Here is a 125,601-nt window from a genome sequence, read left to right on the forward strand (position 1 = left end):
TTGGAGCCCCTGGGCTTATAGCATCTTGCTTTTCCAACTAGGGTTGTAGCTTGGATAGTAATAATAATAATAATTATCTTGTTAGTGATGAACTTCACAGCTCTTAATTTTATTTTCTTCTTTCATAAAAGCTCAGAAGTCCAGCAAGTCTAAAATTAAAGGCACTCATTCTGAACTAATCTGTTCTGTTTCAGATCCTAACCTGACTTTTAAAGTAAGATGTGGATGTTCTAGTGTTCTTTTGTAGTAAGGGTTCTGATGGTGTATAGCACATTGCAGATTTGAGATCCTCTCACAGTTTCCTCGATTCTTTATTTAGTTAGGACCTTTCTGATGCAAGATTCTTGTCTTCTGCAATCCTAGCTGCTCTTTTAGACAATTAGATTGTGAGGCAGAGGACAGAGATCCTAATATCCCTCCACTTGCTTAAGTATATTCTTTTAAGCAACCTTGTATTTCATGTCTAGCTGTGTTGGCTTATCGTACGATTCCTTTAGCACCAAATGTATCTTGTTTTTGTACACATCAGTTGCTTGCAAGCTCAGCCACTAGTTCATCAGTGTTAATTACAACTGGGTAATTGTATGTCTAGTAGCTTAACAGATGAAATGAGTCTTTTAAAATAAATTCACAGCAGCTCCCATGCAATGCTGTAAACACACAAGAAGACCAGTTTAAAGTACTGTCTCTGGTCATCCTTCTGAACAGGTAAATGAAAAAAAGAAGAAAATAGGCCGGAACAGAATATGAGGTGGTATGTTTCTTACATAACCTTTTAGGAAGAAATATTCAAATAAGTAACATCAATTCTGATGCGGCTTCTCCTTCCAAGACTTCGGAGACTATTTCTAAGATTTATACATTTGATTCTGCTTTTTTGTTTTGGATAGAATCGATAAATTAACTATCTTCTATCTTACCGTTATCCCAACGTGAAGGCATTGGGGTCTGATGCACTTTTATAATTTGGCAGAGGTTTTTACGATAGCGTGCCGTTGCAGTCATCAATCATAGTTCTTGGCCGTGTGTCTAACCTATAACTAAGTGGTCCAACTGAAAGGCAGCAGTTTCCACATTCATTGGCAGTGGGCTAAACCTTTTGCTACAAAACAAAGGGTAGCAACTGTTCTTTGTCACTTTCTACGACACACAGGATGTACGGTGGTAGTATTCTTACACTCATAGCCTAGAATATTGAAATATCTTGCTATCTCAAGTGCAAAGGTATATTGATACTTCTAATTCTCATTAGCGTTAAGAATTTCTATACCATAAAGATCTTCCGACTTATTTAAGACAATCATATACCAAAGCTTGTTCTAGATTGATTTAATCTCCGTCCTTGAGCCAATTGTTTATGCCAATTGAAGTCTAAATTTTCGGTTTGGAAGTTGGCTTACTAAACGAATGCTGTTTTTGGTTGATGAAGTAGAAAGTTTTCTTGAAATACTCTTTGCAGATGCTTAAGTATGGGTTACTTCTAAGTTTTCTTGAAATACTCTACTTTGCAGATGCTTAAGTAGTAGTTACTTCTAAATTTTCTTGAAATACTCTACTTTGCAGATGCTTAAGTAGTAGTTACTTCTAAGTTTTCTGGAAATACTCTACTTTGCAGATGCTTAAGTAGTAGTTACTTCTAAATTTTCTTGAAATACTCTACTTTGCAGATGCTTAAGTAGTAGTTACTTCTAAGTTTTCTTGAAATACTCTACTTTGCAGATGCTCAAGGAGGAGTTACTTCTAAGTGTTCTTGAAATACTCTACTTTGCAGATGCTTAAGTAGTAGTTACTTCTAAGTTTTCTTGAAATGAAATACTCTTCTACTCTGATTATGAAGTAGGAATTCTATTTAGTATTGTAGAGGAGAAAATTTTAATTTGGTTTTGGATTGTGTGACCTGTTTATATAGAATTGTTTCAAGATAGGATTTCCGAGACTGTACCAACACCCTTTGTATGATTGGTTATTAAGAGATTAAATTAATTGTAGAGGTCCCCTTTTTGTTTTTGTTTCATTTGTTGATGTCGGCTACTCCCCAAAATTGTGGGAAGTGCCTTGGTATATATATGTATGTATGTATGCTTGGGACAGTGAGGCGCAGAAATATTTATTTCTATTTTTCCCTTATTTTAAGTCTTATTTTGTATGCAAGTAAGATATAGTAGTTGCTCGAGTGGGTGCCAATACTTGGTGAAACTACGAGTCACTTTCTTATGATGTCCAAGTCTCCGACTTTTAAAGTCAGCTTTGACGGTCTTGGAATTGTACCCGGAGGAAATCCTCCTGTATCCGAGGTATATCATCAGGGTGGGCATTCCAGAAGAGTTTTCAACCAGAATCCAGATCTTATTAGAGAACAGTATTGTTGTCCTTCCTTGCAAATCCCTGCAGGAGGAATAGTTTTAATGTTTGGGATGGCCTTCATCCCAATCCTGGATTGCTAGCTGTAATCAAAAGAGTGCCTGATCCGTCCAGGCTCCAATTCTCCTTTGTCCAAGGAACCAGCCCTATTTCAGAATTATCTAGCTATACAGCATTGGCTCAGATTTTGAAACAAAATTCTGTAATTTATCTGGGATTTTGCAACAGGTTATACCAAGACCTCCAAAGATTGAGGGGGTTAAAAACGAATTGTAGATGTCTCAGCCCTCAAAATGTTTACAGTTCTCACAAGGTGTGCTTTTGAAATTTCCTCTTCTGGGGGTGATAAAGAGAAAAGATTGGGTGTTTTCAGTACTCATAGATGCAGGTTTTCACATTTCAATTCCTCGCAATTCATGGAAATATCTTAGTTTTATCAATGAGCCAAAGATTTGCCAATGTTTCTTCATTCTCGGGTAGACCTTTGTGTTCACCAGGATGATGGTCGCTCTTTCAAAATGGTTGAGGAATCGTTGGCTAAGAGTTCTTTCATACCTAGGTGACTGGCTAATTTTTGACCGAGGAGATAGATGATTGGCCCTTTTTTTCAAATTTTTTGGCGTATTGGCCATTTTATTTTTTACATTTTTGGTATGATTGGCAATTTTTTTTTAAAGATTTCTTGGATGATTGGCTGTCCCTTGATCAATTTTTTTGGACAATTTTCCAATTGTTTTACATTCTTGGATAATTTGCTATTTTTTGACAGATTTCTTGGACAAATTTACCATTTTTTTTACATTTCGATGATTGGATTTTTTGACATATGTTGAAAAGTATTTAGGTTCAGCTTTGTGATTGCTAAGTTTACTGTAACGTTTATGGATCCTGGTCTATTTGAATGAGTATCTTCTGGTTCCAACTCTGAAGATTCTATATTTGGGATTAAAAGTTTGTTTCTTTTCCGGTTTTTCTGTTGGATAAGAGGATTCAATCTTTTAGTTTCTCTGAAAAATTTCTGAAGGTTGAAGTTTGTCAACTCAAGTGTGGGTGACACTTCCAGGAACCATGATTTCCTTAGACAAACTTTTGATGAGAATTTTCTAATTTCATCTTGATCTACTTAGGAACGGATTAATCAATCTAGACGATGTTGCGTGTCCTGTGATTAAGAACCAACTGCAACTTAGATGATGGGACGATCGCAGGCAGACAGTCAACCCAGTAGTTTCCTCGGAAGTAGAAATCCTAGACCTTTCCCTGTTTGCAGATCCTTCACTTGAAGGATAGAGAGCAACTCTAGATCTTTTCGATCCTTCAGGGAACTAGTTGTCACAGGACTCTACTTCATAACAATTACCGAGAGCTATCAGCAGTGTTCGAGGCTCTTCGGGAGCAGGAGCCACTGGTGGAAGGGAACCCTGGGACTATATTTTCAGACAATATGTGTGCATTTTGCTACATTCGGAACCAAAGGGGGACGAGGGAAAATTGGTAGCAGTTAGTTGAGGTGGAAAAGTCAGATTCCTACCAACAAATGGTTCTATTACTTGTCCAACCTGTATGTCTATAAATTTGGAAATTTTTGGGGTCGATTGACTGTAGACGCATTTGTAAAATCACTAAAAGGAATGGAGTTTTTTGTTCTCTACTTCCAGATCCCTTTGTATGAAAGTTAGGTACCCTGTTGAAAGACTGGTCAAATATGGAACGATACGTATTTGCACCATTCGCCATAATTTGACGAACGTTAAAGTTCGGAATTTCTACAATCGGCAAGATGACTGGTTGCCCAGTTTTGGCCACGAAGGAAATGTTTTCGTAGATTTGGGACCTCTTATTGTTGTTATAGTGTCCGAGAAAGTTGTGACACAAAACTGCTCTTTTCAGACAACCAATTTCAAAGGCTACTTATCTGAATCCAACTGTGTTGCCTCTAACCTCGAGGAGATTAAACACCGAATTCTCAGAGACAAAGGGTTTTTGTGCCCCTCAGAAATGTCTATCAATAGACAAGTCTTTAAATTTGCATTTTGCAAGTTGGTTTACTAAAGAAATGCATTTTTTTGTTGATAAAGTAGGAAGTATTCTTTAAATAATCTACTCTGCAGATTATTGAGAAGTTATTTCTAGTATTATAGACGAGAAAATGTTTAATTTGGTTTTGGATTAATGACCTGTTTATATAAAATTGTTTCAAGATAGGACTACTGAGGCCGTACCAACAACCTTTGTATGTTTGGTGATTAAGAGAAAAATAATTGTCTTTATGCTTGGGACAGTGAGGCGCAGAAATAGTTATTTCTATTTTTCCCTTATTTTGAGTCTTATTTTGTATGTAAATAAGATAAAGTAGTGGCTGGAGTGGGTACCAATACTTGGTGATACTACGAGTCACTTTCTTATGATATCCAAGTCTCCAACTTTTAAAGTCAGCTTTGACGGTCTTGGAATTGTACCCGGAGGAAATCCTCTTGTATCCGAGGTATATCATAGGCATTCCAAAACGAGTTTCCAACCAGACTCCAGATTTTATTAGCGAACAGTATTGTTGTCCATCCTTGCAAATCCCCGCAGGAGGAATAGTTTCTCTTATGTTTGGGATGGCCTTCATCCTAATCCTGGATTGCTTACTGTAGTCAAAATTTCTACCTGATCCCTCCAGGCTCCAATTCTCCTTTGTCCAAGGAACCAGCACTATTTCAGAATTATCTAGCAATACAACTTTTGCACAGATTTTGAAACAAAGTTATGTAATTTATCTGGGATTTTGCAACAGGTTATAGCAAGACCTCCAAAGATTGAGGGGGTTAAAACGAATTGTAGATGTCTCAGCCCTCAAAATGTTTACAGTTCTCACAAGGTTTGCTTTTGAAATTCCCTCTTCTGTGGGTGATAGAGAAAAAATTGGGTGTTTTCAGTACTCATTGATGCAGATTTTCACATTTCAATTCCTCGCGATTCATGGAAATATCTTAGTTTTATCAATGAGCCAAAGATTTGCCAATGTTTCATTCTCGAGTAGACCTTTGTGTTCAGCAGGATGATGGCCTCTCCTTTCAAAATAGTTGAGGAATCGTTGGCTAAGAGTTCTTTCATACTTAGGTGACTGGCTAATTTTTGACTGAGGAGATAGATGATTGGCCCTTTTTTACATATCTTTTGGCGTATTGGCCATTTTTTTGCTTTTTTTGGTATGATTGGCAATTTTTTTTAAAGATTTTTTGGATGATTGGCTGTCCTTTGATCAATTTTTTGGACAATTTTCCAATTGTTTTACATTCTTGGATAATTGGCTATTTTTTGACAGTTTTCTTGCACAAATTTACCATTTTTTTTACATTTCTTGGATGATTGGATTTTTTGACATATGTTGAAAAGTATTTAGGTTCAGCTTTGTGATTGCTAAGTTTACTGTAACGTTTTTGGATCCTGGTCTATTTGAAGGAGTATCTTCTGGTTCCAACTCTGAAGATTCTATATTTGGGAGTAAAAGTTTGGTTCCAACTCTGAAGATTCTATATTTGGGATTAAAAGTTTGGCTCCAACTCTGAAGATTCTATATTTGGGAGTAAAAGTTTGGTTCCAACTCTGAAGATTCTATATTTGGGATTAAAAGTTTGGTTCCAACTCTGAAGATTCCATATTTGGGATTAAAAGTTTGTTTCTTTTCCTGTTTTTCTGTTGGATAAGAGGATTCAATCTTTTAGTTTCTCTGTGAAAAATTTCTGGAGGTTGAAGTTTGTCAACTCAAGTGTGGGTGACACTTCCAGGAACCGTGATTTCCTTAGAAAAACTTAGGATGAGAATTTTCTAATTTCATCTTGATCTACTTAGGAACGGATTAGTTGATCTAGACGCTGTTGCATGTCCTGTGATTGAGAACCGACTGCAACTTAGATGATGGGACGATCGCAGGCAGGCAGTCAACTCGGTAGTTTCCTCGGAAGTAGAAATCCTAGACCTTCCCCTATTTGCAGAGGCTTCACTTGAAGGATAGAGAGCAACTCTAGATTTTTTACATCCTTAAGCGAACTAGTTGTCACAGGACTCTACTTCATAACAATTACCGAGAGCTATCAACAGTGTTCGAGGCTCTAAAGGAGCAGGAGCCACTGGTGGAAGGGAACCCCGTGGCTATATTTTCAGACCATATGTGTGCATTTTGCTACATTCGGAACCAAAGGGGGACGAGGGAAAATTTGTAGCAGGTTAGTTAAGGTGGAAAAGTCAGATTCCTACCAAAAAATGGTTCTATGACTTGTCCAAGCTGTATGTCTAAATTTGGAAATTTTTCGGTCGACCGACTGTATACGCATTTGCAAAATCACTAAAAGGAATGGAGTTTTTTGTTCTCTACTTCCAGATCCCTTTGTATGAAAGTTAGGTACCCTTTTACAAGACTGGTCAAATATGGAACGATACGTATTTGCACCATTCGCCATAATTTGACGAACGATAAAGTTCAAAATTTCTACAATCAGCAAAATGGTTTGTAGCCTTTTCTGGCCATGAAGGAAATATTTTCATAGTTTTTTTACCTCTGTTATTGTTTTCGTAGTGTCCGAGAAAATTGCGACAATACCGCTCTTCTCAGAAAACCAATTTCAAAGGCTATTCATCTGAACCCAACTGTGTTGCCTCTAACCTCGAGGAGATTAAACACTGTATTCTCAGAGACAAAGGGTTTTTGTGCCCCTCAGAAATGTCTATCAATAGACAAGTCTTTAAATTTGCATTTTGCAAGTTGGTTTACTAAAGAAATGCATTTTTTTGTTGATAAAGTAGGAAGTATTCTTTAAATAATCTACTCTGCAGATTATTGAGAAGTTATTTCTAGTATTATAGACGAGAAAATGTTTAATTTGGTTTTGGATTAATGACCTGTTTATATAAAATTGTTTCAAGATAGGACTACTGAGGCCGTACCAACAACCTTTGTATGTTTGGTGATTAAGAGAAAAATAATTGTCTTTATGCTTGGGACAGTGAGGCGCAGAAATAGTTATTTCTATTTTTCCCTTATTTTGAGTCTTATTTTGTATGTAAATAAGATAAAGTAGTGGCTGGAGTGGGTACCAATACTTGGTGATACTACGAGTCACTTTCTTATGATATCCAAGTCTCCAACTTTTAAAGTCAGCTTTGACGGTCTTGGAATTGTACCCGGAGGAAATCCTCTTGTATCCGAGGTATATCATAGGCATTCCAAAACGAGTTTCCAACCAGACTCCAGATTTTATTAGCGAACAGTATTGTTGTCCATCCTTGCAAATCCCCGCAGGAGGAATAGTTTCTCTTATGTTTGGGATGGCCTTCATCCCAATCCTGGATTGCTTACTGTAGTCAAAATTTCTACCTGATCCCTCCAGGCTCCAATTCTCCTTTGTCCAAGGAACCAGCACTATTTCAGAATTATCTAGCAATACAACTTTTGCACAGATTTTGAAACAAAGTTATGTAATTTATCTGGGATTTTGCAACAGGTTATAGCAAGACCTCCAAAGATTGAGGGGGTTAAAACGAATTGTAGATGTCTCAGCCCTCAAAATGTTTACAGTTCTCACAAGGTTTGCTTTTGAAATTCCCTCTTCTGTGGGTGATAGAGAAAAAATTGGGTGTTTTCAGTACTCATTGATGCAGATTTTCACATTTCAATTCCTCGCGATTCATGGAAATATCTTAGTTTTATCAATGAGCCAAAGATTTGCCAATGTTTCATTCTCGAGTAGACCTTTGTGTTCAGCAGGATGATGGCCTCTCCTTTCAAAATAGTTGAGGAATCGTTGGCTAAGAGTTCTTTCATACTTAGGTGACTGGCTAATTTTTGACTGAGGAGATAGATGATTGGCCCTTTTTTACATATCTTTTGGCGTATTGGCCATTTTTTTGCTTTTTTTGGTATGATTGGCAATTTTTTTTAAAGATTTTTTGGATGATTGGCTGTCCTTTGATCAATTTTTTGGACAATTTTCCAATTGTTTTACATTCTTGGATAATTGGCTATTTTTTGACAGTTTTCTTGCACAAATTTACCATTTTTTTTACATTTCTTGGATGATTGGATTTTTTGACATATGTTGAAAAGTATTTAGGTTCAGCTTTGTGATTGCTAAGTTTACTGTAACGTTTTTGGATCCTGGTCTATTTGAAGGAGTATCTTCTGGTTCCAACTCTGAAGATTCTATATTTGGGAGTAAAAGTTTGGTTCCAACTCTGAAGATTCTATATTTGGGATTAAAAGTTTGGCTCCAACTCTGAAGATTCTATATTTGGGAGTAAAAGTTTGGTTCCAACTCTGAAGATTCTATATTTGGGATTAAAAGTTTGGTTCCAACTCTGAAGATTCCATATTTGGGATTAAAAGTTTGTTTCTTTTCCTGTTTTTCTGTTGGATAAGAGGATTCAATCTTTTAGTTTCTCTGTGAAAAATTTCTGGAGGTTGAAGTTTGTCAACTCAAGTGTGGGTGACACTTCCAGGAACCGTGATTTCCTTAGAAAAACTTAGGATGAGAATTTTCTAATTTCATCTTGATCTACTTAGGAACGGATTAGTTGATCTAGACGCTGTTGCATGTCCTGTGATTGAGAACCGACTGCAACTTAGATGATGGGACGATCGCAGGCAGGCAGTCAACTCGGTAGTTTCCTCGGAAGTAGAAATCCTAGACCTTCCCCTATTTGCAGAGGCTTCACTTGAAGGATAGAGAGCAACTCTAGATTTTTTACATCCTTAAGCGAACTAGTTGTCACAGGACTCTACTTCATAACAATTACCGAGAGCTATCAACAGTGTTCGAGGCTCTAAAGGAGCAGGAGCCACTGGTGGAAGGGAACCCCGTGGCTATATTTTCAGACCATATGTGTGCATTTTGCTACATTCGGAACCAAAGGGGGACGAGGGAAAATTTGTAGCAGGTTAGTTAAGGTGGAAAAGTCAGATTCCTACCAAAAAATGGTTCTATGACTTGTCCAAGCTGTATGTCTAAATTTGGAAATTTTTCGGTCGACCGACTGTATACGCATTTGCAAAATCACTAAAAGGAATGGAGTTTTTTGTTCTCTACTTCCAGATCCCTTTGTATGAAAGTTAGGTACCCTTTTACAAGACTGGTCAAATATGGAACGATACGTATTTGCACCATTCGCCATAATTTGACGAACGATAAAGTTCAAAATTTCTACAATCAGCAAAATGGTTTGTAGCCTTTTCTGGCCATGAAGGAAATATTTTCATAGTTTTTTTACCTCTGTTATTGTTTTCGTAGTGTCCGAGAAAATTGCGACAATACCGCTCTTCTCAGAAAACCAATTTCAAAGGCTATTCATCTGAACCCAACTGTGTTGCCTCTAACCTCGAGGAGATTAAACACTGTATTCTCAGAGACAAAGGGTTTTTGTGCCCCTCAGAAATGTCTATCAATAGACAAGTCTTTAAATTTGCATTTTGCAAGTTGGTTTACTAAAGAAATGCATTTTTTTGTTGATAAAGTAGGAAGTATTCTTTAAATAATCTACTCTGCAGATTATTGAGAAGTTATTTCTAGTATTATAGACGAGAAAATGTTTAATTTGGTTTTGGATTAATGACCTGATTATATAAAATTGTCTTAAGATGGCACTATTGAGGTTGTACCAACAACCTTTCTGTGCTTGGTGATTAAGAGATAAAAATAATTGTCTTTATGCTTGGGACAGTGAGGCACAGAAATATTTGTTGATATTTCTATTTTTCCCTTATTTTGAGTCTTATTTTGTATGTAAGTAAGATATAGTAGTTGCTCGAGTGGGTACCAATACTTGGTGATACTACGAGTCACTTTCTTATGATATCCAAGTCTCCGACTTTTAGGAGTCAGCTTTGACGGTCTTGGAATTGTACCCGGAGGAAATCCTCTTGTATCCGAGGTATATCATCAGGGTAGGCATTCCAGAAGAGTTTCCAACCAGACTCCAGATCTTATTAGAGAACAGTTGTTGTCCATCCTTGCAAATCCCCACAAGAGGAATAGTTTCTCTCAATGTTTGGGATGGCCTTCATCCTAATCCTGGATTGCTGGCTTTAGTCAGAAAAGTCTACCTGATCCCTCCAGGCTCCAATTCTCCTTTGTCCAAGGAACCAGCCCTATTTCAGAATTATCTAGCAATGCAGCATTGGCACAGATTCTGATACAAAATTATGTAATTTATCTGAGACTTTGCAACAGGTTATACAAAGACCTCCAAAGATTGAGGGGGTTAAAAACGAATTGTAGATATCTCAGCCCTCAATATGTTTACAGTTCTCACAAAGTTTGCTATTGAAATTCCCTCTTCTGGGGGTGATAAAGAGAAAAGATTGGGTGTTTTCAGTACTCATAGATGCAGATTTTCACATTTCAATTCCTCGCAATTCATGGAAATATCTTCGTTTTATCAATGAGCCAAAGATTTGCCAATTTAAGTGCAATGTTTCATTCTCGGGTAGACCTTTGTGTTCACCAGGATGATGGCCTCTCTCTTTTAAAATGGTTGAGGAATCATTGGCTAAGAGTTCTTTCATACCTAGGTGACTGGCTAATTTTTGACTGAGGAGATAGATGATTGGCCCTTTTTTACATATTTTTTGGTGTATTGGCCATTTTTTTTTTTTTTACATTTTTGGTATGATTGGCAATTTTTTTTGAAAGATTTCTTGGATGATTGGCTGTCGTTTGATCAATTTTTTTGGACAATTTTCCAATTGTTTTACATTCTTGGATAATCGGCTATTATTTGACAGATTTCTTAGACAAATTTGCCATTTTTTTTTACATTTCGATGATTGGATTTTTTGACATGTTGAAAAGTATCTAGGTTCAGCTATGTGGTTGCCGAGTTTACTGTAACGTTTATGGATCCTGGTCAATTTGAAGGAGTATCTTCTGGTTCCAACTCTGAAGATTCTATATTTGGGATTAAAAGTTTGTTTCTTTTCCTGTGTTTTTTGTTGGATAAGAGGATTCAATCTTTTAGTTTCTCTGTGAAAAATTTTTGGAGGTTGAAGTTTGTCAATTCAGATGGGACTGACACGTCTAGAAACCATAATATTCTTAGGAAAATTTGTTTTGATGTGAATTTTCTAATTTCATCTCGATCTACCTAGAAACGGTGTAGTTGATTTAGACGCAATTCCTCTGAATAAGAACCAACTGCAAGTTAGTTAATGGGACGATCGCAGGCACTCAACCCAGTAGTTTCCTCGGAAGTAGAAATCCTAGATCTTCCCCTATTTGCAGATGCTTCACTTGAAGGATAGAGAGCAACTCAAGATCTTTTCAATCCTTCAGGGAACTAGTTGTCACAGGACTCTACTTCATAACAATTACCGAGAGCTATCAACAGTGTTTGAGGCTCTTCGGGAGCAGGAGCCACTGGTGGAAGGGAACCCCGTGGCTATGTTTTCAGACAATACGTGTGCATTGTGCTACATTCGGAACCAAAGGGGGACGAGGGAAAATTGGTAGCAGGTTAAAGTTGAAAAGTCAGATTCCTACCAACAAATGGTTCAATTACTTGTCCAACTGTATGTCTATAAATTTGGAAATTTTTGGGACGACCGACTGAAGACGCATTTGCAAAATCACTAAGAGGAATGGAGTTTTTTGTTCTCTACTTCCAGATCCCTTTGTATGAAAGTTAGGTACCCTTTTACAAGACTGGTCAAATATGGAACGATACGTATTTGCACCATTCGCCATAATTTGACGAACGATAAAGTTCGGAATTTCTACAATCGGCAAGATGACTGGTTGCCCAGTTTTGGCCACGAAGGAAATGTTTTCATAGATTTGGGACCTCTTATTGTTGTTATAGTGTCCGAGAAAGTTGCGACACGAAACCGCTCTTCTCAGACAACCAATTTCAAAGGCTACTCATCTGAACCCAACTGTGTTGCCTCTAACCTCAAGGAGATTAAACACCATGTTCTCAGATACAAAGGGTTTTTGTGCCCCTCAGAAATGTCTATCAATAGACAAGTCTTTAAATTTGCATTTTGCAAGTTTGTTTACTAAAGAAATGCATTTTTTTGTTGATAAAGTAGGAAGTATTCTTTAAATAATCTACTCTGCAGATTATTGAGAAGTTATTTCTAGTATTATAGACGAGAAAATGTTTAATTTGGTTTTGGATTAATGACCTGATTATATAAAATTGTTTTAAGATGGCACTATTGAGGCTGTACCAACAACCTTTCTGTGCTTGGTGATTAAGAGATAAAAATAATTGTCTTTATGCTTGGGACAGTAAGGCGCAGAAATATTTGTTGATATTTCTATTTTTCCCTTATTTTGAGTCTTATTTTGTATGTAAGTAAGATATAGTAGTTGCTCGAGTGGGTACCAATACTTGGTGATACTACGAGTCACTTTCTTATGATATCCAAGTCTCCGACTTTTAGGAGTCAGCTTTGACGGTCTTGGAATTGTACCCGGAGGAAATCCTCTTGTATCCGAGGTATATCATCAGGGTAGGCATTCCAGAAGAGTTTCCAACCAGACTCCAGATCTTATTAGAGAACAGTTGTTGTCCATCCTTGCAAATCCCTGCAGGAGGAATAGTTTCAATGTTTGGGATGGCCTTCATCCCAATCCTGGATTGCTGGCTATAGTCAGAAAAGTCTACCTGATCCCTCCAGGCTCCAATTCTCCTTTGTCCAAGGAACCAGCTCAATTTCAGAATTATCTAGCAATACAGCATTGGTACAGATTTTGAAACAAAGTTATGTAATTTATCGGGATTTTGCAACAGGTTATACCAAGACCTCCAAAGATTGAGAGGGTTAAAGCAAATTGTAGATGTCTCAGCAGTCAAAATGTTTATAGTTCTCAAAAAATTTGCTATTGGAATTCCCTCTTCTGGGGGTGATAAAGAGAACAGATTAGGTGTTTTCAGTACTCATAGATGCAGATTTTCACATTTCAATTCCTCGCAATTCATGGAAATATCTTAGTTTTATCAATGAGCCAAAGATTTGCCAATGTTTCATTCTCGGGTAGACCTTTGTGTTCACCAGGATGATGGCCTCTTTCAAAATGGTTGAGGAATTGTTGGCTAAGAGTTCTTTCATACCTAGGTGACTGGCTAACTTTCATACCTAGGGGACTGGCTAATTTTTGACCGAGGAGATAGATGATTGGCCCTCATTTACATATTGTTTGGCGTATTGGCCATTTTTTTTTTTGAAAGATTTCTTGGATGATTGGCCGTCCTTTGATCAATTTTTTGGACAATTTTCCAATTGTTTTACATTCTTGGATAATTGGCTATTTTTTGACAGATTTCTTGGACAAATTTACCATTTTTTTTTTTACATTGGGTGATTGGATTTTTTGACATATGTTGAAAAGTATTTAGGTTCAGCTTTGTGATTCCTAAGTTTACTGTAACATTTATGGATATTGGTCGATTTGACGTATCTTCTTCCTACTCTGAAGATTCTATATTTGGGATTAAAAGTTTGTTTCTTTTCCTGTTTTTTTGTTGGATAAGAGGATTCAATCTTTTAGTTTCTCTGTGAAAAATTTCTGGAGGTTGAAGTTTGTCAATTCAAGTGTGGGTGACACTTCCAGGAACCATGATTTCCTTAGAAAAACTTAGGATGAGAATTTTCTAATTTCATCTCGATCTACCTAGAAACGGTGTAGTTGATTTAGACGCTCTTGCAATTCCTCTGAATAAGAACCAACTGTAACGTAGTTGATGGGACGATCGCAGGCACTCAACCCAGTAGTTTCCTCGGAAGTAGAAATCCTAGACCTTTCCCTATTTGCAGATGCTTCACTTGAAGGATAGAGAGCAACTCTGGATCTTTTCGATCCTTCAGGGAACTAGTTGTCACAGGACTCTACTTCAAAACAATTACCGAGAGCTATCAGCAGTGTTCGAGGCTCTTCGGGAGCAGGAGCCACTGGTGGAAGGGAACCCCGGGACTATATTTTCAGACAATATGCTTGCATTTTGCTACATTCGGAACTAAAGGGGGACGAGGGAAAATTGACAGCAGGTTAGTTAAGGTGGAAAAGTCAGATTCCTACCAACAAATGGTTCTATTACTTGTCCAAGCTGTATGTCTAGAAATTTGGAAAGTTTTGGGTCGACCGACTGTAGACGCATTTGCAAAATCACTTAAAGGAATGGAGTTTTTTGTTCTCTACTTCCAGATCCCTTTGTATGAAAGTTAGGTACCCTGTTGAAAGACTGGTCAAATATGGAACGATACGTATTTGCACCATTCGCCATAATTTGACGAACGATAAAGTTCAGAATTTCTACAATCAGAACTGGTTGCCCAGATGTGGCCACGAAGGAATTGTTTTCATAGATTTGGGACCTCTTGTTATCGTAGTGTCCGAGAAAGTTGCGACACAAAACCGCTCTTCTCGGACAACCAATTTCAAAGGCAATTCATCTGAACCCAACTGTGTTGCCTTTAACCTCAAGGAGATTAAACACCGTATTCTCAGAGACAAAGGGTTTTTGTGCCCCTCAGGAATGTCTATCAAACATTCCAAAAAACTGTCTACCAATAATTTATCAAAAAATTAATGTTCAATTTGAATGGAGCAAATCTAGAAAAGTATTAGTGACTAGAACTAGTTTGAATGATAGCTGAATTTTTACGTTCTCTTTTTTCTGAAAACCTTAAAATTTCAGCTATTAAGGGATATAGATCAATGCCTGATTCTATACTTGAGTATCTGATATTAGATCTCATCTTTTCAGATATTTTTGTGTGTATATTTACAGCTTTTCAGTATTGCAGGACCTCCAGTAGTCATGTCTATTTTATGGAATTTGGATGTGTCTGGAGTTTCACAGTATTTAAAGGTTCAACTTTTAACCTTTGAAAAAACTTTTGATTAAAGTTTTCATTGGTAAAACACTTCCTGTTATTGTTGCCTTACGCTTATTGCTTAAATGAATTCCAAGCGATGCCTTCTACATAGGGTTTGAGGGACATAAGATGGTGATAACTCATTTGCTCTATTTCAGAGCTAAATATTATTTTTGGACTTCGAGTTTGCCACAATTCTTTCAAGTTCTCTCTTGGAAAAGTATGAGAGATTATTAGAAAACAGGTTTATTAGTCCCAGATTATTTGGATAAATTTTTGAACATTAGAAGTAGTGTCCCTAATTTATTTTTCTGGTAGAGTTCCAAATTGTCCCCTCCAAAAATGCAATGTCCTTTCTTGTTAAGAGTTTCTGCATCAAAGCTCACAGAGAATTGGATCAAAGTTTAATGTAAGTCCTGAATGTTAGTCTCCTGATATTGCAAGGCAGCTACAACTTAATTTTTGCAGAAATTATGCTTTGGAAAGGTTTTTGGTAACAGCTCAATTTCATACAAAGTTTTTTTTTTTTTTTCGTATGCCTTACCTTGAAGAATCCTGGTGTTATTATAATTGTGGGGCTTTAGGTCCGATATTTCAACGCTCGCCATAAGGATTTTGTTTCTCCTGTTGATCAGGGCTTAAGACGTTTGGACTTTGCTTCTGAATCAGTCTGTGAGTAGATCATAAGTGAAGGTAATCACTGATCTGATAACTCCTTGGACTTGGTGTACACAAACTTCCCTGGTGTTGTGGCAAGTAAGGTTGGTTCTCCAGTTGGAACGTCTGATCGTGCCTTGATTTTGTTAATGATTAAGACTGAGCAGCCAGTTCCTGGTGTGTCATGTAAGATGTATATAAAATCTCAAGCTGGCTGAAATGGTATTTTGAGTGATTGCATTTGAATTGATCACACTTGTATAGAAGTGTTGAGCCTGTTATTCTTTTGAATGAGAATATAATCAATGTAATTTATATGCATATCACTTCTTGTGTGCTAAATTACCAAGTAAAAGACAAAACCTGGTTAAATGATGATTGTAGACGTGCATATTTGAAAGGGTAAAAGATCATATTTGTCTTTGAATAACTATATTTAATTAAAGAAACCCTTTTGGGTACAACCCAGGAATATAAGTGGTGGACTACCCTTAAATCTCCACTCTTTGGGGTAGATGCTACAGTTCCTCCTACACTTAAACCAGATGGCTCTGTCACAAACTACCCAAAGGATGAGGCAAATCTTTTGGCTGATGTGTTTATCAGTAAGCAAACTGATGCTAAGCTAACTAATTGAGGTTTTTGGTCTCTTGAAATTAAAACCCTCATCATGGACTTTGATGCTTATGGAGGTGTAAACCCAAATCTTCTTTTTCTTATGTTTTTCCTAAAGTCCGCTAATTTCGTACCTCCAAAGTTGTTATTTTCCACAAAAGGTGGTTCCTTTTTGCATGTTTTTTGGAAATACTTCTAAATAAGTTTGCTGTTCCCTAATTTGCAGTTTGGTTTTCATAAAGGCTTTGGAGCATGTAATGCCCTTCTTACAATATGTAATATTATACAGAAATCCTGTGAATGTGTTTAGGAAATCTGTATGATTTGCCTTAATTTCAGTGCTGTTTTTGGCCAAATTGATCATGAGGCCCTTGTTCTCAAACTCAAACACCTGGGAGAAGGTATCTCTTCCTTCCATCTTTGTTGAATTTTTAGATAACTTATTGCCCCATGTTGAGTACAGTATAGGATATGATATTTGGTTCCTGAGGGTAGTGTTCTGGGACCACAGTATAGGATATGATATTTGGTTCCTGAGGGTAGTGTTCTGGGCCCATTACTTTTCTTACTACATGCTCACGATATGTGGCTTTGCCTAGGAAACAAGCTTATTGCATACGATGCTAAAATTATTGCATTGTGCAAATTATGGGGCATGAAGTTAAACCTTAAAAAACTCTAAAGTATGATTTTAATTAGGTTGAAGACAGCGATCCAGATTTCGGCATTAATAATGTTTCTTTAACTCTATAAAACTTTTTAAAGTTTTTTCCTCGATTACAATTTTACTTTTGAGAAACACTTTTGGTCTGTTTCTTCATCAATTGCACATAAACTATACTTTATTGAGAAATTCTTTCATATTTTTGGGGATCAATCTATTCTGAAGAAGTGTTTTAATTCTTTCATTCTGCCTTGTTTCGAGCATTGTTCTCCTGTCTGGTCTTCAGCTGCGGAAGTTCATCTTGATTTGTTGGACATAGACTTGCTGTCTATTAAATTTCTTATTCCTGTTCTAGATATTAATCTCTGACATTTTCATTTAGTTACCATAGTTCTTTATGCATGTCGCATAAGACTTTTCTTAATTTTGAGCATCCTTTGCATTCATGTCTTCCTAGACTACAATCCTGTATGCTATACTATGTATGCAGTTAGTTCTAACACTCATACTGACATCATAAGGCTATGTTGAACATGCTGACACAAGTGTCTCCATAGTTTATATATGATGGATTTATTTCAACATTGTTACTGATCTTTAAGATATTTTATCTTTATCCATTACTTTTCATATAGTTAATTTCATTATTTCCATTCCTCGCTGGGCTATTTTCCCTTGTTGGAGCCCTTGGGCTTATAGCATCCTGCTTTTTCAACAAGAGGTGTAGCTTAGCTAGTAGTCATGATGATAATATTTTTGGGTCTAGTTGATTTGTATTTTTCTTCAGAATTCTGGATTCGGTAATATGGTGTTGAGGTATATACTGTAGATACTTCATTAGGTAATTGTTTCTATTATTTAGAGCTGTAAATTACCTCCTGTTTTCTTTTGTGGAAGTCGGCAATACATAGTTTTTTTTGGCCAGATGTTCATATACAGGTTGACCATCGTATATTTCCACTACCCTCCCTACTGACTTAGTTCAAGATGTGGCATAGTTGTGACGTCTTGACTGAGACAGACACAGCGGGTTGCTCAAGCTATTGGTTATTATTAACCACTAGATGTCTCATTATTTTACTAATGGCATATGTATTGAAAGGAAATTATCATCATCATCATCCCCTCCTACTCCTATTGACGCTAAGGGCCTCGGTTAGATTTTGCCAGTCGTCTCGATTTTGAGCTTTTAAATCAATACTTCTACATACATCATCATCATCTTCATGCTTCTTAGTCCTTAGCCTTGTAGGCCTCGGTCTTCCAACTCTTCTAGTGCCTTTTGGAGCCCAATTGAAAGGAAAGAAATCAGGATTTGTTTTAGTTTTAGAGAATTGTCGATGAAATTGAGCTAAAATGGAGAAGCAATTTGAACATCAGGTGAATTTAGAAATAATTTTTATTTTAATTCTTTTTTAAGAGAAATTTACCATCAATCTAAACCAAACATGAATTTAAAAGGTGAAATGTATGTGGTGGTGTGAATTTTACCTTACAATTAGGTACCATTTTGAATGAGCAGTTTAAAATATTGTCATTGTAGGTCATGTATCATTAAGGATATAATGATAGACTGCAGTCTCTTTACTTTAAGCAAAGATTGAAAATTTTTTATAGATAAAAATTGATGAAATAATTTTTCCTTTTCTTAAAAAGTTATTTGATTAAAAATGTTTAAGATTTAATTAAATTACCATGTTTTCCTGTTCAAGGTTATTTGTAAAAATTTTAAACTATTTTGTTGATCGGTTTAAAATATTGTCATTGAAAGTCATGAATCATTAAGTATATAAAAAAATGATAGACTGCAGTCTTTACTTTGAGCAAAGATAGAATATTTTCATTGATAAAAATTGAGGAAATAATTTTTTCTTTTCAAAATGATTTGATTAAAAATGTTTGAAATTTAATTAAATTACCATGTTTTCCTGTTCAAAATTATTCGTAAAAATTTTTAAACTATTTTGTTACTTAGTATTTTGTAAAGTCTTTTACTTAAATGTTTTTTGAGAGCAGTGTGTTTGAAGTATAGAAAATCTTAGTTTTGAAAACTAGTGCCTTATTGTGGAGTAGTGATTAACTTGTGGTGTTTTCTTTTTCTTCAAAATTATTTGAGTAAAAATTTTTAAACTATTTTGTTACTTAGTATATTGTAAAGTCTTTCACTTTAATGTTTTTTGAGAGCAGAGTGTTTGAAGTGTAGAAAATCTTAGTTTTGAAAACTAGTGCCTTATTGTGGAGTAGTGATTAACTTTTGGTGTTCTAGATTTAAGTTTGAAGAATACAGTACTGTTGAATCAATCAAACTTGGTGAATGAGTAGTTTAGACACTGGAGTTAATCTCTCCAGTGTCTAAACTACTTATTCACCAAGTTTGATTGATTAAACAGTAGTGTATTCTTCAAACTTGAATCTAGAACATCAAAAGTTAATCGCTAACAGTACTCCACAAGGAGGCACTAGTTTTCAAAACTAAAAATTTCTATACTTCAAACACTCGGCTCTCAAAAAACATTTAAGTGAAAGACTTGACAATATACTGAGTAACAAAATAGTTACTTATTTTTGTATTTCCATTACAACTTTATAAATAAATTGTATATTTTTAAAAAAATATTTAACTATTGATATTTCATATTGTTCTAATATTGTGCTTAATGAACTATGCACATTAAATTATTTTACGGCAATATACCATTTAAAAAACTTGTAAAAATTATGTATAAAAAGATATTTTAGAAAAGAAGAAAATAAAAAACAGAACTTAACAACAAACTTTTATTTTCCATAAAATTACAAAGGTAAAAAAATAAGGTAAAAAAATAAATTTAAAAAAAACAAAAAATTTTTTTTTCATTTTTTTTTCGGACACATAAGTGTACCCCCCCAAATAAGGGGCTGACCTCACGGAATGCATTTTTCTAGCTCTAGGGAGCTCTGCCTGCTACCCCGATCACCAGTAAGCCTATGTAGAAGTTGAACGGTCCCTGAGTATCCTGTGAGGTGACATTGTCTCTCTCTGAATGTTGAGTTGAAATGTTAAGTGACAACTTTTGCTTACTGAAAGCAGCCTGTCACTAGGACACCTCCCAGTTGGTTAACATTGACTGAAATATGTATTTAGAAAAAGCCTGAAAATAAGTCTAGAAATATAACTTTGAACTCTGCTACTGACATTTTGAAACTTATTGATAGAGTAAAATATTTAGCTATAATTCTAAAAGGTGTTGAGATATATCACAGAACCAGAGATGTCTTTGGACATCAGACTTGAGAAAATTCCTGAGTTGTAACTGAACCAAGAGTTGGGTTTTTAAAATTCCATTTCACAAAGCAAATTTCCTTTGTAAAATCATGACTTTAATTGAAGCAACAAATGGAAATGAGATTTTTAAATTCTTTCAATGACCTAAGAGTAAACTTGAATATAGTTTCATAAACCATTTTAAAGAATGTTACCAATCAGATTGAATCCTGCTCATCATTATAACTGATATAAATAGCAATACCTGGAAGGTACTTGGGTAATGTTACCATGGAGTTGAAATAGACATCCTTTTCATTAGACATTTTAAAATGGAAATACAGTTTAGTTGTGTAGCCAAACCCAATGATACCGTGCATAGCCAAGATTCTAAGTCCAGTTTAGGAAAATAGAGTGTACAGAGTATGTAAGAATTGGCCGCAACTCTTCAACACTTCTTTGAAGGCAAAAACACTTCAATAAACAAAATACATTCAAGTACATTAATGCATAACTGTCAAAGTATTAATGTATCTTAATAAAACTTTTAATTTCAAGCAAATGTTTCCCTAGATTCATGATTATTTTGATTACGAGGAAAATATTTCTCTATTTTCAAATAGATATATCTTTAATTTGACCTGAATAGGAACAGTTTAAGCTCAATTAAACTTATGAAGTTGGTTAAACAGTATTGATTAAAATGATTATTTCAGTAGATAACCTGAAGAATATATCATTGCATATGTTGAGAACATCATAAAGCCACTTTATTTAAGCTAAAAAAACTAACTTAACTGAAATATTTAAACTAACATCTTACGTTAACTTAGTTACAACTGGCATTAAAGTCAAGACTTGTCAATGCCATCCCTTACTAAGTGCAAATATCAGAAATGAGCAATAAAAGTATGAAAATTACCCTTATAAAACTCTAAATGTGAATGAATTATCATTAATATAAGGACATTAATAGTTTACTTAAGTGTAACAAGTCACCACTGAGAACTGAAGTCCTCATTTCAAGTACAGTCAGTTATACCTGGATGATAGAAGCTCCCTAGAAAGCAGTAAGACCAAATACATGACCAAGGTAAATTCGAGTTATGGTTCTCAAATGCGCAAAAGATTTCGGAAAAGGGGATGACATCAAATGCAGGGTACTGCCCTGACACCCCTGCTTCACCCCAGCCGGTTATGTGCCAGATTGGACTGACGTCGCATTCCCCTGCACAGACGAGTTAGCACAGGCAGCGCACCCTTAAAGAGGGGAACTGAAAGACGTGGTATTGGTACCAAGGTAATCTTGAATACCAAAACGCAGCTGTCAGTAACTCCCTTGGAGGGTACACTACCTGACCTTTACATTAGATTAAAATTTATGTACAAGGTAAATTTATTTCCTGCTTATTCTGTATACCAAAAGATAAAAAGACGGTTGAAATGTGCCCTTTCATATTGCGGTCTTTTGAGCAAGTGGCCGTTTCAATTGCCAGTTTGTCCTTAATTCTCAATATGGTACTGTACATCGTATAAAATGATTGCCATTTTCATTCTTAGGTACTGTATCTTGCCAAACTAAATTCTGTCTCGACCGACTCCTGATCCACCAACAGATTCCAAAAATGACTATGCTTAAGCCAAGCATTTCTTATGACCCATTATACTGCAATAAACTTATGGACAAAATATTCCCAACAAAGGGAAAACACCAAGAAACTGGTTCAGCCAAAATAACCAAAGATGGATTCCTACTTAACCTGTACAACCAAAGGAAGTGTTCACAGCAACTTCCTTTTTCCAGTAAACTTAGAGAAAACATAGCTACTCTCAATTCCCTCAAGAGGCTGCCATTATACTCATACAAAGCTGAGAGTATAATACAAAAACCTTTCTTAAAATGAGGTTAAATATACCGAGATAATCCAATCTCATTCAATGCCAACAAACCTTAGGCAACAACAATAAGACTCATATTCCTAAAGGAATATTGTACTTGTGTGATTTCTCACTTAACACATGAAAGTTCTACAACCTTGGAGTTATTGTGACACCATAAAGGAACACATCAAACAGATAAAAAGCTATGAAGAGAACCTAATGCAAATCACTGATAAAACACACATTGAGTTTACCATTTTCTAATAAGCTTGAGACCCATGGCAATCAACTCCAACATGAGTTTACCCCTCCATAATAAGCTTGAGACAAGTGACAATCAACTTGAAGACCAACACACTTCCAAAACTTGTGCAAAAAGTTGTCTAACATAGAAAGATTGCGCTTAAATATGCTAAAGTTTCCCAACTGAAAACTCACGCACTATAAGAAAATCTGTGTCCACAAGAATAGCTTTAAATGACAATAAACTATACTTTACTCCCAAGAAACAAGAAGAGTTTTCCCTTTAAAGCAGTGAAGGCAATGCAAGACTTTTATCAATAGGAAATTAGTAACCAACACTTCCTACAGATTTCTGCACTATCCTCTGCTTTCGGTTTGCTTTTCATTCTTCTTTACAGGCAACAGACGTTAAGTTTCTCAATTGAAAAGAGATAAAAGCCATTACAAGGATAATGGTGAAACCATTTGTCTACCAATGGGATAAAAAAACAGTTCAAATTGAGCCAAATGGAGCAATTACAAGTCTCAGAAACTCAGCTGAAGACAGAAAATAATAACACATATTCTGGATCTAGACAGTCGACACCAAAGAGGAAAAATTAAAGTACTGTACGGTGGACTTTCAACACTAAATGAATTCCGAGAGCGACTGGCATCAAAGTCAACCCACACTGGAGATTACACCATCCAAGCTCTAATCTAACACTTGTAATAAGACAGCAAATTGTAGTCATATACAGAAGGCAAAACCCTTCAACATCATCCAATTACCAGGGACATTCCAAGTAAGTTGTTAGCAATAACAAACTTGCTTGCAACAAAGTTTTTGGAACTTGGAAACAATGAACAGCTTATAGTGTGCAACTCATTGCTTCTTACAGAGGCCTATTGACATGGCTGTGATCCAAAACACAAAACACTGCAACAGGGAAAGTGTCCTACACTATCTTACACTCCTCAACACCTAAACAGGATTGGAGATAAATATTTGCTTCATGTCTTCGATGATTAGCAAGAAGACAAATTAATTTTCACTTGATCTTTGTAAAATACAAAACTTGAATTGGAACTTGCTGTTATAATCTGGTCATTAGATTATAAGACAGAGATGATGGTTTCAATGAATTTTGCCTGATAATGACAAAAGTTAACAGGTATAAACTGCTCAAGGAGAAACTGCCTCAGCAGATAACATACCTGCTGTTAAAAGATATTAAAATCCTCTTAAAGTTCTAGCAGAATACACTTACAAAGTAAATGTAGACTTCAAAATCCAAAACAATAGCAAACGACATTTGTACAGAGTGCAGTACAAATGTTGATGTAAATTCCTTGGTCAAATACTGAACAAGTCAAAATACAGGTAATCTTGCAGCTAACAGCACCAACAAAAACAAGAAAAGTTGATGACGTTACAGCAATTTATTTACACAAAAAGTAAGGAAAATCTAATGATATCCTCAGAAAGCAACATGAAGTACAGCAGATATGAGATAGTGAGGCAAAAAAACCTAAGCCTGCTTGAGCACAGAATTAAGCAAAGACCATAGCTACAGAACTCACGATAAATATGCATTGGGTTTTACAACGGAGTTGGGGACTTCAATGAATTTCCCTCCACAAGGACAAAAATTAGCAAGTACAAACAGCTCAAAGGGAAATTATCTTCCATGAAAAAAATGCCAGCTATTGAAAGAAAATACTAGCAAAACTACACTTACTTTCAAAGCAAATTCATAATTGAAAATCCAAAACAGAGGCAAAAGACATTCGTAAAATAAGTACAGTAGAAATGAGATGACAATTCCTTGAACAAATACTGTACTGGTCAAAGCACAAGTATTTTTGATTCTGAAAATGGCTAACGTTATCAACAAACACAAGAAAAGCTGACGGCGTTACAGCAATTCCATTAGACAAGAGGGTAAACTTAATGATATCCACATTAAGAAACATGAATAAGTACAGAAAACACGAGAGTGCGACAAAATATCAGCAACTGTCTTGTGTATAAAAACCAGCTATGACCAAAGCTATAGAACTCCAAAAAAATTTGGATCAACAGCTGTTCATAAATATATGTATTAATTTTGCAAATGCACAATGGAATTAAGTTCTCCTTGTATGTGTAAGGGGAATTCCATACAACGATCACATTAGGATAAATTTTACAAGGCAGATAATGAAAATGACTTAAGCCTCTTACTCAATAGCCAAAGATGAAAGTCAACATGACTCGGGGTCAAGCTGATAGGGATTTAATTTATGAAACCACAAATCAGATGAAAGGGAGGTTACTGGAAATATATTCTCTAGTAAAAAATACTGAAAATACAGTAATCAAATGCATTTGAGGTATAGTTACATTTGAATTGCACAGAAACTAATGCTCTTATGTCAGAAAATCAAACAAAACAGATATTGATTTTTCTTCCTTTAATTTCAAAAACTGTCCCCTAAACTCAGAAAGATGAAAACACTTTGATAAGGGTAAAAGAGACTATATCAAAAGACAGATCAAAGCAGTAGTCTCTTCAACTGTTTTTCAAAAAGCTTCTAAAAGCATCCTATAATGCCTATAACTGATGTGGCATGGCACTCAGGTATGCAACTAATGAAGGTTGCACTCAAAATAATCATTTAGAAAAAGAAGCTGTTCCTATAAAGATCAGCTGTTTACAGCATTTGACGCTAGAAAAATCAGCTGTTGAGAGGAACACCTAAACAAATATTCCTATAAAAATCAGCTCTTTACAGCAAGGTTAAAAGAAAAACCTGCGGCAAGCATTTGACGCTAGAAAAATCAGCTGTTGAGAGGAACACCCAAACAAATATTCCTATAAAAATCAGCTCTTTACAGCAACGTCAAGAGAAAAATCTGCGGAGAGCATTTGACGCAGGCCTTTTGAAATTAAGGTTTAAAGAGCAGCTTTCAAATATGAGGATGCACACGTTTCCGGCATCTTCAAAGGATGTGCATAGAAAGGGCAAACAGGATGCATATACCGGTAGCTCCGTCTTCTTCCAGCTAGGTTTTAGTCACTTACACTAAAGCAAAAGTTTATTACTCCCTTAGATCCTCAGGAGAAACACTAGAGTCAGGTTTAACAATCCAAGGAATATACATATTCCTTAGATAACATGGAATTAAATCTACCTAAGATTTACCAAAAGCCACAAAAAAATCCTTGGAAGAGACAAAATAAAATCAAATGCACAAAAAAATTTCCTTCAAACAGACAAAAGGAAATAAAATGCACAAAAGATATCCCTGGAACAAACAAAAGGAAATCAAATGCACAAAAAAATATCCTTCTAACAGACAAAAGGAAATAAAATGCACAAAATAATATCCTTTAAATGGACAAAAGGAAATCAAATGCGCAAAAAATATCCTTGGAACAGACAAAAGGAAATTAAATGTACAAAAAAATATTCTTGGAACAGACAAAAGGAAATAAAATGCACAAAGATATCCTTCATGAAGACAAAAGGAAATAAAATGCACAAAAAATATCCTTGGAACAGACAAAAGGAAATTAAATGTACAAAAAAATATTCTTGGAACAGACAAAAGGAAATAAAATGCACAAAATAATATCCTTTAAATGGACAAAAGGAAATAAAATGCACAAAAAATTCCTTGGAACAGACAAAAGGAAATCAAATGCACAAAAAAAAATCCTTCAAACAGACAAAAGGAAATAAAATGCACAAAAGATATCCTTAAAATAGACAAAAGGAAATAAAATGCACAAAAAATATCCTTGGAACAGACAAAAGGAAATCAAATGCACAAAAAATTCCTTAGAACAGACAGGAGAAATTAAGACTATTTCGGGTCATGATCACAATATCCACATATCACATGAGAGACATCAAGACTTCCGTTAAATAGATCCTGGACAAATACAGTATAGTGATGAAGTTAACAAATTAAATCCTTCAAGAGGAGAAGAGTAATCCTGACTGGCTCAGAAAATACAAGCTTGAAACATCATCAAACTGAAAATAAATCCAGAATGAATCTAACTGCTCAAGTGTAACACTGGAAAAGGATTAAAGATGACCGGTTACCTTCAAGTAAACAGAAAATATTTCTGAATAAAAGGACACTTCTGAAGTGAAAACCAAAATTGCTAACAAATTTTCATCACAGAACTCGGATGCAATGTGAAAATCTACACCATATTTATCACTGCTAGGAAGCGATCCGTTGGACGGAGGTTCGAGTACAGCTTACAAGACCAATAGTTCCTTCCAGTGTTTGTAACCTCACTATCCTTGTGAGATAGGGATGGTGGGGTTTTGGGAACCCTATAGGACTCATTGGCTGGCTCTCCCTGGTCTAACTTTGATGAAGAGGGGGCTTTGGCACTAACCATATGCATATATGGTCAGTCTCTTGAGAACTGCCACTGTTCCTTGCCTTTGCCATTCAAGAGCAACCTTTAAACCATAGTTCTTTATGAAACAGAACTCAAAATAACTTCTCAGCAGAGGAATAACCCAAGCCTTATATAATCTGAGACTTCCAACCAATAAGATGACAGCAAAAATTGTCCAAAAACTTCATCAATGTCATTTAGTCCTCTTGAGTTTTCAATGCCTCTGATTTCAACTGAAACAACGGATGTATTTCAGAACACTGCCAATATGAAAAGCGAGAATTGAATTTAAAATATGTACAATAACCCACCAAGTTATCAGAACCGGGCGCCCAAAATACTTAAGAGAATTACTACATATTGCGCAGCCAACAAATCATGTCGACACGAGAATAGTTACAGATGACTTCAAACTGTTGGAACCTAGATTTACATCTACTTTAGGCTCCAGAGACTTTAAATATGCGGCCCCAAGACTATATAATAAGCTCCCACGAAACATTCGAATGATTGAAGACATTAAGGCTTTCAAGAGGAAACTGAAAACTTTCTTATTTCAACAGTCATACAACAGTGACGATTTAACAGTAAATGAACAATACTCAATATGAAACATTGAATACTCGGAACGAACAAGGTAAAAGGACAGTGTAGGTCCTGTAGAGAGTGGGGTTCCCCTGCTGTATGGGACTGGAAAAGCAGCCATCAAAGTAAGTAAAAAGTCTATAAAATAAAACTGAACCAAATTCCTTAAACTTCTAAAAGAAAATTGTCTCAAGATACGATAATTATTGAAAGATACACTTCAATATTCATCCATTCTGCGAAATATCTCCTAATAAATATTGCAGTTCATGTACTATATAAAAAGCAGTAAATGCAACCTCTCCAATACATATAGTATAAATCTTAAATTTCTGAATCAAAGTCTTTCGAACAGTCTAGGAGTGACTGCGCCAAGTCAGGTCAATGCTATTGAAGTAGTTTTTGTATCAGAGATGACAGAAGACGTGAATATTTGTGGTACAGTACCAGATTATTGTACATTAGATGATTATAAATCCTTATAATCTTGATAATACTTCCACAGAACAAATATATTCCAGTGACTTCAATCTGCGATGTTTGGCACATTTGGCAGTTCTGAAATCTGTTTAACCATCTACCTTCTAGGCTTCAAAACAACTGAAATGAGTCAAGAGATTTAGAAGACTGACACTAAAACAGTGTAAGGAACAGTAAGATTATCGAACACATTTTCATTCTAAAATCTTACTATTTCAGGATTCCAAAAACCTGCAACTTCTTTTACATAACCAAGCAACAGTAGAATCTGCCAAAGCACAAGTGTTATACACATGTAAATCCAAATAGACTGGGTGTAACCAAATCTACATAAAAATTATAGATACACAAATCTATACTCCAAATATAAAAGTGTGGTTCAAAACTTAGCCAAACTGAAACAGAACCTGACAAAATCAGACCAACTAAAACCAAGAAATATAAAAGAATAAAGTAAAAAAGAAGCTATATCTTCTTCCTTGACCAAACTTGGTTGAAACCAGAGCATTCATGAAATGTTATCATGAATACCTTTACGAATTACACCTTAACTTTAGCTTTTGAAAAGTCCCTCCATGCAAATCAGAGACATTTGAATCATGTCCTGTTTACAAAAATACTCAATAAATATTAACGACCACATTGTAATAAATACCTGTGACACATTTGGCAATCTATTGGGACAATACAGGTTCAGTTTCATATTCAATAGTACCTTTTTTTCACTAGAATTTTACCTGGTATGGCCAAACATATTTGCCCTTTTGGTACAGTTCAGCCGGGAATCAATTTACCCATACAAATAAAATTAATGAAATGAAAGATTGCTGCATCAAATCGGGGCGAAATGACGCAGCCGTGTGCATGTTGCACTTTCCTTCCATCGATCAACGTTTCCGAGAAACATAAGTCAAAACTGGACTTGGACATGTATGGGGTGATACTGGACTCCTTTCTAAACAGTTTCTATCATCCAAAATATAAAAATTGTTCCGAAACTCTTCCGTGTCCTTCGTGGGACAAGTTACTTTACAGACATAAACTAAAAAGACCCTACAATTAAAGACTTTTGGTCATTCACATTCTCGGGCTTTCAATGTCTCTTAAGCAACAAAATACAGACAAGTTACTACTACTAATATCATTAAAATCAATAAGATTACACCAACTTCATAAGCCTAATTAAGCTTACATTAAATTGTTCCTCTTCACACCAAACTAATAGATATATACATTTTTATATAGAGATATTTTTCCTTGGTAATCAATAAATCATAAATACAGGGATAGACAGTTACCAGAAAAAAGTTATTATCAAATTACATTCATATCTTCAGAAATTATGCATCATACAACAGAATGTATTTTGTCTATTAAAGCATTCAAGTTTCAAAGTCAGTGTTAGATCTGCAGCCAATTATTTCGCCTTCTGGACATTCTATTCAAAATAACTGAACTTATCCTCAAGTTTATGCAATCACTTTAAGAGTCAGACTACACAAATAAAAGTGAATATCCTAAAAAACATATGATGAAAAGGAAACTTTTTCACTTCCATGGTAAAATTACCCAACTAAGGTACTATTTTACATCAGTTACAATGAAATCAGGAAGGAACCATTCTAATTGGTAACTTTTCTTCAAATGGTATATTAAACTTAGGTCATTTCAGGAATTTAAAAACTATAAATACATTTGCTACCTTGTCAGCCATAATTCTAAAAGGGACATGAGCTCTAGTGTTAGCTGAGTGGAACTTCAAAAATACAACTCTTAGTTAAGTTACAACCTCAACAAGATTTCTCTCAATACCTTTGATTCCAAAGAATATCTTTGGTTTGTGATACTTTTAAACACCTTTGAGAATTTAAGAAAAGCTAATATTTCAAATCTATCAATAAGAAAAAAATGACAACAGCAGAGTTTCAAGCTATAAATATTTCTCGTCTTAAGTATCAAGCTTTTAAAAATACATATTTGGGTCTAACCAACTGGAAGATGACCTAGTGAGAAACGGCTTCCAGTAAACATACATTTCAATAAAACATTCTAAAGACAATGTCATCACAGGAGGTACCCAGGGACCGTCCAGGTCTTCTACACGTGTGGCTTCTGGTGGCGAGGCTGCAGGGGAGACTCCCGGAGCTAGGACATTCCGTGAGCTCAGCCCCATTGGGTGATGGCACAAGGGCCTTTATTTCTTTCCAACTGACAAACTACAATCTGGAAGAGAACTTCAACTTTAGATTCAAGAATACAATAATGTCACAAGGTTACAGAATACATTTATGTTGCATGAATACAAAATTAAATTCTTTTAGACATAAGTCTGGAACTGAGGATCCTTTAATAGTACAAGAAATATGCTCTTAACCCAGCACAAAAACAGGAAAAACAAGCTTAATTTATACCTACAGTTCACCTTCTTAATATTCTACAGATGTCAATGATTATTTCTTAACCCTTTTGACTAAATACTGTCACTTTATCTAAACTTCTACTCACTCAGTCTTAGCAAACAGTTAACTGAGTTTTTTTTAACTTCATTGCCTGTACTGTACTGTAATTTACAAAATTAAATCAACTTTTAATTACCTATAAAACTAACTCATTTCTAATCACCTATCAGAAATTTATAAGTAATTTGTATTTTTCCTAACTATACATACATGTGGTTCTTTACAATAGGAGAAGAAATCAGCGTTAGCTGACGTACGGTTATAAAACTTTTAACGAGGTGGAAACAACCGCCAGGTTGTTAACCAGTGGTAGCGGGGAGAAGCACCAGCCCCCGCTCACTCATACCTTTTACGCTTTGATTGCAGTCGAGACTTTCCTCTGGGGTTAGGTGATGGACAGGTTTGTACAGTTAGGAAAAATACAAATTACTTCTAAATTTGTGATTTGTTCCTACACTGCATATAAACCCTTACATTCTTTACAAAAGGAGACTCACACTATAGTGGGTGAAAGTCTAAAAACATTCTCAGTATTGCAACATCCATGCATGATAATGTGAGGGATGTACAGTACATCCACATCTCGTTAACCAGTGGCCTGAAACCAATGGGTTTGCGTCTCAAGCGAAATGAATATGAGTATTAAAACACAATTGTAACTGCCAAGGCTATGTATAACAACAGATTTGTGTTTGCACATACTGACAGCTAACTTTTCAACTTCCCCTTCTCTAAGAGATCAGGGACATGACTTGAATATACGCAATATATTCTAGCTACAAGTCAGAAAGGGGCTTAATTGCAGTCGTAGGCATTCTAGCCGACAGAGTCTCAGGATGCTATGCCCCAAGAGAGAGGAAGATGAAGAAAGGAAAGGCCAGTCATTCCTTTTGCATTTATCCTAGATTAACTATGTACTTAAATGAATGCTGATGGTCCTATAAAGGAGCTACGGCAGCTACCACAGAGCCTATCGAGAATGTGTCTAGGGACCTGTGGGTCACATCTTGCAGATAATGGGCAGTGAAAGTAGTTTGTCTATTCCACATTCATGCTTGTAGAACCTGCATCACAGAAGGGTTCTTTTCAAACACCAGGGACATGCTGATGCCCCTGACATCATGAGCTCTAGATAGAAGTCCTTGCGGCAAAGGGGAAGGATTAATGGCTTGGTCAATGACTTGCCTAATCGAAGAGGAAACAGCGCTCATTGTTACCATTCTCTTGAACTTGGCCTAGATATCAAACAGGTGTCTGACCTGCGGACAAGCTCCTCCAGTTCGTTTGAGGTAATGCTAAGCTTAGAGCCTTTACAGGACACAACAGCAATTGTGACCGGTCCATTAGTTACTTCTTGAAGACTTGAAATCTGGAAAGAATTTAACCTAGGTTTGAAATCAACAGATTTTGAGTCCTCGCCATGAACTCACGGACGAAACTGAACGTCTCCTGTCCCCATTCCCTTAAACGGGCGACGTCTTATGAGAAACCATGCAACTCGTTTATCCTCTGGGCTTAGGCTAAGGCGAGAAGGAAGACCATTTTCGAGGTGAAGTCACGGTCTGAAGCCTGACGTAAAGACTCATTTGGTACGCCTTTCAGGGGATGAAGGAATTTCACCCCGTTCCAAGGAGGTCTTACTTCCAACTGAGGACAAGCTTGTTCGAAACTCCAGCTAAAACGAAATCTAGCCCATTCAGTCTAAAGACCTGGCTCAAGGATGAGTGGTAGCTTTTCACTGCTGAGACAAAACAGAGTTTTTTCTCCTGAAGGTACAGTAAATACTCAACTATTAGGGGTAGAGTGGCACTGAGTGGAGACATACCCCATCTACAGCACCAACCATAGAAGATCGCCCACTTAGCCTGGTAGACCGAGATCGAGAACTTACCGAGATATCCATAAATCCGTTTCGCCACTGGTGTCGAAAAGCCTCTCTCCGAGAGGATATGCTGGATAACCTTCAGGAATGACGACATAGGGATCTCAGAATCTGATTTTAAATCTGGGCATGAGGTTGGTGTAGGAGGTCGGGTATAAGAGGGAGCTCCCCCAGCACTTCTGTCAGAAGCAGAAGAAGGTCCTGAAACCATTCGGCATGGAGCCACATCGGCGCTATTAATGTCATAGAAAGGTTACTCGAAAATCTCACCCTGTTGAGGATTCTCCTAAATATGAAGCATGAGGGAACGCATAATCGTCTAGGTGATCCCGCAGATGTTGAAAGGCATCTTGAAAGACCGCCTGCGGATCCGGTACTAGAGAGCAGTAAACCGGGAGCTTCCGGTTCAGGGACGCTGCTAACAGGTTGTTGCTCGTCAAGCAGTTTAGCATCCTTTACTACCTAACTATTTATGTATGTAAATAGCTGTTATGATAATTATCTTACATAAAGTTAAACCTTACTGTTAAACCTATGGGCAGTATTCCTTTGGAGTTGGTAGCATTAGCTTACATTCATGGCTCTACTGTATATTTGACTTATACTAATAAAGTCTTGGATTATTGTGAAGAAGGTTTACTCTCCAACCTATCACATGGTGGCAGCGGTATTTTAACCCTTTTACCCCCAGGGTATTTGGAAATTTCCAACCCTTAACACCCATGGGGTTATTTTTTTCCCAGCACATTTTGCAGTATATTTTTTTTAAATAGCTCTAACAGCCTTAATTTTTGTCATAGAGAGGTCAGGTTGGTCTCATTCTCTTGGAAAAGGCCCGAATTTTCTCAAAAAATTAAAAAAAATATGAAAAAAATATTTTTTATAGCATTTTTTTGCAAGGACGTACCGGTACGTCCATGGGGGTAAAGGGATGAGTTTTGTGAAACGTACCAGTACGTCCTTTGGGGGTAAAAGGGTTAATGGACCCATACGTGCAGAAATACCAGGATGTCTTCGTTTCACAGTCTTCCTCCACCCGCCAGTTTCAATGTGGATGATAGGAATGCAGCAGAAAGGTGGAGGGAATGGCGAGAAAGGTGGAAGTGCTATTCTGTCGCAACAGAGTTAAGTAAAAAGACTCCCGAAGTGCAAGTCTCTGTGTTAATAGTTATTGGGCCTGAGGCTCATAAAGTTTTCAGCACGTTTCAAATTTCTGATGAAGATCGGAAAGATCAGAATGCAGTGCTGGCAGCATTTGAAAGATATTTTCACCCAAGCAAAAACACTGCATTTGAATGGAAGGAGAATCTTTTGATCAGTATGTAACGGCTCTGCGTCATATAGCGCTGGACTGTGATTTTGCGAATATAACACAAGAAGAAATATTGAGAGACAGGATTATGTTTGGCATTTCGGATGATAAGGTCAGAGATCGTCTTCTTCGGGAAAGGAATCTAACTTTGGAGAGAACCTTAAAGATTTGTCAAGTTAGCGAGGTATCTATAGCACAACAAGAGGAGATCAACAGAGTATTAGAAAGCAAGGTTATTACTGTGTCTGCAAAGCTGAAGGATCCAGTTGGAAGAATGAAGCCAGTGACGGATGTTCATCGCAAATTGGAAGAAACGGACTGGATTAATGATTGTAGGTTCTGTGGTAAAAGTCACAGGAAAGTAAAGGAAGTTTGTCCAGTTTGGGGTAAGCGGTGCATAAATTGCAAAGAAATTAACCACTTCAAGTTTAAATGTCCAGCATGAGTGGTGCAACAAAAGAATTTGAAATCGCTTAATAGCATGAGGGAGGCTGATTTGGAAGAAAACGACTCGTCATGTATATTCACAGTGAAAACGGTAGCTAGTATCAAGATGACTAAGGAACAAACTGTTACACTTAAAGTTAGTCCACTGAGCTACATAAGATTCCAGATAGATTGCCGAGCAGATAGTAATGTGCTGCCACTCCATGTGTACCAAGCTGCAACTGGTGACTCAGAGTTGAAGGGGGTAGGGCCGTCATCAACCACATTGTATGTTTAGGGGTAAAAAGGCATTCGTTCCTTTGGCAGTGTGTATTCGTGTTTGGCGGGGAGTTCGTACCATTAATTTGAGGTGTGATTATCGCAGGGTCAGCGATTTCATTCAATTTTGGGTTATCAAGCATGTGTGGCACTTAATATTCTGGAAATAAAGGATAATGACCAGATTAATCCCATATGTGACAACGCCTTGCACGTCAGTTCAGCCAGCTCTTTTGCCATTACAAAGGAACCTCTGATTGAACGGCATCCACAAGTTTTCAGAGGTGTTGCCGGTAAGCTTGATTACAGTTATAAACTCAAGAGTTAATCAGTCTGTTAACCCAGAGCAGCATGCTCCTAGAAGGGTACCTGCGGCAGTACTTTCCGTCCTGCAAAAGGAACTAGATAAGCTTGAAAGTGAAAACATAATTGCTGAGGTACAGCAACCAACAGAGTGGGTCTCTTCCTTATTAATAATAGCTAAAAAAAATAAAGAAATACGAATTTGCATTGATCCAAGGGATCTAAATACGGCAGTGCTTCGTGAGCACTATCAATTACCAACACTGGAAGACATTGTCTCTCCTCTTGCAGGAGCTCGTGTGTTCACAGTCTTGGATGTGAAACACGGGTTTTGGCATGTGCCTTTGGAGGAGGAGAGCTCGTAATTAACAGCTTTTAATACTCCACTTGGACGTTACCGCTGGCTGAGAATGCCATTTGGAATATGCTCGGAACCGGAAGTTTTTCAGCGTTGTATGCATCAGCTGATTGAGGGACTTGAGGAAATTGAGGTAATTGCAGACGACTTTTTGGTGTATGGAAAAGGAGCTACTGACATAGAGGCTACAAAGGATCATGATAGAAATCTTCAGTCCTTTATCAGGCGCTGTGAAGAGCGAAACGTGGTACTGGGAACTGATAAACTCCAATTGAGACAAACGGGAGTTTCATTTATGTGTCATGTAGCAACAGACAAAGGATTAAAACCAGGACCTGAGAAAGTAAAAGCTTGAGTGGAGATGCCAGCACCTAAAGATGTTGCAGGGGTATGAAGGTTTCTTGGAATGGTGCAGTACCTAGCTAAATTTCTGCCAAAATTAGCTGAACTGACTGCTCCTCTGAGGGATCTTTTACATAAGAACTCTGAATTTGTATGGTAGGATGTTCAAGAAAAAGCTTTCAAAGCTGCTAAAGAGGCAGCCAGTAAAACACCTGTTTTACGTTATTATAGTTTAATTTCAGAGGTTACTATTCAGTGTGATGCATCCCAGTATGGAATTGAAAAAGCCCTTTTGCAGAAAGGCCAGCCCATGGCTTTCGCATCCAGAAGTTTGTCGGAGGCAGAGCAGCGTTATGCACAAATTGAAAAGGAATGTCTAGCTATTGTTTTTTGCATGTGAGAGGTTTCCCCATTATGTATATGGACGGGACAAGGTCACAGTGCATTCTGACAACCAACCACTGGAGTTAATTTTCAAGAAACTGTTAGCAGCAGCCCCAGCTAGATTTCAGAGGATGTTGCTACATCTGCAGTATTATGCTTTGGAGGTTAAGTATGTCAAAGGAAAACACATGTACATTACTGACGCATTAAGCCGTGCGTTCTTGCCTAATTGCTCTGAAAATTATATATTTGTAAATTACCTTGAAACTGTGAAAAATGAGGCTACAACACTGATCGGAGATACCTTGATGATCACAGATGATAGATTGCAAGAGATAAAAGCTCACAGTGGAAGTGACAGTAATCTTCAAGCAGTTACAAAAATGATCAGAGAAGGATGGCCAGATGCTAGAAATAAAGCTCCTGAGTGTGCTAGAGCTTTTTATAATTATAGAGATGAACTGCAGACTGAAGATGGTTTAGTGTTCAAAGGAAATCATTTAATTGTTCCTAAGAGTCTCAGGAAATAGATGTTGGACATTGCACATCAAGGACACATTGGAGTGAAGGGTTGTCTAAGAAGGATGAGAGAAGCGCTGTTCTGGCCAGGAATGTCCTCGGATCTGAAAGCATTGGTTCAACAGTGTGATGCTTGTTTGTCAATTAGAGACCTTCCTCCTAAAGAACCGATGAAAAGTCATGAGTTTGCCCTTCGTCAATGGTCAAAAGTAGGAGCTGATCTATGTCATATTGATAACCGGATACTCCTTATAGTAGCTGATTATTCTAGCAGTTTTCTTGAAGTATCAAGAGTAAATTATACGACATCGACTGCCATCGTTAGAGAACTACAAATTATATTTTCTCGTCATGGAATCCCAGACCAGTTAGTAACAGATAATGGGCCACAGTTTATCACACCAGAATTCTGTTCTTTTGCAAAGACATGGTCTTTTGAACACATTACTTCTAGTCCAAGGTTTGCACAATCAAATGGAAAGGCTGAGAATGCCGTGAAAATAGTAAAGAAAATGTTCACAAAGTGTAAACTAACTGGAGAATTAGAGTTTTTGGCTTTACTTAATTGGAATAACACAGCAACAGATGGCATGTTGACTAGTCCAGCCCAAAGACTTATGGGTAGACGTTATAAAACTACCATGCCCAGCATGTCATCATTACTAAAGCCTAGATATCCTACACAGCAAGATTCTTTAGTTAGCTTGGAAAAAAAGGACAAGCAGGCCCATTACTATAACAGAGGGACACGTGCATTGAAGCCTATACCCGCAGGAGAGGCGGTACGCCTCAGACTGCCAGGTATTAAGATATGGACTCCTGCGCTTTGCATGGGAGACGTCGCTCCTAGATCTTACAAAGTCAAGGTGGGAAATAGATAGTATAGAAGAAATCGACGGCAGTTATTGGCTACAGGAGAGAGATGTTCGGATGACTTGGAGAACACTGAGGTTGATCCTGACGTGCAATTGGACGATAATGATCTGGAACAGATCTTACAGGAGCAGAGTTTGATATGGAGCTGCAGTCCACAACGGAAAGGAAAGAGTAAACCTGAGCTGAGAAGCGAGGATGCCTGTGAGCCGCTCGTCGTTAAAGAAGCCTATTTGGAGGACGATGTCCTTAAGACATCCGAGCCTGAAATCCAAAATAGACGTTCAACACGCTTCAAGAGTAAACCTTAACGCTATGGCATAGATAATTGTTGATAGTACATGTATATTAACCCTCTTACCCCTGGGCTCTTTGGAAATTTCCAACCCTTAACCCCCAGGGGGTTATTTTTTCCCAGCACATTTTGCAGTATATTTTTTTTAAATTGCTCTAACAGCCTTAATTTTTGTCACAGAGAGGTCAGGTTGGTGTCATTCTCTTGGAAAATGCCTGAATTTTTTAAAAAAATTATCAAAAATATGAAAAAAAAATTCTTATAGCATTTTTTTGCAAGGACGTACCGGTATGTCCATGAGAGTAAAGGGGTGGGTTTTGTGAAACGTACCAGTACGTCCTTTGGGGGTAAAAGGGTTAGTTTATTTGTATATTAATGGTTTTCAGCATTGGTATTTATATATATAGTTATTTTATTGATTATTAAACTAATTTACCACATACAAACTTCTTTTGGAAGAAGGGGAGATGTAACGAGTTGATGCTCGTTAAGCAGTTTAGTATCGTTTACTACCTAACTATTTATTTATGTAAATAGCTGATATGATAATTATCTTACATAAAGTTAAACCTTACTGTTAAACCTAAGGGCAGTATTCCTTTGGAGATTGTAGCATTAGCTTACGTTCAAGGCTCTACTGTCTATTTGACTTATACTAACAAAGTCTTGGATTATTATGAAGAAGGTTTAATCTCCAACCTATCACAGTCGGGTATAAGAGGGAGCTCCCCCGGCACTTCTGTCAGAAGCAGAAGGAGGTCCCGAAACCATTCTGCATGGAGCCACATCAGCGCTATTAATGACATATATAAGTTACTTGAAAATCTCATCCTGTTGAGGATTCTCCTAAATATGAAGCGTGGGGGAACGCATAATCATCTAGGTGATCCCGCAGATGTTGAAAGGTATCTTGAAAGACCGCCTGCGGATCCGGTACTGGAGAGCAGTAAACCGGGTGATTCCGGTTCAAGGACGCTGCTAACAGGTCTATTGTTAGCAAACCCCACAAAGTCAAGACTTTTTTCACTATCTGATGGAAGCTACAATCTGAGCCTGTCTGCTCAGTTTGTCCGCCACGACGTTAAACTTGGCTGACAGGGATATCGAGTTGTCCTTGTCCATCACAGTATTTCGAAAGTCAGCTGTCAAAGTTGCCATGAAATACAGTAGTACCTCCTTGTTTGTTTAGATATGCCACTATGGCAGTGTTATCACTCATCAACACTACCGAGTGGCTTGAAAGGAACTGTTAGACATTTTGAAGGAAAAGGAAGGTTGTCCTCAACTCCATGAGGTTTATGTAGCATTTATGTGGGCTAACTCGGACTACAGGTCAGAGACCACATGGTGCAATAAGAGTGTATCACACCCCTCTCTTGATTCTCCCATGAGGAGCTTCAATTCGGGCAGAGGAGGAAGAAGATCTACATCACTGAAAAGCTTCGAGTCTGAGACCCATCAACTCGGTTCTTCCTTTGCTCTGGGATCCCTGTATTCAAACCATAAAGTCTTCAGTTGCCACTAAAGTGACCACTTATAAAGACAACTGTTGCGGACCGAGCGTTCTAACGAAGCCAGGTGTCCCAGCCACTGTTGCCACAGGCGAGTTTATGGTGAAGGACGAGCCAAAAACTTGCGTGCCCCTTCCTTGAGTCTTTCCCTACATTTTGAGCAATGGGAAGCCTGCGTGTAGGAGTGTCCTCCTGGGACATCAATGTGCCTGGTCAAATGTGAAAGCTGCACCATCAATAAAAGCTACACCTGAAAAGACAAACCGGAAAGATTTTAACGTTTAGCTAAAGTCAGTTTACGTGGAAGAAGGAATCTATCTTCGACCACGGCTGGGATCAAAGTAAGAAATGTATGAATGAGCAAGGAGACGGTGCTTCTCCCCGCTACCATTGGTTAACAAACGGGCGGTCGCTTACCCCTTGTTAAGAGTTTTTATAGCTGTATGTCAGCTAGTTTTGTAGGAACAAATCAGCTGCAAATATTCGCTCAGGAATGTCAAATATCAAAACAAAATACTTGTAAAGATATCAAATAATTGGCCTAACGATGCATTAAAAAATCTTTAAATTCAAGATAAAAAACTTATCCCATAAGCAATGACACCCTTAAGGGGTCTCCCTTTGAAACAATAAAATACCAGACTTATGTCAAAAGAACTTTTACAGAGTTATTTAAATATTAAGAAGTTCTCTTTAACAATAATTACATCATATTCAGTATGAAATTATACAACCTTTTCAACCTACACAAAATATATACTAAATAAACTAAATTGTACTATACTGCAGGAGTGGCCGAGGTCATAAATTTATCAAAATGTCTGATAATCATCTCTACATTAAATCAAAATCTACAATTTTGAATTAAAGTGCAAGTGAACATTAATAATAAACCTTCAATTCGATAAATTGATTGAACCTGTTCTTATCATAGGCACATACAAAGGAACATTATATAATCAATCATAAAACCAAGATCAAAGTAACTATCTTAAATGAAAAATTCTGTTATGTTTCATGAACACAAACCTTATCTAACATGTGATGGAAATTGTGCCATCTCAAATAATAAAGGCCTATGCTTCAACATTTTGCATTTTGAATAAAGGCCATTTCACACTATAGAAAAACAGAGAACTCAAACTATAGAAAAACAGAGAACTCTGAGCAATAGGCAACATGCGACATTCAATTAAGATTACTGTACAGTTTTTTAAACAAACCTGATTCTTTTTTCTAATAGGCTTAATGACCCCTATACTTCTTTGCACTACTCTGAGTATCATTCTTTATAAGGGTTCTCTTGCTTGAGAATACATTCGGGCACACTATTCTATCTTATTTCTCTTCCTCTTGTTTTGTTAAAGCTTTTATAGTTTATATAGGAGATATTTATTTTAATGTTACTTTTTTTAAAATTTTATCTTTCCTTGTTCGTCTCCTCACTGGGCTATTTTCCCTGTTGGAGCCCCTGGGCTTATAGCATACTGCTTTTCCAACTAGGTTTGTAGTTTAGCAATAAACAATGCAAGAAATGAAGGTTGTAGTTTAGCAAGAAATGAAAGAGGAACTTTCACATTGTACGGTAGGATTTAAACCGACATGTGGAACTGGCTCGTAAGAAACAAATTTGCCAGGCTCATCCAAAAGAGGAACCACTACAATGCAGTTATGTGGTACTTCTAAGATGGTTTAGACCTTTGGTCGTCTTGGATCATCTATTAAGTTAGTCCATAAGTAAACAACTTATGGAATGGGCTTACATGAGGTCAAGCTATAGATTAGACCTCGACATGACAGAAAGAGGCCCTAAATATCATGCTCACATTTGTTGACCCGTTAACCTTCCCACTATTTTAGAACTAATCAAAAGTTATCATAATACATTGCATAAGTATCATACAGCCAAGACAGTATGTGAAGTGTTGACCGACATCTCCCTATATCTCTTTGACATTTAACAATAAACACGCTTGAAGCCAAAACACAAATCAAATCTTCTAAAAAGGTGAAAAGAGCGCCCGCAAAAATCAACCGCACTGTAGCCACCAGCCGCGTAAAAAGGAATAGCGAGGCGGGATCGTATAGGGGCACCTGAAGGTGATAGGATGTGTAACGGCTCCTTACTTATCCTACCCCTTAGACTGTACTTCGGCAAGAAAGGTACTGTACTGGACAAGTTTACAGTACTCTGAATGTAAGGAATTGTGTGGCATTGGCAATTTGTGAGGTCAGATTAAAAACCAGAGAAAAAAACATTGCAACATCAATTAAAAAAACTCTGGAAAACTGTACTCACAAATTGCCAATGCCACACAATTCCCTAAATGAATCCCAAGTCTTATGGGCTGCCAGCAAAAGAGCCCCCACACACAGTGGGACAAACCTAACCGAAAACATCCCAAGTTATTACCAAGTGCTTGATTGGTGAGATTTGTTGAAAAGGCTCTTGATTTTAATAATAAACCTGGGTTTATATGTTACACTGATTCAACTACACTGGCATCACTGTAGATGATCAAAGAGTCCGGCTGACCTAAAAGCTAGAGGGTTACTAGCGGAAAAATAAAACTTGTTGGAAATAACTTTTGGTTTGGTGGTACTAGTAATCTGTCGGATCCCACAACTGTTCAATGAATCCCCTTTGAAGATAATTTATCCTCTGGGTATAAAATACTATAAAAGGATAAACATTTCAAGCATGACATCCCTCTACGATGCAGTTTTTAAAAGTTTAGTAAGTCCCCTTCAAAACCTCTAAAGATGAGGCTACGTTCTCATGGAAAGTATCTCATTCAACAATTTCATCAGGCTGACTGAAATAAACATTTACTTCACAAACATGTTTGTTGTTCATCAGAGTACTTTAGATATGGGAAATATATATTGAGCTTAAAAATCTAATAATGAAGGTCTTCTTAGATTCTATGCCTCCCTACAATCATACAGATAAAGAAACTACAGTAGTACCTCGGTTTACGAGTCATTTAGCATACAGTAAAAGCAAATTGGTATACAAGCACAAAGATTTCAATTAGTTTATGAGCATTGTATTGGTCTAAAAAGCAAAGATTTTACTTAATATTCACCTTTATAATGTTAGGGGTTATAATTTGTTCACTCAATTCCATTACAAACCTTTAAAAATGAGTTTTTATTTGTATTTATGGAATACATGAGTGAATTTCCTTTATTTCTTATGGGAAAAAATTTCTAAAACATGATTACTTAATATTACGAGCTTGCTCTTGGAATAAAAATTAAAACTCGTACACTGGGGTACTACTGCAATCTGTAATAAAGAATCCTCTCCTTTCTACTTAGGGAAATAAGCACGAATGTGTTCTCAAACTTACGAGAAACTTAGAAATTCATCCAACAGCGTTCAAACCTCTCTCCCTATGAACTAATCCTGAAAGACCTTCAAAGAAATCTTGATTACAAGCCTTTTCTTCTATACACACTTCTCAACTGATTGAACTCTTTGGAGGAATCTGACTAGGTCTCTATTCCAGTGGGGATTTTAAAGTCTCTGACTTGTCCTGATAGAGAAGGCCCCCCAACTCACAGTCGACTTGAAAACACTCGATTTAAAAACATTTAGAGATACAAACAAATCAAATTGAAACTAATACAAATAAGATACAGAAATTACTGTAATATAACATTATATCATTTGATATAGTAAGTAAAAAGACATTTGTGGTAACCTGACATCTATTTCCTAGGAACACGACTATTTGCTGACTTATGTACCTGGAAATCATAGGCATGGGTTTCAGGTTAAGCCTACCCTAGGATAGAATTTAACATAATTTGACTTATAAACAGCCTTTTTGGAACCAATTAAGTTTGTAAGTTAAGGACCTGTAATGGCAATCTGTGAAGCCAGATTTAAAACCATAGGAAGAAACACTTATCACCGCTATGTAATAACCGTACATACAAACTGTCACAACATATAAATCAGAACGACTTCCAAGCTATTATCAAATGAAATTTCAGTTGTGTATATATAAACTTGCATAACAAGATTTATACAAAAAGAAAGTCTGGTATATGATAACCCTGTATCAGCATATACTCCGAGAAAAACTATACCGACATATTTTGTGCCGATTAGTTAGTTTAAACGTGTTTAGAACCGAATTTACAATCGCAAGCTGCTTAGAGACTGAGTGGTACCTTTATCCTCTCTGACAAATCATTAATACAGGGAAAAATTAAAACCTTAGCAGATATTAATGATGGGCTAAAAGACACCCAAAAATAGATGTATAAATATCATTTGAGGAATACTTTGACTTTTTTATATAAACCTATGATGGATAGTCAATGTTCTTATGGAAGGGATTTTGACGAAGGAAAAATCTATTTCTGGGCTCAACCTGTGTCGCTCCGTGAAATGCTCCTTATAAAGCACCATTTCTAAGGTATAAATACTGCTAAATATACCAGAGAAAAAAGTTGCATGGAATGGCAGGAATATACCCAGCTCGCTCACCCTTATAGGGTGTCGGTATAGTAACTGGGGCGTGTTAAATCCACTATCAGAGGTCCCTTACCAATTGGTCTATACACCTCACAGGTGACATCATCCTCTTACAAGCAAATACAGTACGGAAAACAGTGAGAAAATTAATAAATCAATATTGCCAATAACTGTGATACAGAGGCCATGACTATAAAATAAGTTTAGAGACCTTTTCAATTGAGCGAGGTGTTACCACTTCTGCAGTATATGTACAATATCACACCCTATTAAAATCATTAACAGGCAAAATACATTTAAAAGTATTTTAGCAATAGAGAAAAAACATTATCTATTTACACAGGTGAAAATATGTTTACAAAAGTCATTTATCACAGCTGAAGAGACTAAAAACCATTATCTATTTTCTACAAAATCACTTTACACAATTCAGATGAAATGGATTTTTTCTAAGACTGGGTTAATTCTTAAAATTTAAAAAGGAATATTTTTAAATGGAAATTTTCATAAAAACCTAAATGTATTTCTGCCTATTAATAACGTTATAAACATACCTAGTAAGCCCTAAAAATCAGATACAATTCGAATACACTTGAGGAACAGAATGCCAGGATGTCTGCTTAACATGGAGTACATAAATGCATGGAACTATAGGTGCTTGATGAGAATAATTCTTTATCGGTGACTAAGCCTACATTCGTAAGTAATGTGACCTTTGCAGATAAATTCTAAGTTCAACATACTGTTCTAAAGGTACTTCTTGCTCCTAGCAGATGAATTCTATTAAGTTCAAAATACTATTTTAAGGTTACTTCTTGCTCCTAAGTTCCTTTCAACAATACTGAACACATTAAACTATTGAAAAATTCAACCGCGACGGCAACGAAACCTGAGCAGGAACTACGGAAACTCAATTAGAATTCTCCCTTCTGAAAATAATGACTTTTGCTATCCCTTCCCTTCAGCGTGTTTCTTGTTACTGAATGCGTTAAATCGTGGAGAAATTCAACTACGACCCTAATGAAACCTGAACAAGTACAGTACTACAGAAACTTTATCGAAAGTTTTCCTTCTAAAAATGACAATTATGGAAATAATTTGTATTTTTTCCTAACGATACAACCCTTTAGCTATTTATAGCAAAAGGTTTGTCTCCCACATACGGAACTAACAATGATTTCACCAATCCCTGTATTTTATGACGCCTATAAAGTTAACTGTGATATATCATAATATAAAGCTCTTTTAGGTTTAAGTGTTTCTTACAGAGCTCAGACTACAAGCATCGAAGGCTTTTATACAATTACGTAAACGGTCAGATTTGACTTTACCCTTCTGATGAAAAAACTGATAACCTCAAAAAGCTAAAAATTTTTATGAAAGAGTAATAACCTTTTGTTAATCCCTGCAATTATGGACATCTAAGTCTAAATTCATCAAACAGAATTAGAACGAGATCGAATACATTCAAGTTCACACACTGTATCTAAATAATATACCTTATCCCTTTCCCCCCAAAGGACGTACCGGTACGTTCTTGCAAAACACTGTTAATTACATGTTTTTACATATTTTCGATCATTTTATGAGAAACTTCAGGCATTTTCCAAGAGAATGAGACCAACCTGACCTCTCTAGGACAAAAATTAAGCCTGTTAGAGCAATTTAAAAAGAATATATAGCAAAATGTGCTCGAAATTTAACCTTGTGGTGGGGGTAAAAGGGTTAATTCATACAGTACATATCTTTCTGTATCTCCTATCTTCAGCGGATAAAACAAATGCTTTTCCACACATTCCCTTACAGGTCCTCAACTTGCAAAATTAATTGATCCCAAGAAGCTGTTTGTAAGACAAATTGTTTGTAAGTCCAATTCTTTTACATTTTGGACTAGTTTAGACCTAACCTGAATGCCATACCTATGATTTCCAGCTAAAAAAGTTAACAAATAGTCAGGTTTCATATGAAATCAATAACAGGATATTACAAATGTTATCTTTCTTACTGTATTAAATGATAAAATATTGTTTTATTGTAAGTTGAGGACCTATATATGAATAGTTTGATTTAACTATACTGTACAAAATAACATAAAAAATAGTTTACTTTTCACCACAAATGTACAGACTAAAGCTACAGACACCTGTTCCTCCTTCTAATACACTTCTAAACAATACCTAATATTTCTCATACAGAGAATGATACATTCAATACACCTTTACGACATTCCAAGTATTACGCTATTCTTTTCAATATGGCTTCTCTTTCCAAGGAGATGGATCAGATGCGAGTTCTTGATGAAATTCTCGTCCTTGGGGATGCTTGAATTGGTGGGAATCTCTTCGGTCGATTCTCTTCATGCAGCCGTAACGCACCAACATCTGTAAGAGAAAATTGCGATTTTAACATGTTTTTCATTAACTGATTTAAAGTGATTATTATTATTATTATTATTATTATTATTATTATTACTAACTAAGCTACAACCTCTGTTGGAAAAGCAAGATACTATAAGCTCCAGGCCTCCAACAGGGAAGAATAGCCCAATGAGGAAAGGAAATAAGGAGATAAATAAACAATATAAGAAGCAATGAACAACCAAAATACAACACTTTAAAAACATAATAATTCATTCCATGACTTTTCATACTACAAAAGGTCCTTGACTTTCAAAAATTCGGATACAGAGAAAAATATAACTGAAAATACCAAAGCTAAAGAAATACAGTAATAAAATAATATTATATCATTTAATACAGCAGGCAAAACGACATTTGTGGTAACCTAATATCTATTTTATAAGAAACTTGATTATTTGTTGAATTTTGTAGCTGGAACTCATAGGGATGGGGTTCAGGTTAGGTCTAAATTTATCAAAAATTCAACTTACAGCAATTTGACTTTTACAAACAGTTTCTTGGCATCATTTAAGTTTGTGTACTTTAATAGGTTAACCCTTTACCCCCAGGCTCTTTGGAAATTTCCAACCCTTAACCCCCAGGGGGTTATTTTTTTCCCAGTACATTTTGCAGTATATTTTTTTTAAATTGCTCTAACAGCCTTAATTTTTGTCATAGAGAGGTCAAGTTGGTCTCAATCTCTTGAGAAATGCCTGAATTTTCTCAAAAAATTATCAAAAATATGAAAAAAAAAATTAAATAGCATTTTTATGCAAGGACGTACCGGTACATCCATGGGGGTAAAAGGGTGGGTTTTGTGAAACGTACCAGTACGTCCTTTGGGGGTAAAAGGGTTAAGTTTGTGTACTTGAATAGGTTAAAGTATGAAGACTAATGAGGTGAAAAATATCACGCTAAAATAGCTCGTCATTTCAAAACATTGTAATAAAAACTGTGTTGATAAATTACTCAATAATATGAAAAACAGAATGAAGGACTCTTGGCAACATTAACAGTTACATTTAGGTGCTATTATAGTATACTATCTACCGTCAAATTTCTAATATAGTATGGTATCTACCACAAAGTATGTTATCTGCCGTCAATGTTAATCCTCCTGTTTGATGAGGATTATCAAACAGATTACTTACCACCAGTATGTTATCCTCATTGGACTTTAATGATAGTTTAATAATATTTATTGGCAGGACAACATGGATGCTTAATTATAAACAGTTTGTAGGTTGGGTTAGGTTAGGTTAGATTAGGACATGGGTGCATAATTATAAGCAGTTTGTAAGTTAGGTTAGGTTGGGTTAGACTATGTTAGGACATGGGTGCATAATTATAAACAGTTTGTAAGTTAGGTTAGGTTGGGTTAGACTATGTTAGGACATGGGTGCAAAATTATAAACAGTTTGTAGGTTAGGTTAGGTTGGGTTAGACTATGTTAGGACATGGGTGCATAATTATAAACAGTTTGTAGGTTAGGTTAGGTTGGGTTAGACTATGTTAGGACATGGGTGCAAAATTATAAGCAGTTTGTAGGTTAGGTTAGGTTGGGTTAGACTATGCTAGGACATGGGTGCATAATTATAAGCAGTTTGTAGGTTAGGTTAGGTTGGGTTAGACTATGTTAGGACATGGGTGCATAATTATAAGCAGTTTGTAGGTTAGGTTAGGTTGGGTTAGACTATGTTAGGACATGGGTGCATAATTATAAGCAGTTTGTAAGTTAGGTTAGGTTGGGTTAGACTATGTTAGGACATGGGTGCAAAATTAAAGCAGTTTGTAGGTTAGGTTAGGTTGGGTTAGACTATGTTAGGACATGGGTGCATAATTATAAGCAGTTTGTAGGTTAGGTTAGGTTGGGTTAGACTATGTTAGGACATGGGTGCATAATTATAAGCAGTTTGTAGGTTAGGTTAGGTTGGGTTAGACTATGTTAGGACATGGGTGCATAATTATAAGCAGTTTGTAGGTTAGGTTAGGTTGGGTTAGACTATGTTAGGACATGGGTGCAAAATTATAAGCAGTTTGTAGGTTAGGTTAGGTTGGGTTAGACTATGTTAGGACATGGGTGCATAATTATAAGCAGTTTGTAGGTTAGGTTAGGTTGGTTTAGACTATTTTAGGACATGGGTGCATAATTATAAGCAGTTTGTAGGTTAGGTTAGGTTGGTTTAGACTATTTTAGGACATGGGTGCATAATTATAAGCAGTTTGTAAGTTAGGTTAGGTTGGGTTAGACTATGTTAGGACATGGGTGCAAAATTATAAGCAGTTTGTAAGTTAGGTTAGGTTGGGTTAGACTATGTTAGGACATGGGTGCAAAATTATAAGCAGTTTGTAAGTTAGGTTGGGTTGGGTTGAGTTGAGTTAGGTTAGGTTAGGTTAGGTTGGGTTAGACTATGTTAGGACATGGGTGCATAATTATAAACAGTTTGTAAGTTAGGTTAGGTTGGGTTGAGTTAGGTTAGGTTAGGTTGGGTTAGATTAGGTTAGTACATGGGTGCATAATTATAAGCAGTTTGTAAGTTAGGTTAGGTTGGGTTGAGTTAGGTTAGGTTAGGTTGGGTTATCAAGTCGGTAGTGATCCTCCTTATTAGAGGCGGATTAGCAAGTAGACCGTACCCTTAGGGACTGATGGTGGGTATCATACTATAGTCAGAGAGGGGTGGTAGATAGCAAAATCGACGGTAGATAGCATACTATAATAGCACCTACATATTTACTCTGCTCAACTGTTACTGTTCACTTGCTTTTTATACAACAAATGTAGCCATTTCTAGTTCACTTCAGAACAAAGGCCTCAGTCATGTTAATCTATATCTGGGATTTGGCATGTTCTTATCACTGCATTGGCCAGTGCGGATTGGTGACGGTGGGAGATTTTCATCTGATCGTTCACTGTAAACCAACCTAGTATGGGTGGGCCAGACTAGTACAGCTTTGCTGATCATGGCGATACGCAAACCCTTTCACGACATCAAGCTATTCCCACTCAGAAAGGGCTTTTTATAGTCAAGAGCTAAAAAATTTCTTCTTACAATTTTATTATTATTCTTCAAAATATAATTATTTCACTACAAACCAATTGCTCTACATTAACCCAATTTTCTAAGATTTCACCAGTCGTTTTTATCTCGAGCTTTTAAATCAATACTTCTCCATTCATCAGCTCCTGCTTAACAACACATAGTCCTCAGCCATGTAGGCCTGGGTCTTTCAACTCTTCTATTACTTATCCTAAAATATTTCATGTATCTTTATTCATTACTTATATACTGTATAGTTTACTTGCTATTCCCTTACTTCCTTTCATCACTAGACTACCTACCCTGATGGAGCCCATAGGCTTGTAGCATTTTGCTTTTCCATCTAGGGTCATAGCTTGGCTAGTAAGGGATAATGATTTCTGTGTAAAAACAAATACTCTAAAAGGCTGATTTAATCAATTTTTTTATTCCTTACCTAACAGATTTTTATATTTCTTAACCCTTTTACCCCCGGGGTATTTGGAAATTTCCAACCCTTAACCCCCAGGGGGTTATTTTTTTCCCAGCACATTTTGCAGTATATTTTTTTTTAAATGGCTCTAACAGCCTTAATTTTTGTCAATAGAGAGGTCAGGTTGGTCTCATTCTCTTGAAAAATGCCTGAATTTTCTCAAAAAATTATCAAGATTATGAAAAAAATAATTTTTATAGCATTTTTTTGCAAGGACGTACCGGTACGTCCATGGGGGTAAAGGGATGGGTTTTGTGAAACGTACCAGTACGTCCTTTAGGGGTAAAAGGTTTAACGGATATGCCGGCTAAGGTCTGAAACGTTCATGAATGCAAGACGCGTGAGAAAAATGCAAACCTACACAATACAGTACCTTTAAAAATACCAGACTTAATAGAATTCATTTTTATAATCACATTTACAAAACTTAGCAGTCTAGAAATTAATCCTTTACAAAAAGAATGATATCTCTTAGGAACAAAATTACAGGAGAGGGGGGTTCCCAGTTCCCTCGTCCTGTCCCTTTTAGTCGCCTCTTACGACACGCAGGGATACGTCGACGTTATTCTAATTTATGTTATGCCCCTGGGGCCACAGGGGACATAACCCGGCTGAATCCCACGTCAAGCTGGGAGGAGCAAAGGGAGGAAACGTTCCCTTTTGTTCCTTTTTCGATATCCACTACCCCCCAAAATTGGGGGAAGGACTTGGTAAACAGACATAAAGAATTATCATTAGTCTACTGTTCATTAGTATTCAAATCCTTGTTACCTTTATTAGAGCGATGTAGATTGGTGTCTTGATATTTATCCAAAGACTGAACAACACAATGGTCTCGGCATTGGCCAATTGTAGAAGTCATGTTACATCAAGTCTTACACGTGTCAGAAAGGCCATCACACTGTGGAGTTGAGTGGGGAAATGATGAGCCACAGTGCCCCCGAGATGTGTTCATAACCATACAAACAGGCTTTCAGCTTCCTTCCTTTGCAGACAGTCATCGTAGAGTTCAAAATCTGTGAAGAAAAGTATGAATTTTAGCATTTCTTGCATTAACTACTTTGAAGTCATTCAAATAATCATTTCATAATACTACTTATTCCTTAAATTCTTCTACTTAACATGAAGACTCATGAAGTTTTTAAGTGGAGATTCTCACACTCAAATACCCATCGCTTCGAAGTACTAATAAAAACTCTACGTTGATAAATTACAACTCAATAGCATGAAAAACATAACTAAGGATTCAGAAAAAAATAAGCTCACATATATCCAGCTTAACCCTTTTACCCCCAGGCTCTTTGGAAATTTCCAACCCTTAACCCCCAGGGGGTTATTTTTTTCCCAGCATATTTTGCAGTATATATTTTTAAAATGGCTCTAACAGCCTTATTTTTTGTCATAGAGAGGTCAGGTTTGTCTCATTCTCTTGGAAAATGCCTGATTTTTTTCAAAATATTATCAAAAATATAGCATTTTTTTGCAAGGACGTACCGGTACGTCCATGGGGGTAAAGGGATGGGTTTTGTGAAACGTACCAGTACGTCCTTTGGGGGTAAAAGGGGTTAATAGTCTAAAGATTTTCTTCTTAAAATCACAATACCATTCTTAATATATAATTATTTCACTACAGACCAATTGCTTTACATTAACCCAATCTGGGGTAGCGGAAATATCCACACGCTAGAACTGCACAGAAGTCCAGTTTTCGAAGATCTAAGTATGTACTCAATACCCTGAGAACCTCTAGCGGTGAAACTGATCCTTCTCTACTCCAGAAATGAAATGCCATATGACATTAACCAACTATTACAGTACTACCGTAATACAACGGAAATACGCAAAATTACTCGGCACGCCATTGTATACAGGTGAAACAGAGGTGCAGAGTATGTACTTTAAACTACCCGACTTGAATAAGCTAAGGCATGAAGAGTACATAGGTTTATTACTGAATTAGTCACACACAATCAAATACAGACATATCAATAAGACCTGGACCAATATTCAGATATCATATCATTATCATCTCCTCTTAAGCCTATTGATGCAAAAGGCCTCGGTTAGATCTCGCCAGTTGTCTCTATCTTGAGCTTTTACTTCAATACTTCTCCATTCATCATCTCCTACTTCACGCTTCATAGTCCTCAGCAATGTAGGCCTGGGTTTCCAACTCTTCTAGTGTCTTGTAGAGCCCAGCTGAACGTCTGGTGAACTAATCTCTCCTGGGGAGTGCGAAGAGCATGACCAAACCATTTCCATCTACCCCTCATCATGATCTCATCCACAGATACACTATACTCAATTTAGATTCCTATATGACTCCCATCTCAAAAGGTCTCTTAAGAGACACGAGAACTCGAGTGACGTCCCACGCTAGGTGGACAAGATTATTCGAAGCTATCCAAGATACCAACGGACCGAGGGTAAAAGTATTCAGGGACCTGTGTGTATATCCCTCAAGATAGTGAGTGGTGAAGATTGTCTGACATTTCCAGACTCCAGCCGCTGAGAGACTCTTCCTGAAGGCTCATGTCAAACCTAGACTTCTGACTTTGTGCGCTTTTTTGGAAATTACCCCTGCAGGATCCGCCCGTCTGATGGCTTTCCGAAGAGAGAAAACGGTGCTCCTGGAAATCTTTTTCTTCACCCTGCCAGTAGTGTAAGCTTGTTCTCGTCGGAACCGAGAGCAGGTAGCAGCTCCGTGAGCTATGTAGTGTATGCCAATCCTTCTACTTTGGGATGGCTACATTCCACGTACGTATCCAACTGTATTACCTGACGAAAGAAGCAAGAACATACTAATAAAGTATCGCTTATCCTAGGGTAAGGTTCTAAATACTACACTGTTTCTACCACTGGGAGAGAAATTGTAGGAGTCACAGTTCAGCGACTCTTATCGATGGGTCTTCTTGGATATTATTATTTCAAAGTTCCATCAAAGAATCTATTTCCTTTATGACACTCGCCAGATGGTCCGCAAACTAAGAGAATCCTAGCCGACAACTGTGCAAGCAAACTTGGCCTCTCAGTGCTTATATAAGTGCCAAGATTAAATTATCCTGGGGATCGCCGCGACAACGTAATAAGCTTTAGTGCATGACGCCCTTGATACAAAACTGGACTTCGGCATGCTGGAACCAGGCGAACACTTTTCTGCTAGTGAAGGGTGGTAGTTTCATTGGGGCAGCATGTGCCAAAAAGGCAGGTTAGGTGGGCAGCATCTTAAAACAGTAAGGCATAGCAGTAGGGGGGGGGAGGGCAGGCAGGAGGGACAGGTCACTCCGCTGGTCACCAATGTGTAAGCAAGCCATTAGGAGGTGACTAAGAGATGAGTCAAATGCAACTACAGTAACTTTATTTGGACAAATCAAGAGTATACACAACCGGTTCCTGCCAAGAACGACATAAATATTCAAACACAATGATTCAAGAACACACAGGCATGAACAGGTTATCAGTGCGAGGGGAAAGCGATAACGACAATATACAAAAAAATAGAAATACCTTTCCAGTGTACGAGCGTGTGTAATACACGTGCGCTACAAACCGATACCAAAGCTCAGTTGCCTTTAATAAGGGAGGGGCTCACCTTCCGCCTGCCAGAGACAACTATCACCTTATCAAAAGTTTTACCAGATGCTTTCCAGCTGAAATCATTCTTTCTATTAAGGGACAATGCTTTGTATTCATGTAAGAACAAATAGTTTTAAAAATTATTTAACCAGATTCAATTCATTCCCAAAAAGGTTTTCACATTACTTAATATCACAAACATTATCTGAGGAGAGCAAATCCAGCCAGCAAATAACTGTCCGTTAAACTAAGGCAACACGTTTACCATTCTAGATACTGCTGTGCCGCTGTTTAACAGATATGCTGGCCTACTATGTTTGTAAATGCAGCTTTCCTGCATAAACTACTCTACAAAATACTCTAATAGACCTAACAGAATTTATCATTACAATCACTTTTAAGAAACTTGACGGTTTAGAAATAAATCCTTTATGTAAAGGTAAGAATTCAAATCCTTCTTACCTCTACTACAGAGATGTAGGGTGGTGTCTTCATGACACAACTGCATTAGTGGCAACCAATATTCTTGCCATCTTCCTCCAAAGTAAACTTCAAGATTCGGGTACTCTTCTCTCCTACTTCCCGCATACTGCTTACGCAAAGCATCATTTCTGTCGAGACCTGAAATGAGACAAAAAATATAACACGTAAATCAGTACTACTAATAATGTTGAGATCTTAGCATTAAAATTATCTTGCATGCATACTAAGCAGTGCTCTGAGGAAAATACTGTACCTAATTTTTATCAAAGATTAATATTCTGAGTAATTATTCATTATTCAATACTCAACTTTCAGTTAATAGAAAATCAAAATCAAGATATTCTTTTAGTAATTTGTATTTTTCCTAACTATACAAACTTGAGTCCTTCAATATGAGCTGGAACTTGACTCTCAATATTTATAAAATGTCGTGGGTAGTCACTGCAAGGAGGCGGGTAAGCTCTGTCCACCAGACAGGCTACAGAGAAGCCACTTTGGCCTTAACCTAAGACTTGTAGGGCAGTTGAGGAAGAAAGTTAAAAGGTCTCAGATTTGTGTGATTCGTTCCTTCACAAATACAAATATTTGTCCTTTAACCAGAGACTTATAACGAGGAGACAGGAAGTCCCTATAACCAAACTGGTTGGTTCAATTCCTGGGATGTCAAAGCATTCACACAGGTAAAGGGAGATAAAGTTTGACCCCTGCCGCCCTTATAACAACCTGAGAAAAAGATGTCCCGGGTGATAAGCCAGGTTTCTGCCAAAACTTGACAAAAGGTTATGAAAAAACTTCTATTGATACAAATATGGTGTCTGTTAATGCATGGATACAGTAGGAAATGGATTTGCATATATCTCTATTCATACTCTCCCACACGTACGTTGCTCCATTGGGAGGTTTACCTCCATCAAAGTCCTATCCGGCAAGTAACAGCAATACCGCCACACTCCAAGTGAAGGGAAAGAAAAGAGGAAAAAGGGCCATGTACTGTTATAATCATGTAACAAGGCACACCTGACGATCCACGTTGTTTTGCCCATTGTAAATTCAGTAGATTGTACTATAATCTAAGTTACTAGGACTACCAAGATGTTGCACTCACACATGTAACAGTAGACCAGTTGAATCCCGATGCCCTAAGCTTGCCAGCCAAATGCTGTAGTGATTTCCATACCCTTATTACATGTGTCTCTTTGTGAACAGTAAACTGTTATTAATTCAATCACTATCCATCTACTGTGTAACACCCTCTCGAAACCAAATCCAATAATGGCCCAGCCTAAATGCCCAAGTATGAACTGGGCTCACCAGCCCCTGGCCGAGTCGTTACGTGCATTCAAGGCGCATGAACTTGTACCTCGAAGACCAGGAAGTCACAGACCCAAGCAAGCAAGCAACTAAAATTAAAATCGCCCTCGGCGATGAGGGCATGAGGCGTATCTTGGCGAGCGGCATCACTGAACAGGAGCAACGCGTGCCGCAGAACATATGGAGGCTTGTTGAAAGTGAGGTCGATGCAACGGTCAAAATAAATTTCCGAGTTCACCGCCTCCAATTCGTAAATACCAAACAGAAACCTGCCGAAACAATCAGTCAATTCCTGGCCCGACTCCATGAAAAAGCGAGAAAGAACGAGTTTGACAACAGAGAACTCAACGAACGACTTATCGAAATGACCATACTACGAACACCATTCGAGGAATTTCGGAAAGAACTCCTAACTAAATCGAAAGGTCGGGAATACGAGGTCATTGCGGCCTCCACGGCATCATTACGCTCCATACATATGAGCTCTGAGAACGCAAGTACAAGCCATACCAACGTGGATGCAATCCGAAGGGAAAGCAACGAGCCACGGAACAAACCACAAACCCCGGACAACCCCTGCGGGAACTGCGGGCTTAGCCATCCCATAAGATCATGCCCCGCTTACAATGACAGATGCAGTGGTTGTGGCATCAAGGGGGCACTGGAAAAAGATGTGCCGCAAAACTGTCGGAGGCAGAATAGTGCCAGGAGACAACACACAGCAGACACAACGCCAGAGCAAGACAAGAGGGCGCTCCTACCGACGTCCAAATTGGGCTCCTAGCCACAGGCAACACGAAGTCATGGCTAAGGAAAACCCCGATCTTGATGAGCAAACAGATTATATGCCAAACTTCGACATGATAACGATATCCGACATAGGAGTGGCAACGAAACGAGAAGCATTCTCAAAGCTCATGGTCAAGCATGAAAACCCCCCAGCCTATGGGCCCCTGAAACTCAAAATCAACACAGGTTCCGGAGGCAATACGCTGCCCTTGAGGACATACAAGCAAATGTTTAGTGATGCACCCACCAACCTCGTAATACCCCCAGAACCATCAGTAAGACTAACATCATACAGTGGCAACAATATTCCCTGCCTGGGGTCACTAATGCTCAGCGTCCGCAAACTCAGCATTCTCGCAAGAAAAGTTCTTTGTGGTCGATGTGTCTGGCCCAGCTATACTTGGCCTTCCCTCGTGCCAAAAACTTGGTATTGTGGAGATCAAAGTCAACGACGTTACTGGAGTACCTGAGCAACCAAGCCAACAGGGCCCTATTAGATCAGTCGAGCAACTAAAAGCGCAATTCCCAGCACAGTTTGACTGTATCGGCAAATTGAAAGAGCCCGCAATTCTCCTACTCAAGGATGACGCGATACCTTTCTGTGATCCGCCCCGTAAGGTGAGTATCCATCTGAAGCCCCGCATCAAGTCTGAGCATGACACTATGAAGAAAGAGGGGGTTATTAGACGCGTAACCGAACACACAGACTGGTGCAGCAGCCTCGTGTATGTCACAAATCCCGATAGAAGCCTACGGATCTGCCTTGACCCCAAGCGGCTCAACCAAAACCTCAAAAGATGTCCCCACAAGATTCCCACTCTAGAAGAGATCAACCCGGTATTCTCCAAAGTGAAGGTGTTCTCCAAGCTAGAAGCCAAAGCAGGCTACTGGAGTATACAGCTACACGAGGACTCGCAACTACTGACAATGTTCCGAACACCACACAGCCGGTATTGTTGGACAAGACTACCATTCGGGCTGAATGTAAGCCAGGACATATTTCAAGCCAGGATGGACTCTATCATCGAGAATCTCCCAGGTGTTGTTGGCATTGCCGATGACGTGGCAATATGTGGGAAAGACCAGTCGGAACATGACAAAAACCTGATGGGGTTCATGCAGTGTGCCACCCAACATGGGCTCAGCCTAAACTCGAAGAAATGCTCCATTCCGAAACCAGAAATCAAGTTTTTCGGAACACGCTATACCAGCAAGGGCATGATGCCAGACCCGTCAAAGGTACAGGACCTGCATAACATGCCGTCACCCTCCAAAAAAGAGGAACTACAGAGATTCCTGGGAGTAATGACTTACCTCAGCCCCTATGTACCACATTACTCTGCTCAGTCACAAAGACTTCGAGATCTGGTCAAGGAAGATGTGCCCTTCCAATGGGATGAAGACCATGAATCCACCTATCAACACCTGATATGCCAAATAGCGCCATCAACCACGCTATCTTACTATGACCCAACTCGACCCGTGGCTCTTGAAGTCGATGCATCGCAAAAAGGCCTCGGAGCGGCCCTCATCCAAGACGGGAAGGTAATAGCCTTCGCCAGCAAAGCCCTGACACCAACGCAGGCAAATTACAGCAATATCGAGCGAGAGGCCCTTGGACTAGTACAGGGCGTACAACAATTCCATACCTACCTATACGGAAGACTTCGAAGCCGTCACTGACTACAAACCCCACGTTAACATCTGGTCAGTGCCTCACCTAGACTACAACGTCTTTTCTTGAAACTACAGGGGTATAACATGAGGGTCAAGTACAAGGAAGGACGAACCATTGTACTCTCCGACGCCCTATCACGCCTTCCTAACCCACAAAATGAGAAGGAAATCCCCTTGGATACACGAGTGGACAGACTAGAACTAGATAACATCGATGTGATATCAGTCGCACTCATAAAATTTGGTCCCCAGATTTTGGAAGAGGTCCAACATAGGTCTGACACCGACCCAGTGCTGCGCACTCTCAAGCATACTATCATCGAGGGTTGGCCTACCTCAGTAAAAGGCTGTCACCCCGATATCCGCCAGTTTTTCTCATACAGAGAAATCCTTGCCGTGGAAGACGGAGTCATATTCAAAGGGCGACAAGTTATCATCCCCAAAGAGGTCAGAGGCCGGATACTGGACCAGCTCCACCGGTCCCACAAAGGGATCACAAAAACACAAGCCCTGGCACGGGAGTCTGTATTCTGGCCCAACATCGTAAAGAATATAGAGGACAAGGTCAGGGCATGTGACATATGCCAGAAGTACCAGCCCCAGCAAAGTTCTAGTGTAACCACGCATCATGACATTCCCCCAACGCCCTGGTTCAAAGTCGCCTCGGATATCTTCCAAATTGGTCACAAGATATATCTGATCACAACTGATTATTTCACAAAATTCACGATAGTCACCGAACTAAGAAACCTGTCATCTGAAAGTGTAGCCAACCTACCTCAAATTCCTGTATTCGCTGTTCGGATGCCCCAAAACCCTGGTCTCAGACAACGGACCTCAATACACGGGAGCAGCAATGAGGGACTTCACAAAAGCCTGGGGTATTGAGCACATCACATCAAGCCCACATTACCCTCAGTCCAATAGCCTCGCAGAGCGCGCAGTCGGAACATGCAAGGCGATCATCCAAAAATGACTTGAGACAGGCAGTCTATGCATACTGCATTACTGCACTTACGGGCCACCCCGATCGACAATGAGACAACCAGCCACGCAGAGCTCATGTTTGGTCGCAATGTGACCACTGACCTACCAGGCCGATACGAACCACATCTCGCACACATCACGACCCGCAACTACCTCCAGTTAAATAATAATAAACGGCCCCCCTCGTTTCATGACCGAAAATGCTGAGAGGTCGTTATCAGAGTTTGAAACTCAACTAGAAAAGTTATCAGTCTCAGGACTGATAAAAGATTCAGAATAATGAATTTAATTTAAAAAGTTACGAGTCTCGGACTGGAGAACAGGCTCCATTTCGAACACTGTCGTTACATATGTGTATCAGGTTTTCATTTCATTTTACTATATTTTAGTGTTGTTGTTCTTTGCATCCAAAAGAAATAGAAATTAAAAAATTGTTATTTATTTTCATATTTATGACTGCCCTGCTGTAACCAACACTATTCAGACCAAAGTCTGCAAAGCTTATAGCTATTATGCTTATACAGTGATGCCTCAAGATACGAAAGTAATCCGTTCAGGATACGGTTTCGTATCCTGATTTTTTCGTATCCTGAGTCGCGTTTTACATGTAAATAGCCTAATCCGTTCCAAGCCTTACAAAAAGTCACCTTTTCTTTCATAAACACGCTAAACTGTAGTAATAAACATGCAATGCAGCCATTTCTATCATTCAATAATTAACCCAACTGTTAAAAACAGCCTAATCGATTCCAGAAACCACTATGAGATTATTCAATAATGTAGTTATAGCCTCGTTATCCCCTCCAAGCCCTAAGAAAACGGTACATTTTCTTTACTACTGTATAAAAGTTACGGTACTGTATGTAAAGCCTTTGGATCTGTGAAGGTGTATTGTTACCTGTATGCCTAAATTAGGGGTTGATACCCTGAAAAAAAAGGTACTGTACTCTCGGCGTCGAGTTGGGATCTCGTAAGCTTTACGTATCCTGAAAATTTTTTTGTATACTGGGGCATAAAAAACTTTGTATCGCTTTTCGTATCCTGAATTTTTTGTAAGCAGAAACTTTCGTATCCAGAGGTATCACTGAATTACTATCCACAATCACAAATTGTACTATGCATGTTTATTGTGAAGGGATGAAAACAATGGAATACGTTTGAATATGGAACTTTCATCGTTTATCTCTTTGTACTTATATGCCAGATTAGTTATTATGTGTAATTAACTCTTTATATGTGATAAGGGGGATGTGGTATCATGTAGTCCCATGTAGCATATGAATAAAGGGCAGTCTCTACCTAGTACCCAAGCCATCAAGTCCTGTGTTTTAGTCACTGCAAGATCAAAATAGCGAGATAAGAAAAGTCCTCAACTTACAAACTTAATAGGTTCCAAGAAGCTATTCGAAGCTCAATGGTTTGCACGTCAAATTCTGTTCAATTTTGGCCTAGGGTGGACCTAACCTAACTCATATGCCAACAATTTTCAGTTGGAAAATTCGACAAATAGTCCCTCTTCATATTACAAACGTCATATTACTTACTGCATTAAATCATTATTATCATTATTACTTGCTAAGCTACAACCCTAGTTGGAAAAGCAGGATATGCTATAAGCCCAGGGGCTCCAACAGGGAAAGTAACCCAGTGAGGAAAGGATACAAGGAAAGGTAGAATATTTAAAGAAAAGTACCACCATAAAAATTTCCTATATAAACTATAAAAACTTTAACAAAACAAGAGGAAGAGAAATACGATAGAATAGTGTGCATGAGTGTACCCTCAAGCAAGAGACCTTTAATCCAAGACAGTGGAAGACCATGGTACAGAGACTATGGCACTACCCAAGACCAGAGAACAAATTATATATGTTTTATTACAATATTTTATAATGTGCTTTTGATACAACAGCCAGAAACAAAGTGAAAGTTACGCTACTTGGTGGGTGGGAGGGTCCTACAACTACCTCACTTAAAGCTTAAGCAGACATTGAAGCTTTGCTCATACTATCATCAACAGTAAAAAGTTTGCATTATGTTAAGGAACAAACACAGATAACTTGGATCAATGCCAGGTTTACTAAAAAAGACTCAATTATGCCTATTTCAGGCAGTTCCTCATCATTTTAGGGACCTCAATTCAAGTACCAAACACTCGTAAACATCTTGTCAACACCCAAAAGTTTTATATCTGTAATTCATTATGGAAAATACAGTATTCCGTTGCTATATGTAAATTTCATTCCCTAAACTATATATTGATTCACGCAGTTCATTTCTTTATTTGCACTCCCCAAGTCACGAGACCAGGGAGACTTTGTATATCAGCGGCCAGTTCCTCATGTGTGGATTAAAAATGGACATTATTATTATCATTATTACTAGCCAAGCTACAACCCTAGTTGGAAAAGCAAGATGCTATAAGCCCAAGGGCTCCAATTGGAGAAAATAGTCCAGTGAGGATAGGAAATATGGAAATAAATAAATGATGAGAACAAATTAACAATAAATCATTCTAAAAACAGTAACAACGTCAAAACAGATATGTTATACATAAACTATTAACAATGTCAAGAACAGATATGTCATATATAAACTATAAAAAGACTCATGTCAGCCTGGTCAACATAAAAACATTTGCTCCAACTTTGAACTTTTGAAGTTCTACTGATTCAACTACCCAAATAGGAAGATCATTCCACAACTTTCCCCCCCTAACCTAACCCACAAGCCGTGTCCTTATTTACTTACCTAACAGGGGGTTAACGTCCCCTCTGCAACCCCCCTCACACTGCTGTATTCTAAGTTAGCCACAATACATTCAGGTGGCCACCATCATACATACACCCCGAGACCAGTTCTGACAAGAAAAAAGATGGCAGAGCCTTTGTACATCAGTGGCCAGTTCCTCACATTTTCATTAAAAAATGGACATCAACTAACCTAAACTTTCCCCCTAACCTATCCTACAAGCCCTGTCCTTACCTAACAGGGGCCTAATGCCCCCTGCGACCCTCCTTACACTGCCGTATTCTAAGTTAGACATAATAATACACACAGGTGGCCGCTATCATACATACACCCCCTTAAATATTAAGCAGTCATTTTTGACAGGTTGCATAACCAGTGAGGAACATTGTGCTACAGTAAATACTTAAAACTAAATTTTCATTACTGACACAGTTTGGCCCTACGATCTACGGTTATATTCTAGTTACGGACGGGACAAACTTATCTACTAAAACACATGTTTCTCATAGAAAAACGTCTGTTTTCTTCACAAATTACACTTCTTTTCACGGCAAATAAATAACTTAGTGAAATATAATTTCACCAGGTCACCTATGGGGTTAAACTTACACCAAAATAGCAATGACTCCTTTGGGTATTATTTTAAATGGTAAAATTAACACCTTCTTGGGCCGAATGAATAGCTCCTAAGCAAGACATAATCTTGGGCTATTTAATTGTATATACTAATGATTTAGGCTATGATATCTATATCTATATATTAAACAATGAATATATTCCTAAATAAATGTAATAATTTACTTTAATCTTACCGTTAAATATAGTTGAAATAGATTTTTTCACCTTTTTTGGTGCACTAATTTAACACGCCATTGAAGCCACAAGTTTGTTTACGTATATTCCGTTCCACCATTTCTGCCATCCAGGGCCTCATTTTTCTTATATTGTATCTCAGTTTAAAGTATTTTTTCTCATTTATAACAATTTTAATATGATAAAACTATGTATTATTATTATATTTAATTATTTTTATAACGAAAATTAACACCTTATACGTATATATTATCAAATTTATGTTTTATATTAAGTAGATATAAGAGACACTACAATAATTCGTTCTAATTTCATGTGGTATTTACTTTTATTTCTAGGGATTTATAACTTTATTTATCGGCAATTTCTTTTACTTTTACTTTTTAGGGATTTTTAACTTTATTTCTCGCCCTTTATCAAACACTAATAAGAGTTTGTTCAGACAGACCTTGGTGTATGAAAATAATTTCTTTCCTGTTTATATTTTGCTCTGTATACATTCTATTTAATCATCATTTAATCTAAGCTTCTTTCCTCTGCATCCATGTTTTTATTTCAGTTATTATCTCATCAATTTTCTTCTTTGTATCTTGTATTGTTGAAATTGAAAGGTAGAACAGAGTATTATCTGCTTATAGTTTAAAGCCCAATTTTTATTTTCTCAAAATGTGTGATGTGACGTCAGAGATTCCTGTCTATAAATGAATGGGGTGAAAAGCCTATACGTATTTTAGATTATTTAGAGCTTGAAAACTATTTTCTAAATAAAATTATCTTAGTAATACTATTAATATCTAAATAAAATAAATAAAGAATCTTATTAAAGGCCGTAAGTTAAACAAATAAGTCATATTTAAAGGAATAATTGACTAAGATTCTGGCTACGATGTTATGTGTGTTCGTATGTGTGTGAAACCGTAGTACACGAAGGCAATAAGTAGCCAGGAGTTTACCACTGAAGAATCATGCCCAAATTTCCAAATTCTTAAAGTTCTTAACACATGGGGTATTATATATTGAGTTAAATACATTTAAACATATTATATAATTAAATTGAACCGATCAATTACCAAATCATAACCTTAATTAGAATATACGTTATTGTAAGGATTAAATGCCAACAATATACTTATTTCAGATAAAGTATAGTTTAAAATTGCAACTTTTATTAAACAAACTCGAAGACAATGATTTCGTAATCAAATATATCTGTAAATATCATTGTTGAACGTATATAAAATGAGTAGGATGAAAAAAATCTCATTAGCTAGAACGTTTGCGCGAAATGGCTCCCGTGAGGCTGACTAATATCTGTCCTCTCATTGGCTGAGACGTCCTCTGCTGTGATTGGTGGTTGTATGTGACGTCATGCAATAGTATTTTATGAATTAATTCGACTCGATAGGAGTGAAATAACTATACATATTACAGATGAATAGGTCTTATAAATTATATTTATCATAAAAACAAGCTTATGATAGAATTAATTTGGTAATAATATAGATAATAAACCTTGTTTCAGTACCTAAAGTGAATAAATAAGTCTTATTTAAAGAAATAATTAACTAGGATTTGGCTACTATGTTAGACACGAGGTATGGGTTTGTTTACAAAGGTGACAACCAATCACAACTGAGAATAAACAGCCAATCAGAGGGCTGGAATATCCCTCCATGAGGGAGTTCCTGCGATCTATGAGCTGTTGTTTGAGAAACCAGTTACTTATTATATAAAACAGCTCAAAAGCTTTAATGCTATTCACTCTCTATCCAAAAACAGCCCATTAACCAGAGGAACAGTCTCGCCTTATGTATATTCATCGAGAAATATCTGTCTCATTAACGGATTCGTCCTCTGCTCTGATTGGTGGTTGCCTGTGACGTCATACAATTGTATTTTTATGAATGAAATTACGTGTGAGGCCTAGGGGAGATACCTATACGTATATCATAAAATTAGAACTTAGACAATTAGATTTTACAAAATTAACGTTATAAAAGTGAATAATTCTTTAATTAAACAAATAAAGGGTCTCATTAAAGGCCGTAATACGTTTTAGTGACGTCATCAATAGTAGAACGCATTTTAAAGATTGCTTAAATAACTGAATAATTCTGTTTGCTGGTTTGAGGTGTTGCAAACCGCCAATATTGAATATTCAATAGATTCTATCATCATAAAGAGATTAGATAGTGAAGGAACTACCCAAATTTAATTCGTATTTTGTAGAATTTCGAGTATAATTTGATTATTTAAAGGAATAAATTACTGTTTTGGTTACGATGTTTGTGTGTGTGTGTGTGTGAAGCTGTAGCATACAGTTTAAGCAAACATTGAACAGATGATGAAAAACGTTGTTGAATCTTATGATCTTAAATTTGCCTCAGCTGATGTAATGATATTCTAAGTAAATTAGTATAATTTGATAATTAAATAAAGTATAGGTCTACAGTTAAATTAAAGTGAAATAATAGTGATAGTATTTTCTAATAACTACCAGAAACAGTGAAATTTAAGAGTAAAAAAGTAGCTGAATTTCTTTATCAGGAACTCTAAAACTTGTAGAGATTAATGTGTCATATATACTAAAACATCTGGCCCAACGAGCTGTTTAAGTTGCAAGCTATGGATGGGGTACTTTGGGGGTAATCTATGGGTCTACCTGCCGTCTCATTAGCAGCCATTGTCTGGCCCTCTCTGGTCCTAGCATGGGTGGAGGGGCTTGAGCGCTGATCATATGTATATATAATCAGTCTCTAGGGCATTGTCCCTTTCCCTTGCCTCTATCACTATCTCAATATCAAGTTATAAACACAAAAATCCTATGAACATAAGTTTCATCTGCAAATATCTTTTGATATGTTACTGAAAACTCCACCAATTCAAGATTTGATTAAGTTCATGATAATACAATATAACCTACCTTGGTTTTCCACTGTCTTGGGTTAGAGTTCTCTTGCTTGGAGGCACATTTGGACACCATAGTCTATCTTATTTCAATTCATACTTTTTATTAGTTTTTTCTAGTTTACATATGTAAGATTTATTTCATGTTTTAACTATTCTTAAAATATTTTAATTAAATTGTTCATTACTTTTCTTGTAGTTTGTTTATTTCCTTTCCTCACTAGGCTATATTTCTGTTGGAGCCCTTGGGCTTACAGCATCTTGGTTTTGCAAGTTTTTGTGAAATTTGATTGGCAAGGATGTATGGATTTTGGGACACTTGGCCTCAAAGAACCTTTTTACTTATGAAGTAAAAATGTTGGACGACAAAAATGAAGAAAAGAAACTTTAAAGTCATGCATACAGAACACAACATGAAGAGTACTTACCTCCATACTAGTAATGATTTTAAAATAGGTCTTCGATACTGTGAGTAGCAGTAGTGATGGTATCTACATTATAGATTAAAGCCAGTTGAGATACTACTGCTAGAGAGTTACAGGGTCCTTTGACTGGCCACAGTCCTACATTGGATCCTTCTCTGTTAACGGTTCACTTTCCCTTTGCCTACACACACACTGAACATTCTTGACTATTCTTTACACATTCTTCTCTTTCCTCATACACCTGGCAACACTGAGATTACCAAACAATTCTTCTTCACTCAAGGTGATTAACTACAGCACTGTAATTGTTCAGTGGCCACTTTCCTCTTAGTAAGGGTAGAAGAGCCTCTTTAGCTATGGGTAGCAACTCCTCTAGGAGGACACTCCAAAATCAAACTATTGTTCTCTAGTCTTGGGTAGTGCCATAGCCTGTGTACCATGGTCTTACACAGTCTTGGGTTAGAGTTCTCTTGCTTGAGGGTACACTCGAGCACACTATTTTACGTTATTTCTTGTTTTGTTAAAGTTTTTATAGTATAGCCTATATAGGAGATATTTATTTTAATGTTGTTACTCTTAAAATATTAAATTTTCCTTTCCTCACCAGGCTATTTTCCCTGTTGGAGCCCTTGGGCTTATAGTAACCTGCTTTTCCAACTAGGGTTGTAGCTTAGCAAGTAATAATATTGAAACGATTATAATTTGGTAACAAAAGTACTGCAACATTGACCTTTCTTCGGTTTGTGATGGTATTAGTCGAGACTATCCAAGCCTTAACTCTAAACCATAAAATACAATCTACGATACAGTTATCCTGATCAGTCCATAGTACTTGTGTTCTGCAGATAAGGATTGTCCCTTTAATCATTTTGAATTCATTGAATTTCTAAGTCAGACCTTCTCCATCAAGTCTCAATACTACACAGTACTCTAGAGGTTTTAATTCCAGTTGTGACCAAGAAACTTGGAGAAACTTCAAAAGTTCAAATTTGCAGCAAATGTTTTACGTAGAACAGGCTGACACAAGTGTCTTTTTATAGTTTATTTATGAAAGATCTATTTTAATGCTGCTACTGTTCTTAAAATGGTATTTTAATAGTTCAGTATTTCTCTTGTAGTTTACTTATTTCATTTCCTCACTGGGCTATTTTTTGTTTTTGGAGCCCTTGGGCTTAAAGCATCCTGCTTTTCCAACTAGGGTTATAGCTTAGCTAGTAACGATGCTAATAATGATAATAAAACTTGGGATTTGAACAACAGGGAAGGAATAATGTGCAAAAAATGGTATAACAGAAGACTAAAATTGTTGATGCTAAAGATGGATTCAAGAAATTAGGGCTAAATAGCCAAGCACTAGGACCTACAAAGCCAAGGGGAACTCTGGGAAAGTAGTTATATGAAGGATACTCAACTTTTGCGAAAAAGAGGAAGCCAATTCACACAACTAATCATCAAAGTTTGCGAAAAAAGCACTCCCAAAAATGTTATTTTCCTTAGTAAAATAAATTTTTGAATATACTTACCCGATGATCATATAGCTGCATCCCTGCTGCCCGACAGAAAAAATCTACGGGCGGAATACGCCAGCGATCGCTATACAGGATGGGGTGTACATCAACAGCGCCATCTGTCAAGTAGGTACTCAAGTACTCGATGTCAACAAAGAACCAATTTTCTCCTGTCCCACTGGTTCTCTATTGGGGAGGAAGGGAGGGTCCTTTAATTTATGATCATCGGGTAAGTATATTCAAAAATTTATTTTACTAAGGAAAATAACATTTGTCAATATCAAACTTACCCGATGATCATATAGCTGATTCACACCCAGGGGGGTGGGTAGAGACCAGCATTACAAGTTGACATTATGAGCTAAGTATTCCGTATTTCATTTTAGCAGTTATTCAAAATAACAAGCATAAAATAAATAAGTACCTGGTAAGGAAGACGACTTGAACAATTACTCTGCCTTTTTAAGTACGTCTTCCTTACTGAGCCTCGCGATCCTCATAGGATGCTGAGCGACTCCTAGGAGCTGAAGTATGAAGGGTTGCAACCCATACTAAAGGTCCTCATCAAAACCTCTAATCTAGGCGCTTCTCAAGAAATGATTTTGACCACCCGCCAAATCAAGTAGGATGCGAAAGGCTTCTTAGCCTTCCGGACAACCCAAAATATTTCAAGAGAAAGATTAAAAAGGTTCTGGAATTAGGGAATTGTAGTGGTGGAGCCCCCACCACTACTGCACTCGTTGCTACGAATGGTCCCAGAGTGTAGCAGTTCTCGTAAAGAGACTGGACATTCTTAAGATAAAAGACGCGAACACTGATTTACTTTTCCAATAGGTTGCATCGAATATATTTTGCAGAGATCTATTTTGTTTAAAGGCCACGGAAGTTGTGACAGCTCTAACTTCGTGTGTCCTTACCTTCAGCCAAGCTTGGTCTTCCTCATTCAGAAGGGAATGAGCTTCTCGTATTAACAGTCTGATAAAAATAGGATAAAGAATTCTCTGACATAGGCAAAGATGGATTCTTAACTGAACACCATAAAGCTTCAGACGGGCCTCGTAAAGGTTTTAAAATAGAACTTAAGAGCTCTTACAGGACATAATACTCTTTCTAGTTCATTTCCAACCATACGATAAGTTTGGAATATCGAACGATATTGGTCAAGGCCGAGAAGGCAGCTCGTGTTTGGCTAGAAAACCAAGATGTAGAACATGTAGCCGTTTCGGATGAGAATCCGATGTTCTTGCTGAAGGCATGAATCTCACTGACTCTTTTAGCTGTGGTTAAGCATATCAGGAAAAGAGTCTTAAAGGTGAGATCTTTCAGGGAGGCTGATTGAAGTGGTTCGAACCTGTCTGACATAAGGAATCTTAGAACCACGTCTAAATTCCAACCAGGTGTAACCAAACGACGCTCCTTCGTGGTCTCTAAAGACTTAAGGAGGTCCTGTAGATCTTTATTGTTGGAAAGATCTAAGCCTCTGTGACGGAAGACTGATGCCAACATGCTTCTGTAACCCTTGATAGTGGGAGCTGAAAGAGATCGCTCTTTCCTCAGATATAAGAGAAAGTCAGCTATTTGAGTTACAGAGGTACTGGTCGAGGATACGGATACTGACTTGCACCAGTTTCGGAAGATTTCCTACTTCGATTGGTAGACTCTAAGGGTGGATGTTCTCCTTGCTCTAGCAATCGCTCTGGTTGCCTCCTTCGAAAAACCTCTAGTTCTCGAGTGTCTTTCGATACTCTGAAGGCAGTGAGACGAAGAGCGTGGAGGCCTTGGAGTACCTTCTTTACGCGTGGCAGACGTAGCAGGTCCACCCTTAGGGGAAGAGATCTGGGAACGTCTACGAGCCATCGAAGTACCTCGGTAAGTTATTCTCTCGCGGGCCAGAAGGAAGTAACTAGCGTCAACTTTGTCCCTTCGTGAGAGGCGAACTTCTGCAGTACCTTGTTGACAATCTAGAACGGAGGGAATGCATATAGATCTAGATGAGACCAATCTAGTAGAAAGGCATCTATAAGAACTACTGCTGGGTCCGGGATAGGTGAGCAAAGTATTGAGAGCCTCTTGGACATCGAGGTTGCGAAGAGATCTATGGTTGGCTGGCCCCAGGTGACCCAAAGTCTCTTGCATACATCCTTGTGGAGGGTCCAATATGTTGGAATTATTGTCCCTTCCTACTGAGACAATCTGCTGAGGCATTCAAGTTGCCTTGGATGAAACTCGTTACTAGTGAAAAGTCTAGACCTGTTGAACAGGAGAGGAGGTCACTTGCGAACTCGTACCATGTCAGAGAGTAGGTCCCTCCTTGCTAGATGTACCTCAAAGCAGGGAGTTGACCGTGTTCACCTCCACTACTTTGCCTTGAAGGAGAGACCTGAAGCTTTTCCAGGTCAGACGTACTGCCAGAAGCTTCTTGCAGTTGAAATGCATTGTCCTTTGACTCGAGTTCCATAATCCCGAGCATTCCCTACTGCCTAAGGTCGCACCCCAGCCTACGTCCGATGCGTCTGAGAAGAGAACGTGGTTGGGAGTCTGAACAGTCAGGGGAAGACCCTTTCAAAGGTTGATAAAGTCCTTTCATCAAGTCAGACCAGACTTATCTTCCGGAAACCGGGATCGAGACCGCTTCTAGCGTCTTGTCCTTTTCCAGTGAAGAGCTAGATGATACCGAAGAGGACGGAGGTGTAGTCTTCCAAGTGACACCAATTGAACCACGGATGACAGTGTCCTAACCAGACTCATCCACAGCCTGACAGGGCCGTGTTCCTTCTTCAGCATCTTCTGTATGGATAGCAGGGCTGGGGGTTGATCGTCTTGTTCAGCCATGTCCTCATCAGAGGGTTCCTCATCCGAAACTGATGAGGAAACGGCAACGGAGTGGGCAACGTCTGACTCGCTGAATCCGGTCGCACTGGTGTATGCGTGACGGAGCCGGACACAAGATCATGGTACTGCTGCACAGTCTGTGAACTGTCAACCATGGGGACGCGAGGAAGTACAGCGACAACCCGAAACTGTCTGGGTTGTGCAGACAACCCCTTATCGGGTTGCTGAGGTTGCCGCACTGCGTCACAACAAGTCACCTCTGCTGGTTGTTGAACCTCTTCCTAGTGACACACTGAACGTCCACAACCACCTCCGAGAGTCGCTTAACGTCAACGTGCGACTGGCAACCCACACTGGGTCGCACCGGTGGAGGAACCATCTCAACTGGCGGACGTGAGTAGGATACCTCAGCGTCAACAGGGCGTACAACCAACCGGTAGGAAGGTTGTTGGCTAGAAGGTTCTTCTCCGTAAAAAATCCTCTATCAAGGACTAAGCTTGGACTGCATGTCTTGCAACAAAGCCCAAGGTCTATGGGAGCAGGTGTGGCAACAGACGGGGTTAGCGACTGAAGCGGAACCATTTACCATCCCTGGAAGCATGTTATGCTTAATTAAAGACCATAGGAGGCTAAGCAGCTTAAGGCTCCTCTCCAAATGACAGAGTCCTCAAGGGAATATCAGAAGGAGGGAGAACAGCACTTTCTCATCTACAGGAACCATGTCCGAGAAAAGCTAGGTTAACTCAGTGAGGGTTTCACTGGTGCATAAGCAGCAGACCAGAAGGCAACGTTAAGTAACTGCTTGACAGTCTGTGAACTGTCAAAAACTGAACTGTCAACCACAACAGGTGCGTGAGGACATACAGCACTGGTGCATTAGTAGCAGACCAGAAGGCAACGTGTGAGTTGGCAACAACCAAAGCTGTGTGGGGAAGCCTCAACTCCTGACTGACTAGTCTGCTGCGGGCGAGTGGCGGTAACCACAGTGTGTTGCGGAGGCTGACACACCGTGTCAAAACACGGCAGCTTGTGGTAGCTCACGCACGGTAACGGAGTGCTCCGTGTGTCTGTGGGAGTCAGCATGAGTCTGGCAGGGTCGACTGCGCATGGGTGGAGGAGTTCTCACAACAAGAGTGTGGGAGCAGGCAGCCATGCTGGGCGCACAACCGTGGCAGGTTGTAGGCCAACGGGTGCATCGTCACCCTTCTCCGCAGTCGGAGTGTGGGAGCTGGCAACAACAAAAGCGGAGTGGTGCGTGGGAGGGACTGCCGTGGGTTGCGGAGCATGCCGCATTGCGTCAAAACACGGCAGCTTGACAGCACCTTCCCACTGCTGATGCGGTAGCTCACGCATGTCAACGGAGGGTGCAGCATGAACATGCGTCTGGCAGGGTCGACTGCGCATCGGTGGTGGAGCTCTCACAGGTGGAGTGTGGGAGCAGGCAGCCGCAGTATCTGCTGAGCGCACAACCGTGGCAGGTTGTAGGTTAACAGGTGCAGTGTCAACCTTCTCAGCACGATACTCCTGCATGAAGGCAACAAACGGAGCTACTGTCCGTTGTGACTGAGGGTCTAAAACAGCTGGTGCGGCAACAGACGGAGTTACTGCCTGTTGCGGTACCACCTTGCCTCTCTTGGGAGGTGTGCAGTCGTCGGATGACTGCAGCGAATCCGAACTGACCCAGTGGCTACACCTAGGCCGTTGGACTTGTGCGGAAGGGACCGACTTGCACTTAAAAAGCTGCAAGATTTGGTCCATGGTTTCTGCGAGAAACCTCTTCCGCAGACGAGGAATAAATGGGCTCTCTCGTCTTTGTGTGGGTGGGGCGATCACGTCGGCAACGTGTGTAGATACACCCGAAACCACCGAGGGAAACGTCTGTTCGTCGATCAAGGCCTGTGGAACCCATAAGTCCTTCGACATTACTTCTCCCCTGGGCTTGGGAGCTTGTAAGAGGTCCCGGACTAGGTGAACAACTGGCACGAACAGACGAACCCTCGAACGCAACACTGTAACACTTTGCGCATATCACTTTATCACTTTTGATTTTCTGTTTGCACTTATTTCACTGAAATCGAAACTTTAACTGATTTCTACCTGAAACACGCAATCCTATCCTTCATTAAAAGGTAGTAATTGCGAAAACAGTTTTACAATGCAACAGAAAAACATAATTAAAGATAAAGAATTCAGTGGCTGGAAAAGAGACTAAACACTAGATCAAATAAACTACGTTTAAAATCTCTCACCGCATAAAGCCTGGGAAAAAGAATAAAACTCTAGAAACGTTTTACCTACTTCCCCTACAGCGACTAGGGAGAAGAGTAAAAAACGAGAACAACGTTACCCGCTTGAACGAAACGTTTATTCTCCTCTCTTTCCCTCCGTCTCTATCTCTCTCTCTTTTCTCTCTTGACTTAGAACCTGAGAGAAGAGCCCAATTATATATCGTTAAAACATATTATTTGCTAAAGGAAAAAACTGAAAGGTTTCCCAAATAAAAAGTTCCTTTATTAGAATTAAAACCATTTAAGCTAAGAAAGAATGAACGAAACGCTAGAATCGGTTTACTCTTACTGCAACGTGAAACCGTGAAAAACTCTCTCTCTATCGTAACGATAGAGCGCATGTTGAACGTTCTGAACGTCAACAACTGCGGAGACTAAACTAAACGTTAGTTCATCTTTGAAAACAGTACGAGACTATCAAAGAAATTCTTTCAAAACATTAAAATTAAAAAAGTATAAATTCTTAAAAGGTAAATACGATATGACGGGCTCAATGTTAATTAACTTCGGTTCCAAGTAAGGACCGCCTACTATTAGGAAAGGTCGCATATAAACAAACATAAAAATTAATTTTTATAAGTTTATAATAAATGGAAAGTTAATCGAAGAGGCCTATAAAGGCGGAGAGATATAAAATAAATAGATCTATAACTTGTTAAGCAAAATTACCAAAAACCTAAACACACTTCCGTCTAAGGGAAGGGTCGGCCATTTAAAAGTGAAAGAGAGTCCATACTCTCTTCGTCACCAACACTTCCGTCTAAGGGAAGGGTCGGCCATTTAAAAGTGAAAGAGAGTCCATACTCTCTTCGTCACCATAATTAAATCTATCCAAAACGAGTTCAAGTTTTGAAATGAAGATAAAACCCCTGCATAGCAAAAGCTCAAAACTGGAATAGTGTACTTCACCAAATCGTTGTGAAAACAAATCCAGTTAGGGACGGCGTATTTAGTAGGTCTTGCCTGTGGCACGACAGAGGGAAAATTGGTTCTTTGTTGACATCGAGTACTTGAGTACCTACTTGACAGATGGCGCTGTTGATGTACACCCCCACCTGTATAGCGATCGCTGGCGTATTCCGCCCGTAGATTTTTTCTGTCGGGCAGCAGGGATGCAGCTATATGATCATCGGGTAAGTTTGATATTGAAAAATCAACTTTAGTGTAGCCATCAGTTGTATTCGAAGGAATGCGAAGCAGGAACATATAGGGGCACTCGAAGGTGATAGGATATGTAATGGTTCCTTACTTATCCTGTCCCCTTAGTGGATTAGACTGGTTAAGGACTGTGTGGGTTGCAGATATCTATGGTTTTCTTAGGATACGTCCCTGATTAAACACGATACCTTCGGATAGTCGTTTCCGGGGGCTGGAACCCCGTGATACCTGACGGTAATTCTCTTGTAATATCAATCGCAGAAATATTATACTGTAGAAGTTTCTAGAAGGAACTTCCTTCTGGATAACATGGCTTGAGCCCAAAAATACATTTTCCTACGTCAAAATCCCTTTTAAACACCTAAAGATACATTCACTTACTATATCCAAGTTTTACTTTCATTATAGTTATCAAACTTTAGGAAAACTATGCATCACATACACAGTCGAATGTAATTTCAGAAGCTGTAAGCAATGTATGCATTGGATAAAAATCAGCAAGTTCCTCTGCGATGAGGCAGTCATGAATATCAGGCTACTCTAGAAAGACAAATGACAAAAAGCATAGACACTACAATCTCTTCATCCACTTGAAATGGTTTGAGGGTAGAGGATGCCTTTGATGACCACCGAAAATTTCTCCACAGACAACGAACATAGTGATTGTGTGGGATAATTTCTACACAGGATGTCAAACAGGAGAAACAGCGGGAAGCTCTCAAGTGTGCTTTTGCATGACTAAAAATGCAGTGAGGATTTATGTGAATACGCATTGGCATACTGAATCAAAAGCTACAAGAGAATACTTCAGAAACCTCTAAGAAATACAATTGAATTAATGCAATCTTGGCAAAATGAGAGGTTCAAGGAGGCAGCACAGGAATGTAGATATCCCATACAAAAAGGGAAGCGAAGACAGTTGAACGAGGCAAGCATCAAGGGGGATGAGGAATCGGCTATGCCACAGTTAGAAGTAGCAGCTGTAAATACAATTTACCAGAGAAAGAAAAAAGATGTGAGAAAAATACATCTACAAGATAAAAGTAAAATGGAAGTTTTGTGCACCTGAGAGGCTGTGCCAATTGGTTCGCTAGCGTTGTGTTATGTTTTTACTACAGAAAAGTCAATTTGCAAATCGTTACTATGGGAGAAAAAGCCCCACGCCTAGCAAGGTAGCATTGGATGGTTAAACAGGCAAGCATTTCTGCGAGTAATATTCGCGGCAGACAACAGGCTAATATGTCGAAGACGTAATTTAATCGACGTGTCAAATGTTGGTACTGAACCATACATGCAACTGACCGTGAATGTCACAGTTTCACGTATTAAAAGATAAAAAGTTGCACATTAGAAGTTGTAGCTGATACCAAGGTTAAGGTAAGCAATGGGATATTGTTAGGTTAACATTAAGAGTGGCAGGATGTCAACAATTAATGATACCCAATGATTTGCTATACCTCCCCAAAGAGGATAACGTTCCCCTATTTGAGCTATGGCTGTTTGAACAATTCTTAGATACTGTACTGTACAATATTTCATCCAAACAGATGTTTTCCCATAATACCATACACTATCAAGGCTTCCATCCATTAGTTGGAAAAAGAAAGTCGAAAGCTTCAGACTTTCTTAACCCCTGGGGAGGTTTCGATATTGTAACTCTAAAACCCAAATGAATTTAAGTTTCGTCATAGGGATGAGAACTCTCTGGGTTATTGTGCTGGGTGCAATATCGACCTTCAAAGGATAAGCCGCTTACTATAAAGTACCCGATGCCTGATCAGACAGTTTGGGCTGGTCAATCCGTTAGTCCCCATTGCAATAATTCTTGTCATGACACCAATGGTTTCATGATACAAGCCGGTCCTAAGCCCGGATAAATAGGGAGGGTCGAGTGAAGGGTTAATACCCCTATCTGGGAAAAAATCTATTGCTACTGAAACTCAAGAAAGATGTACACCGAATGGATCTGATGACGACCCGTAAGGAATTGGACAAACACCCTAAAAAACTCCTATAAAACTTTGAGCATGGAATGTCAAAAGCTTTTACAGAACTAGATACGGTAAAACTATTATCCAGGAATTAAAAAAATCACAAAATGGATTTAGGTATCCTGCAAGAAACAAGATGGTCAGAATATGGAGAATTCATTATTGATAAATATTCCATTATTTATTGTATATTGGAAGGACAGATAATTTCCATCAACAAGGAGTGGCAATAAGGATGTCAGCAAAAGTGAGAAAATCTATGATAGATTTCAAGGAAATCGATGAAGTCACCGAAACCCTCGGCCACCAAGGCCGAGCAGACGTTGCAGTCCTTGGGGTCCCAACGCCGCAAGGTTTCTGTGGTAACAACGCAGGCGGCATAAGACCTGCACATGGTGTGACCGCAAAAGTTCCTTCTCTTGCGGTTAACGACTTGAGGCATTCCATATTCGATGTCTTCAGCGTATATTAGGCCTCACATGGCAAGACAAAGTATCTCATTCTGAAATTCTCCACCGTTCAAACCTGCTGAGTATAGAATCCCCATTGGCAGAAAAACAACTCAGGTGGATCGGCCACGTCATCCGTATGCCAGAACATAGCCAGGTCCTCTACAGTCAGCTCCCTGAAGCTCGGCGTAATCCGGGGGTCAGAAAAAGAGGTAAAAGGACAACATCAAAGCTACGCTCAAGAAGTGCAACATACAACCTGAGCAACTAGAAATGAACGCCACTGACAGACCACTATGGCGCTCACTCTGTGAAGCTGGAGTCAATCAACTTGAAGACACCTGGAACCAGGCAAGACAACAGCGCAGGGAGAGAAGACAAAACCGTCGAGATCGGATACCCCCGGTCAACCCAGACCTGACTTGCCAGCTGTGTGGCAGAGTGTGTGGATCCAGAATAATTGGTCTTCACAGCCATGCAAGATGGCACCAACGACAACAGATCTAACTTCATCCCCATCACAGCGAAGCAGAAGTCGTCTTCGATTCGAAGGGCAGCACCGCACTTCATTTTCTGCTCCTCCTTTCCAGAGGCAGAAGATGCTGGAGAATGCATAATAAATCCTCAAAAATAGCGATCTAGAGCACTAGATAAGCAGGGAGAAAGACCGTGCGAAAGCGCTACTGAAATAGAAATGAGCGCCATCTTGGAGCCCTATAATAGTAAGGGAGGAAGGGTAACCTTGATAACGGCTCCCCTTCAATTTTGCCACTCTTCCCCCTCAGAGCGAAAACGCTATTCGGGGTGAAGATTGCTGTGTGTCGTATCAAGATATATGTCCCCTGATATTATGCGATATGCTTAAGAAAAATTTTAAGGATACTCGCGCCAGGAGTTAGAATTCTGGAGACCTATGGTCAATTCTCTGGGAGTATCACTGTAGTCAAATATCCCTTAGAAAGCTGTCTATAGGAAGCTTCTATCAGGACGACATGGCCATCTCACCCAAAAATAGATTTTTCGCTTTGCTTCAAAATCCGTTAATTTTACAATTGGTCTACATGCACCGACAGAAGATTCCCCTGAAAATGAAAAGGTTACATTTTATGATGAACTATAAGGTATCATCTATCAAATGCAAAAAACACGACATCATAGTTGCAGGTGATCTAAGTGCCAAAGTGGGTTTGGAAATTCAAGCATTTGCTACAGCAATTGGTAAAGAGAACCTTGACAATGAATCCAATTTTACACTTACCAAAGGTCAGAAAATCATATTATAAAATATTGGTTAATCCTACCATTAGCAATACACGATTCACATCCCCAAACTGAATTGTTTGAAAAAATGCAACACCCCTCAATGTGGCAATTTCTTTATACATACATAAATATACCCAGGCACTTCCCCCAATTTTGGGGGGTAGCCTAATGTAAAAAATAAAAAATACTTGGAATAGACTTCCAGTGGATGTAGTGAACAGTAACACAATAAACAAGTTCAGGAATAAGTTATACAAGATCATAAGAACTCTAAATGCTTAAACTAAATCGCTCGACCAAAGAGCAAATGGAGTCTCCGCAGATAGACTAAAAAGTTTGAGACATCCAAAATCCTTGTAACTCCTTATAACACTGTGGAGACACTGGCATAACAGTTTATATACTGTATATGACAATGGGTAATTTACCAACAACTACAGATATATTTTTCAGTAATATTTCTTATAACTGTATACTCTTTTAACTGCAAATACATGTATATCTATGGACCATTGCATTTGAAATAATGGTTTGAATTGAATTATCATAAGAGGAACTATCTTCCAATGTAAAGAGATACACAAGATCATTAGATAATAGAACACAAACACCAAATGTTTAGACAATTGTTTACCATATTCTTAAATTATTATCCTACTTCCAGATAGTCTATTCATTTTACAGTTCTCTTGACGATTCCCATGACTACAACAGAGGCAGAATGCTGTTTTTCAACAATGAAACCATAAAAACTTTTCTAAGTACAATGAATTCGGATAGACTAAATGCACTTGCAACACTTTCCACGGAGAAAAAATTCCTCAGTTGTCATCCAGAGATCAAGAAAATAATTGATCTTTTCGTTCAAATTAAAATGAAAAAAAATGAATTTAATTTTCAAATAAATGGATCAAGCTTAAACAGTAACAATTTAGGTTAAGTAATGAGCCGCCACTGCCCTAAGCATTCCAACACTAAATGAAAGACAACTTGGAGCACAGTTTAGAAACCTATCAATTAGCTACCTGGCATATGCATATGACTCACATAAAAGTTCCCAAAACATTTTACATTTTAAAGCAATTTAACCCTTTTACCCCCAAAGGACGTACTGGTACGTTTCACAAAAGCCATCCCTTTACCCACATGGTCGTACCGGTACGTCCTTGCAAAATAATGCTATAATTTTTTTTTTATATTTTTGATAAATTTTTGAGAAAATTCAGGCATTTTCCAAGAGAATGAGACCAACCTGACCTCTCTATGACAAAAATTAAACCTGTTAGAGCAATTAAAAAAAAATATATACTGCAAAATGTGCTGGAAAAAAAATAACCCCCTGGGGGTTAAGGGTTGGAAATTTCCAATTAGCCTGGGGGTAAAAGGGTTAAGAGGACCATGAATGAAAATCAGTACTTTATATAATCGTGATGATTTACAAACTAAGAGAGGACCCGTCTCTCACTCTCATTATGAGCTGCTGATGCCTGCAACAGTTGCAAGTTTCAGCAACCCTTTACATAATTAAGGAACTATCAAGAATAGTTTAGTTTTGGAGACACGTTGTAAGAAATAAAATCCGTGACGATCCATCCGTTCTCTTCCTCTCTCATGTCAGTTGCATTTCTTGGGTGGTGACGGCAAGTCATCTTTATTATCGCCTTCTTGTGTTGCTTTCAACCGTACGGCCTCGTCACATTCTTCTATTGACGTCAGCAGCACCTGAAAGAAAATTTAGAGCACTTATAATTCGTCAAGACATAAACATTTAAAAAACTGTTGAACAGGTCCTAATCCATCCATATACCAAAGGCACTTCCCCCAATTTTGGGGGGTAGCCGACATCAACAAGAACAAAACAAAAAAGGGGACCTCTACTCTCTATGTTCCTCCAGCCTAACCAGGGACTCAGCCGAGTTCAGCTGGTACTGCTAGGGTGCCACAGCCCAACCTCCCACATTTCCACCATAGATGAAGCTTCATACTGCTGAGTCCCCTACTGCTGCTACCTCCGCGGTCATCTAAGGCACCGGAGGAAGCAGCAGGGCCTACCGGAACTGCGTCACAATCGCTCGCCATTCATTCCTATTTCTAGCACGCTCTCTTGCCTCTCTCACATCTATCCTCCTATCACCCAGAGCTTTCTTCACACCATCCATCCACCCAAACCTTGGCCTTCCTCTTGTACTTCTCCCATCAACTCTTGCATTCATCACCTTCTTTAGCAGACAGCCATTCTCCATTCTCTCAACATGGCCAAACCACCTCAACACATTCATATCCACTCTAGCCGCTAACTCATTTCTTACACCCGTTCTCACCCTCACCACCTCGTTCCTGACCCTATCTACTCGAGATACACCAGCCATACTCCTCAGACACTTCATCTCAAACACATTCAATTTCTGTCTCTCCATCACTTTCATTCCCCACAACTCCGATCCATACATCACAGTTGGTACAATCACTTTCTCATATAGAACTCTCTTTACATTCATGCCCAACCCTCTATTTTTTACTACTCCCTTAACTGCCCCCAACACTTTGCAACCTTCATTCACTCTCTGACGTACATCTGCTTCCACTCCACCATTTGCTGCAACAACAGACCCCAAGTACTTAAACTGATCCACCTCCTCAAGTAACTCTCCATTCAACATGACATTCAACCTTGCACCACCTTCCCTTCTCGTACATCTCATAACCTTACTCTTACCCACATTAACTCTCAACTTCCTTCTCTCACACACCCTTCCAAATTCTGTCACTAGTCGGTCAAGCTTTTCTTCTGTGTCTGCTACCAGTACAGTATCATCCGCAAACAACAACTGATAACACAAAGAATATATTGGATGATTATAATAGAAGATTGTTTAGTAGCTGCAAGGCTAGCCGGAGAAACAGGGCTCTTTACGAAACACAAGAAAAGGTTGTTTTAAATTCATTTGTACAATACGAGAAATTCAACCAAACACTGTACAGTAGTTTGAATAAGTGAGGAGACTTAAGATGAGTCTTTAAGATAAATTAAACATGAGTTGGTTTCATCAAGTAGAAGTCATGATTGATTGAAATCTATTGTAAAACAAAATGGAAAAATAAAGATTATCTGAAGTAAGGCTACAGGTTATTGTAAAACCTGATTGTGGAATGATCTTCCTAAAGAAATAGACAATTTCATTCTTACATCTACAACATATTACTACGCTAACTCGTAGAGTGAGGTTTCTACACCATAATTTAGAGGACTTGTTTCCAAGCTGCTGTTCGTATGTGCCTTTTTTACCGCACAGTACTGTACTTTACTGATTTCTTTTCCCTTGAATCACCCTCTTCAAATGCAAGTACTTTATACTACAAAGAGGGGCTTTCCAATGTGCTGGTCATATTTGTCATGTCCAAAATAACATTATTATCATCATCATTAACTCTTTTACCCCTAATGGACATACTGGTACGTTTCACAAAACTCATCCCTTTACCCCCAAGGGCGTACCGGTACGTCCTCGCAAAAAAACTGTTCTTTACATTCTTTTGCATATTTTTGATAACTTTAGAAACTTCAGGCATTTTCCAAAAGAATGAGACCAACCTGACCTCTCTATGACAAAAATTAAGGCTGTTAGAGCAATTTAAAAAAAATATATTGCAAAATGTGCTTGAAAAAAAAAATGCCTGTGGGTTAAGGATTGGAAAGTTCCAAATAGCGTTGGGGGTAAAAGGGTTAACAATATACGAACCATGTATTTTTTACAACTGGTTATCTTGTGTTTTATCAATCTCGCAACGAATACTGTGGCAAATGCCCCGTTCGTGACACAATTACGAGGATCTCAGTGTGAAGCTGGGCTCTTAGGTGAGGATTCCATAGTGGCCTAGATATATCTTGCTCCCCCCTGATTGCTATTTTAGTCTCAGAGCTTTGAATCTACAAAAATTATCTTCATTTTCTAATTACTTTTACCTAAATATGCAACTTCCAGTGCACACTTGTTTTCTCTTATTATTATTATTATTAAATGCTAAGCTACAATCCTATAGTTCATTTCTTTAATCGAGGCAGATTTGCACCGACTCGCAGCTGTGCCCTTTTAGCTCGGAAAAGTTTCCTGATTGCTGATTGGTTAGAATTATCTCGTCCAACCAATCAGCGATCAGGAAACTTTTCCGAGCTAAAAGGGCACCGCTGCGAGTCGGTGCAAATCTGCATCGCTAAAAGAATTGGACTATAGTTGGAAGAGCAGGATGCTATAAGCCCAGGGGCCCAAACTGGGAAAATAGCCCAGTGAGGAAAGAAAACGAGGAAAAATAAAATATTTCAAGAATAGTAATAACATTAAAATAAATATTTCCTATTCAACAAAACAAGAGGAAGAGAAACTAGATAGAACAGTGTGCTCGAGTGTACCGTCAACCAAGAGAACTCTAACCCAAAACAGTGGAAGACCATGGTACAGAGGCTATAGCACTACCCAAATTCTGGCCACAGCTTCATCATAGTTTGCAGAATCAGCAAGTCAGTTTGAAAGCTCAATTTCTGAATGAAATAGAAAGTAGTAAAGGGAAGAAATGAACACTGCAAAGAGTTTTTCGTAAGGATTACGGTGTGCCAGGCACGGCATATGTGCTATACCCATTTCAGATTGTTCCGTAGTCATGAACAAACAGTGAGAAATCAAAATTAATCTCTACTCTCAGGTAGTGTCATAGCTTTTCACTGCCTTGGGTAGAGTTCTCTACTTGAGAGTACACTTGGGCACACTATTCTATCTTATAACTCTTCATCTTGTTCTTTTTTTTTATTTTATAGTTTTTATATGAAAGATTTATTTCAATGTTGTTACCATTCTTAAAATATTTTATAGTTGTTCATTACTTCTCTTGTATTTAATTTATTATTTTTTTTGAAAAAATTCAGGCTTTTTCCAAGAGAATGAGACCAACCTGACCTCTCTCTGACAAAAATTAAGGCTGTTAGAGCAATTAAAAAAAAATATACTGCAAAATGTGCTGGGGAAAAAATAACCCCTTGGGGGTTAAGGGTTGGAAATTTCCAAATAGCCTGGTGGTAAAAATGGGTTCAGGCTTACAGGAGTTACTACTTTAATATTTAGTGGTTTACAGAACTTCTTTTGAACTACCAGACTTAATGAATGGAAGGCCTATGGGATTGAAACCTGGTAAGGATGTGGAATTAGGAACATTGTGTGTCCAAACTATTTACTTTTGGGTACAGCAATAACTGAGTACCATCTTGTTCACGATCTACTTCAAGTAACACCAAGAAGTGTTTAACATACATACATACATATACTAAGGCACTTAACCCAATTTTGGGGGGTAGCCAACATCAAACAATTAAACAAAAAAGGGGACGTCTCCTCTCTATGTTCCTCCCAGCCTGACAAGGGACTCAACCGAGTTCGGCTGGTACTGCTAGGGTGGCACAGCCCACCCTCCCACATTATCCACCACAGATGAAGCTTCATAATGCTGAATCCCCTACTGCTTAAACTTAATACAAAAAGTTGTAGACACTTTTTGGTGCAAGTGCCAAAGTGATTATTTCCCTACACATATTACAAGGCAATGGTGGCACTTGGAAAAGAGAAACATACAGTGGTATTGTTCTAATAAAAAAAATATTGCATGAGGGTAATGGCAAATGAGATAGGTTGTAGATACAGAAACAGGCAGAGAAAGTAAGGTGAGAGATGTGAGCACTAGATACAAAATACAATGACCAGAAAAATATTAGAAATATGGTGACAGTTATTAATAGATCTGTTCCCAAGTTGGTGGTATTGCCACTCATCGAGGAGAAATAAAAGTGGCAGGAGTGTATTATCAGTTACAGACACCAATATTATTATTACTAGCCAAGCTACAACCCTGGTTGGAAAAGCAAGATGCTAGGGAAAAATACCCCAATGAGGAAAGGAAATAAGTAAATAAATAAATGATTAGAACAAATTAACAATAAATCATTCTAAAAACAGTAACAACGTCAAAATAGATATGTCATATATAAACTATTAACAACGTCCAAAACAGATATATCATATATAAACTATAAAAAGACTCATGTCAGCCTGGTCAACATAAAAACATTTGCTCCAACTTTGAACTTTTGAAGTTCTACTGATTCAATTATTTATTTACGACTGTTAAAATTTGCTGTAAAAATACAGTAAAAAAATTGGAATAAATGTTGCCAGGCATTTATTATTTTAAAAACGGATATATTGACATAAAGGAGTGATAATACAGTTTCCAACCTGTAAAAGATAATAACAAAGTAGGGTAGAAATTACGGTCGCCTGTATTTTAATGAAATACGGCTAAGAACAGCATATTTCTACAGAGAATTTCAGATTAAAATTACATTTTTTTCCTAAGTGTAGAATGTAGTTTTTTCTTTGTCGTAACTATCTAGTCTTGTAAACTGTGCGATTCTCGTGCTCGCTAATGAAGTATAAATTTAAAAAAGATTTTAGTAAACAAGAGATCAAAACCATAAGTGAAGAAAATGAAAATTGCATTTACCAGAATGATCAGCTTGGTTGATGTTGTTGTGTCCAGTGTCTTCTAGGAGATAGATACTCCACAATCAAACTATTATTCTTTTGGGTAGTGCCATAGCCTCTGTATCATGGTCTTCCACTGTCTTGGTTTAGATTTTAGAGTTCTCTGGCTTGAGGGTACACTCGGGCACACTATTCTATGTTTCCTTATTTCATTTTCTCATTAAGCTATTTTCCCTGTTAGAGCTATTGGGCTTATAGCATCCTGCTTTCCCTAGAAGGGTTATATTTAGCTAGTAATAATAATAATCGTAATATTCGACTGTAAGAACGCAATCTATCTAAACTAATTCAAGGTAATTAAGAACACCACTTACTTGATCTACAATATGAATACCACTCACCTTTTCATAAATAATATGTGAGAGGGACAAATGTATCGAGTGTAAGCAAGAAAAAAGTTAACAGAATCTATAAAAAAGACATTAAATGTTAGAAATAAGTACTTTATATGGATCAGAGAAGTCAAAGCAGTAGATTTTTGGCTAAAATTTCTAGAAAAACCCTAGGTCATTTCCATTTTACCTACCAGCTAAAAACAAAGGACAGAATCTTTCTCTGGTGACGAGGGGACCGAGATGTGGCCCCAAGGCTCCGATTAGACTGGAAACTGCTGGACACACATCTGGGGTGCCGTGAGAAGCCCACCTTCCACAAGATCTGCAAAACGAAGAAATAAACAGTACAGATGGTCCTTAAACATATATAATAGGTCACAAAAAGCTGTTTGTAAGTCCAATTTAGTTAGATTTTGACTTAGGGTAAGCCTAACCTGGAACCCATGACTATGATTTGCAGGTAAAAAAGTCAACAAATAGTCAGGTTTCATATGCGAATCCTCGATAAGCAGGAGATGACTATATACATTAAACTGGAAGTGTTGAACTCAAATATTCCTTCGACTTATGAATAAATTGCATAACCTATTTCAAACTTTGGATTTAAGGTTACAGAGTGACTTAACCCTTTTACCCCCAAAGGACGTACTGGTACGTTTCACAAAACTCATCCCTTTACCCCCATGGACGTACCGGTACGTCCTTGCAAAAAATGCTATATAAAAAAAAATTTTCATATTCTTTATAATTTTTTGAGAAAATTCAGGCATTTTTCCAAAAAAATGAGACCAACCTGACCTCTCTATGACAAAAATTAAGGCTTTTAGAGCAATTTAAAAAATATATACTGCAAAATGTGCTGGGAAAAAAATAACCCCTTGGGGGTTAAGGGTTGGAAATTTCCAAATAGCCTGGGGGTAAAAGGGTTAAACTGGAAGTGTTGTAAACTCAAATATTCCTTCGGCTTATGAATACATTACAAAACCAACCTATCGTTTCAAACTTTAGTTATAAAGTTACAGGGTGAGTTGTCAAATAAAGTGTATAAAACAAATGCACTACAGTACATCATTCAAGATAAATTTTGCTTCATTACTAAAAATCCAATTATAAAGAGAGTATTTATACTGAATATGTTAGTGAAACAGAAAAATTGCATAAGGAAAATAAAAATGAATCTTTCAGTCTCTAAACCAGTGTATATCTTCAGCATCAACCAAGCTGACCATTCTGCTAAATGCTAGTTTCATTTATTTTTTTTTTTTTATGGTATAGGCCTCTTTCCAACTACCCTTTACCTTATGTTTTTTTTTTAAATGACTTTATTTTCTCGACAATTCTAGGCTTTCGAGAGTATGAAATTCTTATAGTGTCATTTACGTAAAATATTTCTAATATACTTTTAAACATGAAATAATTCCAGGGCTGTATAAAAATGCCTAAAAACCAAAACTATTAATGCTAAAAATCCCTCTAAATTTTAACCAGTGCACCAATCCTTTTAAAAAGACACTTTACTCCAATCCTAGAGTAATTTCTAATATCTAAAAGAATATATAAATCCAGGTATGTATAAAAATACCTAAAAAGCAAAGCTATTATCACTACAAGTTCCTCTAAGTTTTAACTAGTGCACCAATCCTTTTCAAAAGGGCACACTGTACTAAATGGAAACTGGAGAGCATTTGTCTGTCTGATGAAAGCACATAAAAATCATCTTGAATTTTACTAAACAATGATGTAGTTCTTTACTCCAGATATCAAAAATAAATTCTAGCAATATACAGTATGAAAAAAAAAGTATATTCTAAAAATTTCCTGAAAGAAAATCATTATGAAATAACAATAAATGGATAGAAAATGGCATTTACACTGATAAGCCCTTTTGACTACAGTAACCCTTTTACCCCCAATGGACGTACTGGTATGTTTCACAAAACTCATCCCTTTACCCCCATGGGCGTAGTGTACGTCCTTGCAAAAAACTGCTATTTACATTTTTTTGCATATTTTTGATAACTTTATGAGAAACTTCAAGCATTTTCCAAAAGAATGAGACCAACCTAACCTCTCTATGACAAAAATTAAGGCTGTTAGAGCAATTTAAAAAATGTATATTGCAAAATGTGCTTGAAAAAGAAAATGCCTAGGGGTTAAGGGTTGGAAATTTCCAAATAGCCTGGGGGTAAAAGGGTTAATACTCCCTCTTGGCATGTCAGTTCCAACTTTAGGTCAGTCTACAAAAATAAATCCTAGTTACGTAGTTTTATAAGAGTACTTTACAGTACTGTACTTCACACAGAAGCTTAATACTGTATACAGATTATATAAAATGATAGCAGATAAGTAATGAAAGTTAACTTAAAAAAACTTGATAGATTCCAAGAAGGTGATGAATGCAAGAGTTGATGGGAGAAGTACAAGAGGAAGGCCAAGGTTTGGGTGGATGGATGGTGTGAAGAAAGCTCTGGGTGATAGGAGGATAGATGTGAGAGAGGCAAGAGAGCGTGCTAGAAATAGGAATGAATGGCGAGCGATTGTGACGCAGTTCCAGTAGGCCCTGCTGCTTCCTCCGGGGCCTTAGATGACCGCGGAGGTAGCAGCAGTAGGGGAGTCAGCATTATGAAGCTTCATCTGTGGTGGAAATGTGGGAGGTTGGGCTGTGGCACCCTAGCAGTACCAGCTGAACTCGGTTGGGTCCCTGATTAGGCTGAAGGAACATAGAGAGTAGAGGTCCCCTTTTTGTTTTGTTTCATTGTTGGTGTCGGCTACCCCCCAAAATTGGGGGAAGTGCCTTGGTATATAGATAGATAGAAGAAGCCGTCTGTAAGTCAAATTTTGCTACATTTTGTCCTAGGGTAGACCTAACCTAACTCACAGGCCTACGATTTTCCGCTGCAAAAGTCAACATATAGTCTAATTTCATATTGTAATTGCCGTCTTGCTTACTGCATTAACCCTTTTACCCCCGGGCTATTTGGAAATTTCCAACCCTTAACCCCCAGGGGTTATTTTTTTTTTCAAACACATTTTGCATTATATATATTTTTTTAAATTGTTCTAACATTATTAATTTTCGTCATAGAGAGGTCAGGTTGGTTTCATTCTCTTTGAAAATGCCTGAAGTTTCTCAAAAATTATCAAAAATATGCAAAAAAAAATTTAAATAGCATTTTTTTGCAAGGACGTACTGGTACGTCCATGGGGGTAAAGGGATGAGTTTTGTGAAACGTACCAGTACGTCCTTTGGGGGTAAAAGGGGTAAATTAAATAATTTTTTCCAATTACAGTATTTCATCATGAACATTTGATACAATATCTGACATTTAGAATTTCAGTTGGAAATATGTTTGTATATCTGGATGTTTGTAAGTTAAAAGCCCTTTATAGAGTGAAAATCAACTTATAACTGTTCTCTTGGAAACCAATTAACTAAATGGAAGAGTATATTACCATACCTGGAAAAGCTCTGTGTTTGGAAAGTGTCCGAGCACCAGGATTAACGAGTAGACCGTGCAAGACGCCATCTAATCATCGCAGTTGAGCCGATTAGTTTCTCGGACATCCTGAAAGAAGATGGATCATTCAGATTTACCAAGATTGATTGAAGGTTGTTATCAAGTGTAAACAAGTACATAAGAAAAGACTCTTTACTAATAAAAGTATTAACAAAATATCAGAGGCGCAATAATCAAAACTCTGTACATCATTTTAGGGTTATGAAAATGTCCATACCTGTTGAAATTACATATAATTATTATTATTATTATTATTATTATTACTAGCTATGCTACAACCCTTATTGAAAATGCAGGATGCTATAAGCCCAAAGGGCTCCAACAAGGAAAATAGTCTGATGAGGAAAGAAATTAAGGAAAAAGATGTGTGACTGAGTGTACCTTCAAGCAAGAGAATTCTAACCCAAGACAGTGGTACAATTATGGCAATACCCAAGACTAGAGAACAATGGTTTTATTTTGGAGTGTCCTTCTTCTAAAGGAGGTGCTTACCATAGCTAAAGAGTCTCTTCTACCCTTACCATGTAGAAATTAGATACAAAAGTTACATTGCAGTAGTTAACCCTTTAAGAAAAAGAGAACTGTTTGGTGATCTCAATGTTGTCAGGTGTATGAGGACAGAAGAGAATGGGGAAAGAATAGGCCAGACTATTCGGTGTATGTGTAGGCAAAGGGAAAATAAACTGTAACTAGAAGGGGATCTAGTGTAGTACAATCTGGCCAGTCAAGACGACCCAATAATTCTCGCAGTAGTATCGTGAAAAGTGGGCCGCGGCTGTATGTAAAATGATATACATTTTGAATACTGCGATAAATGCTGTGATATTCTCAGACAAGTCCCAGGTATGAGGAACTGTTGCCTTATCTACAGGAGCTCAGATTTACTAAGCTACAGTTGTTGTTGGAATAGCAGGATAACATAAGCCCAAGGGCTCCAAGTGGGTAAATATTCAGTTTAAAAAGAAAGTAAGGACATAATTAAACTATATGAGAAGTAATAAACACTTGAATTAAGATATTTTTAGACCAGTAACAACATTGATCTAGATCTGTCTTAAATAAACAATGAGGAAAGACTCCTGTCAGCCTGTTCAACATAAAAACATTCGCTGCATGTTTGAACTTATGGATAGAATAAGCCGAATGAATAGAGGAAACGGCAGTAGAATTGATGTATGTAGATGGAAATAAAAAATCAAAGAATATCAATTTGTAATGAGGTTTCTCTTGTTTTAAGAACAAGAGATTTGTTTTTAGGTCAGAACATATACGATTAAAAGCCAAGATTATTTACGACTAAAATACTACAAATTTTAAAAATAAGTTGTATTTTTCTTAGCTACACAAACCTGAGATCTTTATAAGGATTACCTCTGTTGTTTTGTTACAACAAAATTGATGAAATATCGAGGGGCTAGCAACATTGTATGGTTGCAGATTATTCCCACCTGGCTCAGGGTGTCGGAGCTAGCTCCTTTGTTATCACTCTGTTCTTGGTCAGGAATTGTAGCGTGAATGAGTTGGGAAATATGAATAAACTAGAGGGGCACCCAGTAGAGTGCATTCCTCACCACAGAAGCTTGCACTTAAACCTTGACCTTTGACCTTGACATGTATTAATGTGCGTTGATTTTCATACACTCAAATATGAACCAAGTTTGAAGTCTCTGTGACAACAATGTACGAAATTGTGGCTGATTACATGAATTGGACATTTTCCTTGACCGAAACCTTCCAAAATTTAATCATTTGCAGTTTTTTACATAGCAGTTTAATCCCTACAAGTTTCATTAATCTACAATTAAAATTATGGCCTGGAAGCTGTTCACAAACAGGGGGTAAAACATAACCTCCTTCCAATTTTGTTGGCAAAAGTAATGATTCAGGTTTGTATAGCCAGGAAAATTACAAATTACTTTTGAAATTTGTACAGTAGTTTGTTCCCACGCAAATACAAACGCTTGTCACTTATATGGGAATCTTCCTTACGAAGCCCTCAGCTATAAAATTTAGAGCGTCTGTCTGACCCTTAACCCAAAGTATCCATTCATGCTTGGCTCCTATGAGAGGCAAAGAATAGGACTCATGGCCTCATTTGAAATAGAAGTAAGTGATGGAGTTACAACCCAACAAGTTTGGCCTTAAGTAAGAACGTCATCAAATTTATTGGACAATATATCTGCCCACAGTGGAGAGTTTACCTGCATACGTAGTCATCAATGTAGGTATTCCCAAGAGAATAAAGAGGAAACCATTCATTCTACTCTCATACCATAATAACAATGAAGTAATCGATGATGCAACAAAATGCTAGCTGTCCTGCAGGGGCACGGGTCTTTATATAAACTGTTGGGCGGATACCACAGGACCTAAGGAGAAAGTATCCAGAGACCTATACGAACAGTCTTTCAAATGATACGCAGTGAAGGTGGTCTACCTTTTCACACGCCTGAGCTGAGTCCCTATGTTTCCAAGTGCTTCTTGCAGAATGCCAAGGTTGCAGCAATACCACGGATATCATTATTGTTTCTCAGAGCCAGAATAAGATAGTACTCTCAGTTATTCCCTTCTTATTTTGACCTGTGCATAAAAACAAGTTAGGGATGCCTGGACAAAAGGGTGCAGTCTTCTTTGCGGAAAGACAGACTGCCGTTACAGGACATAATAACAAACTATCTGAATCATCAGTTACTTCCTTGATTGATGAAATAGAAAAGCAGTTAAATCGGTTGTCATTAATGGAGTTTGGATCTTAACAACATACGGTACCTAAATCTGCCTGAAATAAAGCTACAATGGCTCCACTGTGTGTGTTAATCTTCTTTCAACTATGGGAGGTGGTTCCATCTACAGAGGGACTAGACAGTTATGGCACCTACCGGTTACCGTAGCTCTTGCCTAGGCAACCTCTCTAAAGGCCTGTGTGATGGTAATTTATTTAAAATAAAGCCAATTACACCCATATGATCTGTTAGGGGGACCAAGCTGCACATATACATACATATATAAAGTCATTTCCTCAATTTTGGGGGGTAGCCGACATCAAACAAATGAAACAATAAAGGGGACCTCTCCTCTCTGCACATATACTGTACCATAAACAATAATCCTTGAAAGTAACTGTTGTTCAGTGGCTTAAAAACTCCTAAAAAGATCAGCAAACAATTGTAAGCAGCCTTCAAAATAAGCTGATGGGCATGGCCTTATAAAACGAGGAGGAGGACCGACGACTGAGAGACATTACCAGCTGATTGGCATGAACTTTCTAATGATGGAACATAGGCAAGAAAACACCTCAGCACCAACCACAATGGCCATACAGGTGATTGGATTCCATCAATCCAAAGTTTCCCAGAAAGATGTTGCTTACCAACTTAAACAAGGCAACCATTAAAGATGGCTGAGAAGATCTAATAAAGGAGAAGGTTTAATAAATCAAAGAAGAGTAGTTCATCCGCATTGCACCACAGTGGAAGAAGAATAGCAGCTTAAAATGGATCATAGATAGCAAATCATAACATCAAAAGCACAGAAACGCTAAACAAATTTATGGATATCAAAGCAAACAGTTTACCATGGCAAGAGAGCATTTGAGGTTATTTATATTCTCTTGGCTTTTAAGCCAAAACAAAATCAACACATTCTCGCCCTTCAAGTTACTTCCTTAGACAATTGGAAATTCAACTAAAAGCTTTTCGGAAAATAATGGGCTTTAGTTAAAAATAACTGTGTTGATAGATCTAAGACATAGCACTAAAATCATTAGGGAATAGCAACTACTACTCGATGTAAAGTTAGGCCTTCAATAAAAGCACATCCATTAATAAAGTAGCAGCCCAGGAGATTTCTTTAAGGAATACGTCAACAGTGGTAAATCAATAAAATAACATATTGACACTTTGAAAAACAAGGAAAACAATATTTCTTTCATATTTTTCCTTTTCAAAATGTAATGTGTAATATTTACTAATACTGTATTAATGGCTGACATAGCTGAAAGACACAGACATGAATTCCCAATTCTATATTAGAAGAGCAAGTGTTAGATGTCAAGTAACAGCTGAACTTTATATAAAAGTTCTTAAAATATACTTGGATGCATAAATATAATTTTGACTTACGATTTACTTTTCTTGAGCTTGGATTCAATCCCGCTGGATGCTCCAGTCAATTTCTTTTGAAGACGTTGGATTCAATCCCGCTGGATGCTCCAGTCAATTTCTTTTGAAGATGTTGGATTCAATCCCGCTGGATGCTCCAGTCAATTTCTTTTGAAGATGTTGGATTCAATCCCGCTGGATGCTCCAGTCAATTTCTTTTGAAGATGTTGGATTCAATCCCGCTGGATGCTCCAGTCAATTTCTTTTGAAGATGTTGGATTCAATCCCGCTGGATGCTCCAGTCAATTTCTTTTGAAGACGTTGGATTCAATCCCGCTGGATGCTCCAGTCAATTTCTCTTGATGACGAGCTATTTCCAAACCTCTCTCTTTCAATTCCTGTAACCGGCGTCAATGACCTCAGATGTCAGGATGCCTGAAAATTTTTAAATCAATCAATCAATCAATTCCTGTAAAACATTCTAGATTATTAATATACCCCCCCAAAAGAAGAAACCTTAGCATAAATATTACTCAAATTCAGACTTCCTCAATATGGTCACTAATCAGTTTGATAAATTTTCAGACAATCCCTAAGGTATTGTACACTAAATAAGTGTTCAAATTTGGTCTTGGCTGTGTCACTCTAGTTAATAACTGCATTAACCCTTTGGTGCTATTATAGTATGCTATCTACCGTCGAATTTCTACTATAGTATGGTATCTACCACAAAGTATGTTATCTACCGTCAATGTTAATCCTCCTGTTTGATGAGGATTATCAAACAGATTACTTACCACCAGTATGTTATCCTCATTGGACTTTAATAATAGTTTAATAATATTTATTTGCATGACAACATGGGTGCATAATTATAAACAGTTTGTAGGTTAGGTTAGGTTGGGTTAGACTATGTTAGGACATGGGTGCATAATTATAAGCAGTTTGTAAGTTAGGTTAGGTTGGGTTGAGTTAGGTTAGGTTAGGTTGGGTTATCAAGTCAGTAGTGATCCTCCTTATTAGAGGCGGATTAGCAAGTAGACCGTATCCTTAGGGACTGATGGTAGGTATCATACTATAGTCAGAGAGGGGTGGTAGATAGCAAAATCGTTGGTAGATAGCATACTATAATAGTACCAACCCTTTAACCCCCAATGCTATTTGGAACTTTCCAAACCTTAACCCCCAGGCGTTTTTCTTTTTCATGCACGATTTGCAATATTTTTATTTTTTAGATTGAGCTGACAGCCTTAATTTTCATCATAAAGAGGTCAGGTTGGTCTCATTATTTTGGAAAATGCCTGAAGTTTCTCATAAAGCTATCAAAAACATGCAAAAAAATGCAAATATCAGTTTTTTGCAAGGACGTACTAGTACGTCCATGGGGGTTAAGGGATGAGTTTTGTGAAACGTACCAGTGCGTCCATTGGGGGTAAAAGGGATAATACAGTAACCCCAATCTTGTCTACAACTCTAAACAAAGTTCTTATAATAAGGCCATATTAAACTTTAGGATGAGTATATATATAGATACCTTCTCTGGGTGTACTGTATATCATATTGTGATTTTCACAGCCATTTTCTCATTTTATTATTTCAAGTCTGTACATTTCTCAATGTCAAGTTTCATGATTCTTATTACTGTATTCTAATTGGCTTTATAAAACTTATGAGTTATTGCCCTTATATTTCAACCATCTAACATCGCTATAATTTTTCTGATATAAGAATTATAATGATGTCTCACAGGATTATAATACAGGAGAGGGGGTTCCCAGCCCCCTCGTCCCGTCCCTTTTAGTCACCTCTTATGACACGCTGGGATATGTTGGCGCTATTTTAATTGTTTCTATGCCACCGCGGCCACAGGGGGCTGTGGCACCCTAGCAGTACCAGCCGAACTCGGTTGAGTCCCTTGTCAGGGTGGGAGGAACATAGATAGGAGACATCCCCTTTTCTGTTTCATTTGTTTGATGTCGGCTACCCCCAAAAATTGGGGGAAGTGCCTTGGTATATGTATGTTTGTAAGAATTACAATGCAACAAGTACCTGCGTACTATTAATTGAAGGAAATGCTGCATCAAAGTTGAACTGAAAAACAGTCAACATCATTCACATACAAAAAGAGAATACTATTTAAGTAGCAAAAAAGGGATTTTGATAAAGGAAAAATCTATTTCTGGGCGAGGGACCTGTGTCGCTCCGTGAAATGCATCTTATAGCACCATTTCTAAGGTATAAATACTTCTAGATATACCAGAGAAAAAGTTGCATCGAATGCCAGGAATATACCCAGCTCACTCACCCTTATAAGTTTGCCTTGTCAAAAATTATTTGTTTGCCCATATCAAAAGAAATGAAAATTACAACATTTTGTTTAAGAACAAAATTTTGAGAAAAGTTTCTAACTGAAAATGTTGGTGAATCTATCAAAAACTCTTTAATGGATTTGTTTCCAATGCCATACTATGATTTTTAATTGTTGTGAATTTAAATTTGGGCATTATTATTATTGTTATTATTATTATTACTTACTAAGCTACAACCCTAGTTGGAAAAGCAGAATGCTATAAGCCCAGGGGCTCCAACAGGGAAAATAGCCCAGTGAGGAAAGGAAACAAGGACAAATAAAATATCTTAGGAGTAACAAAAATAAATATCTCTTATATAAACTATAAAAAACTAACAAAACAAGAGGAAGAGAAATAGGATAGAATAGTGTGCCCGAGTGTACTCTCAAGCAAAAGAACTCTAACCCAAGACAATGGAAGACCATGGTATAGAGGATATGGCACAACCCAAGTCTAGAGAACAATGGTTTGATTTTGGAGTGTCCTTCTCCTAGAAGAGTTGCTTACCATAGCTAAAGAGTCTCTTCTACCCTTACCCAGAGAAAAGTGGCCACTGAACAATTACAGTGCAGTAGTTAACCCCTTGAGAGAAGATGAATTGTTAATGTACAGTAGTACTGTATTGTATTCTCTAAAGAAATGACTTGCATCTCAAAGAGTGACCAATAAGTAATTGTGTTAAAAATGTGTACTTAATTATTCCAGATGGTCCTGGAGCTTACCATTTTCTATCAATTTAAGCCATGTTTAACCTCTTTGGCAATGACTTACCCGATTAATCCTTTGTCAACAATGTGACAGATTCAGTTGAGTAAAATCATATCCCCTAAAACAAATGAATTAATAAATTTAAACAACTTTTAATTTTTCACCTGTGTTATCACCTCATGCAGTCTACATATAATCGAATACAATGCCTTACATCTAGCCACACTTGAATTAGAAGGATAATGGGATAACTAGCAATACCTAATTGGAAAAATGCATTCCTATTAGAAATTGTATTGTACCTGTTCTATAACCTGAGAGAGATCCCCATGAACTGGTTGTACAGTACAGCTGCTGGCATTGCAACACACATCCGATGAAGCTGCTGTCTTAACCGCTGCAACTCTGCTTCTCGCTGGGTCACAGCAACCTGGGAAGCTCTCATTAATGGTAAACTGAATCAAATATGAATTCCTTCTCTATTTCACTTTTTCTCGGTTAACAATAGGCATCTATACATGAGAGAAATTATACCTTATGTCATTTAACAGTGCATGATATTTCTAAAAAATCCCTTAACCCTTTTACCCACCAAAGGACGTACTGGTACGTTTCACAAAACCCATCCCTTTACCCCCATGGACGTACCGGTACGTCCTTGCAAAAAAAATGCTATAAAAATTTTTTTTTTCATATATTTCATAATTTTTTGAAAAAATTCAGGCATTTTCCAAGAGAATGAGACCAACCTGACCTCTCTATGACAAAAATTAAGGCTGTTAGAGCAATTTAAAAAAAATATACTGCAAAATGTGCTGGGAAAAAAATAACCCCCTGGGGGTTAAGGGTTGGAAATTTCCAAAGAGCCTGGGGGTAAAAGGGTTAAACACAAACATGGAATATCAAATGCTTATGGGCCTTTATTTTTCATCTCTAGGAAATACCCATAAAATGACTTCAATCTTTTTCTGCTCCGTTAATGCAAATAACGTAACCTACCTTATTTTACTAAACCCAAAAATTTTTCAAAATAACTCGTAAAAACTGACAATTGTGTTTGTTTTTTTTTTTTGGAAAATTTTGGAAATTTAATAACAGAAATATAATGATCAAATCCACAATAATCTCAAGAAAATATAACAAAATATATGAAAATACAGATACAGTACCATTGAAAATATGAAGTGCTTTCAAAACTAGACAATAAAATCTTGCAAGTACAAAAGAACTTACTTTTAGCTGATTGACTTTAGCACCGACAGCAGTATTCATCATATTTCTTCTGTATGCGAGATTTACTAGCTGTCAATTCTTCCGTATGGGTCTTCAAACCATCAAGGCTTTTTGTCAAGAAGAAAAATAAAATGCTTATTTTGCTTACCAAAATAAAATATAAACTAGAATAGACACCCAGTAGAGTGCATACCTTTGCCTATTTCATATTGTAAATCAAAAGATAAGCAACTGAATTATGCACATTTCAGCACTAGTTTCATGCAAATCAGATAAAAATTTACCACGATATAGCAAAAAGGTATTTTTTATAATTCATGATCTTAACCTTGACCTATGGTTCAATCGCTTCCAAATTCTAATCAAATTGCCCCTGTATTAAGGTCAATCACCTCACCAAATTTTATGAGATTCGGTAAAATAGTTTTTGAGTTATGCGAATCGCAAACACACAAACAGACATACAAACAAATACGTGTCTATCAAAATATAACCTTCCCAAAAAGTTAGAGAAGGTAACAAGACAGCACTATAATCAAACTGGGCATTAACCCTTTTACCCACAAAGGACGTACTGGTACGTTTCACAAAACTCATCCCTTTACCCCTATGGACGCACCGGTACGTCCTTGCAAAAAAACTGCTATTTACATTATTTTGCATATTTTTGATAACTTTATGAGAAACTTCAGGCATTTTCCAAAAGAATGAGACCAACCTGACCTCTCTATGACAAAAATTAAGTCTGTTAGAGCAATTTAAGAAAAAAATATATTGCAAAATGTGCTTGCAAAAAATGCTTGGGGGTTAAGGGTTGGAAAGTTCCAAACAGCATTGGGGGTAAAAGGGTTAAAGATTTTGGGTATGCCGCAGTTCTCTAAACCTAAAGCATCTTCCAATGGATTAATTTTGTGAATTACACCTTGAAGCTTATATCGATTAAGTGAAATCTAATAGCTGTGTTGGATCATCGGCAGTACTGTATAGTACCTTGCTTTAGGAGTAATTTTGAACACTGTACAAGCAAAACGGGATTTGAGCACAAAAATTAAAATCAAATTATTAGGACTACATAAATCTGCAAGCAAAAACTGCTTTGTGAAAATTATTAATGAGAATAGCACATAAAGAGAAGAAACCATTATTCACGTAATTTCTAGGCCAATTTCTTGGATATTAGCTCGCATTGTCATGTTGACAGTACAGTTTAACTATACCATAGGGGCCTTTGTATATCAGCGGCCAGTTCCTCCCGAGTGCATAGTAAATGGACACCAGCTCACCTAAACTCCCCCACCCTAACCTATCCTACAGGCTGTGTCCTTACCTACTTAACTAATGGGGGGTTAATGCCCCCTGCAACCTCCTTACACTGCCGTATTCTTAGCAAGCCATCCTCATACATACAGGTGGCCGTTCTCATACATACACCCCTTATCAGTGCATTGTTCCGAGACACTTCATGGTTTGGCGAGTAGAAACAGAGTCACCAAACTGATAATGAGTCAGTGGGGGTACCAAAGTATAGCTACCTTCCTAGATTGGCTTAGCGGTGCAAGGGTAAATATTAGCCAGTTACATGAAAATAATGCTTGTGCCTGTTCCTTGTTATACTAGATTGGTCATTTACTTGCATATAACTATAATTAAAGCGAAATATGATATATGATAAGAATATTTATCGATTAACTTATCTATTAACATTTGATAACCTATCCTCCACCACTAATCAGTTGACAAATTTTCAGATAATCATTACGGTACTGTACACAACATACGTGTTCAAATTTGGTCTTGACTGTGTCACTCTAGTTAATAACTGCATTAACCCTTTTACCCCCAAGCTATTTGGAACTTTCCAACCCTTAACCCCCAGGAGTTTTTCTTTTTTATTTTAGATTGTGCTGACAGCCTTAATTTTTGTCATAGAGAGGTCAGGTTGGTCTCATTATTTTGGAAAATGCCTGAAGTTTCTCATAAAGTTATCAAAAACATGCAAATAGCAGTTTTTTGCAAGGACGTACTAGTACGTCCAGGGGGGTTAAGGGATGAGTTTTGTGAAACGTACCAGTACGTCCATTGGGGGTACAAGGGATAATACAGTAACCCCAATCTTGTCTACAACTCTAAACAAAGTTCTTATAATAAGGCCATATTAAACTTTAGGATGAGTATATCTATAGATACCTTCTCTGGGTGTACCGTATAGTATATTGTGATTTTCACAGCCCTTTTGTCATATTATTATTTCAAGTCTGTACATTTCTCAATGTCAAGTTTCATGATTCTTATCACTGTATTCTAATTGGCTTTATAAAACTTATGAGTTATTGCCCTTATATTTCAACCATCTAACATCGCTATAATTTTTCTGATATAATAATTATAATGATGTCTCACAGGATTATTATACAGGAGAGGGGGTTCCCAGCCCCCTCGTCCCGTCCCTTTTAGTCGCCTCTTACGACACGCAGGGATAACGTTGGCGCTATTCTAGTTGTTTTTATGCCCACGCAGCCACAGGGGGCTGTGGCACCCTAGCAGTACCAGCCGAACTCGGTTGAGTCCCTTGTCAGGCTGGGAGGAACATAGATAGGAGACGTCCCCTTTTCTGTTTCATTTGTTTGATGTCGGCTACCCCAAAAAATTGGGGGAAGTGCCTTGGTATATGTAGGTATGTACGAATTACAATGCAATAAGTACCTGCGTACTATTAATTGAAGGAAATGCTGCATCAAAGTTGAACTGAAAAACAGTCAACATCATTCACATACAAAAAGCAATAATCCAAGATCTAAAATTGGAATTCTAACCAAAGTTGAACTGAAAAATAGTCAATATCATTCCCATACAAAAAGATAATATTATTTAAGTAGTAAAAAAGGGATTTTGATAAAGGGAAAATCTATTTCTGGGCGAGGGACCTGTGTCGCTCCGTGAAATGCTCCTTATAGCACCATTTCTAAGGTATAAATACTTCTAGATATACCAGAGAAAAAGTTGCATGGAATTCCAGGAATATACCCAGCTCACTCACCCTTATAAGTTTGCCTTGTCAAAAATTATTTGTTTGCCCATATCAAAAGAAATGAAAATTACAACATTTTGTCTAAGAACAAAATTTTGAGAAAAGTTTCTAACTGAAAATGTTGGTGAATCTATCAAAAACTCTTTAATGGATTTGTTTCCAATGCCATACTATGATTTTTAATTGTTGTGAATTTAAATTTGGGCATTATTATTATTGTTATTATTATTATTACTTACTAAGCTACAACCCTAGTTGGAAAAGCAGAATGCTATAAGCCCAGGGGCTCCAACAGGGAAAATAGCCCAGTGAGGAAAGGAAACAAGGAAAAATAAAATATCTTAAGAAGAGTAACAAAAATAAATATCTCTTATATAAACTATAAAAAAAACTTTAACAAAACAAGAGGAAGAGAAATAGGATAGAATAGTGTAGCCGAGTGTACCCTCAAGCAAGAGAACAGTGGAAGACCATGGTACAGAGGATATGGCACTACCCAAGACTACAGAACAATGGTTTCATTTTGGAGTGTCCTCCTAGAAGAGTTGCTTACCATAGCTAAAGAGTCTCTCTACCCTTACCAAGAGGAAAATGGCCACTGAACAATTACAGTGCAGTAGTTAACCCCTTGAGAGAAGATGAATTGTTAATGTACAGTAGTACTGTATTGTATTCTCTAAAGAAATGACTTGCATCTCGAAGAGTGACCAATAAGTAATTGTGTTAAAAATGTGTACTTAATTATTCCAGATGGTCCTGGAGCTTACCATTTTCTATTACCTTAAGGCATGTTTAACCTCTTTGGCAATGACTTACCCAATCAATCCTTTGTCAACAATGTGACAGATTCAGTTGAGTAAAATATTATCCCCTAAATTGTTCAATTTTCATTCACCTCTGGAGCTTTTACAAATGAATTAATAAATTTAAACAACTTTCAATTTTTCACCTGCGTTATCACCTCATGCAGTCTACATCTAATCGAATACAATGACTTACATCTCATCATCAAGTACGGGGTGTTCGATGTCGAACGGCCGTGGCCCTCTGCACAAAACTTCTCGATTCATTCCGGTCTTGAGCCTTCCTTTCCAACTCCACCATCGTTAGCCCGCACATCTCCATGATATTGTCACTCAATCTAGTTTTAGGCCTTCCTCTCGTTCTTGTACCATAGACTGATCCAATTAGTAGCGTTCTTTCCAGAGTATTGTGTTTCCGAACCTGGTGTCCAATAAAAGTTAGTTTTCTTTCATCCAAAATGTCAAGTGATCTTTTTTCGATATTGATCTTTTGTAGAACTTCCACGTTAGTCTTTTTCTCAATCCAGCTTATCCTAAGGACTCTTCTGTAACACCATAGTTCAAAACTTTCTAATCTTTTCTGATCTGTAGCTTTTAAAACCCAACATTCTGAGCCGTATGATGCAATGGGGAAAACAAGTGATTTGAGAAGCTGCTTCTTTGTGTTTAGAGTGATATGTCTGATTTACATCTAGCAACACTGAAATTAGAAGGATAATTGGATAACTACCAATACCTAATGGGAAAAATGCATTCCTATTAGAAATTGTATTGTACCTGTTCTATAACTTGGGAGATCCCCCTGAACTGGTTGTACAGCTGCTGGCATTGCAAGACCTCCGATGAAGCTGTTGTCTCCGATGAAGCTGTTGTCTTAACCGCTGCAACTCTGCTTCTCGCTGGGTCACAGCAACCTGGAAAGTTCTCATTAATGGTAAACTGAATCAAATATGAATTCATTCTCTATTTCACTTTTTCTCGGTTAACAAGAGGCATCTATACATGAGAGAAACTATACCTTATGTCATTCTACAGTGCATAATATTTCTAAAAAATCCCTTAACCCTTTTACCCCCAAAAGGACGTACTGGTACGTTTCACAAAAGCCATCCCTTTACCCCCATGGACGTACCAGTACGTCCTTGCAAAAAAATGCTATAAATTTTCTTTTTTTCATATTTTTGATATTTTTTTTTAGAAAATTCAGGCATTTTCCAAGAGAATGAGACCAACCTGACCTCTCTATGACAAAAATTAAGGCTGTTAGAGCAATTTAAAAAAAATATACTGCAAAATGTGCTAGGAAAAAAATAACCCCCTGGGAGTTAAGGGTTGGAAATTTCCAAATAGCCTGGGGGTAATAGGGTTAGACACAAACATGGAATATCAAATGCTTATGGGCCCTTATTTTTCATCTCTAGGAAATACCCAAAAAATTACTTCAATCTTTTCCAGCTCCGTTAATGTAAATACCGTAACCTACCTTATTTTACTAAACCCCAAAATTTTTCAAAATAACTCGTAAAAACTGACAATTGTGTTTGTTTTTTCTTTGAAAAATTTTGGAAATTTAATAACAGAAATATAATGACCATAATAATCTCAAGAAAATATAACAAAATATATGAAAATACAGATACAGTACCATTGAAAATATGAAGTGCTTTCAAAACTAGACAATAAAATCTTGCAAGTACAAAAGAACTTACTTTTAGCTTATTGACTTTAAACACCGACAGCAGTATTCATCATATTTCTTCTGTATGCGAGATTTACTAGCTGTCAATTCTTCCGTATGGGTCTTCAAACCATCAAGGCTTTCTGTCAAGAAAATAAAACGATTATTTTGCTTACCAAAATAAAATATAAACTAGAATGGACACCCAGTAGAGTGCATACCTTTGCCTATATCATATTGTATATCACAAGATAGGCAACTGAATCATGCACATTTCGGCACTAGTTTCATGCAAATCAGATAAAAATTGACAATGATATAGCAAAAAGATGTTTTTTTTTATAATTCATGATCTTAACCTTGACCTATGGTTCAATCGCCTCCAAATTCTAATCAAATTGCCCCTGGATTAAGGTCAATCACCTCACCAAATTTTATGAGATTCGGTAAAATAGTTTTTGAGTTATGCGAATCACAAACACACAAACAGATATACAAACAAATACACGTCTATCAAAATATAACCTTCCCAAAAAGTTAGAGAAGGTAACAAGACAGCACTATAATCAAACTGGGCATTAACCCATTTACCCCCGATGGACATACTGGTACGTTTCACAAAACTCATCCCTTTACCCCCATGGACGCACCGGTACGTCCTTGCAAAAAAACTGCTATTTACATTATTATGCATATTGTTGATAACTTTACGAGAAACTTCAGGCATTTTCCAAAAGAATGAGACCAACCTGACCTCTCTATGATGAAAATTAAGGCTGTTAGAGCAATTTAAAAAAAATTATATTGGAAAATGTGCTTGAAAAAAAAAAAGGCTTAGGGGTTAAGGGTTGGAAAGTTCCAAATAACATTGGGGGTAAAAGGGTTAAGGATTTTGGATATGCTGCAGTTTTCTAAACCTAAAGCATCTTCCAATGGATTAAAAAAATTATTTTGTGAATTACACCTTGAAGCTTACAGTGAACCCTCGTTTATCGCGGTAGATAGGTTCCAGACCCGGCCGCGATAGGTGAAAATCCGCGAAGTAGTGACACCATATTTATCTATTTATTTAACATGTATATTCAGACTTTTAAAACCTTCCCTTGTACGTAGTACTGTTAACAAACTACCCTTTAATGTACGGAACACTTAATGCATGTACTACAGTACCCTAAACTAAAACAGGCACAAATATTAAAGGCGATTTTATATCATGCGTTTCCTAAACACGCCAAAAAGCACGATAAAAAATGGCAACCAATGTTTTGTTTACGTTTCTCTGATCATAATGAAGAAACAAACGCATTTACTGTACAGTACACATCTGTGTATAGGTTAGTTTTTGCATCGATTATATTGATTATTCAGTACAATATGTTGATTTTGTTATTACCAATATGTATATATATATGGGTTATGAAAAAAATCCGCGAAGTGGTGAATCCGCGATGGTCGAACCGCGAAGTAGCGAGGGTTCACTGTATATCGATTAAGTGAAATCTAATCAGCTGTGTTGGATCATCGGTAGGACTGTATAGTACCTTGCTTTAGGAGTAATTTTGAACACTGTACAAGCAAAATGGGATTTGAGCACAAAAATTAAAATGAAATTATTAGGACTACATAAATCTGCAAGCAAAAACTGCTTTGTGAAAATAATTAATGAGAATAGCACATAAAGAGAAGAAACCATTATTCACGTAATTTCTAGGCCATTTTCTTGGATATTAGCTCGCATTGTCATGTTGACAGTACAGTTTAACTATACCATAGGGGCCTTTGTATATCAGCGGCCAGTTCCTCCCGAGTGCATAGTAAATGGACACCAGCTCACCTAAGCTCCCCCACCCTAACCTATCCTACAGGCCATGTCCTTACCTACTTAACTAATGGGGGGTTAATGCCCCCTGCAACCTCCTTACACTGCCGTATTCTTAGCAAGCCATCCTCATACATACAGGTGGCCGTTTTCATACATACACCCCTTATCAGTGCACTGTTCTGAGACACTTCATGGTTTGGCGAGTAGAAACAGAGTCACCGAACGGATATTAAGTCATTGGGGGTACCAAAGTATAGCTACCTTCCTAGATTGGCTTAGCGGTGCAAGGGTAAATATAAGCCAGTTACATGAAAATAATGCTTGTGCCTGTTCCTTTGTTAAACTAGGTTGGTCATTTACTTGCATATAACTATAATTAAAGCAAAATATGATATATGATAAGAATATTTATCGATTAACTTATCTATTAACATTTGAGAACCTACCCTCCACCACTAATCAGTTGACAAATTTTCAGATAATCATTACGGTACTGTACACAACATAAGTGTTCAAATTTGGTCTTGACGGTGTCACTCTAGTTAATAACTGCATTAACCCTTTTACTCCCAATGCTATTTGGAACTTTCCAACCCTTAACCCCAAGGCGTTTTTCTTTTTCAAGCACGTTTTGCAATATTTTTTTTTTAGATTGAGCTGACAGCCTTAATTTTCATCCTAGAGAGGTCAGGTTGGTCTCATTATTTTGGAAAATGCCTGAAGTTTCTCATAAAGTTATCAAAAATATGCAAATAGCAGTTTTTTGCAAGGACGTACCAGTACGTCCATGGGGGTTAAGGGATGAGTTTTGTGAAACGTACCAGTACGTCCATTGGGGGTACAAGGGATAATACAGTAACCCCAATCTTGTCTACAACTCTAAACAAAGTTCAAAATTAAGGCCATATTAAACTTTAGGATGAGTATATATATAGATACCTTCTCTGGATGTACTGTATATCATATTGTGATTTTCACAGCCATTTTGTGATTTTATTATTTCAAGTCTGTACATTTCTCAATGTCAAGTTTCATGATTCTTATTACTGTATTCTAATTGGCTTTATAAAACTTATGAGTTATTGCCCTTATATTTCAACCATCTAACACCGCTATAATTTTTCTGATATAAGACTTACAATGATGTCTCACAGGATTACAGTATAATACAGTAGAGGGGGTTCCCAGCCCCCTCGTCCCGTCCCTTTTAGTCGCCTCTTACGACACGCAGGGATACGTTGGCGCTATTTTAATTGTTTTTATGCCCCCGCGGCCACAGGGGGCTGTGGCACCCTAGCAGTACCAGCCGAACTCGGTTGAGTCCCTTGTCAGGGTGGGAGGAACATAGAGAGGAGACGTCCCCTTTTTTGTTTCATTTGTTTGATGTCGGCTACCCGCCAAAATTGGGGGAAGTGCCTTGGTATATGTATGTAAGAATTACAATGCAAAAAGTACCTGCGTACTATTAATTGAAGGAAATGCTGCATCGAAGTTGAACTGAAAAACAGTCAACATCATTCACATACAAAAAGCAATAATTCAAGATCTAAAATTGGAATTCTAACCAAAGTTGAACTGAAAAACAGTCAACATCATTCCCATACAAAAAGAGAATATTATTTAAGTAGTAAAAAAGGGATTTTGATAAAGGGAAAATATATTTCTGGGCGAGGGACCTGTGTCGCTCCGTGAAATGCTCATTATAGCACCATTTCTAAGGCATAAATACTTCTAGATATACCAGAGAGAAAGTTGCATGGAATGCTAGGAATATACCTAGCTCACTCACCCTTATAAGTTTGCCTTGTCAAAAATTATTTGTTTGCCCATATCATAAGAAATGAAAATTACAACATTTTGTCTAAGAACAAAATTTTGAGAAAAGTTTCTAATTGAAAATGTTGGTGAATCTATCAAAAACTCCTTGCTAAGCTACAATCCTAGTTGGAAAAGCAGAATGCTATAAGCACAGGGCCTCCAACAGGGAAAATAGCCCAGTGAGGAAAGGAAACAAGGACAAATAAAATATCTTAAGAGTAACAAAAATAAATATCTCCAATATAAACTATAAAAACCTTTAACAAAACAAGAGGATAGAATAGTGTGCCCGAGTGTACCCTCAAGCAAGAGAACTCTAACCCAAGACAGTGGAAGACCATGGTACAGAGGATATGGCACTACCCAAGACTAGAGAACAATGGTTTGATTTTGGAGTGTCCTTCTCCTAGAAGAGCTGCTTACCATAGCTAGAGAGTCTCTTCTACCCTTACCAAGAGGAAAGTGGCCACTGAACAATTACAGTGCAGTAGTTAACCCCTTGGGGGAAGATGAATTGTAAATGTACAGTAGTATTGTATTGTATTCTCTAAAGAAATGACTTGCATCTCGAAGAGTGACCAATAAGTAATTGTGTTAAAAATGTGTACTTAATTATTCCAGATGGTCCTGGAGCTTACCATTTTCTATCACCTTAAGGCATGTTTAACCTCTTTGGCTATGACTTACCTGATTAATCCTTTTCCAACAATGTGACAGATTCAGTTGAGTAAAATCTTATCCCCTAAAACAAATGAATTAATAAATTTAAACAACTTTCAATTTTTCACCTGTGTTATCACCTCATGCAGTCTACATATAATCGAATACAATGCCTTACATCTAGCCACACTGAAATTAGAAGGATAATTGTATAACTACTGTACCAATACCTAATGGGAAAAATGCATTCCTATTAAAAATGGTATTGTACCTGTTCTATAACTTGGGAGAGATCCCCCTGAACTGGTTGTAAAGCTGCTGGCATTGCAACAAGACCTCCGATGAAGCTGTTGTCTTAACCGCTGCAACTCTGCCTCTCGCTGGGTCACAGCAACCTGGAAAGCTCTCATTAATGGTAAACTGAATCAACTATGAATTCCTTCTCTATTTCACTTTTTCTCGGTTAACGATAGGTATCTATACATGAGAGAAACTATACCTTATGTCATTCAACTATGCATATTTCTAAAAATCCCTTAACCCTTTTACCCCCAAAGGACGTACTGGTACGTTTCACAAAAGCCATCCCTTTACCCCCATGGACGTACCGGTACGTCCTTGCAAAAAAATGCTATAAAAAATTTTTTTTTTCATATTTTTCATAATTTTATGAAAAAATTCAGGCATTTTCCAAGAGAATGAGACCAACCTGACCTCTCTATGACAAAAATTAAGGATGTTAGAGCAATTTAAAAAAAATATACAGCAAAATGTGCTGGGAAAAAAATAACCCCCTGGGAGTTAAGGGTTGGAAATTTCCAAAGAGCCTGGGGGTAAAAGGGTTAAACACAAACATGGAATATCAAATGCTTATGGGCCTTTATTTTTTCATCTCTAGGAAATACCCAAAAAATTACTTCAATCTTTTCCAGTTCCGTTAATGCAAATGCCGTAACCTACCTTATTTTACTAAACCCCAAAATTTTTCAAAATAACTCGTAAAAACTGATAATTGTGTTTGTTTTTTCTTTGAAAAATTATGGAAATTTAATAACAGAAATATAATGATCAAATCCACAATAATTTCAAGAAAATATAACAAAATATATGAAAATACAGATACAGTACCATTGAAAATATGAGGTGCTTTCAAAACTAGACAACAAAATCTTGCAAGTACAAAACTTACTTTTAGCTGATTGGCTTTAGCATCGACAGCAGCATCATATTTCTTCTGTATGTGAGATTTACTAGCTGTCAATTCTTCCGTATGGGTCTTCAAACCATCAAGGCTTTCTGTCAAAAAGAAAAATAAAACGCTTATTTTGCTTACCAAAATAAAATATAAACTAGAATGGACACCAAGTAGAGTGCATACCTTTGCCTGTATCATATTGTATATCACAAGACAGGGAACTGAATCATGCACATTTCGGCACTAGTTTCATGCAAACCAGATAAAAATTGACCATGATATAGCAAAAAGGTATTTTTTATAATTCATGATCTTAACCTTGACCTATGGTCCAATCGCTTCCAAATTCTAATCAAATTGCCCCTGGATTAAGGCCAATCACCTCACCAAATTTTATGAGATTCGGTAAAATAGTTTTTGAGTTATGCGAATCACAAACACACAAACAGACGTACGAACAAATACGCGTCTATCAAAATATAATCTTCCCAAAAAGTTAGAGAAGGTAACAAGACAGCACTATAATCAAACTGGGCATTAACCCTTTTACCCACAATGGACGTACTGGTACGTTTCACAAAACTCATCCCTTTACCACCATGGACGCACCGCTACGTCCTTGCAAAAAAACTGCTATTTACATTATTTTGCAGATTTTTGATAACTTTACGAGAAACTTCAGGCATTTTCCAAAAGAATGAGACCAACCTGACCTCTCTATGACAAAAATTAAGGATGTTAGAGTAATTTAAAAAAAATATATACTGTATTGCAAAATGTGCTTGAAATAAAATGCTTGGGGGTTAAGGGTTGGAAAGTTCCAAACAGCGTTGGGGGTAAAAGGGTTAAGGATTTTGGATATGCTGCCGTTCTCTAAACCTAAAGCATCTTCCAATGGATTAAAAAAATTATTTTGTGAATTACACCTTGAAGCTTACAGTGAACCCTCGTTTATCGCGGTAGATAGGTTCCAGACCCGGCCGCGATAGGTGAAAATCCGCGAAGTAGTGACACCATATTTATCTATTTATTTAACATGTATATTCAGACTTTTAAAACCTTCCCTTGTACGTAGTACTGTTAACAGACTACCCTTTAATGTACGGAACACTTAATGCATGTACTACAGTACCCTAAACTAAAACAGGCACAAATATTAAAAGCGATTTTATATCATGCGTTTCCTAAACACGCCAAAAAGCACGATAAAAATGGCAACCAATGTTTTGTTTACGTTTCTCTGATCATAATGAAGAAACAAACGCATTTACTGTACACATCTGTGTATAGGTTAGTTTTTGCATCGATTATATTGATTATTCAGTACAGTATGTTGATTTTGTTATTACCAATATGTATATATATATGGGTTATGAAAAAAATCCGCGAAGTGGTGAATCCGCGATGGTCGAACCGCGAAGTAGCGAGGGTTCACTGTATATCGATTAAGTGAAATCTAATCAGCTGTGTTGGATCATCGGCAGTAATGTATAGTACCTTGCTTTAGGAGTAATTTTGAACACTGTACAAGCAAAACGGGATTTGAGCACAAAAATTAAAATCAAATTATTAGGACTACATACATCTGCAAGCAAAAACTGCTTTGTGAAAATTATTAATGAGAATAGCACATAAAGAGAAGAAACCATTATTCACGTAATTTCTAGGCCATTTTCTTGGATATTAGCTCGCATTGTCATGTTGACAGTACAGTTTAACTATACCATAGGGGCCTTTGTATATCAGCGGCCAGTTCCTCCCATGTGCATAGTAAATGGACACCAGCTAACCTAAACTCCCCCACCCTAACCTATCCTACAGGCTGTGTCCTTACCTACTTAACTAATGGGGGGTTAATGCCCCCTGCAACCTCCTTACACTGCCGTATTCTTAGCAAGCCATCCTCATCCATACAGGTGGCCGTTCTCATCATACACCCATTATCAGTGCACTGTTCCGAGACACTTCATGGTGTGGTGAGTAGGAATGGAGTCACCAAACTGATAATAAGTCATTGGGGGTACCAAAGTATAGCTACCTTCCTAGATTGGGTTACCGGTGCAAGGGTATATATAAGCCAGTTACATGAAAATAATGCTTGTGCCTGTTCCTTATTATACTAGATTGGTCATTAACTTGCATATAACTATAATTAAAGCGAAATATGATATATGATAAGAATATTTACCTATTAACTTCTGCAAATAATTATTAAATGGCGTAAACTACATTTGAGAACCAGCCCACCACCCTATGACTATTTTCAATCAAGCCTGAACTAGTGGCTTTGCTACAGTTAGATTAAACATTCAATATTAATTATATATTAATATAAATAAGATTAAACTGTTATAATCACAAGAAATTATGTTAATAATTAATAAATTAACACCTTGAGCACAAAAGTTTCGTGAGATGGACGGGATTTTGGAGGAGCAAATTTCATCTATAATTCAACGAATTTAAGTCTATAATCTCAATATATATTAAATTAATTACATTTATAAAGTTTTACAAATATTTACACCACTCTTACTTACCAAATTCCCATATATATTGGGAGCACAGTCATAGAAATACACTAAAAACGAAATTTTGTTTACATTCATCCTGGACGGGATCCAATACCGGGAAGAAAAGTAAAAATGGTTCTAATTTATAAATTTATCTTTAGTTTTTTTAATAATCATATATGCTTTATGAGAGTTTCCATACTTTTTAAAAGATTTATATTTAAATTTTCAGTCTATTTTAATTTATTTTATGCTTCGTTATATTAAAATACAATAGGGAATATGAAATATTAATACATATGCTGGTAATATTTGGGCCAACTGAACAAAAGCCATTTTGTGTATTGTACTTCAGTTCACAGTATATTATCATTACTTTATCTATCATAATATAATATAACTAGTCATTTTAATACAATAAATAAAATATTTCATTACAATTATTACTTTATTATAATGTTTTAATAAATTTATGCTATTTTATAGTATTCACATATAAAGGACACTACCATTTTTATATTTCTGACTGGCATTATTTTATGTGCTGTGATTGGTTGCTTTGATAATGACGTCATTAAATTTCAAGCTCGTTATTGGTTCTTGAATAATGACGTCATTACCCATAGCGACTGTTATTGGTTCTTGAATAGTGACGTCATTATACAGAACATTCACTCTATTTACTTAAATACAGAAAAGAGAATGATGTATACATTATAAATGTAAGAATAGTTTAATTAAATGTCTTTATATTAAACATAAATAGTTTAAAAATGACTATTTTTCGTGTATTTGATATTACAAAATATTCAATTCATGACGTCACATATTTAAAGCTCTTTGATTTGCTTGTGGGTAATGACGTCATAAATTAGAGATGGCTTCTTGGTGACGTCGTACCAAAACAATTGAACTATACATCTTTGAAATGTTTTATCTTATTATTTTACTTTAAATAATATAAATAGATGAGATATAAATCATGTAAATAAATTATTATTATACTTAAATACGTTTTAGTAGAATTTATTCTGGATATTAGTTGAATTTGACGATTTAATTAAGATACTTACCTGGAATAAAGCTATACCCATGACGTCATAGAAACCTCTTCTTGGTTCCTTATTTTTTACTCCGCAAAATAAGTTTGCGGGCACTCTATCCCTTTATAGATAGGTACAAAGCTTCTAAGCTTATTCTTATTATTGTTTTCAAGTTTATATTATCTATGCCTTAAATAAATTAACACCATAATGAGATTCTCAATCTTTACTTTTATTCCCTTCTACCTTGAAATTAGATAGGATAACACCTTGCTATCTTCAGTTTTGGCAACCTATTGTGGTCAGTTTGGACTTCTTGAATTCTTCTTTTATATGCATTGCCCTATCTATAAATGCAGCCAGATTCCTGCTAGGATTTTTCAGCGAACCTAAACTTATGTCTACATTCATTAGATGTCCTAATTTTGGACATAGAAATAAATGTTCGGTAGTATCTTCTTCATCTTTGCACAAGTCACACAAATTATTTTCATATTTTCCCCTGAAATTCGCTTTCAAGTTGAGCATATTTAATCTTGCTTTTATCACAAGGGATGCCTTATCCAGATTCATTTCTCTAATATAAGGCAGTGGGCCATTTCCTTTAATAAATCTTAATTTGTTCATTACTTTCTTTTTTTCTTCAATAGTTTCTTCTATTTTTTCCATAATTCTTTTCTTGATTTCTCTTTTCATGGTCCTTTTCCCCCAACTTCTTATTTCTTCAACTTCCATCCCATATTTACAACAGATTTCTTCTACGCTCTTGCTCCAGCACTTTCTATAGGGGTTCTTCAACTGATCCTCAATTATCTCTCTTACTAATCTTTTTTCCTCAGAGTTTATGATATTATGGAAGAGCATTAATTCCTTATATTCTATTCTGCAGGACACCGGCCATATTCCCGTTTCTGCAAGTATGCCGCAATATGGAGTACTTGCAGGTCGTTCGTATACTCAATGCAGTGAGAAATGGTTGATATGGGAGAACACCTAGTTTGAAAATGATTCCCCCAATGTTGCCATATCTCCAAAGATCACTTAGCCACTCTCCTACCCCTTCATTTTACTCTTTGCATATATATCTCTCTCTTTTCTATATGAATTGTTGAATTTCCGAAACTATTTCCCTCTCCTGGGACACTAAACTTACCTTGAATGTTTTTTGTTCTCATAACTGTGTTAAAGGTAGATAATGAAACACTTGCAAATGTTTTCTAATTTGGTCTTGAGACTATTTTATTTTCCAATTACAGAGTTCAGAAATGTTATCAATTCTAATATATACCAGTAAGAAGGCAGATATTTTTTTAGTCAATGTCAGCTATTAGTTTAGTTATATATGGTGGAATAATCTCTCTCTCTCTCTCTCTCTCTCTCTCTCTCTCTCTCTCTCTCTCTCTCTCTCTCTCTCTCTCTCTCTCTCTCTCTCTCTCTCGAGTAATTTGATGATCATGTTTTTAAAACCCTTTCAGTTCGCACTGTACCAGCAGATCAGTTTGAGCTGTAGGATAATTTGATCAAATATTGAAGTTCACTTTTGTAATTGTATTATTTTATTAAAGAAAAAAGTGTTTAAAGTTATGATATTGTATATTATGTATTCAGACATTCTATTAACATCAAGGGTTAAAGCCTAGGTCCTATGAAAACCACAATTGGCCAAATTATGCCCACAGAGGATTGCATTCTTTACTAGAATTCTACTTAACTTCTCTTTGGGTTACTGAGTATAATACTATGATTTACTTGAACAATTCCACTCCATGAAAATGCTAAAATAAAATCTACCTCGCCAGAACAATGATCCAGTAGATGATATTAAAAACACTAACTGCTAAACTGCTAAAGGGACAACCACCTTCCTGAAATTCAAGATGCCCGCAGGAGTTAGCCTAACTCTGCCCCTGGAGGAGGCTTCAGGGAGCTTACCCTTTAACCTCGTATCCTTCGTCAGCCTTTTCCCCGACTTCCTGTGATGTAAAATCGCTGTTGAAACGTGATGCCATCCCTAGGGCCAGGGGAATGGCTGTGTATATTAGAACTGGGTACCCTGCATCTCATAAGTCCTGCTATCAATGTGGATGTCATGAGATTCAGGTAATAAAAGTTTGTGGCAGGCATAACAACTTTTATTTGTGTTCGATCTACCGGAATCCAGACATGGATGATTCTATCTTGGATTGTCTTCTTACCATTATGACTAAGATACAAGAAGATGATAGAAAGGCTTTTTTTTGTCTTTGTTGGTGATTTTAATGCTCACCATAGGGAGTGGTTAAGTTACACCTCTCCTACCGATCGCCATGGCTTAGAGCTTTAGACTTTGCCTCTGCATCGGACTGTGAGCAAATCATAAATGAAGCTACCTCGTATACACCGACTCCCCTGGCGTTATAACTAGTAAGGTTGGTTCTCCAGTCAGGACATCTGATCATGGTTTGATTTCATTAGCAGTGAAGACTGAGCAGCCTGATATATCATCCTCTTGTAAAATTTATATAAAATCCCAAGCAGACTGGAATGGGATTTTTGCATGTTACAGTAGTATATATGGATGAAGAAGCCACCACACAAACAGTTCTGGCAAAAGTACAGAAGAGTTTAAAGTAAGAGGTGGTCTGCACTAAGGATTAATTGCTAATCCACAAATCTATACCTTGTGATTAAGAGTCATCATGTGGTCCCTTTGAGAGTGATGCTTGCTGATGACACAGGTTTGTTGGAATTTGTAAAACTAGGTGAAAATTTGGTCTAAATAATGGAAGGTCACTGGAAAAGTAGGGTGACATTATGGAAAGACAAAATATTAGGAAACAGAGAGAAGAGAAAAAGGGTGAGTGAATAACACATTGGATTGTTGGATTACATAAACTGACACTGGCAAAGAAGGAAGGGAAAATAAGTGGTACAAGAATAAAGATACACTATATAGTAATAAGGCATATGCAGTACTTTAAAAAAGTGTCAAGAAATTGAAGGAGAATGATTAAAAAGATAATAGTAGTCTTGTATAAAGAAAATAGCTAAAAAATATGCTTCCATTTCTCTCTGTTTAGGACATAAAAACATGTTCTTATAGTTTGATAGCACATGATAAATCTTGGAAGCAGTCCTTCCTAAACTCAGCAATATTGGATGGATTCAATGGTGAACTGTGTTATGGGCCAAAGCCATCAATCATACACAAGTCTCTTAAACACAAATAAAGTCAATAACAACCAAGTCCACAATAGGTGGAATGGCAGCAACAGAGTGTACAGAGATGGAATCAAGGAGGATATAAAAAAAACTGAAAATAAAACTTTAATATTTAATACAAACTGTTTAGAAAGAAATGACCACTGAGGCTCTTACAAAATACATTAAATAAACACAAAATCCAATCACACACTGAAAACATTGAATAACAAACACACTTACACCAAATTAAGACTATGCAATTATACTTTAAAGAGAGGACCCCGAAAGTAATAGAAAGTCGAAAAGTGAGAATAACCTAACTTATTACACATTAAAACACCAAGAAAAATAAATTGCTTCCCTTAAGTGAACTTCAAACAGTGGTAGTGGCAAACACAGCCTTCAAATCACGGGTCGAGGGGATTCATATATATTTTTAAGACCTTACCAAACGTAAGAGAGGTCCCCTTGGCTTAATAACTGAGCCAATGGAACAGACTGAAGAGTAAATCCATGGACACGGCCATCCGACAGGTAATCAATCACTTTAGCGTCGCGAGACGATCACCGGACACGGACGTCTGACAAGAAATCCCTCCTCACCAGTTGGCAGAGAGGTCCCCTTGGCTAATTCACTGAACCAAGGGCGAGCTTGAATAATCTTGATTATCAGACTCAGTCAGTCAAGCACTCCCCTTCTTAAAGGTCCAGAAATGACTGTCTCCTCCTGGACACTCAGCGCCCAAGTCTCCTCCAACACCACCCGTGAAAATAAAACAAGCTCATTGTAATTAAAACTATACAAGTCAGAAATATCGGGGAGGAGGAAACAGGGTCATTACGTTCCAAAAGAAATAATCACTGCCAAAGTGACTTAATCAAAACAAAATAATTTACGTTAAATTTAACACATACTGACAACTGTTTGACAGACATTGATATGAGATGGTGTAAAATTTGAAAAAGTTAGGAAGAAATGTGTATGGATGATGAAAAATCATGAGATGGTACATCTAGAAGAGGAAAACGTGTAGCATTGTGTATTTTAGAGGTAAAATTTGTAAATTATCTAGAGTGACTGTGCAAGTAAGGTGCTTGGTACCACAAGAAAGATAGTTTGAAAAAACAAGGACGAGAGATAATGTAACTTTAGAAAAAAATGCTCATAGAATGGAGACAATGGATGGGAAATATATATTTCTTCTTCTATTAACATGCTTTTTTCCCCATTTTTTGTATGGGGAAAGCACGGTTGCCTTCTTTTTGAAGGACTTTGTGCTTTGGCTTTGGGGTACATCGTAGTCGCGATCGGCTGCCCTGCCTGACATAGCTTTAGACCCCAGTAGCATATGTTCGAGTGCTGTACCAGTCACCATCGTATAAATAAAACATGTTTAAAAAGTTTCTAGACACTGTCTCAATAAACTAAAATAAGCAAATAAGTATCTAAAAGGGGATAATGTGTTACAGATTAAGTATATATTCAATGCCAGAAATTAATTATAATATGCAAATGAGAAAGAGGAAGAAGGGTGAATCTGTTGTGCTAGGATAAGGCCAGGTTTTGGAAGAGGGAAAACATCTGTAGTATTCGGGGAAAACCATTGAAAGAATAAGAGAGAGAATAAAATGTTGTTTTCAGTATTAACTTCAATAATGAATACCACGAGAGGAAAAGCAAAATTCTTCAGCAAAGGTTATCAAAATCTGTGATAAACATCACTACCAAAAAAGAATATTGGTAGGAAGAATAGTTTTGAGATTTGAAGGTAAAATCAAGTTGAAAAAGAAACTGGTTCCACAATTATAAGTACAGACAGCATAACGAAAAAGATTGCACTGCTGTACCAGCAGTTTCTAAAAGCTGATTTCATAATAACTGATGGAAAGATTACTGGTGTTTTCTTATTTATAGTTAGTGTACAATCTAATGTTTTATCTATTTGCCCCTTCCCATAATTCTGTCTTATGCTGGAATGTTGAATTAAGGAGGATAGTTGCCTGGTGTTTTTTTTTAGAGATACTGGTAATTTGTGGGGACCTGGTGGTCTTTGCCCTGGTATTTCAGAAGTTAATGACAAGAGAGATAAGCTTTTGTCGGGGTAATAACAAAACTAGCAATAAGAAGAGAATGGAAATCTAATGAGTGACAGTGATGTTAACAAGCCATCGTCAATTACTTCAAAATAAAGCTGCCGGTAAGAAAAGAAAGGTGAATTTTGATGAAAGTGACAGTAAAATAGAGAAAACTGTCTAAGATTAAGAGTAAAGACAGCAGTAAGAAATGAAAAAGATTCTGATTACATCTGTATATTAAGAAAGAGTGGAGAAAACAGATGACAGTGAATAAGGTACAGTACTTGTACAAATTAGCGATTTTGACGAAGGAAAAATCTATTTCTGGGCGAGGAACCTGTGTCGCCCGGTGAAATGCTCCTAGATAGAAGTGTGCCCGAGTGTAGCCTCAAGCAAGAGAACTCTTACCCAAGACAGTGGAAGACCATGGTACTATCCAAGACTAGAGAACAATGGTTTGATTTTGGAGTGTCCTTCTCCTAGAAGAGCTGCTTACCATAGCTAAAGAGTCTCTTCTACCCTTACCAAGAGGAAAGTAGCCACTGAACAATTACAGTGCAGTAGTTAACCCCTTGAGTGAAGAAGAATTGTTTGGTAATCTCAATGTTGTCAGGTGTATGAGGACAGAGGCGAGTACGTGAAGAATAGGCCAGACTATTTATTGTATGTGTAGGCAAGGGGAAAATGAGCCATGACCAGAGAGAAGGATCCACTGTACTACTGTCTGGCCAGTCAAAGGACCCAATAACTCTAGCGGTAGTATCTCAACTGGTGGATGGTGCCCTGGCCAACCTAGATCGAGTGGTAGAAGTGCAGGTACTTGGGAAGCTTTCAAAATTTTCCAATGAGCAAGGTGATAACGAAAATGCTGAGTAGATTCAAGTAGTCTCTATATTCCCCTTGGAGTGATGGTGAACAAATGAACGAAGAGGAAAAAGCAGATAGCTTGAGTGGGACAGAGAGCGAAGAAGAGTATAGGTAAATTTATAAGTGTGTCCTGATGAGGGAAGTACCAAGGATGACAAAATATAGTTTGAATGAAGTGAGAGATAAGGTTGAGTCTTTAAGTGTATGATTTAAAGAGCTGTATGGGGGAAAAAAAAAGGCTTTGAGCATAAAGAATTTTGCATTATTTTGAAAGGAAATTTGAATAGTTTATATAGGAAAATCGTGAGTGTGGATGGTAAGATATGAATCTGTTTGAGAAAGATACATTGATCAGATGAGAAGACTTAAAGCTGGTGTAAGGTATAAAAACAAGAATGAGTTTGAAAAGACGAGGATGGGGGAAAACGGGGCAGTAAAGACGTATGAGCAGATGCTGGCGACTTTAGCACGAAGTAAATTTGGGGATAAACATATAAATGAATGTACAGTATTGGTGAGGTTCTTTGCCATTGTACAAGAGTGTGTGTGAGCTCATGAATATATAAACTAAATGGAAAATGCAATAGATAAGTGCAAGACTGAAATGGGATGATGTATTTGAAATACTGGAAAATTGTGAGTTTGAATATAGGGCAGATATAAGGAATGGAAGTGGTGTGTAAGTTAAAAAGGAAGTATGAGAGAAGAGTCCCAGATAAGAGACGTTATAGCATAGTTTCTCGAATGCTATGGGAATGAGAAAGTGAGAATGAGATAATATATGAGTATATAAAGGGAATTCTAGAATGAAGAGAGAGAGGAGTGCAAGTCTCAAGAGGGATACAGGATAGAATGAAAGTCATACTGAAATGTGTTTTAGATGTAATAGAATGGGTCACTCGAAGAATGGATGTAGGTGGTCACCAGGCGCCTGTTTTGGTTTTGGAGTGAAAGGGGAGGATCGTGTTAATGAGTGCACAAAAGCAAGACATGAAAAGTGACAAGTATAATAGGCTAGGCCATATAGAAAGAGCATATGGATTTCAGAGCGTGAGTGGGATATTTTGAAATTCTGTCAGAGAACAAATAATTAACGTGGAAAAAATGGATATGCATGTACAGCGAGAGTTATTCACAGTATTTTTATATTTCAAGTAAGAAAGCGGAATTCTTCTAATGATGAATTGACTGAGAACATAAAAGAAAATGCAAGTGGCGGTCCATTTGACCTGGTGTTAATGGTAGAATGTAAAGAAGAGCTGGTTTTATTGTTTAAAAAAAAACCTGAGGGAGTAAATTACAAATTACTGACGTACCTGTGATTATTGAAGCTTAAACGGTCTTCCGTTTTTTTTAAAGTCTTCTAAACTTCATGTGATGACAAATCTGGAAAAAGTAAATAAATGAGCATTCTTATACATTTAGCTAAACTAAATCCATATAAATAAAAATATATATGGATGGTATTATCATTATTACTATTATTATTATCATATATATATATATATATATATATATATATATATATATAAACAGTATATAGAGATAAATAGATATATACATATATATGGATGATGATATCATTACCATTATTTATTATTATTATTATTATTATTATTATTATTATTATTATCATTATCATCATACACACATATGTATACAGTATTATTATTATTATTATTATTATTATTATTATCATCATTATTATTATTATCATTATCATTATCATCATTATTACTAACTGAGCTACAAACCTAGTTGGAAAATCAGGATACTATAAGCCCAATTGTTCCAACAGGGAAAATAGCTAATTGAGCATAAAATATCTTATGATATATAACATTTATATATATATATATATATATATATATATATATATATATATATATATATATATATACACACACACATATATATATATATATATATATATATATATATATATATATATATATATATGTGTGTGTCAGCCTCTTTAATAAACACACTCGCTGCATTCTCCATCTTTCTCCATTCAATCTGAAAAAATTAAAACAAATTAGTAGTCTTATAAATTTCCGCCTTAAGTAAATTGCAAATAAGTATATCTCCAAACTAAACAAACCTGAATCATTTACATGGGTTTACACCCGATATATTTAGTTACGACCTGAATTAAAACATTGAAGGATTCTGGTTAACACTGTAGGGTTACCAACTATCCCATCAAAGCTGGAGAGAAGCGACCGAGTGAACAACATACCTTCACTTATTACTACTATTATAATTACCAGCTAGGCTATAACCTTAGGTGGGAAAGAAGGATGCTATAAGCACTAGGGCTCCAACGGGGAAAAATGGCCCGGTGAGGAGAGGAAACCAGGAAATATAGGTATGAAAAATCTTGAAGATTTGTGGTTAGTTCCTATGGAAATAGAAACCCTCACTTTTGGGGAGTCTTCCTGAGGTGAGAGAAAGTCCCCTGTAACAGGCATTTGTCTGTTCAACCCTTAACCCAGATAAAGAAAAATACATCTTAAGATAGCCAAGGCCTAGAAGTCAGTCCCAAGTAAAGGATTACATGACCGGAGTAACAATTATATCAATTGTATTATGTTGCAAACTTATTTTAAGAATTAAATGACATATCAGAAAGGTTTCTTCAATGCTACACAATACAAAACAGTAACAATAAGCACGAAAGCGAAATCACCAACATGTATTCAATGGGAATGATAGCGCTACTGAAACGAAATGGCTGAGGAATGCCGATGTGTAGATGCATGATGGGATGGGTGCTGATCATATGGCAGTAACTAGCATCAGAGTAGAGAGAGAACCAATGGGACCACGGGAGAATGGTGGCGAGCTTACAGTTTGGCGGCGTGCAGATTTTAAAATTAGTCTCAGGCGAAACTCGTACTGTACCTTGTTTTGTATAAGGAAAATTTTTTTTGCAATAAGTCGGAAAAATCTTCGCATCTCGTTTAGCCTCATGAAATTTTCATATCAAGAGGTAACACTGTATCTGAAAATTGAGGAGAAAAAACCTGAAAAGGATTGTGGTGAGCCCTGAAGGACCAGCAGTCAAAATAAGTTGGAGGAGGCAGGGATGGTTTTGTCTCTTCCGCTTCAAAATCTGTGGAGAATACGATCTGTCAAGTGTATCTCATCGAGAATACTTACACCCAGGGGTTGAATAATAATGAGAGCCTGACCTCCTCTGTGAAGGCTGATTTATAGTGTAGCAATATCTACACAAGAAAAAGTGGATATGCACCGGCCACAATTTTACCATAAAGTCCTCCAGGCTACAGCTCCTAAAATGAGGAAAATCATGTTTTCTGTGGCAAAACAGGACATGGATTTCATTCCTAATTTACTCTGTTTAGCAGGCATAAGTGTTTATCTGGCCTCCCAATCTGCGCAACTTAAAGAGTGAAATGGTGGCATGTTGTCTACTCGTCTCCCACGTGGTCATGGCGATGCATTCTCTTGGCGTTTTACACTATGCGTGTGAATGGTGGTGCGTTTAGTTAGCATGCGCTAGGAAGGCATGAGTGTAGTGATTTTTATTATTCTTCCTTTACGTATCTACGGACCAAAATGTGCACTCACCTGTAATTTGAAATGAGGAGAGGCCGGCACATGGAATGTCCATGATTCATCTGATAAATAAAAGGGAAGAGGTTTTCTTAGAAGAACTAATTAGTTTCTCTCTAAGTAGATTTAAGTTTGAGGCTTTTCCATACTGGAAAGCCAGACTCGATTCAAGCTCGTATTGTCAGGATGCCAGATAACTCATAAGTCAATCAATTGAGCTCATAACGGTGAATAATAGAATCGCTTCCGCAATGCTGATTCTGTGACTGGAAAGAGAAGTTTATCTGATGCCACTCGAATAAGGGTTCAAGGTGGCGTCTTTGGTGAGATTTTGAACGTTCTTATCAGAGATAGTACCTGTAAATCTTAAAAATCCACTTGATTGACAATATCTGAAAGAAAAACCTGGCCTCCCTGACTGAGCACCCTCATAAGAGATATGGATCTGTTAAGATTGTCAAAATCTGAAACTAAGAATACCTGCCTTGTTTTATGATCTGGGTGGACAACGGCCAAAGCCAGAGGATAGAGTACCACTGTGTGTGATTTCTGGTTCACTGTATCCCATAAGCAACGCAATATCAATCCCATCAGTACTTCGAAAAGCAAGATTTATTTTTGGGCAGAGGCATCTCTGAAAACTCCAAAAAGGATGGATCACTCGCACAGAGAAAAATAAAAAAACCATAAAGCACAGCACAACAACAGTATGAAGCACAGTAAACACATCTGGCCGCACAGACAGCCAGGATATAAGTAAAGCTATGTCACCAACTCAGCCGCTCCTCTCCAGTGTGGGTGGATAGTTGGTTACTATACAATCTTACCAGAATCCCACAACTTTTTAATTTTGGTCATGACTAAATAAATCAAGAGTAAACCAACAAAATATGAAGGTTTGTATTCACATAAAAACAACTGCAAAATACAGGATTATTCAAAGAAAGGTTAATGGAAGTTGGATACATAAATAAAAAACTACATTTCAAAAACAATTTGTACTTTTCCTAGCTATACAAACCAGAGTCATTTAAATAGGGTTATACTTCTAGTTTTGTTTTCTATGACTAGAAAATAATATAAGAAACTGGGGTCTATTGCACCATGGTTGGTTACCATAGAAATCCCGCTGACGATACTCTTCACTCTATTCTAGTCAAAGACGTGTGGGGTGGTTGAGATGGGACCATGGGTGTAATAACTTGATAGTGGTGACAAGGCCACAAACTACTGGTCAAGATTTTTTGTGACAAGTACTACATCAGGATAGATGGCTCTGGTAGGATAACTACGCAGAACCGAAGAAACCTCCGTGCCTTCATCCCTCTATCAATTAACATTATCATAACTGGGCCCACCCCTACACAAAGGACTACAGTTAATGCACCTTTAATAACCCCCTCACAGGTAAAACATCACCCTCGAGCGTGCCATCAACCAACCAAATGCCAATGAAGCTACCCCCATCAAGGTCCATGCGTTGGTGCTACCCTTAGCCAGTGATATGTCACCTGGGTGCAATGGGATTCCTACATTACCCTGCCCACCACCTGCCTCACGCCCTCATTGCATAACCAGGAAACCATGTTGGCAAGTGTGCGATGACTGGGTCAATGGAGTAGTTAAACTCGTAACTGCTATTAAAAGCTTTTGGGGGAGATGAAGTTATGATGTGGTACCAATGCATTGGTAAGAAGTTGATAAGACTGAGTGGGGAAAGCATTGTTTACATGAAGCCCAAGCCAAGCCTCACTCCTGCTCATCTCTCACCTACTGCTCACTTTAAATCCTTAGGCAGGTATAATGAACTATGTAAAATTAGTATTAAGATATCAGGGATCATACCAAATCCATTAATATATATATCCAGCTCTCCATATTTTATGACCGGAGCGTGTATATCACGTGGGTACGGTTATCCATGCGCAGTACAGTATACATTTCAGGCCCGCGAACCAATGTTTTATATCCTCGTAATGATTCAAAGGATACCATCAAAATTATAAGTGATGGGGTGCTCCCTCACCGGTCTGATAACTATTTGTTACCCCTTTTCATAGACCAACACCAGTTCAAGCCAAAGTAATCCCTCTAATCAAAGGATGATAGGTTGTATGTTTGTGTAGGTACAAAGAAGATTCTTTACCGTAATATGTTGCTAAATATCATCTAAAAGATAAAGTGATGAGTTTAATTTAAAAAGGAACACCAATTCTTTCAAGAAAAAAGTCATAAATTGAAAAGAACCTTCTTCGTATTCCACAGAATACCGAGCTTAAATTCCACAACTAAAAATATTTTGTTTCTCGGCATCCTTCAAATGTAAATCCCCCATTAAAACAATGCAGGAATCAATTAGGTAAGTTGTATAAATGAAGAGCAACATGATTAGTGCTACAACTACAGTATATCTGGGTAATATAAAGACATTACTCCTGTTACATTACTCATAATTGTACAGGAAATGTGGCCAGACTTTAATATTCTACTATCAAGATATGGAGTCATCCAGCAAGCTTATATAAAGGGTTCAAATGGCATTTTCATTTAGCTGTCAAGCCACAGCAATGACAAAGTCTGATTTAAAAGTCCTTCTGGTGGTTATAGCTCCTAGAACCCTATGATTTTGGTGTCCATAAGAGGCTAATTAACAATATGGTTAGATGTGTAGACCAGCAGAACTCCCTTGAGTTCCTCATGCTCATACTGTATAGTATTCTCTCAGCCTGAAGGTATAGATCCTCCTCTAACCCCTTTTTCCACAAATTCTGACAATAGCTTCTGCTTTTTATTTAGCTTGCAGTGTTCTATTACAAACACATATATACATACTATAAACATTATATATATATATATATATATATATATACTGTGTGTATGTATATATGTATGTATGTATGTATGTATGTATATATATGTATGTATGTATATATATATATATATATATATATATATATATATATATATATATATACACTTGTATAATTAAACTTTTTTTCTGATAAGTAAAGCCTGCAATGTGTTACAATGAGTGTCTGGGCCTATCATTCAGTGTTACCCCATGGGTTATGTTAGGTTAGGTTAGTTATTTGGCCAAGAAAAGGCGTGCATGATGAAAGATTTGTAACTATGACTACTCAAATGAATTTCTGCTGTTGATATACTGATTTTAGAATGTAAACATTAAGGAAAAAGTATTTACTTAACCTAAAATATTCTTCCGAAATGCCGAGTAGAACGGCTCTCTGCTCTGGCCAGAACGAACGTAAGTTGGCTAGGTTGATATTGGCGTAAATAATGAACAATAAGTCTATTAGGCCTACCTGTACGGATAACTAAACTGATAAAATTAGTCTAGAAAAGTAAATAAATACATACCATTAAATTAATGACATTTCGTTGTCATATTAACGAAGGTAGACTTCGAAACCTGTGATATGTCCTACCACCACCATACCATCCTCCCCCATCCCCGAGACATTAGGGTTGCTAGATACCGCCATTAACTGGAGCAAAATAGAACAATTCGAAGTATTTAACCTGAATTGACACATTTCTGCCTCTATTTAAAGCATAGTTAATGATATGGTAAAGTTATAGATAGGGACGAAGATATAATTACAAGAAATATTTAGCCTTACCGCTTATATAACGAAAATACCGACTTCCTTGCGTCGTGCAGATAGCCTACGATTTTGACGGAATAATTTCAGTTTTGACAGAATAATTTCAATTTCTTTTCATCCTGGGACTCAAAACGGTTGACTACAATAAGTATTATGACTCTATGAAGTACAATTGACGCATCTACATTAAACAAGGCCTATTGTATAATGTATTTGGTCTACGGTCAAACATTATCGTACATATGGCATGCACCTGTGCCACTTTTCCTTAATTTCATTCATTAAATCTTCACATATGATACGATACAGTGTACATGTGGCAATGAGGTGGGTGCGTACTAAACAGCTGATTACTAAACAGCTGATTGTCATTCTTCTGCGTAAATAACAGATTTGGTTGTAGACGAAGAATAGGTTCTCAAGTTACATCAACAACATCTATCGAATAACCAGACTAAGGCAGATATTTCCAATACACCTCATTATTCTAAGAGAATAAGAAAAAGTAAAACCACTTAAAGTTTTGATCAAGCAGATACAGCTATTATAAAATCGCAATTATTGTCATATGGATATGAGGAAATATATAATAGTTTGAGAAGGCAATACACAGAATATAAGCACAAGTACACTATATATATATATATATATATATATATATATATATATATATATATATATATATATATATATATATATATATATATATATATATATATATATATATATATATATAATTTAAAACAAAAGCAGTAATTTTTAGTCCATTGCAAGACAGAATCCTCAGATACGTCATTGGAGATGGGTGATGGAGGAAGATTTTTGTCTGATTGCTCACAGAAAACCAACTTAGCATGAGATACACAATCCGTGTTAAGGTATCCCCACTAAATACAGAAAAAAACACGAGAGAGAGAGAGAGAGAGAGAGAGAGAGAGAGAGAGAGAGAGAGAGAGAGAGAGAGAGAGAGAGAGAGAGATTAAACAGGATTTATTTCCTTTCTTTTTGTCAACACGAGATTGTTTTTTCTTATACCCTCCTCTTCACACTTCGTGGAATAAAAGCACTAAATAAACATATGGTGTTTATTAATACCCATCCCTTTTAATTACTTTAATAAACAAATTCAAGAGTGATGATAAAGTGTGTGGGGGAAATGTTCAGGAAATAACGCCACCAAAGAATGTAAAACCCAACAGATAAAAAGTAAAAACTGCACAAAATTGAACAAATCTGATGATCATAGGGAAATTTAGAAGCTTACGAGTTGATTAATGAGAGCTACTTCGTTTAAGAAGAAGTTGAAGACTTTCTTGTTCTTTAAGTGTTTCGATACTTTGGATTTGACAATAAACACCAGTTAAGCAATGTGCTATGCAAAATACCTAAAGTTTTAAAGGCCAATAATGAATGGCAGAGGCAAGGGACAGTGACACTGTCCTATCAAGGAGGACAATGCCCTAGAGACTGACCATATTACATATGATCAGTGCCCAAGCCAACCCTCTCCACCCAAGCTAGGACTAAGGAGGGCCAGGCAATGGCTGCTGATGACTCAGCAGATAGACCTATAGGCTCCCAAACTGTCTGTCCCCCTTCCTTAGCTAACAAGAATGGTGAGGTTACAGCGACCAAAGGGGAAGTGACACTGTCCCATCAAGCAGGACAATGCCCTAGAGACTGACCATATTACATGTGACCAACGCCCAAGCCCCCTCTCCACCCAAGCTAGGACTAAGGAGGGCCAGGCAATGGCTGCTGATGACTCCACAGATATACCTATAGGCTCCCCCAAAACCCCCCTTCCTTAGCTCACAAGGATGGTGAGGTTGCAGCGACCACAACTAACGAGTTTGAGCGGGACTGTAACACATTCTGGCAATCGCCAGGCAAGGACGCTACCACCAAGCCACCTCAACGTATACGTGAAATTGATTCTGCAGATCCTGTAACGAGCAGGGTTCTCCTGCGAGATAAGATCAGGAGAGCAGTCCTTAAAGTTACAGAGTAAAGTAACCCTTAGGACAGGGTTACAATGAATCTATTAACCCATTTCGCTGGCAACAACTCATTGCAATCTGGTGCAAGGAGCAACAGCTTAAGGAGGTTCAATTCCTTAGAGAAGGGAGAGATTTTATCGCTTTGAACCGTTTATAAGTAGTCAACGTCCGAGAGAGAGAGAGAGAGAGAGAGAGAGAGAGAGAGAGAGAGAGAGAGAGAGAGAGAGAGAGAGAGAGAGAATCAGGAAGACCATTCCGTAGCACAGCAAACTAAGCAAAGGGGGGAGGGGGGGTTAAGCTAATACCTACATCACACTGTAAGAGGTACACTTACGACTCTACCCCCCCCC

General features: G+C 37.4%; 1 protein-coding gene and 4 long non-coding RNA genes across 10 annotated transcripts; 1 reads left to right on the forward strand and 4 right to left on the reverse strand.

Moving 5' to 3' along the window:
* Window positions 1–10,214: 10,214 nt before the first annotated feature.
* Window positions 10,215–16,155, reverse strand: LOC137635753 (uncharacterized). Its single transcript, XR_011042773.1, has 2 exons — window positions 14,714–16,155; window positions 10,215–12,177 (listed from the first exon to the last, which is right to left on the reverse strand). It is a non-coding gene; the product is annotated as an uncharacterized lncRNA (long non-coding RNA).
* Window positions 16,156–33,610: 17,455 nt separating this feature from the next.
* On the forward strand, window positions 33,611–34,072 carry LOC137635755 (uncharacterized). The gene has a single exon (XM_068368205.1). It carries the CDS (start codon window positions 33,611–33,613, stop codon window positions 34,070–34,072), a length of 462 nt encoding a protein of 153 aa, XP_068224306.1.
* An 8,248-nt stretch (window positions 34,073–42,320) lies between these two features.
* Window positions 42,321–61,809, reverse strand: LOC137635754 (uncharacterized). The gene is made up of 4 exons (XR_011042774.1): window positions 61,704–61,809; window positions 53,357–53,515; window positions 50,090–50,334; window positions 42,321–45,790 (listed from the first exon to the last, which is right to left on the reverse strand). It is a non-coding gene; the product is annotated as an uncharacterized lncRNA (long non-coding RNA).
* Window positions 61,810–74,714: 12,905 nt separating this feature from the next.
* LOC137635750 (uncharacterized) lies at window positions 74,715–108,985 on the reverse strand. Of its 6 annotated transcripts, XR_011042765.1 has the most exons (9): window positions 108,902–108,975; window positions 106,356–106,462; window positions 105,438–105,561; window positions 100,898–101,009; window positions 99,966–100,102; window positions 91,087–91,500; window positions 86,906–87,013; window positions 83,639–83,769; window positions 74,715–78,247 (listed from the first exon to the last, which is right to left on the reverse strand). It is a non-coding gene; the product is annotated as an uncharacterized lncRNA (long non-coding RNA). The 6 variants fall into 6 exon arrangements; XR_011042768.1 differs by lacking the exon at window positions 105,438–105,561; XR_011042770.1 differs by lacking the exon at window positions 100,898–101,009 and having other exon boundaries at window positions 99,966–100,025; window positions 105,503–105,561.
* Window positions 108,986–113,186: 4,201 nt separating this feature from the next.
* LOC137635752 (uncharacterized) lies at window positions 113,187–123,077 on the reverse strand. The gene is made up of 3 exons (XR_011042772.1): window positions 123,004–123,077; window positions 117,360–117,429; window positions 113,187–113,851 (listed from the first exon to the last, which is right to left on the reverse strand). It is a non-coding gene; the product is annotated as an uncharacterized lncRNA (long non-coding RNA).
* Window positions 123,078–125,601: the final 2,524 nt, after the last annotated feature.

Source organism: Palaemon carinicauda, unplaced genomic scaffold (genome assembly GCF_036898095.1).
Source record: "Palaemon carinicauda isolate YSFRI2023 unplaced genomic scaffold, ASM3689809v2 scaffold167, whole genome shotgun sequence".
NCBI classification, from domain to species: Eukaryota; Metazoa; Arthropoda; class Malacostraca; order Decapoda; family Palaemonidae; genus Palaemon; species Palaemon carinicauda.

What these genes read in the sequence shown, in the direction of transcription:
- LOC137635755 (XM_068368205.1), top strand. Translation starts at nt 33,611, where the DNA reads ATGGAAGGAGAATCTTTTGATCAGTATGTAACGGCTCTGCGTCATATA.